Source organism: Embiotoca jacksoni, unplaced genomic scaffold, assembly GCF_022577435.1.
Source record: "Embiotoca jacksoni isolate LCO1_2020_lvr unplaced genomic scaffold, fEmbJac1.0.p SCAF_20, whole genome shotgun sequence".
Taxonomy (NCBI): Eukaryota; Metazoa; Chordata; class Actinopteri; family Embiotocidae; genus Embiotoca; species Embiotoca jacksoni.
Genome location: NW_027185341.1, coordinates 8,867,128 through 8,987,129, shown reverse-complemented (window position 1 = coordinate 8,987,129; position 120,002 = coordinate 8,867,128). Strand labels below are relative to the sequence as shown.

At 39.9% G+C, this 120,002-nt stretch overlaps 2 protein-coding genes across 3 annotated transcripts; both read right to left on the bottom strand.

Annotated features, from left to right (window-relative positions):
* Window positions 1–41,941: 41,941 nt before the first annotated feature.
* LOC138202267 (dexamethasone-induced Ras-related protein 1-like) lies at window positions 41,942–43,637 on the bottom strand. Its single transcript, XM_069156141.1, has 2 exons — window positions 43,254–43,637; window positions 41,942–43,054 (listed from the first exon to the last, which is right to left on the bottom strand). The coding sequence occupies exons 1-2, from the start codon at window positions 43,522–43,524 to the stop codon at window positions 42,525–42,527; spliced, it is 801 nt and encodes a 266-aa protein (XP_069012242.1). The 5' UTR covers window positions 43,525–43,637; the 3' UTR covers window positions 41,942–42,524.
* A 5,681-nt stretch (window positions 43,638–49,318) lies between these two features.
* On the bottom strand, window positions 49,319–109,234 carry pemt (phosphatidylethanolamine N-methyltransferase). 2 transcript variants are annotated; one of them, XM_069156140.1, is made up of 7 exons: window positions 108,984–109,234; window positions 107,334–107,441; window positions 87,485–87,600; window positions 72,550–72,695; window positions 66,167–66,278; window positions 56,430–56,504; window positions 49,319–50,464 (listed from the first exon to the last, which is right to left on the bottom strand). In XM_069156140.1, exons 1-7 carry the CDS (start codon window positions 109,089–109,091, stop codon window positions 50,410–50,412), a joined length of 720 nt encoding a protein of 239 aa, XP_069012241.1. In that variant the 5' UTR covers window positions 109,092–109,234; the 3' UTR covers window positions 49,319–50,409. The 2 variants fall into 2 exon arrangements, with proteins under 2 accessions (XP_069012241.1, XP_069012240.1); XM_069156139.1 differs by lacking the exon at window positions 49,319–50,464 and adding an exon at window positions 53,817–55,915.
* Window positions 109,235–120,002: the final 10,768 nt, after the last annotated feature.

The window sequence follows — 120,002 nt, the reverse complement described above, 5'->3', positions numbered from 1 at the left end:
TTTTGGTTTTTTTTCTTCTTTCTTGTTAGTTTTGGCAGCATGTACAAGATTTTAAAAAAATACATGAGAGTCCTGACGTCAAACCACCACATAATACCGACTATGCATGTCAGTGGTAGACGGGAGACGGCGTTGCTACGTCGCCCAATTGTGTGCAATCATCCTCCCTAGAGGTCTGTCGAGTGAACAGGGTGTAGAGAGAAAGAGAAGTTAGATAATCTTTTATCCGTCTCAAACAAGCGTCTTGGATCCTTTCAGGTCTTCTAGTCGCTTCTTTCTTTTGTCAGAAAATAAAGAAAACGCACCGGGAACATCACCTCAGCGTGCACCTGCAGGTCTGTTGTGCCGCTCGGTCGACGGCTCGTCCCTCGGGTGTAATTTTAGATTTGTGTTGTTGAATGTAACAAAACCTTACTGGCGTGTCATTTATAAATTCCCCATTTAAAGCCTTTGCAGGATTCAAAAGGGAAACGGCGTGGATGTTATTTAACAGGCTTACAAGAAGATTTGTTTACAGATCTACGGCAGTTGTCATACAAATCTTTGAGGGTTTTGTATTTGGAAAAAGTTGTTTTCCAACTATCAAAGAGCCTGTGATCCGGTTGGAGTGTTACGTAACGCAGCGTTGGTTTTTTTTGCAGCTTTTTCTTGGGGCATTTTTAATGAAAGTTATTTCCGAACTCACCTAAACTTATGAAACACAGTCAGGTCATAACGGCAGGTCACTTAAAAATCTGTAAGAATTCAAGTCTTTGTTTAAGTTTGCAAACTTCTGAACAGTCTGTTTGGCTGAGAAACTGAAAATAAAACACATTTCTGATGACTTTTTGCTGACTTTCCCGTCTGCCTCGCAAGACACGGGGTCACATATTAACTCACAGAAGCCTGAAATGCAACTAAGCACATATGGCTGTAGAGCTTCTATCATTAAAATGATTTTGCATTAGTTCTGTGTCTACAGTAAAGTTATTTTATTTTGCATACAACATGTTAAAAGCATATTCCATCCTACCAAGCTGGTACAGGCCGTGCAGGGTCAACTCAATTCAGCACAGCAGCTTTTTTTTATTGTAACTTTTTGTTTTTTTTGGGCTTTGCATTCAGACCCACTGCGAGGTTAGGAAATGATGTTGTGAGTAGAATAAGTGTAGACGTAGTGGAGGAGTTTAGAGTGGCTGTGGGAGGGAGAGGAATTAAATGAAAAGTCTTTTAATAGCGCTGCTGACCTATTTCACTTTAAAAAGAAGTTGTATAAAACGGCACAAACCAGACCAAAACACAAACCCGGGCCAGATGAGGTTAGCGGTCGAGCACGGTGTGGGAAAAAAAAACGCTGAGCAAGCACAGCTGTTAATGGACAACAAGGTTACAAAACCAGTGTGCGTTCCCGCTGGCGTCGTCACACCAGAAATATACCGAGATGCTTCTTTTGTAACTTCTCAGTCCATAACAGTACGGTAGGCCTTTTAACAGCACCGAGAATAGGACAAACAACAAGGGAGTCAGTCTTCCATTTCAGTGTTGGACCTTTTCCAGAGTGTCCATTAGGTTTGAATGGAACCAAAAAGACTGAAACGTCGCGTAAGATTACCTCCTGTTGTGGTCTTACAGAGCACGAAGTTAAAGTGCTGTCGGATGTAATGGTGTCTCTTTGTGTTTGTATGTAAATTTAAAGAGTTGTTAATCATCACACACCGACTCACTTCCAACCCGTAACACCAGCTCAGAAATGAAATTCATGTTTGGTGCCTCTGCTCTGCAGCCAGATCCACCCACATGTGCATGTGTCATTTTACCTGGAGGCAAAAACACTGTTGTTGTGCTCTCCGACAGGGTAGCTTTTGTTTTCGTCTGCCTTCAGAAGAACTTTCGGCTCTCCTTCACCCACAATTCTTTCGTTGTGCACCTGCGGTTGTTTTTCCCACTTCTTTTCAGTTTGGACTTGAGAACAGGAAATGTGTCAAATTCTTCAATTCAGGAGGGAGAAATGTTTTGTAATACATTTCACTCACTCGGCCTGCTTTTTGTCTTTTACTTTTAGTTTGTCGCTGATGTCCAGCTCGTGTTGTTAAGAATAAAGACGTAGATGACTCTTACTCTCTTCTATGCTGCTTTCACGACCTCCCGCTTTGCTTGCTCGCACCGCTGTGTAACCACTTTACTCATTATGTTGGGAGGTTTGGGAAATTATAGTTATTTTGTGCAGATGTTTTGAATAATTTTGTCTCTGTGTTGTTGTTTTTTGTCATTTTACAATGCAATTTGTTTGTCCCATATTTGTCATTTCTGGAGGTTTTTTGTTTCTCATTTTGGTCATTTTGCCCTTTTGTTGCCAGTTTGTCTCTGTGGAGATTTAGCCTCTTTTTATGGTCATGTTTTTGATCATTTTTCATCTGTGTGGTGTTTTTTGTTTTGTCCCATTTTGTTAGTTTTGTGTCTAATTTTTGTCATTTTGCATCTCTTTCTAGCCATTCTGTCCCTTTGTAGTCATTTTGTGTTACATTTGGGCCATTGTGTATGTCTTTGTTGCCATTTTATATATTTATGGTGATTTTGCATCTTTTTTATGGGTATTTTAAATTTGTATATCTCATTTTGGTCATTTTGCATATTTGTGCTGCCATTTTATCTTTTTTAGGGCATTTTACATGTCTTCATTTACTTTTCATTTGGGTTGTTTTCTCTTTTTTTTTTTGTCTTTACATGTGTTGTATTATATTTTGGGGAAAAGATCTTGGGCCCTTTGTTCTGTGCCCAGTTGACTAGTTCAACAGTCTGTCCGTGGGTGCTTCCTCAATCTGAGTCATGTCGGTAAGTCAATAGCAAAACAAACAAAAGATGGCCAGTAATGATAAAAGTTTACACCATGAAGTTTATGTAATTGTCAGCTATAAATCCAGATGTTTTCCCCTGCAGTGACAGCAGCTGTGAACAGTGCAGGTAAGTGTTAGTTTTGCTTGTGTTTCAGTGAACGTCACCTCTGAACAGCTGCTGTTGGTTGTATGTTGTTAATTCAGGGCGTTGAAATCCTTCACACTGATACCCTCTCTGAGCATCTTATATCAAATACTAGAGGGCACAAGAATGCCATATTATCTAAAACAAAAGCATGACAATTGTTTTATTTATTGTGATGAAGGCCTAAAGTGTGAAAGTCTTTTATTACTGACAACTGCTCCTGTGTGTAGACTGAGACCGTCTTTGTCAAGTTTGTGACATTCCTGCACAGATGAACACTAACAGGATGATGCCATGATAATCAATACATATAATAGCCTGAACATGTTTATAATCAGGATTTTTTTTTTTTTTTTTTTTTTTTTAAAGGGACCAGAAAATGTCCAGAAATGGCATTGATCCAATGTAACTAATTTAATTAAAATACTTTTTATTATTCTTTAAAAGGAGGAATTAATCCCCAAATTGCATTTTAATTTAACATATAAATCATGTACAGTATATCAGAAATTACATGTTGGTTTACTTTACAGTCATTTGACCCGTTGATTACATGATGATGTTGATTGGTGAAGCTTTAAATATTGCATTATCATCTATTTAAGCTCCATTACATCAGTAAAGATGGATTTTTGCTTATCAAACCTTTAGCTTGATAATAATACAAAAATAATTTCACGGTCTAGCTCCAAGAAATGTACTATTTTTTGTTCCTGCCCTTATTCTAAGTACAATGGAATATTTAATCCAGAACAGAACAGTAAAATAAAAATAACATGTCTAATGGGGTATCGGAAATACCACTAAAAGAAACACTCTGCCTTGTCCGGGCTGTCCTGAGTTGTGCAGACGTTTGTCATTAGTGCTGAAATGCGTCAGAGGGCAGAAGGAAATCCCAACAGAGCACTAAAATTAATCAGAAATATCTTTGTAAGATTCATACAGAGGCCTTACGGGACTGTTATCATCTGGAAAACCCTTTACAGGACAATTTGTATTGTTTATGGGGAGGAGACGTAATGTACACAATGTCCTCTCCAGGACGGAGAGATGACGGGGGGGAGGGGGGAGGAGGGGGGGTCAGAGTCAGCATTTATGGTCTGTGTTTAGATTAGACTTAAGGTTACGGTTAACCAACGTGCTGCTGATGGTGTGACAGATTCCTCGGAAGCTCCTTTCTGCTGGCGCATGTACCAGCATGTTTGTTTTTGCATGTGACAATAATGGTTTTATGTAAAAAGTACACATCCTGATGTACAGAACTAATGTGTGAGCGGAAAAGCTGGAAGTCAGAGTGATCGAGCGCACAAATTGGAACAGGTCAGGTGGAGCCCTTCCTGTTTGCTGACTTGTTTTTGTTCCTTTCATCACCGTCCGTGACACTCTGTTATCCATTCTCTGTTTGAACTGCCCTCCTTCCGTCTGTCTAATTGCTTTCTAGCAGAGAAGGAAAGTGTGTTGCAAGATATGTTCCAGATGAGATCATCTGCACCACAACACACACTGTGTGTTTTACAGCCTGACAGCCTAAAGAGTTCAGCTTCCTCATGATGATTTACACTTTTGTTTACTAGAGTAAAACCGAACAGGTAGTAGTGGTAGAAATACCGGAATAATTGTGGTTTTTTTTATGATGACATGACGTTCCTCTTTTAAGATGTCACGAGCAATATTTTAATAAATCCACAGCATGTTGTTTTCAGAGAAGAAGCTCTGGAATAACTGTCACGCTGTTTGCTCCTCAGTACACGGCAGATAGAGACAGTTAGTGACAAACAGGTGAACAGAGGTGAAAAAAGTTCATATCTGAATTTGGCCATGTTCAGACTGACAGCCCGAATCTGTTTTTTTTGTTGTTGTCATATCCAGATCGACTTCTGGAAGTCTGGACGTCAAAATGAAAACACATGAAACATGATTTTTGCAAATCAGTCATTAGGAACATTTGTTCCACTTCCACACAATGTGATTGGTCGATGCCTTTAGTCAGAAGCTCAGAAAAATTGTGTTCCTTCTGAAAGGGCTTTCTGTGCGGAAGTACTCATGATAATAAAATAACAGTATGAAGAAGTGTGTAAAGCCCTTAAAGGTGCAGATCTTGTGACAAAATAAACCGTAGAAAAGCTGATCGATTGGTTGACTATTCTCACTGGGTTAATTACTACAAGCAACCCCTCTCATCTTACACTGGGCTCTTTCATCCAAGGCCAAATCAAAATGTTGATGCTAGCTCAGATGCTGGTTTGTAATGTCTGAGTCGGGAGTTAGTGTGTTTTTGCCAGTGTTTGACTGAGTGATTCATCCACAGGCAGCATTCTGTTCATCTGTCTGTCTGTCTGTCATCTTTCCAATTAACTGTGTGGCTAAAGGAACTGGACACTGTGTTTTTGCTGAGCTGGTGTTATGGGCAGAAGTCAAACACTGCAAGTAATAACTGAAAACACAAACACACACACACACACACACACACGGGGGGGGGGGGGGGGGGGGGCACGCACACTACAGTAACACTGATAAGCCTACTTTATGATATTTGGTGTTGTTACGCCTGCCTCCCTGTCTGGGATATTTACTACGTGTGCTGGTTTTGATGTGCTTTGAATATTTTTTCCGTTTGTCCTGTGGCGAGCCATGGTGTGTTTTATTTAGTTTTGTTTTTGTTTTTTTTGTTTCCACATATTTAATTTATGCACATTAAACAAGACCCAACCTGAAAGCTGTTTTTGTCCGGCGTATCGTTAAGTGCTCCCTGAGGGTGATCTCGCCCCCGCAGGGTGACGGTTGAAGAGGGAGTGGGTGAGCTCTGAGGGGACGAACGTTTTGACTGTCATCGGGCAGGCAGGTCAGCGTCGAGGTACAGACTCCATAATGCAGCTTTCACGTAGCCTGCAGAAATGAGTACACATGTTGAGTACTAAGACTAAGATTTATGACCAGAGTTGGAGCAGCATTAAGAGGCCTTTTATGAGAACTGGAATGCAAGTTGCAACACTCATCATATTCTCTGATACCCACAAATTAAACATTTCCACGCGCAATATGTTGAGTCATTGTAAACATTTTTTTTTTTAAACTTTGTTCAGCATTTATAAATTTGTTGGCCACTTGGGGGCAGTGAAATCAAGCTATCAACACAAATCATCATGTAAATCACCTTTAAACGTGCTTGCAAATATATATATATATATATATATATATATATATATTTTCCCCACATCTATCTCCAAACAAAAAGCGGTACATTTTCCTTTCATATATAAATTTTGACGGCTGTTCAAATTTTTTTGGATGAAAAATTGCACAATAGCCAATAACTAGTTTTCTTAGAGTTGCCACTAAGTAAATCAGGCATACATCAGAAAGGTTAGTAGAACAGGCTAAAAAACAAAATCCCTGATTGCAGTGATTGCAGGCAGATCTAACAATGTGTTTCAAATTTTCATGTAACAAGTCTGAGATGGAACGAAAGTTAAATAAGAAAATGTTTCTCCTCGTAACTTAGCGTTGCTTCATAAGTGAAGTGAAGTCTTTTTCTGTGAAAAGCTGCTTTCAAGAAACAATTAACATATTTCAGCCTTACAAAAGATGAGACCTCCTTCATTCGTTCTTTTTCTTTCTCAGCGCGAGACAATGTCTGCGGTATTAATATTTAAAAAGAGCGAGCTGTTAAATAAGTAAAAAATTGCATTCGATGTACTTCATTAAATGTTTTTTCTTCTTTTCTCCAGAAAGGAACACTGTCCACTGTCTCACACTTCACACTCACTAACTGTGATTAGGACTCGGGTAGATCCCTGGAAATATAATTCTCTTCTAAGTAAGGCTTCATAAGCTCTGCAAAAAGTAGAAAAGGGAAGAGTGCAGAGAAAGTAGATTATTTTAGTTCAGTTGTAATTTTGCAGTTGAATTAATAAAGAAAAAAAAAACATACTGTCTGAATTTCAGCCGGTGCTGATAAGGTGAATTCAGCATATAATTGAGCATGATTCATTTTCCTGTGTTTGGTCAATATGGGAAGAACACAGCGGTGTGCGGTTGTTTGTTTGTTTACACCTGCCTTCGTGAGCTGTGTGACTGTGTGTGTGTGTTTGGGGGAGGGGACGGGGGGAGGGTGTGTGGGGGGGGGGGGGGGGGATGGAAAACAAAAGCAGGTAACTTTCCACTGCAGCAGGGGCCCAGACTCCCACATTACTCTGCCATCCATCTTCAGTGAGGAACACAGATTGCTGTTGATGGCTGTGGGGGTAACACCTCCTTCATAGAGCTGCTTCACTTCCAGGCACAGGACCGAGCTGGAAAATTTTCACATTAGGCTGCTCACGTCACACACACATACACACACACACACACACACACTTGCGTTCATTTCATCCCGTTGTTAATTAAATTTTGGCATCCGAAGGGCCCCTTTGTAGCAGCATGTTAGCCTTATTTAACCTGACACTTAATCACTAAACACATGTGCACATGTAAATGCACAAGCAGAAGCCAGTACAATGTGCAGAGCAATATTAAAGGCTCCATCGTGTGTGTACTATCTCTATGTATGTTCCAAAATAAAAGCAATGTTCCCCATGGAAACCTCAACTTCCTGCCACAAATCGCCCACCCGACCGCCACAGTGTTCTTCCCATGTGTTTTTCTCTCAAATTCTGGGGGGACATAAATGAACTGTTAGTAGCATAAGATGACTGGGGAAAACTACCGGCCAGCCTCCAGTGGTAACAATGAAAGGGAGCTGGAGAATATTCGGTAAAACTGTAACACAGTAAATTGTAACAGCAACTTTTTTAAGGTTGATTTTTTTTTCTTTTTCTTTTTTTTTTTTTTAGCAATTGGGCTCAATGGAACAAACGGTTGAGCTAAGTAACATTATCAATCATTTGGCGTTGTTTTTTGTTGTAATTGTGTGCTAAAATTAGACTGTACATAAAAGTGGACGTAGCTTCCGGGTCTAAAAAAATGAGGCCGATGTGGAAGTGCCTTAAAGCTTCAAAGAGCCTCCATAGGCCCCCATTCAACTAGTCCCATAACATTTGAATTTAAATAAAATGTATCCACAAGTTATTTCAGTTTTGCAAGCTAAAGTCACTCCTTCTTATTAGTTTTCTTGCGGTCCATCAAACAATAATCAGAAAATATCATTAACTAGAAAATAAGCTTATAAAAGATGTGTTTTTGGGGGGCGTGTCTGTTTGATTGACAGGCCTGTGGTGCAGTCACGTTACAACTATTGGGATATAGATATAGGGACATAGGCCGACCAGTAAACAGAGAGCTTTGTCTCACGACTCGTCTCCCTCTTCACCGCGACTGTCCGGGATAGCGACCACCTCATTAATGCTGCCGTCTATTTCTGGCTTTTGCCCTCGTCTTGTTTTTGTCCACTGTGTGGGCACATGAAATCATATTGGCAAATAGTTTCTTATTTGCATACAAAGTTGTAATTCTCTTTGAGTTTGTAGTAATGAGTGACCTCGATCATATTGCACATAACCATTAGAACCAATGTTGATATAAAAATGTTGATTCATGTAGCTTTAAAGCAGACACTGTCAAACCAACATTACCCAGCAGGTGGTCGATAGTTGAAACAGTTTTGATGTGAAACGGAAATAAGAGTGTGTTACCTGTCAGGTATTAAAAAGTGTTGTTGTTTTGTACCACAAAAAGCAGTTTTTCGGCCCATTCCCTCTGGATATAAATGTAAAAAGTTCTGTAACAGTAGAGAACTTTTTCTGAAATTACAAAATATGATGGAGTTTAGCATATGTCATGTTGATCCATATATTTTCTGAACCACTTTATGTTTGTCATATTGAGGCCAAGGTTTAATTTACAGAGTGAGTCATAGTGCTGAAATACATTTTTAATATATTTTGATGTAAGACTGACAATTGAGCTGTCAAATGACGGTTTTCATCTCATGTGTTGCATGATGCATGACGCAGCAGGCTGCTTTCAAGATTAATTTGTTTCTATTATGTGGTCATTTTACAAGAGCCAGTTTCAAAGCAGTTTTTTTTATCATTAAATACCAGAGGAGAAATAAAGCAGCGAGCTCAGAGGAGACTCAGCGCATCACAGGAGGAGCTGTGGAAATAGATGACGCAAACAACACAACGCGCATCTATATCATCGCGTGCACATGAGTGTGCGTGAGGCCCGACAGGAGAGTGGAGAGAGAAAGAAAGCTCGATGCCGGTAAACTCAACGGACTGATTCACAAAGTCTCTGTCTTTGCTGTGTGTGTTTGTGTGGATGAAAAGCAAGTGAGGGAGGAAGAACTGCCACCACCAGTCCTGAATCACTCACCTCTGAAGTGAGACGAGAAGTGCTGAAATTAGACAGAAAAAGTCATAAAAAAAAAACAACCAGATAAAACAACAAAAATAGCCTCTCTTTTTTTTTCCTTTTGAGGAAATTGAGTCATGTCTGGTGTGAAAATATGAACGCTGGTGCTCAGGGGGAGGACTTTCAGAGGGATCTCCTGTGAATTTTAAACCTCAGGAGTGGTGACGTGAGAGCTGGTTGACTCGGAGAGTTTGTGTTCCTTCATTCTGGTAGTTGTGTCCCATTGATGTGTTGCTACTGTATTGTTCCAACAACCTCTGTGGCATCATTAAAAGTAGTGATGATGAAGTATTTTAGTTTGTCTCTCTTGTTTGCCACTTACTGCTGCATACTGCTCTACATTCCTTTATAGAAAAAACACATGAATTTCACATGCAAAAGAAACTCGTGATCGTGTAATTGTGCACATGTGAAACATGTATTTTGCATATTTATGTGGCTTCGGGACATTGTAATGGTTTAATGTATGAAGCCCATGTAGAACGTTTTCATGTGTTTTCCTCGTGTCATATGTTGCAACATGTGATAAACATGCGTCATACATGTGATCACGTGTCCCATGTGGAAAACATGGGAAATTCATGTGTTTTTGCTGCGAGGGCCCTGACAAAAATAAATGTTTCCTTTCCATTATGCATGAAACTATGTCAAACTGTAATACCACCAAGGTTGGCTCTAAAAAGGCTCTGGCTCCATAGACTCACATTCAACTTCTCATAAAATACAAAGACAATACATTTTTTTCCTCAAGTCATTATGGTGCCATTTGCTAAAGTCACTTCTTCTTATTAGTTTTCTGGCGGTCCACCTGAAAATAATCATCATTAATTAGATATTTGGCCTTACAAAGCGGGATGTTTTGGGGGTGAGTGTTTGATTGACAGACCTGTGGTGCAGTCAGGTTCTGCTATAGGTGGACGGGCGTAGTGTCCTCGAGGTTCCCACTTCCAAATATGGTCACTTCTGGCTCCAAAATAACAAGACAGAGATGGCTGAAATACAGAACTTGAGGCTTCAAAACAGCAGTTCACAATCTAATAGGTGATGTCACAGTTGGATGCTGCTTGGGTACCCATGCATGTCCTCCACCTGGGACAGGTCTGGGTTCAAATTAACCTGGATGGTGGGCATCAGGCCAAATATAAATGTTTATGCTCTGTAAAATTACATTTTATTAAAATGTGATGTCATTTATAGAAAATTAACATTCTATATCTGAAATAAAATCTCAGAAAAATTAAAACACCACTCTTTGATCTGTGTAATACTCCTTTTAGGTGAAGAAGTTGCAGGCCAAACTTGGCCCACGGGACCCGAATTGGGTTTTAAAGAGATACGCTGTGGTGTTTTTATGAAGATAAAGTTGTTGAAACAGGAAAATATGTCATGATTATATGAAATGCATCTTGATAGCAGTAATAGCTAACACTGCTCACCCATTTAAACCCAAACGCTCTCCCATCAGTCTGTTTCATGTGTACAATCCTGTTATATGTGTGTGTTGTGAGCGAGTGCGCAGCATTTTCTTTGCCAGGAAACTTCACACATTGACGTCTTTCCTCAGCAGATTGAGACTGCTCCACTGAGGAAGGCTCACAGTGTGATGCCGTGAAGCAATGCCAAGTTGTCACTCACAAGTGGGCACGCGCATGTATTTAAGTGTGTATGTGTGTGTGTGCGCGTGTGTGTGTATGTATGTGTGTGTGTGTGTGTGTGCCTCTCACCAGAGTCCGTTTGTTAATCCTTAGATGGCAGTCCCTCCTCTCCCCTGGTGTTTTGTTGTTTTTAGACCCAGATTGACGCTGTGTGTCGTCATCAGACCTCGTGCCTCCTGAAGCCACAGCTCGTTCTCCGTGTATCTGTATGGATTACATACTGTATTAACTTTAAGGGAACCCTATGAGTAAATATAGACTGACTGAAATACCTCATTTAACATTATTTAATCTGAGTCTTAGTTTCATAACTGAGATCTTGTTTCGTTTAGGAGCTCCACCGTTAAAGGTGTTGACAATGACGTCGGCTACCCGGTGTGTGTCGTGAGCTGGGCGCGACCTCATTTGTGCCTCAGTCGTTCAGTGTGATTCATATAAAAAAAAAAAAAAAAAAAAAAAAGTGTGAAATACGTTGTGTGTGACGAAAAAAACTGGCTTTATTTCAAACCTCTACAGTGTCTCATGTATACTCTAATGCTAACATATTTCAAAAGCACTTTTTACTCGTACACAGTATATCTGGCTGCTGCTATCCGGACCCTCGTGTCTGCTGGGTGTGGACGTGCTGCATTACGGTTGTGACTCTTTTTACTTGTGTTTCTATTGAGGTTTAAATCATAGTCTGAATATGCAAGTGGACGTATCTTTCGGGTCTAACAAGTGAGGCCAATGTGAAAGTACCCTAAACTGCAATACCACCGTTGGTCACTAGGGGCTGGCTCCAAAAAAAGGTACTGGGTTTATAGACTCCCATTCAACTGCTCTCATGAAATACAAAGTCAATAAATATTTTCTACGAGTCATTATGGTGTCATTCACTGAAGTTACTCTCTCTTGTTAGTTTTTCTAATGGTCCATTAAAAATAATTCTGTAATTAATTTGATATTCTGCCTCAAAAAGTGGTATATTTGGGGGGGGGGGGGGGTGTCTGGTGTGCTTGACAGGCCTGTGGTGAAGCAAGTGGGCCGGCATAGTGTCCTCAAGTTCCCAATTAAATGGAGTCCAGCTTGTACAAATATGGTTTCCTCTGGCTTTAAAATAGTGAAATGGGGACGGCCAAAATGCCGAACACTTCAGAACAGTGTTTACTAAAGTAGTGAAGTCATGGTTGGTTACTGGTTGGTTTAAATTGACATTCCTGCTGGAAATATTTTAAAACTCTGTGGTGTTGAGAAGCCATGTTTAGTTTAGTTTTTCTATCATTTTCAACATGTGTTTGCAGCTCATTTCTGACTGATGTAGAAACACAGTCTCTGGTGGATATAGTGTACTTCTTTTAATATTCATACGTCACTGTGTTTCCTCAATGTAGTCCTGCTTTGGCAACCAGTTTCATCATTTTTGCTTTGGAGCAAAATTCCTTGTCAACCTTTAGCTGGATCGCATTGACAAGCTCAAAGTAGCCAGAGACCTGCCAGCATGGCAGTAGGTGCTTTGAAGTGCGATCAAAAAGTTCTGTAATGGTTCCTGTTGTACACAAATGGAGCGCAGCACCTGAAATCAGCCATTAAATGGTGAAACTCAAACTTTCGTGAGTACTATAAGTATTCCGAGTCATCCCACTTGATCAACGTCAGCATGTCTGTTGCACTGGTTTTTGTGACCAGTGGCATGTGCAATTTGTGATTTCAACATGGACCAGAAATTTGAGCAGAGAGCGCACATCAACTTTTGTGTCAAATTTTTCAGGAACAGAAAAAAGGTTTTCATGGAGCCAAATTCGGGTGGTGGGGAACTACGATTATGTTTTTGTTGGCAAAAAAACTTGTGTTGTTATGTTGGAGAACCCAAATCCCATTGCACAAGAGTTCTGGTTTGTACCGAATGAGATGTCTCCGAACGTCACAGTTGGACTTGATGTTGACCGTCTGACCCTGGAGGATGAATTAACAGTGCACAACCCTACGAGTGTAAAAGAAAACCCACCTGGTTGCCTTCCTACCTGATGCGCCTTCTTCAAGCTTGGACGCCGTGACGTTCTGGCCCTCTTGAAACACAAATGCCACTCAACCGATCTCGCACGGCTCATTGCTTCATTGCCGTTGACTTTCGGAAGCATTTTGAGGGTCCTGTGTGATCTGGTTGGCCAGCTGCATACAATTGTACTTCCAGATTTATAGGGTTATATTGTTTAGATAAAGACTTATTGGAATTAAACTCACAACAAATTCCCTCGCTTTCGTGCAGCCAACCCTCCCACACAACTGCTGTCTTTGGATGATAAAAGAAATAGTAGAAAAGGCACTCAATGCATGGTTATCATCATATTTCATCTTATTCCCTTATGTTATGTACATATCAAGCGTAGGCTTTACTTATCAATACTACCCACTGTCAGTTTATTCTGTTTTACGCCGGCCAATCTATCCCCACCGCTCTCGTCATTCTGGATATACAGGATTGTTTAGGAACACAGATGAGAGGCCGTTGACTGATCCGTGAGGCTTGTGGGCCAGAACCAATCAGACTCTCTCTCACATGCGTGCGTCTCTCATATGTCGACCCACGCTTGTGTGCTGAGACTGGGCACGTCAAGCCATTTACTCCCACCTAATAACTGTTGAGGCATGTGCACTCACACAAGCCCCTCATCAAAAAAAAAGAAAAAAAAAAGAAAAAAGGACTGACTTGATTAATTCCTTTTTATTGTGAATGTTGGTACATATACACAATTTGATTGCCTTAAATTCCTATAAATACAGTCTCTCTAGCCACTGATGGTCCAGTTGGGAAGATAGTTTCAATTTAATTTGCTCAGATTTAAAAAAAAAAAAAAAAAAAAAAAAAAATCAACAGCAAACACATCTTGTCTGTTGACTGTCAGCTGCTTTATTGAGACTATGGATGGTGCCAGCTCTACAAAACTGATGCTATATCTTTGAATTGTACACTTGAGTGAACAAGTCGATCACGTTGTGTTTATTACATAGAACACTCATTTAATGAAAAGTGCAGTAAGCTGTTGATACATGAGGCCATGGACACCAGTGTTTAAAAAAATCAAATCAAATCAAATTCAAGTGAATCTGCTTTGATCTTTCTGTATTTGCAAGCAAGAGAAAGAAACACAAAGGAGAAAGAGTTAAAAGACACTGGCTCTTTTATATTATTTCTACTAACAATAACACTAACAACACACTTACAAATAAATTTAATGGAGCACTTGACATTTTTCCTTTACAGAAATAACAAACCGTGAGCTGCAAATTGAAACAAAAACCAAATGAGGAGATTAAAATGAAGCCAGAGAAATAAAAAGCAGTCAGCATGACTAAATTATCAACTCAGGCATAATATAAAACCATGACATTTAACAAATGATCTTATCTAGTTGAACTGAGGACTGCATGGAAATGCAAAGATTCAGCTTTCGAGAGTGAGTAAAAATCAAACATTATGATTTATGTAATCAGACTTTAAAGAGTAGCACCCATATTAAACTGGAACTCAGCATCTTGTGAGAGATCTTTGTACAGCTGGTTAAAATGACATCAAATGTACTTTAAGTGAAATGATTAAACCCAAAGTGCAAAAAGCAAGATACATGTGATTTTCCATTTTATTGAATCAGGGTTTATAAAAATGTTTTTTCTCATTTAACGACCCGGTGAACAGGGCCTCATTTGTTGAGTGCTGAACCAGCAGATGCGTTATAAAACCAATGTTGTTTTTCAATCCAGTTCGTGGATGAGGTATGAGAATCGTGGTGACGTCAGCGTGATGTGTGATTGCGATGCATCATGCTGCAGGATGTGCCGATGTAAAGTCCCTCTGCCCAAAGAAAACAGCGTCAGTCAAGTGTATAGCTGAGTCGAGGAAACTGTGGTGTCGTCCAGTCCGACATCTCAATCCATCACCTCAATACTCTCCTAACTGAGGCAATTTTCTCAAGTGCTGTGATGCTATTTTGATCATTTGGCAGGTTTTTTTTTAATTATTTTGTTTTAATCTCTTTTGAGGGATAACTTAATATTTATGTGGTTTTAAAATCTTTGCTATGGCTTCCTGTGTTCCAGTTGTCTGATTGGTGATGTGGTATGTTTAAAGAGGCCCTGCAGACATGTTTTAAAATGTTTCGAAAATAATCTACTTTGAATAAGAATTTGTGTCTAATATGACTTTTCAACAACAAAAAAAGCCATTTATCTTGTAAAATGATCTTTGAATATGCAAATATATTTAATTTCAATAGTTTAATCGCGGGTCACAAGATGTCCCATGCTTCATTGTAAAGAGTGCGTGTACTAGAGGTTTCAAGTTTCCACATCAAAGTTTTGTAAATTGGACCCAGATTGGCATCCAAAGTATTTGTGATGTCACAAATCACGGTCATAGGCCCGTCTCTTAGAGGTAGATTGTCAATGAGCGCAGAGAAACTTTGCCATCTCAGCAGATGATACCAAAATCAGCATTGTTGTTTCAAACTCTACTCATACATCATTCTGCACAATACAGGTGGTAAAAGGAAGAAGAACACATTTTTGAGTGGAAGGGGGCTTTAAATGTTTCACTATTTAAAATACTGTATACAGGATGAGTTGGATGAGGTTTTTTTCATTGTTTATTGTCATTATCTTAGTCATGAAACTGGTATACTGTACTGTAGAGAATGCTACATCATACATTATTTCTGTAGAAGCTGTGATGATAGCAGAATCTATTTCAGCTTAAAAAAAAAAGATTTGGGAAAAACCCTTCTTTGTGTTTCAATTAGCTCTGCCTACCACAAGACTGGAAGCAGTGGGGGTTGTAGGGTGTGGCGGCGTGTGGTGGGAACAAACAAAAAGAAATCACACTGTTAGTAATCTGGGAACACAAGACTGAATGTGATTGTACGCCAGTTTGCGGATGATATAGCCATATATTACCAGCAGGATGTGCTGCTTAACTCACCAGTTATCAATACTACTGTCATCAATGGGACTAGTTTTGTAAAGATTAAAAAGAATCGCCGGTTATTTCTGCAGCTGTGCATCTAAGTGTGTTGGCCTAAAAATAAGATGCAGTCAAAATCCTTGTTGGTGTATTGATTTCTTGACGCAGCGCAAAGCGATTACACGCTGGTCACCTGGTCCTAAATCTATGGTGCAGTATTTTACTGCTATTTTAAGTGTGCATTATCAAAACTGTAATACGCATCTTCAGGCAGATGCTTAACATACGTATACTTTGCATTCACAAGCAGATCCATTTTTAAAAACGTACTTGGCTTTTAAAGGGAACCTTTACCTTGTGCATTGGACTGTCTGCTTGGATCGTTAAAATGAAGCCCAAACATTTGGACCATAACAAATTGGAGAGTAGAGAAACTACTTCCATGCAAGACAATTGCAAATTACTGCTGGAACGAACTCATCTCATGGACACTGATGACAGGCCATCAGAAGTGCCATGAGCTGACAGAAAGCCCAGAGGGACTCCGGGCTGCACTGCAGCTGCTGAGGGCTGCAGACTATGATTACAGTGACTGTTGGAGCCATGACGACAGGTCACTGTCGTCTGGTTGACAGTAATAGTATACAGTGTTGGACTCGGGCTCCTGCTAGTACAAAGCCAATATGTGTCAGCCCCCAGTCCTGCGTGTTCTTTTAATGAGGCAATAGGAGAAGATGTCAGGCTTCAAGATATTTATTTAACAGCCGCAGAATAATCAGTTTACAGAGCTCTGGGTCCAGACTGTGTTTCCCTGACCGCAACAGAGTATGTGTCAGTTCACGAAGTCTGACCTCCTGACTCTCCCTGACCCAGTCTTCTTATAGTACAGGAACCAAAAAGTCATGTGTGGTGATGTGTCCTTTGTTGATTGGTCGAGGTGGTGGTTGTCTTCCTTCACACCCTGGAGTCCTCACGACAGCCGTTTGTTCCTGTTTATGACTCACAGAACAACAGTATGTGACCCCACAGGTCACAGACCTCCTCCTGTGACCTTTTGGTTTGGCCCAGCAGTATCACTCTCATTCACAAACACAGCCTTTTGTCTACACCTTAGGATTAATAGTTGATAATACGACTTTATATTTAAGTAATATGATATGGCATACATATATGTTGTATTATTGTAAACATAGCCTAGCACAGAATCGCACAATTCCCCCTTTTGGTCTCCCACAGGAGACCAACAACCGTAAGAAAGAAAAAACATGCACATACCCGCTGCCGGCGTGGCTCCATTATAACTAAAACTTTCCAGATGTCGCTGTTCAATATCTTCTCTGTATTGTCAGTAAAAATGTTTACTCACAAGCCCTTGTAACCTTCTTATTACAGCTCACATCACATTACCGCTACAGCCCTTCACACATTGCATATATATCAAAACACACAATCACAGTTCTTTCGCACAGGTGATTCTTTTTTTTTTTTCTCTTACTGTTGATCCTGATGTTTCAGATCAACTGTTACCTGACCCAGCGTCTGCTGGGGAGGTTCTGCTGCCGTGCACTGTGACCAGTGGTACCAGTTCTCTCCTTTGCCGTCCAGCCGGACTGCATGCATTGTCCTCTCCTTAACTCTGTACGGTCCGGTCCACCTTGGTTCCGACCACTTCCTCTTGATCACCTTTAGGAGTACCCACTCCGCTGTATGTGGTGTTCCTGGTTCACTGCCCCCTTTGGTCTCCGTCACTTGTGTATAGAAAACTGACACCAAAGCTGTTAGTTGATCATAGTATGGCTTATATTTCATCCAGGAACTTGTTTCGATCGTCACCGGGTTTCCTGCGCCTGGACCTGGAAACGATGTTTTAGCTATGTACTCGATATTAAGGAGCCTCTTGTGCTGATATGTATGTGGAGAATTTGGGATTTCATGTCGGAAAACCGAAAAATTTAAACTGTTCTGTGAGGCTGCAGATTCAGTCCTGGCTTGGATGATGTTTGAGCTTCAAATTGAAATGAATTATCGTCATACAAGTTTTCAGCCAATAGACTCTATGCTAGTTCTATTGAGCATAAGAAATGCAAAAGTAGTCCAAATATGCTATAACAATTGTACAATGAGAGACTTTGGACAAAAGAAATAACATAGCTCCTCTGTGAGAAAAGAAGTGGATTTTCTATGCTATTAAACAATTTAAATTAATGGACTCAGTGTTTTTACAGTGCAATAACCTTGGTATGACCAGCACCTTAAAGTGGCTAATGTTAGATACTGTAAGCTTTGACCCATAGACTGTATATAAAAATGGACAAAGCTTTTGGGTCTGAAAAGGGCGAAAGTGCCTTAAAGTGCAATACCACTCTGGGCCACTAGGGGCTGGCTACAAAAAGCCTCTGGCTCCATAGACTGCCATTAAACTTCTCATGAAAAACAAAGTCAATAATTTTTTTTTGCCAGTCTTTATGGTAACATTTGCTAAATGGAGTCCTCATTAGTTTTCTGGTGGTCCTTCTGAAAATACTTCAATAATTTATTTGACATTTAACTTTAAAGAACGGTACATTTTGGGGCATATGTGGTTTAATTGACAGGCCTGGGGTGCAGTCAGGTGTCTTGGTTGGGCAGGCGTAGTGTCCTCGAGCTCTCAGTCAGATTAAGTCAGATCCATTGCCGCCCAAATTGTCCAAATACGGTCACATCTGGCTAAAACAAATGTCCAAAATGTGAACCATGAGGCCTCTAAAAAGCAGTTCATACACCAGTGGGTGACATCATGGGGTTGCCACTTGGTAACTCCGCTGGGTAAGCGGAGTAGTGCTTTATATCCGTCATTACTAAGTTGCCTTCCTGACTGTGTTTTAACACGTTACAGGTTGCCATTTTACGGTAAGTGCATGGGCAAATGTTTCAGTTGTCATTTGCAGTAAAAACAAAACAAACCTTATCCAATTTGAGACACCACTACTCTGGCAGAATTCATGCCATATGTAGTTGTGTACATGTAGTCTTCTATATAGAAGTGAATTACAGGAAGAATTGGAATTGAGACACAAGTTTAGAAAGAAAATGTAGTTTATGGGTGCTGTAGGCCTATAGCACAAGTTAAAGTGTTTAAAACTGTGTGAACCAGAAAAAAAAATCAAACTGAAAGCACATCACTGATAGTTAAATATCACATTTGATATACTGTATATTTTCATTGGCTCTGCGCAGCTTTCTTCTTTGATACTTACTCTTGTCCTTGCTGATAGACTTCAATTGCATCTGTTTTGTGTGTGTGTGTGTGGTTTTTTTTTACAACACATGGCAAGTTTTGCGTGACACACAAGAGTCCTTGACCCGGTCCAATGCCTCCAGTAGAGTTTCTCTGTGACGACTCTTTTCTTTGAACAGTGTTGGCTGTTTTGTTCCAGCTATTCTCTCCTTTTGCTCTTTCACACATGTAGGCTTAGAAACTATCCAATGCAGTTCCTTGTGGGCACAGTTATGACTCCACCACACTTTTCTTGTCTTTTCAAAATCAACCTTGCTGTCACAAAAGACTGTGCTACAACCCTTGTTGTGTTTACTTCTGTTGCTACTGCTGCCCCCACTCATCTGCTGATAAGTGCTGCTAAAAGGAAAAAAACACGAGGCATTCATGCTGCAGGGTACAAAAGAACATAGGAATTCCAGGTGTAAATGCATTTGCATTGTTGTTCCTTTTACCGTTCACCTCCAGATAAGCCTTATCAATAAAACTAGGAATAAATGACACCACAAACACTGTTGTATCGATCTGGCCTCCTCTGAAAAGGGTGATGAACTGGGAGGGTAAAAGGAGACTCATGAACCTCTCAGCTCTGTCCATGAGTTTACACAGTGGCTGTAAAGACAAACACTGCTTATTTAATATTGTATGAGTGGTAATATAATTGATTATTCCCATATGCTGTAAGGGACAAAAGACACTGAGACTTGTTCAGGGTGGAATTGGGCGTTTAATTGAGATAGTTAAGGTTATAGTGAGGGAATAGGCAATGTTTATATCATTGAGTGTCCTCACAAACACAGAAGTACAGACGTGTGTGTGTGTGAAGTGCGGCTGTGTGAAGCTGAGAGCTGTGGGAAGGTCACAGCGAAGAGAGAGGCTGTTGGGAGGGATCATTCTGTGCCGGACGAGCTAGGTTACGCGGATAAAGACTGTGACCTTTAATCACTAATGAACTGCCATCTACATGTACGCACACACAAACACATAAACATATATGCATATATGCATATATGTTTGTATAATTAGTTGCTGAAACAAACACAGTGCTACTTTCATTTTGATTGTGCTTGCATTGCATAATATGCAAGGTATTATACCCACAAATGGTCCGTTCCATTGTAATAAATTCAGAGCTTGAACTGGGCTGCTATTCAGCGGTATGCAGTACTAAGACTTCTTCATTATACTCTTTGGTGTACCGTGATTTTTTTGGGGGGGCATTGGTACTTCTTACAAGCTGCTGGTAGTGTTTTCTGCCTTTTCCATTGCAAGTTATCCAGGTGATTCATAATGTCCCGAAATAAAATTAACCAGTTGTTCTCTGTTGGCAGGAGGTCTCAGTAACGTGACATCATCCTTACTTGCCTTCCTTGACTTCCAGTGAAGACCGAAGCCGTCAGCAATAGTCGGGCAGAGCCACTCTACCAAAAGTTCACAAAAAGAGCACGAACAGAGTTAGATGACACATCAGCGCTTCAAAAGTCATAGCCGAGCCAAAAAGAACTAAAAGGAGGCAAAGAGCAGAAATCTCACACTAGCGTCACTTCTAGCAGCAAAGAGCCTGTTGATGTAACGTTAGCATCATCAAAAACATCTACAGCTACAATTCAATTTAACACTAGATCATACTGTAACCATATAAACATCTTACTCGTGGTGTTTGTCCCTCCAAAACAGTTGAGTTCTTGTAGTATTTCTGCTACCATTAAATTTTCAATCAGATAATACAACCAAGTTGTCTTCTGTTCATTACAAACTTCAGGGTTCATATGAGAAAAATAGCAGAAGACAACATTGGCCGGCCGAATGCCACGGCTGCTTGTATTCATTTCAAATTAAAAGCCTACCTTTTGAATTGGAAGTCCTCTAGCTTATCATACATCTTCCAGCCAAACTCTAGGTTTTGAAGTAGTCGTATTACAGTAACGTTCTGCTCCATAGCACACACAAAGACCACTTTTGATTTAACTATTCAAATTAGAATTTGTAAAGAGCATCCAATATGCAGATACTCAGATGATGAAAAATTTGAAAAATGTCTGGTTTAAAAAAGTTTTTACCTTCTAATGTGAAGTGGTCCAATGACACAGCACATTGTGGTACCGCCTTACGTCGGAGGTGATGTCATGAATGACCCCTGTAAAGCGATGCTCATAAATGTACCCCCACCCCTTCTTTTTACTTTTTTATCGTGTACCTTTTGTTTGCTGCACACATTACACTGCAAGTCTTAGAAGAGCTGTACTTTGGGAGTTTAACAGCCCCAAATGAAGAGATAGATCACAGGGATAAGCAGAAAATATACCTTTAGCCATGTGTCAGTGTACTAACCGGGACAGTGGAAATGAGATTGTTTCTAAGGAGTTGTGAAGTCAGGAAAGAAAGGGAATCTTTTGAGTAAAATTCCCAGTAACACTGACCATGTATTTTCCTTTTCAGTCATATGACCTACTTTTGAATCAACATGGCCATTGTTCCAAGCTCTTACTAAACATTAACATTAAATTAATAATTAACCTTTTGTCTTGAGAATAATGGAATGCATAATATCTCTGGAAGTCGGCACCTGGAGAAAAGCCGCGCAGAATGGTCCCAGCAGGGTTCGAATTAAGCGGCAACCAACTTTGATGTCACCCATTGATTTGTGATCTGCCATTTTGAAGCCTCTAGTTCAGCTTTTTCACTAGTTGCCATGTTGGGTTTTTGGAGCCAAAAGTGAGCTGGGGAGAAGTGATCAGTGGATCCGCCCACCTATTGCAAAACCCTGACTGCACCCCAGGCCTGTCAATCAAACTAAACACGTTCCCCAAACATACTTCTCTTAGAGGCCTTCTTATTAATTACAGATTTTTTTTTTTTCAGATGAAATGCCAGAACACTGATTACAAGGTGGGCATTTATTGAATGACACCATATTGACTTTTGGAAACAAAATTCACTGGCTTTGTATTTCATGAGAGAAGTTGAATGGGAGTCGATGGAGTCATAGCCTTTTTGGAGCCAGTCCCCAGTATCTCTCGGTGGTATTGCAGTTTAAGGCACTTCCGCATTGGCCAAACTTTTCAGATCTTGAACTTCGTCTGCTTTTACATTTGTCTATGTTTCGAAACCAGAACCTTCTGGTTATGATGCAAGTGCTAAACACTGCACAACCATCCTGCCCTGCTGAGTAAGTGTTACCATGAGACAAAATCACCTACAATGTCACCAGCAAAGCCCCTCTACACCGTCACACCACCTACATGCAACATAATTGTGAATCATACATGCAGATACCATCTGTTCACCTTCTCTGCGTCTCAGAAAGACATAGCTATTGGAACCAAAAATATATTTGGAAAATTCCAACAGCCAGATTTACACTGGTCTAATCCTCATTTCTTGTGTTTCTTGGTCCAAGCAGCTCTCTTCTTCTTCTTCTTCTTGATCCCCCTCAGTAGTGGTTTCTTTGCAGCAGTTTGACCATAAAGGCTTCATTCACACAGTAACCAGTTGATGCTGAGATGCCTCTGCTGCTTGAACTATGGGTGACACTGATGTTAAATCGAATCAAGATGCCGTTAATTGGTGCTTTCTGAGGTTGGTAACTACTTGTATAATGACGATAATGATGTAGTTACGCCGGCAGCAGAACTCTTGGTCTTACTTTCTTGCAGTGGTCCTCCTGGGAGCCAGTTTCAGAGCAGTGTTTGATGGTTTTTGCAACTATACTTGAAGAAATTGTTGAAATTCCTGAAATGTTACTGAGAGACGGACCTTCATGTCCTAAAGTAGTAAAATACTGTCGGTTATTTAAATTTATTTCAGGTGTTTTTTTGCCATCATATGGATTACTACTCGAATACGGTTAGTTGTTGTCAAACATCACTATCTCGGTACAATGCAACTGATGGTCTTAACTGCATTAAGAAGGCAAGAAATCCAAATCAACTTTTTGACAAGACAGGTGACAACCTGATGAAGCTGGTTAAGATACTGACAAAAGCTATCATCAAAGCAAACTGAGGCTCTTTATAGGACACAATAATAAAAATATATGTATCTTTGAATACACTTGTTTTCTCACTACATAATTCCATGTGTTATTTCAAAGTTTTGATTTCTTCAGTTTTATTCTACACGAGAGAAAAGAGTAAATATATAAAGAAAAAGCCTTGAATGAGGACGTGTATCCATGTCTATTTGTGCCAGCAGAACTTCAGAGCCGCCTCAAAGTATAGCTTGAAACATCTTGTCTTAGGCTGTCAATTTCTACGTGTGAAAACTGAGAACACCGTGTGAAACATGCCGTCACTCCAAGCGTGATGGCTGTGGTAAAGTGAAGTGCCAGGAATGCAGAGGACATGTTGTTTATGCTGGGAATGAAGAGACGCTGTAATGCCATAACATATCCTCATTGACACAGACATTATTGCAATAAAGCGAGCTATAAATTTGTTAAGGAATCCAGGATAATTTCTAATGCATGTTATAAATTCTTAAAACAGAACTAATTTGCTATCAAACAGATTTAAATTACTTTACTGATTTCATGTAGGTTTGTTGTAGCACGGTGCAACTGTAGCCTGAAGGAATTATAACACTGATAAGTAGAAATATCTCCTCATGGTTAGCCAGCCAACCAGTTCAGTTTCATTTTACAACCACTGTATATCTTCCACACTCATCTATGTAGTGAAAATTTTGAAGGAATGCTTATTGTGCTCGGCCAGTGAAGCTGATTGACAGAAGAAAATGCTTAAAAAATAGATGTTAAGGCATGTAAAGTGTCACAAGTTCAGCATCCGACCAAATATGGTCACAAGCTCTCCTTCTGTTCCTGGGTTATGGTGTTGAATATGAAAAATATACCCTATGTCATGCCTGAGATAATGCATTCACAAGAATGAGATGGACAGGTGAGACGGATGCTAGGTCACACTGAGTTTGACCTCTCATCACCTTTCATCACCAAAATCTAATCTGGTCATTCTTGAGTCCAAGTGTACGTTTGTACCAAATTTGAAGAAAAGTCCCTCAATGTGTTCCTGAGTTCTCATGTTCACAATAATGGGAGAGATTTGAGGTCAGGACAAAAATTATCTTTGACCCCAACATTTTAATCATTTGCTCCCTGAGGCATGGTGAATGTTTGTCTCAAATGCCTTCCTGAGTCATCATTTTCACAAACATAGGAGGGATGTGAGGTCACGCTGACGACCTTTGACCCCAACATTTAATAATTTTCTCCTTGAGGCTTAGTGAATGGTTGTGCCAAATTTGAAGAATTGACATCAAGGCATTTCCGTGATATCACAATGACAAGAATGAGTTGAGGTGGGGTCACAGTGAGCTCGACCTTTGACCACTAAAATCGAATGTGCGTGTCTTTGGGTCCAAGTTAGCATGTGTGCCACATTTGAAGAAAGTCCCTAAAGGTGTTGTAGAGTTAGGGTGTTCTTAACCCTCGTGTTGTCCTTGGATCAAAATGACCCGCAGCTGTGTTCAACCAAGTTCTATTTTATTTTCATATTTTTTGGGATCATTGGTGACGAGGAGGCTGTGAGGGTTTCTTTAAAGAATGATGACCAATGATCCCAAAAAAATATAAAAATATAGAAATAAAATAGAACTTGGTTGAACACAGCTGCGGGTCATTTTGACCCGAGGACAACATGAGGGTTAAGAATTAGACGGATGGATAACCTGAAAATAGTATACCTCAGGCTAAAATGACATCAGTCTGTGTCAGCAAATGCTCAGTATTAAAGGGCATCAAACATAGAATCACCTGCTGTAATACTGAGGTAATCTGTCTGCTGTTTGTATAGTAGACAGATTACTTCCGTTTGGATTGTAATCCACACAAATAACAGTTTATGGCTCATCTGCTCAAACTGTATGTGGGCACGTACTGTGACAGAGCAAGACCAGTTTAAGAAGAAATCACAGCAGCTATCACAGCTTCATACAGCGTGATTAGTTGTATGAAATAACACTCCAATCTTTGTATTTGGCATAAAGTACATTATACTTTATGGTAAAAGTCTAAAGTATTTGTAGATGAGTAGGTTTGTTATAGTCTGTCTGGTGACATCATTCTGTTTTGGTAAAAACAGTCAAAGCATCATGGCGGATGTCATTGTTATGCAGGTCTGCCTTGCTGATCAATGGGTAAAAGCTTGAATGGAAACATGCACCGAAGTAACCTGGTAACTGTGTCTGTAGAAACCCAGATTCTTAAATGTCAAGCAAAAAAACCAACAGGTTTCCCAGACTTTGAAAAGCGACTGTATCCAAAACAAATCCAAGTCTCACTCAAACTGAAACTGAAATAATGAAGTGTAAATATGGTAGTTTCCGCACTATGACTATGTACATGTAAATAATATTGAAATCCAATTATATTTAATGGAATAAGGTATTTATATAAATATATTGTGTAACTCCAAAATTTATGGCCATCTCCTTCGGACCTATTTGAGCTTTCAATAGAAATGTAAACCTCAAACAAGAACCAGAACCAGCCCAGAAAGGTTCAGCACTGGGCTGGTGGCACAACAGCTCAACTGAAAACTCCTCCAATCATGCAGTTACTGGTTGATCAGCCTGGGAGCAGATTTCTTTGAAAGGACAAACCGTCTAACGCTACTTACTCGCATTTCTATCTGAATTGTGCCTTGGAAATTCTTTGGTAACTAAAGATATTGGCACGGAGCTAACTTGCGACTCCTGAGAAAGATGGATGCTGACGTCATGGTCCGAGCCGCACTTGATAAAATCATCCACCACACAGCACATGTTTGTCATGTTAATGACGAGCAAATGGACACACAGTACTTCTGTGAAATTAAGCTATCTGAGGCCAAACACAAACACACCCACGTGCTCGACTGGCCTCGTGCCATCAGCATCACATACCCAGACAGCTTGTTTTATTGTGGTGAAACAGATATGATGTGCAGCTGTTTTACAACAGTTGATTACCGCCGTCACAGCTGTCAGATAACAATGTTAGCTCACACAAATGAAAAAAAAAATAAAGTCTCTTACATTTACTTTGTAATATCTAATAATGCAGATTTATTTTTGGACTATTTCCCTATGGTGTAACATGAAGGACTGGTTATTAAGGGTGTGTAATGTAATGTTTCCTTTGTTACTCAGGTCAGACAACACCATGAGAGTTGACCTTAGGATAAGGATTATACTCAATTATGTTATAAAAGTAATACAAATGTTTTTGAACCATTTGATTGATTTTCTCAGAGCAACCGTATTATTTTCTGTAATTTTGTTTCACAGAATTCAGCATGCTGGCGTTTGCACCCCGTCTCGGCCTAAAGTTTTTTTTTTGATGTGACTAATGTTCGTCAGGGATGCATGCAGATGTTAGCGTGAGATGCTACGTATTTTGTCATTATCACAACTTTTGCTCTGCTCCTTCTCGCTCACACAGTATAAACTCTGCAGAACTTTTATTGAAATCTTTCCTCACATACACACTTTAATAAAACTTAATGGGTTTTACATAAATATAAATATGAAAATGATCTTAATTAAGCTTAAATTAACAAACAATGAAATGCATAATGATTTTTATGTGGTTTTAGTTCAAAGTGGTTGCAACGCAGATGCTTTGGTGTTGTCCTCACTTGCACCATTATTGTTGAAAATATTATGTGACATTAAAGATCACAGCTCACAGGTGTTCGCCATCAACAATCAGATTTCCATCCTAATATAACCTAATTTCCAGAAATCCAACAGAAGATAATAATTGAATACATGTTTCCATCCATTAACATTATGTAACATAGTGGACTTTTGTGCCACCATTCCACTAAACGGACCATCTCAATCCAGCCCAGGATGTCTGAAAAGGAAAACAAAAAAACCTTCTAAAAAAGTCAGTAAAAGGAAGCGTTACGTTCATGAATCCTGTTGTAAATTACAACAATGAGTCTATACTGCTATTTAACGTAATTCCAACAGAGGGCGCATTGATGCAGGCGGTGCCTCTACAACACAGCACCTTGACAACACCGTAAATCATCTCCACAGCAACGAATCTGTAATTCTGTTTTAACGGGCGGCTTTTCAGACTATTTTGTTGCTGGGTATATTTTGTTGCGTCTGAAAACATGAATGAGGATAGTGATAGTGAGTTACCTGCCACACTTCTGTCATAAAGACACAGCTGTTCCTCAGGTAAATTGGTGAGGAGATCCTCTCTTTCTTCCATCCAAAACTCAGAAATTCCAATCAGCAGGACATGATCAGCTGACTTTGCTACGAGCTGATTGACTGTTAAAACATGTTTCCTTCGAAGACCGCCAACGCGACTTGACAAGCTGTGTCGCAGGTAACACCATCACTTGGCTCGAGTCGAGCTGAGATGGGTCAGTTTACGCTACAGTGATGCGTCTCAGACAATTGGCGACATGTAGGTCTTATATCTAATTAGCTATGGAATGACTTTCAGATAGACCGCCAGAAAAGTAATCAGACAATGCAAATTTAGCTAATGACACCATATTGACATGTGAAAAAAAACTTACTGACTTTGTATTTCAAGGGAAAATTGAATGGGAGTCAATGGAACCAGAGGCTTTTTGGAGCCAACCCCCAGAGGCCCTCATTGGTACTACACTTTATGGCACTTGTGCATTGTTTTTTCAGTGTGGAAGCTATATGTCCATTTTTAGCTACAGTCTATGGTTCACACATATACTTTGAGCTGTCCACTTATGATAGACACATATTAGTGCCAGGTGTGAACAGGATGATGACCAGACAAGTAATGAATGGACTAGGAAGGGTTTATGTTGAAGCCTCGGTGAAATAGGAAACAATCTATAATCTACTGTATCACCTGAATAAACACATTTGCCAAGTAAGTCTATTGATCGTCAGCAGAGTACAATCACGAAAGAGAAAACTTATGTAAGGCCTACGGGGTCTATTTTCTTGTTAATTCTGGCAGCACTATGTAGAGAAGTTTACGGCACACGTGACATTATCTTTTAATTCAAGGACAATATCCTTAATGACTGTCAACTCATCAACAACAGTCAAGGAACAGATGCTGAAGGGACGTCGAGGTAATCTGAAAGCTAGGAGCTTGAAGGAACACAAACAGTGACAAATAGGTGTCGGCTTGCCCTGCAGTAAACTGTGGCAGCTGGCGTAGATTCTGCATTGTTCGCACCGCTGCTGACAGCACACTGAAATATCAAATAAGAGTTCTTTTTTTTTTAGTTTGACCAGTAGTACATACCACACAAATTCCTTGATTTAGCCGAGAATATGCCTCAACAATCAGAATTAATAGCAGCCTCTCAGTGCAGATGCAAACATTTGCGCACGTGTTGTAGGATATCCTGGACCCACCTGTAAAACCTGCAGGTATTTACTGAGGGAGGAATACCAAACTAGGAGTTACTGATTAATCACAAGTGATCCCTTATTTATGCTGGAAACTTTCCAGAATATTTGAAGAACACATGAACCAGAGCCAAACAGAGAGGGAGAGACACAAGAGTTCATTAAATCTTGTTTTTACTTTAAAGGATGATGCTTTTTTATTTTCTTTTTTTTTTACATTTAAGTCATCTTGCATGTGTTGTAATATTCCAGGCGTGCCGGACATTGTGGGTTCTCTCATCTCTACCTGACAAGTAGTTATTTGTTGGTTTGCCATTTAAAGGCAACAAAATCTTTCCTTACTGATCAAAAGGTAATGCCACAGTGTAAAAGGCCTCCATTACCAGTAACAACAATGTCTTCAAAATTATATATATAAATAAAACACGTTATTTGCAAATACTAATTAAAGTATTGACAGTAAAGGTGCTCCACGTGCCCACCCGTTTTAGGTTGTCCTGTTTTATCCTTACCGATGCATTCATGTGCAAAATACGTTTTAATGTTGTAGTTTATGGAAATGGAGCTAATTTAAACAAGGCTACTTAATGCATGCTTCACAGATTAGTCTACAGTAATGTAATGTACTGTTGAAGACAACCATATGTTTTGTATTAATCTGCAACATGGCCAGTAATTATACTGATCAGACAGATACAGTGAAGTGAAAAGTGTCGTATTTTATGGGGAAATTTGGAGTTGAAGCATAAAATTGAAATAGTCAAAGACACCAGAAGTACCTCAAAAGTATACTTTACAATATAAAAGCATGACAACCAGTAATGAGCTTGAGATTTTGCTTCCTCGCTCGACGGGATGCGATGCTAAACAAACTGAGGCCTGCGGGGAAAGAATCAGCCTCTCCCTTCCAGTGTGTTTTCAATCCAAACTACCTTTAATGAACAGAGTCTTAGAATCTGTTATCTTTTTTTTTCCAAAGGAAGTGAAGAAGTTAGTCTGTTACCATGTTGCCAACCACCCAATGGGGAAATTTGAAGTCACCAAAAAGTCACAAGCAACACTTTAAACAAAATATGATGGAAACTACAAGGAAGCACAGGCACAACAAATACTGGACGCTAATTATAAGTGGGTGTTATAAGTGGATGAAGCCAGTGGAAGGAGGTTTTTTTTTGTTGCCAGAGTTACGTATGTCTCAAATTCACTCCAATACGTCATGAAGCGAAACAGCAGATGTGAGTCTCACTAGAAATGTGTGGCTCAAAAAGAAATGAGCTGATCTGTGGATACATTCTGAAACCCAAAGATGATTGCCAGACAGGACGAGGACACTGGAGCTGAAATAACTCACGTTTACTACACTGTGCATCACTCCCAGTCAAGCAGGTCAGCAGATTGTGTTACCTGGCACCACACACAATATTTTGCTTGTGCAACTTAAGTTTCCTTTTATGCTCAGTGTTACATAATGTGGGAGTTCTAAAAGTTGCATTCAAGTAAAATATATTTCTTTAGTCCTTCACATGCCAAAGGCCTAAAACCTGTAACCTGCATGGTACGGCATATGGAGTGGATGGACATTGTCTCTTGTAAACATAATCTTTGCCCGATTGGTATCCGGTCAACATAATTGTGTCGCGGTAGCAATCAATCAAAAGAATCAGCCAAACACACAGCAGCATATTCGTCAGTGTCAGTATGAAAGTCTGCTTTAAACCAGATGACAGGAAACCTCGGCGTCACTGAACACAAAACCTCGGAGTTGTGCAACAGGTGACCTCGGGTCCTATTTTAGGTCAAAGCTAATTCGCCATGCAATTGATCAACACACCTGCAGAGAGGTGCCAACTGCAGCATTATTCACAGCTTTAACATAATTCACCTTGTTTGGCGACGTTGTATCTGCTGTTCATTCTCACGGTCCTTTCGTTCTTTCCATCCGATGTCTAAAACAGACCATGAGTTGGTGTTCTGGACTCATCAGTACGTGGCCAGAGGAGCAGGGTACAGAAATATTTAAGATGAACACCAAACTCACCCAGAGCAGCTCATCAGCGACAGAATACCATGACCACACTTCAGCCTGCTGTGCGGAATAAACTGGATTTGATTAAAAAGATTATTTCTACAAGTCCATTCCTGCTTCCATAAGAAGCTCATAGTAATAAGAGACAATATCAATACAGAGAACATCATACAAGTGGTTTAACAGGTGGATTTGTACTTTTAATGGCTAGTGAACTGCCTTTTTTGTGTAAAATCAGTGGAGTTGATGACATAGTATTTCATTTTTATTCGATTTTTTTTTTTAATGTACAGGGTAATTATTGTAATAAAAATCACATTTTATGAAGGGAAAGGTCTCCCTTTTTTAAATTGTTTTAATATTTTCCCGCAGGCGCTCTGTGTCCTGAGCATGTCCTGTGCTCAAGTAATATACCAGGGATGTTTTCAACATAACAACTTACCAAAAAGGCCAGTTTTCCAAACTGGTAATCCTGCTCTATCTTTAAATACCTGAAACAATTTTTGCAAGTAAAACCAAAACAATCAGCACTGATTGAACATAGCAGGACAGGAATGAGGATTAGAGCCATGAATCTTTCTTCTTTGCTTGGAAATAAAGGCAGCCTAGATTAAAGAACGAATATTAATAGTCCAAACATGCATTTGAAGAGTTCATTTTTAAATGTTTTCCAAAACATTTATTTTACACAGGCAGTAATTTCCTGACCCGCATCACCCAAAATGTTCCAGTCCTTGACAGTGTAATCATTCTTTTAAGCAAAGACTACATTCATTTATGATCCAATCACACGCACTCTTTTCATTTCATAAGCGTTTTGTCAAAGCGGCGCTCTGAAAGACAGAGGATGTTCTGTCTCATCGCTCTAAAATTGACCCGATGATCCTAAAACGCAGCCGGCATTAACAGAGCTGCAACAACAGCAACGTGCGGTCGACACATGCGGCACAACAAGACAATTAAGTCCTTCAGATCCCAGTCGGGGTAAAACAAACCCACCAGCAGACCGAGGCCGCTTCACAGCCTGGTATATTGTTTCTGTGTGAGTGATGTGCGTCAGTGGATCTGCCTCCACACATACACACACACACACACACACACACACACACACACACACTCCTAAACTCTCATCAGAAGAAGCTTTGATGAAAGCGTCTTATGTCATTGGTAATTGAATCTCCACCCGTGTCTTGTCTGCTCCGATCTAAAGCCTTTTGGAGGAGCAGATTATCCTCACATGCAAGACACACAGATTATCTGTTTCTTCTTCTTCAAAAAAAAATTCTCAGCCCCTCTGCTTCTGTCGCTTTTTAATCCGAGAACAAACTGCTGTGAAAATCCTGCAGCAGCAGCGACCTCCTGCAGTGGGAAAAAAAATTAGCAAGTTCCAGGAAGAAAGCTGTGTTTGACCCGAACTTGAGTCCTGATGACACCTGAACAGGTCCGGTCATTAGCATGGCATGAAGCCTTCCAGGTGTCAGGAGGTTTTTTTGGTTTTTTTTTTAAAACTCATTACTAATTACTAATTTGTATGTTAAAATTTACTTAATCTATGCACATAAAAATAAAGTTGTTACAATAGGATTAACAGCTAAAACTACATGACGTAGTTTGGTCGGGAGCAGCAGTGAGTGTTTGCAGCCAGACTGAACGCTCAATTCAAATAAAGTTAACACATTCACACCATCTGTGCCCTCAACACTCATTTTTAAACAGCTCCTACCAGTTAGTTGAACATAAACACATTGATGGAATGACTACAAACAACTCAGTGGGGTTTTATGTGTCATGGTTGCTTTGAGTCTCTTTGTAGTCATCTTGTAGCTGTTTGTATAGAAGTTTTTCTCTCATCATCTTTTTGTTGCCTTTTTGCACCTTTTTTAGTTTTTTTTTTTTCTATTTGTTGTTGTTTCGAGTCTTATTGTGGGTTTCTTTTTGGAAGATGCTGTGTTGTTTTGAATCCCTTGAAATAGATGTTTTTGTCTCTTTGAAGTGATTTAAAATGTAATTGCAGAAATATTGCATTTGGCTATAGCTGTGTTGGTCTCTTACTGATTTCAGTCCCAGAGCTGCTCTGTTAAGCCTCTTTCTATAGTTACTTTGTGATTGTTACATTTTTGGCTTGCAAAATTTGAATGCTGTACTATTTGTGTTTATATTCCCGTACTGAAAATTTATGCCAGAAAAAAAAAAATCAAAGTTAGCTGATCAAGAAATACTACATGGGGAAAAAAAAAATTCTTTGTTTTTGAACTTGTGAAAACGTTTGCTTTTTTTCTTCAAATCTCCAGGAAATCCCAAAGTCGGCATCATGCCATCTGCACATCAACTGAAGCAGCGAGACGAGCAGGCGGACAGCAGTTATTTGGCCACGGAGAGGATGGATGGACAGAACAGCTGCAGACGACACCAGAATTAGAATGAGTGACCAATTTTCACGTGTTTTGTGAGCATTTGTGTACACGTGTTGCTGTGTGTGTGTGTGTGTGTGTGTGTGTGTGTGTGTGCGTGTGCGTGTGTGTGCGTGTGCGTGTGCGTGTGCGTGTGTGTGTGCGTGTGCGTGTGTGTGCGTGTGTTCTTTCTACCACAGCGTGTTTTCAAGTTTCTTGGTTTTTATTTGTGTTGGTAAGAGAGGCAGACAATAGGAGAAAACATGAATCAGAGCCGAGGCTCAAAATGTCTCTTCTGCTTTTCCAGACGACATGTCCACCAAAAATCTTTTTCAGTTAAAGCAGTATAATTTTAACATTTTATATTTATTTATCTATTTTATTATTCATGGTGTTAAGTAGATAACACCATTAGGTGAAAATTTGAAAACATGTCATAATCCATTGCGTCACTGACATTCATTTTAGCACAGTGAAATAATTATAAAATAGGTTTCTAGTGCAAAGATTTCCGTGGAGGTGTTTTATTTGGAGTTAAAATGATTGATGGCAGGTAGCCTGATAAGATAAGGCTTGACATATTACCAAGGACTTAAATTCACAGGGACAAAACTATTAAAACAAACTATAGTTACAGTTTAACCATAGATGACTTCCTGTGGCTCAGTTACACCCTAACCACAGTCAACCTGACGACGTGCTGCAGCGTCCGGAGGCGGATGTGGGTGGCTGCTTCTGGAGATTAATCCTGGACATCGTGTCTGCGATATAGAGCCTCAGAAATTTGATGCTAAGTCACAGTTGTTTCTCCATAATTGTGACCATTTTATTGTCTTGGATGTAAAAATCTTAGTCTCAGTATTTTCCTGTAATGTTAGCTAAACAAATACATGCTTATTATATGATTATATGGAAGCCAAAAGGGGCTCCGTAGCAATGACTTTATTTTATCCCGTTATCTCAACAGAACAAGATGTCAATCTATTATCACAAGAAAACAAATCTGTTATCCCAAGAAATTAAATCCATTAACTTGGGACCCTACAAAATCTCAGTGACATCATGTCTTTTTTTTGTATATCCAATGTAAATTTGCATGGCAGCTACTGTCTGGTTATGGTGAAATAAAGATTGGGTTTATGGAACACTTTACCTTGTCAGATGTAAAAATCTTAGTCCAAGTCCCAAATCTTCTGCAATGTTAGTTAATTTTTAATTTAAAAAAAGACTGGAACGTATGGAAGCAGAAAGGTACAGCAGAAGGAATAATTATATTTGATTCTCTTATCTCGAGATAACATGATAACTGACCATTATTACAAAAATCATATTCGACAATTAACCTTTGAACCTTCAAAATCTAAGTGACATGTCTTTTTCACGTGTAATGCAAATTAGCATGGCAACTACAAACGAGTAAACTTCAAGTATAAATTAGGTTAATGGAAAATGGAATATTGTTAAGATATGTTGAGGGACATGTCAATAAATCACTTGGTTATGGTTAGAAAAAGATTGTGCAAGATCTTTAACTGAAATGCAAACATTAGTTGCAGGCCTGGTTTGCAAACTTTGGTTTCCTGCAGGAGAGTAATCATCCACCAACGTGACCTCAACTTCCTCACTTTTTGCCTCGTTACATAAAGGACACACTGCTTCCTGCGTTGGTACTGCTGGTGCTTCTACTGAAAACTGGAGAGTTTGGGTTTTGTGGATGTGGATTGTCAGGACTTCTGGCTTCAGTTCTTTAATGAAATCTAAGAAAAGATGCCGACATTGTGAATTTGTTTGGTCGGCGTGGCACTGTGTCTGAAAGAGAATTTTAAGAGATGTGTGAGCGTTGGAAATTGATGTGGTACTGAAGGGGATGGAGCTGAGCTCTGGCAGGATGCAATTCAGATGTCAGGAGGCAGATCTGGGCTCTGCTGGAGCTCCCAGCCCAATTCAAACCCTGTTGATGTCACAGGGTAATCAAGGCCTGTCATATCCGTTTGATCTTAGCATGTCTGACTCTGGCTGTGGTGCTCTGCTTAAAACATAAATACATTACGGATTAAGACAGATCAGGCCAGAGACTGGGCTACTCATCATCCCTGGATCAGTCAATCATTTTGTGCAAAAGGTTGCAGTTTTGTGGAACAACAATGGGTCCACTCAGTCATGTGTTGCGTAAGAAGCGTCCACAGGCCAGTCAGACTGACAATAAACGTCTCCTCTTCCTCAGCTACAAAATCTGCACCAAAATTAGAAGGATGAGATACTTTTATTTGCTTTGTTCTTATCAAATATTCCATTTTAAACTCGTCTTACATTTTATTATAGATTATAACTAGTTGTTACATAATATGGCTCATAACACAGAGGGCTCAAAGGTTCCTGAACAATCTGGATGATGGTTTATTTAATTATGGCTCAATGACAAATTGTAGTTGTACAACTTTCCAGTTGTATGGCCTGTTATTAGATTTCATTTTAGGAAATTGCTAATGAGCCCAAGGGAGCACGGCTCCTCTCTCAGAGGAAAACACTGCCAAATAATGTCATTATTCACACAACAGAAGTCTTTAACTAACATGAAATTGGGCAGACACGAGGTTTTATTGAGGCCACGTGGACCAAAAACATCTTTTATCTTCTATTCCATCATCCACTTCAACGACTTCTCCCTCTAGCACTACAAGCCCTAGTTACTGGAATTATCGTATAAAACGCATTTAACAAACCACAGGTGTGATATGTCTTCAATTTCGAGGCTTTTTCAACTGCTTGTCTCATTCATGTCCAGTTATTTCCAGCTTGTCTGGGTTTTATGAACAAGAATAGTTGCAGGGGTATAAAACAGCAAAGATAAACATTCCATTTTAAGTGAGATACGTAGCCGATATTAGATAAGAGCTTCTTTTTTTTTTTTTTTTTTTTTTCTTTTGTTGTCTTATTTATGTTAAATTAAAAATATATATAAAGATAAGGTAATAAAATGGAAATTTGTGGTCTTTTGCAATGAAAAAAATTCTGTCATAGAATAGTTTAAATTTCTATTTACTTATTTTATGCAGTTCCTGCAAAACAGTGACCAGAGATGTTAAGAAAAAGTCAAACTTTCACTTTGAAAAAATTACTTCATATTTTTCCAAAGACTTTTTTGGGGGGAAAGAAATACTACTGCACACATAGTACTCTTGTCATGGGCCAACAAAGTATCATGGGAAAGCGTGAAACAGGCATGCATGTAAATGGTAAATGGTAAATGGTAAATGGTCTGTACTTGTATAGCGCTTTATCACCTTTCGGTCTCAAAGCTCTTTAACATGGTTTTCCCATTCACCCATTCACCCACTAATAAGACAGATCACCGTGCAAGGTGCTGCCATCAGGTTTACATTCACACACCATCGGGAGCAACTTAGGGTTCAGTGTCTTGCTCAAGGAGCTGGCTACGCTTGGCGATGCCTCGGCGTGACAATATCACGTTTTTCTGTATTCAATTGGCGTTTCTATAACACGCTTTGGAGGTGTGAAATTTACACGCACTTAATCATCAAGTGACCAAGAATCCAAGGGACATCTTTTTCTGCTGCATTCCTGTAAGCCATGTGGTTCGAACCATGCATCAGGTTTCATTTTCCTGTGTAATAGACACGCATTCACAGCAGCAAAACGTGTAACGCTTGGACACCTAGACACCGCCAAGCGTAGCCAGCTCACGTTTTGCTGTAGTGGACGGGCGTGTCTATTACACGCCTTGCCAGACTAAAAGGCATAAAAGTTCATTCTCAACCTTAAAAACAACAGTTTGATGAAGTACTCTTGACTCAAAGTCCACTTATTAGCTTTCAGACTCATCTCACACTGGACCTTGAGTTAGAATTATTGTTAATATCATGCTGCCACTTCATTCCAAGAGCAGAAGTGTCAGATGTAAATAAAACATCTCTAGGTCCAGTCCAAACTTGGGTTCTTGAATTGGGGCCTCTTGGTTGTTCGCCTCTGCCTGAGTCATTTTGCAGTGTAAGCTTTGGTCTTGTTCTGCTTTGTGTCTGCAGCATCAGATTGTAAACTCGTTGACAGAAACAAAAAACAGAGAGAAATTTCTTGTATGTGTTCACATGCTCCGCCAATAAAGAAACAAAAGCCATGACGGTAAAAAATTGCTTCCAGTATAAATGTTGCAAAGACGCTATAAATTTGAAAATGTGACTGCTTCACAAACATCTTAAACATGACAGCTCAGAAGATCTGTACAATCAGCACAACTTCGAGGTGGACACCAAAGTTCAGTGTCACCAATTCAGTATCCAACCAAATATGGTCACAATCTCCCGTTATTGTGTTGAACAATGGCCACAAACGTGTTTTTGCAGAACATTTTTATGTCACGGTAAAGTTAACCTTTGACCCTTTGGATATACTGTAGTTGTAGGTTAAGATTAAACTCATTTTAATGATTAAATATAGGGCAGCAATTAATTGTTTAATCGTCTCCCCATGAATATGGTGGTGGCCACTCTTCATTTTAATGAACGCCGGCACCGATTTTTTTTCCGGTCAGCGAGAATTGAAAAATAAACGGTGCGTTCATCACTGTCACCAGCCATCCAATTACAGTGAAGGAGGTCGCTGGTTGCTGATTGGTCCGCCCTTCCGAGTGGCTGCGCAAACGTTAATACGAGCCAAGGACCCAGACGGTTATCACAGCGAGGGAAACTGAAGCTGTTCGCGACAGTCAGTGCACCCAGGCTAAGTTACTATATAGCTCACTTTAATGACTGCATATAATGCAGAGACTTAATAGTTAATTTAATTGTGGATTAATCAGGTAGAAATGTCTACAAATGTCTTGTTGGGACTGACTAACAGTCCAGATAAAAAAATTTAAAAAAAAATCCAGTTTACTGTCATTACAGACGAGGAAAATCAGTAAATCTTCATATTTGTGGAGCTGAAACTAGCATTTTTGCTTAAAAACTACCTTTTGACCATCGTCAGAGCAGTTGCTGGTTAATCAGCTACTGCATGTATGTAAAATATTAATATCGATTTGAACTGTCAGATCCATGTTGTGGAGCCAAATTATAAAGTCTCACAAAGTAAAACATACTTAAGTAGAGATACCTCAAATCTAAAAGCACAATACTTGTATAAATGTACTCGGTTACATTCCACCACAGCTCTGCTTCCATCTCTTCCAGACTGACTGACAACGTCAACGGCATTAGACCTTTTCAGCTCCCTGTCTGACTTCCCTAATGTTCCCGAGCATTATGCAACACACTTACGGTCAGATACGACATGGTGGCGCAAAAGCAGGATCCCACAGACCTTCACTGTCATTAGTCACCAATAAAGCAAATACATCTCCACCTCTCCCACCCCTTGCGTATCTTTAATGACGCATTTCAGGCCGATCGCTGTCGCGCCGTTTGATTGCACGGAGATTCAATGATAGATCCTTCTTTTACAGTGACATTCGGTTTAAAAGAAACTGGAGGTATCTGAGTTTTAAAACGAGAAATCAAAGAGGCCTTTCATTTCCTGGTGGACATACACACACTTAACACAGGCCTTAGTATGTGTCCTTATTTTATTTATTTTCTTCATTCACACAGTATGTATGTATATGATTGTGTGTGTTAAGGGCGACAGTGTCAAAGGCAAATAGAATGACTTTTATCATGCACTGAACACGTGTTAAGAACATCGAAGCGGTTCATGACTCTCCTTTTGTACACGTCCCATTTTACACGGGCACCTTTTCGGGAAGTGAGGACGTCACTTGGCTTTAAGGTTCAAGTTAGAATTAGGTTTGGGGGGAGGTTAGGATGCAGGTTTACATTTAGTTGTGATGGTTAGTGTGTTTGTGTGTGCGGAGATTTTGAACTATAATAAAAATGCATTGTCTTTTTGTCATGGGAAAAGGTTAAAGGAGGACCCACATGCAGGATTCAGGTAGGCGGTGGTGGAGGTGGAGAGGTCCGGGGTGACTGTGGAGCAGACGAGAGGGAAGCACGGTGCAGAGACAGCTGAGTGGAGGATGGCAGAGCGGACAGAGGCTGGCTGGCGTGGAGGTGCTGACGGACGGGCTGGAGATCCTGAACACAACAAATCAGAGTTAACTTCCAAATCAACTCGAGAAATAACTTAGAACGGTATCAGACTACACGATATATTTATCTTTCATGATGGTAACTATGTTTTTTATTAGGCCATCACAGTGCCACAAGATCTTGCAGCGTCTTTGTCGGGAGACTAGCAACACCACGGCAACCACCAGCATGACCCGAACCAATCATCGTTCATGTTCGTGTGCGAGTTCCTGGATCGTCGGGGAGGAGGGTCAAGAAGTTGTCAAACATGGCTATCCTTCACCAGGTTGCGGAAGTGCCTCTGCAATTTCTCGCCAACGTTTTAACTTTGTTTACTCCGTCGTGGTACTCTCTCTCTTGAGGAAATGGCGAAAAGGCAGGGGTATTGTTGCCACGGCTCAACAAACAGTTTCTCCGTTCCTTGGTTCCACCTGACGGCAACACTTTCTCTTCACCGTGTTTATAAATGCCCGTGAGAACGCACTCTGCCATCCTATTGGTCAACGTCGCGGAACACAGCGTAGGACATGTCAAACTAGGAAGGTAAAAAAAAAAATTTAAAAAATGGTGGCAATGACTAAATCGGGCTGAATTCAGGTAGTCTGATCCCAGCATTAGTGGCCTTATACTTGTTCACCAGTGAGGTTGAACGGACGATTTGGTGAACAGTAGATATGCCCTGAGATGACTTATGTTGGGATTCGGCTCTATATAAATGTAACTGAATTGAACTGAAAATTTTTACTTGCTTGCTATATAACATTATTGCGTTTATGATTTTTACTCCAACCAACCACCAGGGTGCGATCAAGATACCTTTGCCAATGAGCAGCTGTCATTTCCTTCATCTATGGCTTAAATGCCCTCTGAGCACTTCGAATTTCATTGCATTGCTGTTTTTAAATGTCCGTACTTTTTCAGAAACTTTTTCACTTGAATTCATCTTGTCACTTTTTCACTGTCGACACACTAAAAAACTGCACAATTAGTGACATATTTCAGTGCACTTGACCACTAAGGGTGCTTGAAAGTAGACAATAGCGTGATGATGGCTGCCTGTTGAAGCTGCATTTGTCTTTAATAAAAGAAGATTTAAAAAAAAAAAAAATCACTTGACTCATAAATGTAACATGATTGAGATGAGATAAAACCATTTTTTAAATTGTAATTTAATAAAGACTGATAACTGGATAATTAGATCATAGATGTTTGAGACGGAATGTTTGCCCTCAGTGTGATAAATAACGATACAGTGAATTTTACGCACTTTAACAGTGTTGCATGGTGTGAGTATGAATAAAACAGCCTTTATCTCCTGAGACATGTGCACTATCAAACATGTGCGCTTGCCAATGCTTTGTCTTGTCATCCAGTGATGTTATTATTCATCTGCGTTTTCCGATCGAAATTCTTTCAGATAACAATATTTGACGAGACATTCTACAGAAGAATTCCTGCGTTGCTTCTTCCTCATTGTTCTGTGCTATTTGACCCTGGCCTTCCTCTACCCCCTCTGATGCTGCCGCACAGTGTTGACACTTTTGCCAATAGGAATGGTGATGATGATGATGATGATGATGATGATGATGATAATGAAAACTTGTGTGCTCAGACTGACTCACAATGGATCTGCAGTGTGTAAAAGTACATTAACGATTTTATTTGACTGTTTGACAAATTTCATGATGAGAAATACAAATGTTAGTCTTCAGCTAATAGGGACGGCGATGCATGTTAAACATTGTAATTATGTAATTCCATAATGAATGTAGGCAGGCCTGGAGGCCATGGTGTTACTGTGTATAAGGGCAGTGTTACAGTGCCCTGCCGTGTGTCCTTGACTCCCTACACACTCTCTCTCTCAGATGAATGCAAGACATTCTCTACCATCTCTGACTTTCACAGGATACAGTATACAGGATTATTGCTGGTAGCGAGTAGCCGGCACGTCACACGGAAGAAAAAAAAAAGTACTGGACACTGCGTCTCCTACTGTTCTCATGGGAAAGTGGTTGGGAACTTGTAAACGCAGGTGCAAATAACGTCGAATTAAAACCACCCTGACAACAAAGTGTCTGCGTTGTTTGGAGCTGCAGGGTGTCGTCGCTCTCGGAGCATGTTGTATTTATTTGCTGTTGCACGAGTGCACTTGAGTGTAGAATCCTTTTAGCGTTAAAGGGGTATAATCTGCCAATTTGTGCTACAAGCATCCACTGTGTGTTGCAACAGCATGTTAAATGCTTTCATTGGCGCAGTAAAATGGGCTCAAGGGTACTGTGGAGGAAACTTTGTGATTTTAGTGCACTTTTTAGGTCCCCGTCATTTATGTAAATGTATTAAGGCGTATGGGCTTCCCGGTGCAAATAGATCAGACTTTTCTTCCTTGGTGGTACCAATTAGATGTTTAACCTGTTAATCTGTTTAAACATCAGATGGGTATCATTTCCTGTTTAAACAACCATGAAAACTTTGTTTTTCTCAGGACATTGAAGGCTGTTTCAATATTTTTTTCTCTGATGAACATTATTTCTGTTTGGATGAAGATCTGAACTGAACTTCTGTGTTCATTTTGCGGACTGGAAACTTTTCGGATCACATCTGTGTTCTGCAAAATAGATGGAAATTGCAGATACATGCATACAGAAGTAAGACTTTTGCTGTTTTGTGCCCTCGGCGATGCTGACAGATTGACAACTGCTGCATAACACTTAAAGATGTCTAGTATTTGACGAACAGACGCTTTTCCTGCAGAAGTGCACATTGCAGTGTGCCTCAGGGGTTCAAACTTTACAGCAGTGTCTGCATGTGTTAACTGGCCTTTGTCTGAGGTAAATAGCAGATGGCTATTCATGAAAATGTTGACAATATAGTGAACATATATAGAAGAAATGAGAAGCAATGCACAAATGTCTTTAGTTTATGTTTGTTTTTTATTACATTTTCAGATTCTATTTGACTTCATTGCAAAAAAAATTCACACCAACAATAAATATACATTCACAATAAAAATAGTCCAGATTGCCACAAAGCATTCAAGTTATATTATAAAATCTATAAGATGTAAACAACATTATTTTTCTCCCATCATTGCACCACCTGAGCCAAGAGTCAGTTTTCTCTCCCCTCTGATATCTGTAAAAGGCATAACGTCAACAAAACACATTTTACGCATCGAGGCACGAGTCTCACAAGGTATGAAGCCACGTCACACACTGGGCTCTGATTGACAGAACAAGCTAACATTGTCAAATGTCTCGTCGGCGTGTGGTTTTTTTTGTTTGTTTGTTTTTTGTTTTTTTTGGGCTGTTTAAGCAGATTCGCGTGTCCAGTCCTTTTGAAACGGCGCTGCGCCAGAGCGCGCGGCGGCGGCGGCCCCGGCGTCTCCACACCTCCAGGTGTCAGTTTGAGCGCAGCCGACCGCGTAGGTCGCTTCTCAAGCTGACGCACCAAGCTCCTTCTCTTTTTAAAGATTTGTCTTGAGTATGCACCTCACAGTCTGCTTAACTGATCACGCATCTCTCTTTGTCTTTACCCTGACCACCTCCGATAGCCTTCTCTTTAATGTACATGAGGTCGCTGTGCACGCTGGGTCTCCGGGCGCATGGAGTGACCACGCCGTACGCTTCCCCAATGTCCTTCATCTTCTTGTTTTTCAGTGACTTTCTGTGCAGCATGTCGCAGTACTGCACGGACACTTTCCGGTGAAGGTCGGGGCTCATTTCGTGAGGTAGTTTGGCCAAGGTAAACAGAGTCTGAAACATCTTATCCACGTTCTCGTTGCGCTTGGCGGAGATCTCGAAGTACGCGCACTTATCGTCTCCGGCCACCAGCTGCTCGATCTCCTCCTGCTGCACCTCCCGGTGGAAGTCTCTGTCACCCTTGTTCCCGCAGATGACCAGAGGCACGTCGATGTTTTCTTTGATCTTGTTTTTCAGGCACGACTTGGTCTCGTAGATCTGCCGCTTGAGTCGCTGCACCTCCTGGAAGGAGTCTCGGTTGTCCAAGCTGAAGACGAGGATGAACACGTCACCTGGAAGGAGAGAAGAATGCTTTGGTTAACTTTCTGAAAGATGCACTCGATATGTGCACAAATCAATGCAGCTTAAAAAGCACCGGTGCACCCTGCTGCGTACACAATGATCGCATTTTTGCAGCCTTTTGCAAAACAATCTCCGCGTTCTGATTTTTCATAACTATTCCATCTGGTAAAACAGACTGAGGATAAGTACCTGTCAGTATTGAAAGTCTCCTCATGGCGGGGAAAGGGTGATTCCCCGATGTATCCAGTATGTCCAGCTGGTATACGTCTCCCTTGATGCTGTACAATTTCCTGTGAAAGTCCTCGATGGTCGGCGTGTACTGCTCTTCGAATCTCCCGTTCAGGAACCGCGACACGATGGCTGTTTTCCCAACTTTGGTGGAGCCCAAAATCACCATTCTGTAGCAGTTCTTTGCCGGGATGTCAAAATCGCTCTCTGAGGGCGACATTTTCTTAATCATCTTTAAACGTGGGGTGCGTGGACTGCTTCTCCTTTGGATGCAATGTGCGTTATGTGCGTAAAAGTCGAATGGAAGCAGCGTAAAGGCTCGTACCCTGTTGCTCTTGAGATGCGTTGCTATGCTGTCTGAACTCCGGGCTGGAGCCGTGTATTTAAGCTTGCGGCGGGCCCCTCCCCCTGCTGGCGTCACAGCTCAGCGATTCGGTACTCGGTGGTCTGTGCAGCGCAGGGAGAAGCGGACCAAACTCCCACTGGTGCGTCATGTGTCATTTTCTTCAGAAGATACGACGGGAGTGCTGGAAAACAGTAACAAACAGATCCTCCAAAGCCAGAACATTATAATATGATTGAGATGGGACAAGGCGACTGATGCTGTGCGTACCAGAGAAATAATGACTTTCACAGAATGTTACCGAGTTACTAATTAACGCATCTCCCGTCGATTAGCCGGTTTGGGGACACTGTGTGAACATTAGACAGAATGTTAAACTATGAAAACCGACAGCGGTTACATGTTTTTCTAGAATAAGACAAGTCTAATTTTTTTTTTTCAGACTGAAACACAAACTGTTTTCAGAGTATTATCAGGCTTGCAAAAGAAAGAGAAAAAAATAGCATCAGAGTAATTTAAGTACCTAAACGTCCTACAAGATTCTTCTATAGTTGTTTATTTACCACAAAGTCTCATTCATTCATGCATTCATTCACATCCTCAGTCATGGCAGCAGCTGCTAATTCATGATCCAAGATTAAAAGGCTGCAGTTACCAAAGTGACCAAAAGGGGGCAATCGGGTTACGATTTTATCACTGCAGTGGGGGGAAAAGTCATTGTCAGTGTTTATGTGCAAGTGTCAGCATATTGGCAGTCTCCATCTGTTTGTCTAATTGTCTGCCGACAGGAGGATTTTTTTTTTTTTAATCGCAGCTGGCAAATTTAAAACAGGATTCAGGTTCATCTGCAATGAACAACAACAGTGATTATAGAGAGAAGTGTGTGTGTGTGTGTGTGTGTGTGTGTGTTGGGTTGAACTGCAGACAGTTAATTCAAATTTGTTGATTAAAAAATGAGTTTGCTTCTAGGCACGTGCTTCATTCAGTCAGGTGTGAATGAAGAGTGACACAGAATCATGAAAACGGAGACATTTTCAAGTTACATTACATTTCATTTAGCTGATGCTTTTATCCAAAGCGACTTACAATAAGTGACATTGTGTGAAACGGTAGTGCAGCAGTGACTCTGCATTTTTGACTTGAGCAGTTTGTTTCTCCGCTCCGTGGAGAAAGTCTGTGACTGAAATGAACAACAACAGAATGATCTGAGCCACCAGGGATGTCCAGGGCTGCACAGGTAGAGGTGGGTAATGGTTGGGAGTGGAGGGTTTACTGGAGTTGTTTTTCCACCATAAGTTCCAGGAACTTTTAAACATGCTACAAACAAAATCTCGTGATATTCCACAACTTGGCCCCCCCACAAAAAATGACCAATCCCCACACTTTCCATGTCTGAAATTCACTTTTTATAATTCCCTGATATTCCAGAAATTGTATGACCAGTGGGAAGCCTGGCAGATAAGCAGAGCAGAACCAATCGACATTAGATATTTAGCCTGAACTGATCAAAAAATTCTGATGTTATTTGATCTTAACTTGTCACGTGAAGTGGATTCAGGTTGTTTTGACCTTCTGTCTCACCTAAGCGGCAACCAACAGTCACATCACCCATTGGTTTGTCAACAGCCCTTAAAAAGCCTCGAGTTTGGATTTTGGCCAGAGCCTTCTTGCTAGTCTGAACCAGTTTGGTGCCACAAGTGACAATATTTGGACAAACTGCAGCGAGCAGTGGATCTGACTCGATCTGATTGGATACCTGACTGTACTACGGGACGTAGTATAGTCAGGTATCGCCCATCGATAGCCGTAACCTGACTGCACCACAGGCCTGTCAGTCAAACAAACACAGCTTTTTGAAGCTTATTTTATAATAAATGACGTGATTACATTCAGAATGACAGCCAGAAAATTAATAAGAAGACTTGAGCTAACAGCACCATAAGAACTGGTGGAGAAATGTTATTGACGAGAATGTCATAAGAGAAGTTGAATGGGAGTCTTTGGAGCTGGAAGCTTTTTGGAGCCGACCTCGAGCGAGGCAAAACAAACGGAGCAAATATAACAGCAAGCAAATACAACTTCTGCCGGGCAGCTCCTAAAAGACATCAAGAGAAACAAATTAGGCATCGAAATTCAATTTGTGAGGTGAGCAGAAAAACCCGGACGGCATTCACACCTGCTTTTCATCCGGATGACTCAAATGTAAACCGAGGAAGCAAAGAAATACCAAAATCCACATGCACTGCACCTGCAGTGTTGATTTAACCTGTGCAGGTGTTCACAGTCCCATTTAGACACGTTACAGCAAGTCTAATGCGTCAACATATAAAATCTGCTCTCATGAAAATGCACTTTATTATGCAGGTGTAACCATAAAGCACTTGCATCGCGCATAAAGCAGCTTATAGCGTAAATAATTCATGCCTCTCATTGTTACTGTTAAATGTCTATGTATGTCAGTAGCCTATTGTTTTGTGTGTTTGTCCGCAATTGGTATAATTAAAACAATGAAATGATAATTAGTTCTCGTGCCCTTTTTGAGAAATCATTGCCCTGCAATTTTCCTAGAATATTGTTGTTTGTGTCTGTCACAAGGCTCACAACCTTCCTGGAACTAACAATAATTCACTTTGGTTTAATAACCATGTCTATAATTGAATCTTTCCACATAAAATTGCTGTGATTGACTAGTTTGAATCCTCACAAACACGCAGTCCCAAAATCCTGCAGCCTTTGCAAAACAAAACAAAAGATGTCTGCTTGTATCTGCTTTTATGTCTTTGTGCATATGACATTCTGATCTAGATGTCAATGATGGCTTTAGAGTCAAGGAAACATGGAAAAAAAATGGATTTTCATCCTGTGGGAAAGTTGAAAATCTGAACCAAATCCAATCCGATAGTTTGAGATATTTTAGTCTGAACCAAAATGTTGGACGAGCCAACCAGGCTGAACCAGTGACTCCGATTATAAAAGTGGACTTTGCTTCCATGTCTGAAAAATGAGGAACACAGAAGAACCATGAAGTGCAATACTACCGAGTGCCACTGGGGGTTGGCTCCAAAAAGCCTCTGGCTCCACAAACTCCCATTGAACTTTTCCCCACAAGTCGTAATGGTGTCATTCGCCATCTGAAAACAATCCCACCATTAAATAGATATTATACCTTAAAAAACAGTATGTTTTGGGGTGGAGTGGGGGGTGGGGGGATGGGGGTGGGTCTATTATCTCCAGAGCGACTTTAGACAGATTTAATGTTCTTACATTTAACCAAAACCACGATCTTTTCCTAACCCAAACCACGGTGCTGGATGTAAAACTGTGTATATTTTGAGAGAGCTGTGCGTTTTGTACACCGGCCATCCACCCCAACCACCTCCTGCTGACCCCGATCCAGTTCATAATAATGTGGTGCTTCATCCATTGAAAGAAAAAGCCTCTTTATATAATCCATGCAGTGAACTGATTATATAGAAACCAAACATGTGGTGAGAAAAAATAAATAAATAGTGGTATGTAAATGTGATTTCTAGGAGACAGGGTTACCAAACCTTGTGCTGTCCTGGCAAAAGTCTATGCAGGTTTTGAGTGGAGAAGGTATGGACTTTAAATTCATCACGTATTCTCAATTGCTCAAAAAAATGCTGAAGACTTCAGCGGTCTCGTAGCACTTAAGCCACTTGTCTCTGAAATCAATCAGGCAGTAGAAGTGGGTTTCAGGCTGTGCGATGCTTTCGCTTCTGATGCAAGTAACAGCTCGCTGCAGGAAAAAAAAGAAAAGAAAAATGGAGCGTTCGAGACCACTCACTGGAATTGCTGCTATTCTTGCTCACTCAGGCTTCATTTTACACCTTCAGTGGAAAGAAAGGAGGTCTGATGCTTTAGGTTGGAGGCAAAAGTGAAACCAGAGACAAAACTGCCGTATTCTGAGGCTAAATGTATTACAATCATTACATTTCAACCCTTGTTTGCTCAGTATTTAAAAACATATGATTTAGCCAACCTGGTGATATTAAGGTAATTATTACTATTTCCATACCACTTCGTATACCATTCGAACGAAACGCTTAGTGAAATAGTTGCAAGATGAGGAGGCGAACTCCTTTTAATGTTGTAGAAATTGAATAATAAAATTGTTCACAGCGAGACTGCCTTTATTGTCCTGACTGTGTTTGGTGCTGACCACTTTGTCACTCTTGGGTGCCATAGAAAAAAAACAAAGGGAAAGTGTTGCATAATGCCCGCTGGATTTTTCTTTTCTCCTTTTTCAATCTATTATTTTTTTTTAAAGAACAGTCTTAATAGCCCGCTGTTTAACAAAATTGCCCTGTACTTATCCTAGAAAAAGGATGAGGTCACAGTCCCAAGGGAGGTAATAAAGAAATATTGCTGAAAGCAATCACAAAACTGTGCAGAATGCACAGTATGAGAGATGACGAGTTTGATTTGTTGTTTCTTAGTGTGGCAATTGTACAAAACAACACGTGATGCTATTCAAAATTAATCTCTGCAATACGTGACAAGTAGTGCCAGAACTGTGAAATGGCAAATATGTAGGGTCAACCACTGTGATGACAAGCTAACATCCAACCCAGGTTCCAAAAAAGTTGGGACGCAGGAGACCTCGACCTGTTGAGCAGCTGAAATCCTATATCTGGCAAGAACGGGACAACATTTGACCTTCAAAACTCCAGCAATTGGTCTCCTCAGTTCCCAAATGTTTACAGAGCGTTGTTAAAAACAAGAGTTGATGCAACACAGTGGTAAACATGCCCCTGTCCCAATTTTGAGTTGCGAGTTGCTGCCATTAAATTCAAAATGAGCATCATTTTTTCAGAGATTTTTACATTTTTTACTGCGTCAGAAATATTTGAGAAACTGGATTTGACAATAGTTGATAATGTATTTATTACTTTAGTCTAGTAAGGTCAACAATCAATTCCTGCTGTGTTCAATGGTCGTTCTCATTACTCATCTGAAGTGTTATAAAGTGTTTTCACGTTTCAGTCACAACATGATAAAAGGTTTCATAAAAGCCCTGTTAAGAAATGAAGGGCTTCTGTTTACTGAAATGCTGGAGGGCTTTTAATCTGAAGCGGATACAGAAAACTTTAGTTTGTATTAATGTGCAATGCAGTAACTTTAACAGGGCAAACGATAGCGGATCAAAACCATGTCAAAACTTTGACCATTTTATTTGTAATGTATTGGCTCTCTTGGATGACGGAGGCTTATGATTGGATCGTACTTTAAGAATACATTTCAACCAGATCAAGAGAACTGTGAACATTTTATATCCCTCACGTGAAGAAGAGGCGCTCTAGAAGCACTACACCTTTGGTCAGGGACTTAGTCAGTATGCTTCATTCTCTTGGGATCACAAATGGCAGCACAGCATTTCTTGGGTCTGTCCACAGATAGGTGGCCATTAAGTAAGTAAGCTACTTATAATCACAAATCCATCAAACTTTTCATTTATTACAGGAGTTTCAGGAGTGTTTTGTTCCTACAATCCAGTCCTGCGTGACGCGATCATAAAGACAGTTAGGACTGACTTAATTTGCCTGTTTATAAAGGAGGAATAGCCATGCATAAAATCCTCTGCACTAATTTTCCTGTAAAAGACAGTTATGCAAAGTGATCCCATTAATCGTCTTGATTCCATAAGACACAAAGAGACCAGTTCTTTGCACGCTGACTCATTCATTTATTACATAAAAAATAATGCCATTAACATCAAGTACATTACCAGGCAGTGTGTATTGTTCAGGCAGGAGAGATTTGCATAGGTGCATTGTGACACCACTACTGGTACAGACAATTAAAAGGAATAACGCCATATAGCTTATCATAAAAAACAGTAAAACTTCAGAAATCTGTGGAAACAACAATTACAGTGTTGAAGGCTGTCTTACATACTATGATTTTTTACAGTAAACAAACTGTTAACTTAGCCAGGGTTAACCTGAGCTAAATTGGCCCAGGGCTACGAATAGGCAGTGTGAAACGCCTATTATGTCTGTATGCGGACTATGGAGCTGGATCCTAGTTTAGCATTAAGCCCGGAAACTGTGAAAGTATTTATAATCGTGAATGAAACAAATGTGATACAACATGTTAAGTGACCTTTTAAAGCCAATACCAATATTACCCACAATGCAGATGGACTCAATTCACTTGAAAACAAATGTGTTTGTGTTTACCAAGTAGCGGCTAATGTAGCCTTGGGCTACATATACGGAGGAAGCTGCTGAGTTCTCGGAGGCTTATTTCTTTCTAATTCCACACACTCTGATTTTTTTCAGATAGCCTTCATCCCCAACTGACACTGATGCAAGTCACTTAAGGCAATTTACGTGACTTCCAACAGCTCCAACCACAAAAAGCTTCATACAACTTCTCTCATAAACGCAGTAGAAACATCCAAGACTTGTAAATGGGAGTTCAATGTGTAAAATTGGTGAAATTCCTCTTTAACATGCAAACATTGTATAAATATTCTCATCTCAAAAATAAACTCAACATTCACACAGTCACAGTGTCACAGTCATGTGGTTTGGAATTGCATTTGGAAAATGGCTCCATGCAGCTTTCTCAAAAGTTAAAACTAAATTGGACGAGAACACTTTGATCTGAACATTTCTTTTGTATCGCCACTGGAGGTTGATCGATGACCGCGGCTGCTGCCCGGTCTGATTGTCTGCCCGTGTCCGTGTGGTTGAACGGGATTTCCTAAGTGGAACGAGCAGCAGGAAGTGTCCGGGAGGAAGGGCATTATTCATGCTTGCGGCTCTGACTCCTCTCCTCGTAGATCTGTTGGGTGAATGGTCTGTAAATACAGAAGAACAAACATGTAATGGGACAATAAATCGGAGACTGGAAAGCCGTACCACTCCGTGCCAGGAGCGTTTGTGTGTTGAGCCGTGAGAGAGCTTGAGTGTGTGTGTGTGTGTGTGTGTGTGAGTGTGTGTGTGTGTGTGTGTGTGTGTGTGTGTGTGTGTGTGTGTGTGTGCGCGTGTGCGTGAGAGTGTGTGTGACAGAACGACGCCTTGTGTGTCCACATGTTCCTCCACTCTGTTGCACAATTTGTGCACACAGGAGCTCCAGATCATTTCTTTCACTGCATTGACAGGTTAACACCAGACTTCTGCATCATTACACATGTTTGAAAAGTCTGCAGGAGAGAGACGGATGCAGGATGAGTCATAATATGTGCGAATATTGTATGAAGACAGTACCTCCTGTAACTTCTGGATCTTGGTTTGAGGGTATAGCTGCAAGCCGATTCAAATGTATTGACGTATTTGCAACCACAGCCAGTTTGAGATAAGGACGACAGTTCGTGTAAATGATGTATTCAGGAAGCTGGATGTGGTCGCCTCCTCAAAATGGAGGTCTGAGCTGTAACTCAAAAAAGCCAGGAGCCAAAGGGGAAGCCCCTCTGAAAACATCTGCCCACGCGGGAGGTTTTGTGTAAGGCAAAACAGTCAGGCAGCGCCAACGGGAGAGCCGGCAGCTGGCAGTGAGGGCGAAGGTGCAATCAGTGTGAAGGAAGCAGGGAGAAATGTAAACACAAGAGCATATCATTGAACTGCAATTGCTGCCTCACGCTTGTTTGCCTCTGCCAAGAGACTCGTACAGTGAATGTAATGAAGACGTGGAAGGAATTTATCAAATCTAATTGATTTGACTTTGTTAAGCTTTGAAATTCCCTGTGTTCACATGCTCGGCTAATAAAGCCGATCAGAGCTGACAGAATCTGCCAGCCGGAGCTGCCTACGGATGGAAAGTGGATTTTAGAATCAGAATTGCAGAAAACAATCCAAGTCGGTACAAAACAATGGAAATAGAAAAAAAAATAAAGTGTTTAAAGTGTAAAGTGTTGTGTCGTAGAACGGACATTTTTAGACGTGAGAGTAAACGATGCTTCAAATATGGATGTTGCTCCAAAGAAGGTACAAATTGTAAAACGTGGACGGTTCACACACAATACAAAATATATAATCACCATGGTTTTATGGTGGACATCCAAAATTAGTGTCACTAATTCAGTATCTGACCAAATGTGAAATATGGTCACAATCTCTCTTTCTGTTCCTGAGTTATGGCCAGAAAATGTTTTTTTTTTTGCGGAACATTATGACATCACAGTGAAGTAGACCTTTTGGATGTAAAAAAGTCAGAACTTTTAGCCTCTTTGATGTGTCTGAAACATAGTTATAATTACCATAGATATTCTTGGGTTATGGCCACAAACAGGTTCTCAGTCAGTCTGAGAATATTTTCAACAAACTTCCTGAATCCCTGAACATTTGAAGCCCAGTAACACTCTGAGACAGAAGCTTGTTCACACCAAGGACAGAAGCTGAACAGTGTCGTGTTCGCAGGTAAATGCAGAGAGAAATGCTCTGACTTGTATAATGGGGTCACAAAACAACCGCTTCACAAGCGCAGAAGAGCCAACTACTGAGGACAGGTGCTGAGTCAGCAGTCCGTCTCCATCTGAAGGACGAGGGGCACTCATCTGAGGACGGTAATGGACACATCTCCATTGGCTCGGACGGTAGAGTGGGTTGCACACATCCCCAGCTCCTCCTGTCCACATGCCTAAGTGTCCTTGAGCAAGACACTAAGTTGACACCCTAAGTTGCTCCCGATGGTGAACCATCGGTGTGTGAATGTGCTCCTGATGGCGGCGCCTTGCACGGTGATCTGTCTCATTAGTGTCAGGTCATTTTGAGGTCCAAGAGAACATTTGTGGCAAATTTGAAGAAATTCCCACAAGGTGTTCCTGAGATAGTGTTTATGAGAATGGGTCAGATGGACGAACTACCTGAGAACATCATGCTTTCAGCCACAGCTGTTGCTGCCATGGAGGCATGACAAGTAAAAGACCAATATTTAACATGATTGCACAAATAATTTGTTTGCTAAAGTTTGACTTTTGAGATGCATTTTTTTTTGCTTGAGTTTTATTTTCTCTAAAATTCTTATTTTTGTTTGATATTTAAGATTTTCTTTTATTGTTATTTTATTTACAAAGATTTAATTCCATATGGATGAACTACACGAGCTGGTTAGGGAACTGATATTCAGTAGCTACTGAAACCAGGACATGCTGGTACGACTCAACATTTCAGTATGAGGAGAGTCATAACTGGGATACTGTGCATGTGTGTAGTCAATCACTTTAACGATTTTTTTTTTTTTTACTATTTGATTTTAGCTTAGTTTTTAGATTTGTTTTATTGTCTATAGCTGCCGTATGAAAATAGAAAATGATCAATAAAGCATTAATCTATCTATAAAAGTAATGATGTACTGAGCATGTGCAATTTATTTGGGCACTATACAGAAGATTATAGATGTATAGAAGAATATTATAGACCAAAGTTTCGATACAGGTTGCAGGTTATAGGTTTCTTAAAATCTCTAAAGAAATTGACCAACTTCAGTGCAGGCATGTATAGGATAAAAAACACAATTCAAATCAATACTGGATTATAAAATATGATTATGACAGCAATGAGTTAAAGTCAGATGCTGGTGTTTGCGTTGTCACCTCAGAACAGGACATACGGAGATGTTTCATGGAGATTTATGGAGAATCAGAAATCTGAATTAAAATGCACGTCGGGGAACCAAATATAGTACGACTTTTTTTGTTGTCACATTTTAGACAACATGCTATAGAATGACTTTTTAAAAAAAAATCATATTTCTACCTACATGACTTTTTATGATTGCATGTTCTTGCTTGAATGTAATGTTTTACATTATGGACTACATGCATAAGTAAGCAATCCATATTATGGACGACATACTTTACGGTTAAATTCCACATAGAACGTCCAGGGCGGGAATCGACCCCGGGACCTTCGGACTGAGAGACAACAACGCTGACAACTGCACCACTATGCTGGCTTCCATTATATGAACGAAAGTCATGCTTATAGCATGTCTTCAGGAATAGCAAAAAAATTCATACTATGGCACGTCCTTCGAAATATTTTCACATTTTGAACGACATGCGAAATATGATGACATAGCATGACTTTTTTTTTTTTTTATCACATTTTGGAAGACATGCTATAGTATGACTTTTGTCGTCCAAAATGTGAAAAAAAAAGTCATACTATAGCATGTCTGAAATATGGAAAAAAACTTAATATTTTGGACGACATACTTTGGATATTTTGGATGACTTTTTTATAACTTTTTGGAGTATGACCTTTTTCTAAACTGACATGCATGCCTCAACTTCTCACTGTGAGGCAACTGCTGTAAGCAGTGCCCCACTGTCATACTATAGCATGTTGTCCAAAATATGAAAAAAAAAAAAGTGTCTTTTGGGGGATTTTTATTTTGGTTGACCTTTGGTTTGGTATTAGTATGACGGCATGTACAAACCCGAACCTGTGTAGATCCCCAAGAGGGATCTGCTCTCCGTGAACCATGTGGCTTATTAAGGGGACTCGCCCTCCCTGAACCATGTGTAATACCTTGAGCGGGGCTCGAACCCGTGTCTTTATGAGGTTGTTCCCAGCTCTGAAGTGACGTCGTAGACTGCTGGATTATCTTCTGCGCCGGAGAACGAGTCGCGGCAGGAGAAAGTGGTTCACGGAGTTCACTCAGAGCTTCCAGTGACTGAACCGACAGTCTGGTTAACTCAACACGTAAAAGATTCTACTTCACCAAGGCTGCTATTAATGGTTCAGATTCCACCTCGGCCTGTTGATGGTGATTCAACTTTTAGTAAAGTTGAAACGTTTGGAGACATTGAAAAAGTTTTGCATACACTACAGATTACAGGAAGATATTTAATATCACTGCAGACCCCTTGAAAACACGTATATCTGCTATCCAAAGAATGTCTGCGGCAATTTTGGTCGCATTTGAATGAATATTTATGGACGGTGGAGTTTTCAATTACATGCTATTGTAGGAGGGTTTTTAAAAAAAAATTTTTTTATACTTTAGACACTGCTGCCTCTCAGCTAGAAGGTTTGGGGTTTGTAATGACTTAAAAAAAAAAAAAAAATCATAAATCATTTTTTGAAGGACATCGGTGCTCGGGCCCTAATAATGTCCTCGCCAGCTGTTTGGTTGGTGTCATCTTTCACCACTGCATGACTAAAGCTGCTATGCATCTGAACTCTCTAGACACCGTGTGGTTTCTGCATCAATCCCATCGGCATTTTTTTTATCCATCCCAGTCTCTGTGTGAAGTAATATCCAACCAGACGCCAGACTTTCTGCACTGTTTGACTAAATGAGATCATTCAGAATCGGGGCCAGAGGCAGAAGACAAATATAGCGTATGGATCTTTTCCCAGTCGCAGTGTGTGGTAAAATCTGCCACCTTGAATTCACATGTCCAGGCTAAAAGACACAACGGAGGATCGTCACCGCCGGAAATTGCGGCACCGTGATGTACGCTGGCGCTAAGGAGCACTTACACACATGTTCAGACTGGCCAAGGCTAACATGGCGTTTCTCTTTCAGTTCTTAAGTGACAAGTAATGCCGCTCTGAAAGACTCAGGGAGACGTAGGTGGCCGAATCTTTTCTAGCCAGCACTGGGTGGCTTTTGGAGCAGCATGTGGATGAGAAGATGTGAATGAAACAACCACAAAAACCTCCAGGGACTGAGGTAGGAAAAAGGACAAAGGGGCTCATTGGATGTCGAGTTCTGTTGAGTGTTTCGGTCGCTGAACACTCATTTTCCATTCGAATGCCTCTTCATTGTGGCTGTGAGTATATTTGCTGAGGTTCACGCACGTGTTTCGGTCCGTGTGAACCTTTTGTTTGTCGTTTTTGTTTGTTCTCATTGTACAACTCCGTTTCCCAAAACGTTAGGATGCTGTGTAATATATAAATAAAAACAGAATGCAACACATGCAATGCAAAATCCTGTAAACACATTTAATTACAATTAGACCAAAGACAACATATCAAATGTTGAAAATGAGAAATTTGATTGTTTTGTTTTTTTAATTACTTTTTTTGGAAACAGGGTTGTGGGTTCTCAGTAAGTTGTGACGTGTTAAGGTGCATCTGTGCATTTAATTATTCACCTCAATGATGCTATGTGACATGTAACACAAAAAAAAAGGTGTATTTCTGTGTGTCTGCCGGTGTGTATTTATCCATGCATGCGTCTGTGCGGGCAGATGTCCAAAAGTAGGTCGCTCGTAACTGTTTTTCAGGCCTTATCTCGTCATCGCCAAGGACGAGCATCGGAAAAAGGATGCGAGGGAGAAAAGGGCCGACCAACGAGGCTTTTAATGTGTGAAAAAAAAAGAAAAAAAGAAGTCCATTTTGTTTAATCAAGCTCCTCTGGCCATTGCGCAGTTTTGCTTTTTGCAGAACTAATGAATGGTGTCCTGAATAATTGCAGATGACGTTTGAGACAAAAACACAAGACGGGAGTAAGAGGGATGGGATGAGAGATGTTTCATTGTGATACCCGAGTGGTTTGTATGAGATGTTCCCATTTACATGCGTCGATGACTTACTGCAAGCCACAAATAAAACAATAACTGAATAAGATCTCATTTTAAAACTCGTAAAATATGTATTTACTGTATTTACTGAATTGGTTATATGGATTGTGACATTTCTTCAGCCAACATCTACGGGAAGATTTAGAAGTTTGACCACCAATCAGTCCAGAAACCACTCATGTAACATGAAGGTTACACCCACATTCACAGCACATAATGGCATTTTTATAAATGTCGACAACTTCTTGTTCTCAGAACCTATAAATTGGTCGAACGAAGAAGGACTTACCCCTCAAACCTTATCGCCACCTTGTAAGCGACGGCTACTACGGCAGTCAGGAGTAGACCGACAGGACTGGCACCACTGGAGAGAGAACGAAAGAGGAAAGAAAAGAAAGAGTGAGACACAAAGGTTGGATTACAAATACAATATGTACTAGATATGTGGACCATTACTCAAGAGATCAGCCACTCCAGTGTAAAGATGTGAAGTGTGTAATGACATGGAGCTGCACTGCGATTTGTGTAAATACACTTCTCGTCTCGTTACCTGGTGAAATCTACCATTGCCTATTTTCTCATTAGGCTAAAGTAGAACACGAATAGAAATCAGTACAACAGCATGTTGTGGGGAAGCTGAACAGGACTATCTGTTGAGGCTTATAACATTGTCCACCTTGACCTAGTTAAAGAGGCAGCAGGTAAATTTGGTTCAGAAAAAAAGAAATTGCACTTCGTTATACAACTTTGAATTTTGTCCTTTGGTTCAATTCAATAACATTTAAACAATGACTTGTATTGAATTTTATACTTAACGTTTTGTGGAAACTGTGCTCTGGAGCAGTAGTGAAAAGGTAAACATTGTGAGCTTTTTAGCTACTGAATGGTGAGTTTGTTGATAAACTGGAGGGATGAAGAAAACTTTGGTAAAGATAAGTTTGAAGATGATTCCCTGCCTCAAGAGGGAAAGTTCACAAAGTAAAAACAATTTTCTATTAGCATGTCTCAAAATCTATTGGACTGATTTGCCGTGTGAACTTTGATACAGACGTTCATGTTCCTTTCAGGATAAATTTTGAGAATCTTGGTGAACCTTTCACATCTTATCTAGCACCATAATGGGATCAAATTTATAAGCAATAAATTAGCACAAAATTCAGGCTGCATTTTGAGAATCCCAGGCCATTAATTTTGTAGGTATTTGGTTACATAGCAAAGTATTGACCAGATTGAAAATTTGATGTTGTGATTGCGACAGATCAAAAGAGGTATTACCATTCATCCAGTGGGGAACATGTATGCACGTATAATGTTGTGGCAGTCCTTCTAACGATTGTTGACACAGAGTCAGGGCATTTCTAAGTCATTAAGATACATCATCTGGGGATCATGAATGCCTGAACAAAGTGCATAATAAAGTGCAGCATAATTTGGATGAACAAATCCTTAGACAAAGAGCAGGTCCAAAATGCTTGTTTTGTTAGTTAGTCTATAATGCTAATAATCTTTAGTCTAACCTAAAATCACAGACTGTTCTTAACTGGACTGCCAACATTTTCTGTGGAACCATAAACCACGCCAAGATAAGTGAAGTAAAAACAGGTTTGACACTATGTGGTTTACAAAATTACATTCTTCAATTCTCTTCACCGTCTTTCACCTTTCTGAAAGTCACGTGAAAAATGATCTCAAACTCTTTCAACTTGAACTTGCTTGTTTTTCAATACTGACACCAAATCTGAAATCAACTATTTTGTTCATCACCCCCACAACATTTTCAGGATTTAATATTTGGCCAGTTTTCAGACATGTTAAACACAGTTTCTATTAACAACACCGTTGTGTTTTTTTTCCACAGGTTGACGTTTCTTCCACACTGAGCTGTTTGTTGATAGCAGGATGACGGGAGCAGACCTGCAGCGTCATTCTGCAATTCTCTCGTGACTTTTGATTTCTGTCAGCTTCGTAACAACCGTCATTACAATCAATACACGGCTTTCATCAACTTCGAATTTGACACACAACACTGGCTGCAGCGAGCCCCGCTGGTTGTGACACACCAATCTGGCGCGATGAGTCAGTATTGACTTCGCGTTATAATTCCTTTTTGCAACTGACCCACATTGCATATTATGTCCAGTTATTAGACTGACACACTGCTCCAGTTTTCAAATGTCTCTTTCTGCCAATAACAATTATCCTGTGAACTAGAAATAATAGCAGAATATTCCCTCATAGTTATTCACAAATCTTTAGGTAAATTAGCCCTTTGGTTTCCTCTCACTTTGAGACTTACTGTTAAAATGATTCATTATATGTTATGATGATTAAGCTCAGTTTGCTGTGACTGGATAAGCATCTGACCAAATGAACACTGCTTTTAGAATAATATTATTAGTTTCCAGTCAGTGCATCTGTACGTCTCAGTCTATATGCTGTTGTCCAAGTCTGTGTGTATACTCATGAATAGGTTCAGGTTTTAGGTTACTTTATATGTACCAGTAGGTACATTTGTTTGGCTGTGAAAGAGAAGGCATCCATCTTAACAAACATTTAAAAACAAACTTGACAATATTCAAGCACAACAAAGACGTGACAAAAGGTACTTCGAGGCTCTACCAATCAAGACTAATAAATAGCAATAAAAGCCACAACAATAAATGAATAACTATCGCAGTAAAAATTATACTAAAAGCCAGAAATTATACTAAAAGCCAAAACAAAACAAATAAAAGAAATACCATAAAAATGTGCAAAAGGTGCTACGACTTGTTTATATGAACAATTGCTGCTGGAACAAAGCTGTTCCTGTAGCGCTTTGTCCTACACCTTGGGACTATAATATCCGTATACATGAGCTGTCTGGACGAATCAGGCTGTAGACACTTGTCTCCTGGCAGCATGGAAAACTTTATATTTCCTGCACCAATATGTGCTGATAGCCCCAGGGGAAAAAAGTTGGTGCTCTTTTGCAGTAAGATTGAAATTTAAGGTGTAAAAAATTATAACAGAATGGCAACACAATTCATTTAGCGCTCGATGTACACCTGAGGTGAGATTGAAAATGTTTAGTATTCATATGTATTCACCGAAAATGTAAAGTGCCTGACAGCTCCTGACAGCACTCTCGAGAACTGACCACAATTGCATGTACAGTATATAGTGTGGCCATCAGAGGCGACACCTTCATCACACTCTGCAGGAATATGTCAGTCTCACTCCTCTCTTGAGGTTCTCTTGATGATTGCTATTGGGAGAACAGACTGCTTGATCATTTTGAATGTGGGAGAACTCAGAGTCCACACATACTGATCCAGGTACACAAATTCTTCCCACTTACTTCCAGAAACTTAAAAAAAAAAATTTCAACATTTACTGAGATAAAACTTTAACGTTCTTTTAGCCTTTGGCAGGAAGTCGCTAGGCAACTTGACTGCGATTGATATCAATGATTATAATCTACAGACTATTTTCTGGATTCATCCAATAACAATGTTGTCTATAAAATATCAGCTATAGTCAAAAGTTAAAAAAATGTAAGAGTCTGTCAGAGCTGTTCTTTGAGCTAAACGCTAGTGGCAGCATGCTAACATGTTGTTCTTTAGCATGTACAGTTGTACAACGTTTACCATGTTCACCATCTTATTTTTGGTACAGTTTACATAACTTAGTAATTTGTTTTTCTCTTATCTGATCATAAAATTAATTTCAGCCCGATTAATGTGCTAGATAAAAAGTAGATTGAATTTCAACATCACCAATATTCATCATGTGGGGACCATGAATCTTCACACTAAATGTAATTGATGATCCATCCAGTAGATGTCAATATTACATGAAAACTAACAGTGGCAATCAATCTCTAAGGGGTCAGGGATTGTCAAAGTCATATGAGTTTATCCTCTGGTGACCAGAAATCCCTAAATGAAAATACAGCCAGAATATAGTTCTTTCAATAGCTACTGAGACATTGCATTCATTCTCAAAGTGGTGGGCCGACATATATGTACAATCACACTAAAAATGTCCATAACAAACGTAAAGATGATTCTAAAACCCTTAAATGTACTCAACATTCAATAAAGACCCTTAATAACCCCAAATATATTCAGTTTACTATTATAGAAGACCAGCTGTAAGAAGCTTCAACAAATTATTGTGTTTTCATTTTACACAACTGTTTATTGTCTAAATTGCAACAAAGTCAGTAAAATTAGCAAGAGATGTAGTTTGACGTGTGTTAAAATGTGTCACATTGCATAGGACATACATTTACTGACACAATATTTATCTGCAACAGCAGTAAGTAAGTAATGTTTTTTTTTAAGTGGTCTTCTATAATAATAAACTGAATATATTTGGGGTTATTAAGGGTCTTTATTGAATGTTGAGTCCACTGCACAAGTTGGTGTGTTGAGTTTCCTTATTATGTTAACACAGTAACATAAGAGGAGATTTTTCTCTTAAGAAAAGCTTTCAAAAAAGGGACACTAATCTGTGTCTCCACAGATGTGTGATTAAAAGGTCATTAATTAGTGAATTAGTTATAATCTATTTGTAACCATGAGTTTTATTACTTTCATGAACTTCAAAATGGCACTTCTAATTGATTTATCATCATTAATGACTTTTAATTTGAAAATTACTGTAAATAATTCATCACTAAATGTTCATTCTACTGATTTTGTTCTATCGAGCATTTTAGCTGTGTGGAAATTATACAGTATTAAGTGGATCAACAATTATCTAACGTTCGGTCAACCATTCAGTTAATTTTATATCTTTCTCTTCATCTTCATCAAAACATCACATTCACTTACTTTATTTCAACATATTATTTTCAAAAACATGTGCATTGATGTTAGATGTTCTGTTATATTGGTTTGTACCGACGGATCATCTCAATGCTCCACTTGTTGAATGGCACTCAGCATCCTGACTTGTGGATGGAGGCCTGTACGACGGTCGATCAAAAAGTTCTAAGACTGTTCCTGTTGTGCTCAAACAGTGTGCAGCACCATGATGTGCACAGAGAACATGAAAGCTACAACCTTCGTAAGTGAAGTATTCCCACTTGTGCCGCTTGATCAACATCATCACCTGTGTCTCTGGCATTTTTGTGACAACTGGCAATTCACCATGAACCTGAAACCTGAGCAGAGAGCGCACGCACATCAAATTTTAAGTCAAACAAGTGAAATCGGCAACGGAAACCCTTGAAATGCTTCACAAAATGTACGGCAAAGAAGCAGTGAGCCGGGCGAGGTGTTTTTAGAGGCATTCGGGCTTCAAGAGGGCCAAACGTCACTGTCCAAGACTGAAGAAGGTGCATCAGGTCAGAAGTGCAAAAAGGAGTGTTTTCTTTGCCATTCATGGTGTTGTGCACCATGAACTCGTCCCCCAGGGTCAGATTGTCAACATCAATTTCAACTGTCATGCTCTGAGGCTTTTGAGGGAAAAGATTCGGAGTAAACGACCTAAATTGTGGCACAATGGTATTTTGAATCTCCAACATGTTTCTTGCCCACAACAACACAATCGTCGCTGCCCACCACCCCTACCACCAGATTTGGCCCAAAGTGACTTATTTTTATTTCCCAAAAATCTGACAGACCCATGGTTAAATCATAATTTTGCACGTACCAGTGGTCACAAAAACGTTGATGAAGCATTGTAACTTGGAGTACTTACCTCCGAAGGTTATTGCTTCCCTCTGCTCCGTGCACACGATTGTCCAGAAACATTTGGCTGCATATTTCATAACTGAACACTAAAGAAAATAGGAATAGAGTTTTGCTGTCCTTCTATGAACCTCATTATTATCTGCTTCACTTGCATGGTCACCTCTTCACTTCACACAGACAGCTCCATCTCGGTCTAAATGACATGAGCTCAAATTGAAATGACACACAGCTTCCTAAGAGACCCATGACTTCTGGATGCTCTTTTTTTTTAAAAGGAATATCTTCAAAAGTGAATGTGAAGAAGCAAAGAGTGACAACCACAAAAAAAAAAAAAAGAAATAATTACGGTCAAAACATTCTATATAACAATCCAAATTCACAAAGGAAACCAAAGAAACACAACTATATACAGTACTGATATTGCACGAATAAAAGAAGACTAACAAAAACAACCTTTATAGGTGGGCAGCTAATTTTTATAATCAGTTTTTAAAAGTGAAAATGAAGATCTACTGGTGTTGTATAATTAAACTATCTTGTTCCAGACAAAATACCAATGCAACATCATCTTTGTGCTACAAGCGCTAATCTGCTGGTGTGGCAAATATAGTTATTAATATCTGCTTTGTACGAGCAACTGTCTTGAGGTGCATCTTAATGTTTCAACGACCTAACTCTCCCTCGACTGTTGAACTCTCCACATACACAAAGTCGTAAAGTCACAGCTGAGAACAGGGAGGCGCAGGTTTCGGAGTGAAGGTGACGTGATTTCGCCCGGAGCGGAGAATGACCTTTTCAAAGTAGCAGCGGTGTTGTTCTCTCTCGCTCGGAGGCATGCAAGCGCGACACATGATTGTGATCCATGATGCAACACGGAGCAGAATTCACCACACTTTCAATCATTTGGTGATAAAACAACGTATGTGAAGGGGTTTTTCTCAAAATATGAGAAAAAAAGACAGATTGGACAGCGGGAAAGCTAAACAGCTTGATTATAGAACTGCTACACTGCACTTTAAAGCTATAACCCTCAAGATTTACATGAAATGAATCCACGGTTTTGATGCTATTTATTGCCAGCATCTTTTCAACAAAACCCATTGAACATATTTGCTAATTTATTACATAGTTTCGTAACTGGCAGAGTCCATTTTCAATGCAGATTTCATACTGCATTCCCATGTTTGCATGTACACACTGGATGTGAAGTGTCTTCAATGCGTCATGAAGTTAAAGACTTTTTCTACGCAGGCTTTTTAGGGCAAACTACACGAGAACCGACACTTAGGTACCAAGTCAATGTCACAATTCTGAAAAAGTGACAGTACCAGTGTGTCGAGATCCCTTAAATCCTATGTGAAGAGCAGCAGGTGCAGCAACAGGCCCAGACCACGATGCAAACGGTGTCACGAACAATTCTTACAAAAGGAGGAAACACCTCAAACCTATCCAGGTGCCTCAAAGACAGAAGTCCACAGAACTGAAGGAGAGTTTCACTTCATACCAACAACATGTTGAAATGTTACTGATATTTTTTGTGAATTGTGACAGCTGCATCTGTTGTAGCTCCACACACAAAGCTGACGAAGGCCAACGTTAGCTTGTTCACGTGTTCATCAGTCAGTCGAAATATATAATGCAGCAGATCAGATGGTTTTTAAGAAGAATTTAAATACATTCATTTGATTGCTCTTCTATGCAGATGTTGCTTTTGAATTGAAATATAAAATTTTGGAAATTCACCGTTATTTGCTACTGACTGCCTAATTCCTGGTAACATGACATCCCCAAAGCAAACACCTGTCAGTAGTGATCAAGCAGCAGCAAGCAAAGTCCTGCATGTCTAACAAGATGCGTTCAGGAACACAGCAGCAGCGTGCAGAGTAAAATACATGCACATAAAACAGAAGAAAACTAACTAAGAATCAAAATCAGCTCGGGGTCATTTGAGTTAAATGTCAGTTATGAACGACTCTGAGTCAATTCAGATTAATGGAAATCCATCTCAATTGCTGTTGAGATGTTTCAATCAAAACCACAAATACCAACCTCATTCCAGTACAGATTTTAAGTATGGCTTTACCAAAGTTATTCAGAGTCCCCCTCCCCAATATCTGTACCAAGTGTCATGGTAGTTCAGTTGTTTTTAAGATATTTCAGTCTGGATCAGAGCTGGACCGACACTGCATTCCATGGTTCTCAAAACATAGTGTCGTATAATGTAGACTGATGGACTGTTTATGTATGCTTAAGTTTCTGACTGTTCATTCAACAAATGGACTGTTCCCCTGCGTTTTATAAAAACACAGAGGTGTGCAGAGGCAGCAGATGTGGCCTCTTTCACGCTTGGTTTGATATCACTCATTGGGATTCAACCAGTTGTGCAACACGTGTGAACGTTTCAACGCAAATGGACCAGCGCGGCCGCATTTTGCTCCAAAACTTTGTTCTTCCATTTGTTCTGATAACCTACATTCCTGAAACATCACATAAGAGGACATCATGCTGTTGCTTAAAAAGTGCTGCTCAGCAAGAAAACTTTTTTTTGTCTGAGTGTAAATGTTCAGCAGTCACTCAGATACTAAAGGGAGCCTCCTTTAGGACCGTAGTGCTCCAGTTTGGTGCCACAGTTCTTTTTTATGGAGTGCATGAAAAAAAAATACTTGTATAACAAATACGACAAAAAGGGATGGCATCCTGCTGCGATTTTAGCGCCCATTTTAGTTTTCTGGCAGCACGAGTCCCGCTCGTGTTAATGTTAATACATTAACATCTAAGTGCATCCAGCTAATGTGTGTCAGCTCATCTCCTGTCGAGGTCACACAAAAAGGCCAGTAAGTGGTCTAATGTGTGACTGAAATTGTCTGGCACATCAAGGGGGTGAAGAGGAGCGGGGGGAGTTTTTCTCCCTCCTGACGTTCTTCAGGTGTTGACCGGAGTGTGTTTGATGAAACAACTTCAGAATAACACTCTCAGTCACAGTGAGGAATGTCTGTCAGGATTTTAAGCACTTTAAATCACAGGTAATATAATTGGTATAATATATAATAAGAGATCAGAAAAAAAACATGAGAGAAACCACAATGGTGTTGGCACGGCAACCAATAAAAAAAGTAATGTAATTATTAATGGTAAGAATTCAAGCTCGACAATCATACTGTTTAATATCTATAAAATATTTTGTGTATGTTGATTATTTCATTAATAGTTTTGTATTTGTGTTCATTTTTACAGAATGCTATTTTTGTTTTCACTTGATACAAACATGTTCCTTATACTTAAACCCTGTTTATTTAAAATTCGGTGTAGAAATCTCTAAATTAAAGGCCCACAAGAGAATTTGATGGTGCTGTTTCATTGGGCAAGTACCTGTAAACTTTCTGTCTTATGGTCTGCAAGCATGCACATTAAAACATACATGCATTTAAAGGTGTACTGACATTTAAATATTACATTCTACACATCCAGCAGATTCAGCATGACATTACCACTCATTTGGAGTTGTGTTTGTGCTCACTTGATGATCATTAGTCTAACACTCGCTCTGTTTCTGGTCTCGACCAACTCCTGAGATCGACTGTACCAGACCCTGATGTGATCATAAACTGCAGATCAATAAGACGACAACAAAAAGATGAAGCTCGCAGAGCAGGTTGAGGATGAGTCTCGAGGCACAGTAACCATATGAACACAGGTGAGAGACGTACGGAGAGAGGAGGTGGTAGTCAAATGAGGCAATCACAGGTTTGGTCTCTCAAAGCTTTGAATGCGGGAGACACGAAGCGAAAGGTGAATTAAAGCAGAGAAAATGGGGCTTTAATCAGTCGCAAGAAAAAGAAGAGTCTAAAGACTGTACGAGTCTGAATCCAGGAGTCCACATGCAGTCGCTCTGTGTGAGGAAGAATAGCAGCTAATAGCTTTCATCAGCAGCTGGCTCATCAACCCTGGAGCGCCTGCCCAGCAACGACGCCCGCCGAGCTGCCAGCGACGTGGTCACAGTTGTCGTGGAAACCAGGAGCACAAGTACAAGTTTTTACCTCACTACCTTTTTTTTCAGGAGTGATTTGGGAATTGGAGAAAACATTTTCCATTTTTAAGGTTGACGTTTATTTCCTATGTCGCGTGTGCACGCCCCTCGCTCTGTTTAGGACGACATTTGACGCATGTCGGCTGATTTGCCTTTTCGTTTCATTTACGAGCTAAAAGCTCCTCTGCTACAAGTTAATTGACAAACATGTTGAAAAGAACTGACGATCTATGAAAGGAAAACTGAGCTACACACCTCTGCTGGGAAAATAAATGAAAATTACACACACACACGCACGCACACGCACACACTTACACGAGTGCCAGGCCGAGGTAATTGGCAGTGCTGCCCCAGTACATCGGGTTTTCTGCGATGTTGAAGGGAAAGCCCGACACCTTTTCATCCATCAGAATGCCAAAGTAGTCACCTAAGAAATACACACAAAAACACAAACACACATTGTGTTGTTGCTTTAACAGGTTCAGATGAGAGAATTTTGTTCATATTTGACACAAAGGCAACATTTCATAACTAAAATCTGTCAGATTTTATATCTGCGTTTTCTGTTCAGTAATTTAAGAGGCTGGAGCAGACGACTCCTGAGACCACTTCATCAACCCGTCCAGGTGGACTGGAATTCAGTACCGAGCTTGTTGAACTGTTTCACACGGTTGCCATGGTTTCTGCCATGTCATTAAGCTCGATGTCCTGTGTCAAACTCGGAGCAGACAGATTTTTGGGCGTGCTCATCAAAGTCTGATCATTTTTGACATGTTTCTGACAAAACAACAAGACACTGAAGTCCGACTGACGATACACTGCTGAGGGAACAAGACTTTGGCAGCACACGGCCGTGTTAACGCTGCTCTGTCTGGCTGCTGCACCGTCACCTGGCTGTTACTGATGTCAACAATAAAACCACATCGGTATGACCTCATGTGAAAACTCTTTAACAACTGCATCAATACCAATACCTGTGTAGTTTTTGTGATGACTGTCCAGAGACTGTTGTGCATTTAGTTAGGTAATGCCCATTTGTGAAGAATTATGGACAAAACCTATGTAGCTTCATTACTGAAAATATTGATGAAAGATTTTCCTTATTTTAGAAAAGTGTATTGTTTGGTCTCCTGAATGAACAGAAAAACCCTCATGTGTCCATGATAAATCTTATTGTTATACTTATCATAATGGCCAAATACCATATCCATAAATGTAAATTTAAAGGTAAGAAGCTTTATCGACTTCAACAAAGACTTAATTCAACACTCTCTAAAGAAAAAGCAATTAAAACTGTATCAACTTGTACTAGGTTAAACTTTTTTAAATAATTTTTAGTCCCCCCCTCGTGTTTCAATGTACCGTTCTTTTTATGTTCTATTTCTTGTTCTTGCAATTGTACTCAATAAATCATCTTAAAAATAATATTTCACAGCTCCCCCACCCTGAGAAAGGCAAACTTTAGGAGTGCATAATTCCATAGTCAGCGATGGAGAGAGCTCCCAACATGTTTTTAAGGTACAGGATTGCGTCCAAAAGCAGCCTCACAAAGATAGCTTACTGCAAATGATAGACTTTATTTTTCAGAGCCAGCGCTTGATATGTACTCATGCTATATTGTTTGCATCATCAATCAATGACTGCCTGTTCAGCTGACATTCCTGTCAACTTTATCAGTGCAGAAGAAATTTCTAATCCGCTCTTCTGAATCAGAAGCAGACCTCAGATAAATAATCACCAAGCTTCATGTGCATTCCACAGAGAGGATCCCAGACCCTCATAGAGCTCTAAAAATATAAGGAAAGTATCAAAGTCATCTCTAAAGTGTATGCGATGCAGGAGAGCCAATAAAAAAAAATGGTTAAAGTTAAAATAATTTATTTAGGGTGCATTAGTACCACATCGACTTGAGGCCCTGTTTTGATCCGCTACCGTTTGCCCTATTAAAGTTAGTTAATTATGTGTTCATACAATCTTCAAATTGAAAGCTCTCGAGTGTTTCAGTACCCTTCATTTCTTAACAAAGCTTAGACTGACAAACATTTGCAGGAACGTGTTGTGATTGAAATCACACTTCAAGAACAACCATTGAAAATAAAATGATTCTCTTGCTAACTTTAAATATGTAGACTTCATTATTCATATTTGGAAGTAAACTTGCCTCCACAATGGGTATACAACCTTAGAAATGAGCCACAACTTGTGAAAAGGTAACTCAAGAAGTAGCACTACTTCCTAGTCATACTGTCTAGCCAGAAGTATAGCTCAACAGTAATATAAAGCATAAAGTAATTTCTTTGTTTATTTACATTTTCAACAGGAGTAATTTTACCTTCTTTCTTTTTTTTTTTACTACAAGTTCATAGTACTGTATATAAGTGCTGGATGCCGATAACATGTTGGGGACACCTGAACTAGGACACTCCTCACTAACCTGAGCACTTACTATTGTTTGCTGTGTAATAAGTCCCCGAGGTATTGTGCACACACAAACACACAAGAACATTATCTGACCCATTTTGGGACTTAAGTGTAACAGGACATGAACGTTATGTCTCCCAACCACCCACACCCACACCCACACACACACACACACACACACGGGTAAAAGTGACCTGTTGAATTACATATGTGGGGCTGCTGGCCCTGTTTTCTGTCAAAGATATGCTGTTAATGCTCAAGTCATATAACAATTTTTGTTATGTATGCTCTTTTAAACACCACAGGTAGCCTGGGATAAAAGGATAGTAGAAGTTTACATAAACAAATCTGTTTGGTTTTGAATAGAAAGACGAAATAGAGATAGAAAAACCTCTTTGACCTCCAAAGTAACGACTGGTAAACCATTCAGATTCGAAAGCCAGAAGTAAATATATATATATATATATATATATATATATATATATATATATATATATATATATATATTTTTTTTTTTTTTTTCATATTCCTGCGTCACTTTTCTTTGATTATTGTTATGAAAACTTTGATTTGGCTAGTAGTGACAGCACTGAGCTGGTCTGGAGGTTAGAGAAGAGTTTGGATCCACGGCCAGCAGGCCAACACGCCGTAATTTGTTTTTTTGCGTAGATCTTTGTTTTCTGCTCCTGTGCCATCAGTTTAAATCATCAGGTCACAGTGACTCAAAGAGCTTAATAAAGAAGGAATAAGACATATCGAATCACAACACACACCCACAGGCTATGTCCTCCAGTTTGGGCCTGTTTTTGTGCTTCCACGGTAGGAGGAATGGAAAAGGAAACACTGTGTAGTGGTGGTGTTACCAACCCCAAACACGCCCTCATCCCAAGGACCTTCAAATTAGAGAAAAAGTAAAATAAAAGTGAAAAAAATATGTAAAATAATTCTTAATTTAAAACAATGAAAACGGTGGAAGAAGCTCAAAGTTTTCAGAGCCGATTCGCATTATTTAACTGCTTTGTCCTCCCACGTAGCATTATGAGGAGTATCATGTAACGATGTTGTTTAAATACACTGGATGTTTATAGGTTGTCCCACCCAACATTTTAACTTTATAGCAAAAAAACTACCGAACAGTTTGTTTTGTACTCCAACGTCCTCATAAAACATGTAGGATATTTCTGATTTAACCCAGACTGAAATATTAATCAGTGGTAGTACACCTAAAGTAAGTGAAACTGGGCTACATCCTCCACATTAACAAAACAGTTAAGCTGAATAAGTCCTAAAATTATGTTGACTGTAATGACAAATCCATCTCCATGACATTTAAGAAACTTGACCTGCCAATGATGAAGACCTTTTTGAAAACGGTTAAAAAAACAAAACAGAAAAAGGTTGGTAAGTGGGTCTTGTGATGAAAACAAAAAAAGTACATAGTATAAATAATAAAAAAATAAAAAAATACTATTTCCAGGATCAAAGGTGAACTTTGACAGTTAAAATACTCAAAACTTTGCTATTTGTGTACATGTGGATACAAATGTAAAGCTTGTCTTTATTGGGATGGTGGGTTTATCCTCTGTGGGGTTTCAGGATAGCTTTCGAGATCGACTGCTAGCCATTCAAAAGTGGCCAGTGAAAAGCTCAGCGCTGCCTCTCCTCCACACTGATGATCAGTAGCTCTGACATTGTGGAGTTCATCCAGTTTTCAGACAAAATTTAGATGCTAAACATCTCAGAAAACCTGCTTTAGCACCAGTAGTTAGTTGTTCTGTTGTGGTAGGGGTAAGGTTAAAGGTTTGGGACCAGTTCACCAACAATAAAATAACCAATCACCGCAGTGCAGAGAGTGCATGTAGGGTCAGCAAAGTCTCTCCCATTTAAAGTCAGGTTTTTCAGTCACCTACCTTTTTCCAAATTTTCACAAAATTTGGCCTTTCAACAGAAATCCTCCTCGTTGGCCCCAAAACAAAAAGAGAAATCGTAGAAAAAGATCTGGGGCAACTAACTCCGTGGGTACGATCAGAAGTAACTACTCTGGGTGTAATCTTGGACCAGATATTGCTTATTTTATATTTATTTTGATAAAACTTAAAAAGACTGATATGTCAGTGAAAAGGGAACTTTAGTATGTACGAACAGGTTGGACCTGTGTGAGTTTTTAACCGAGGTTTAGCAGAAACCTGGAGGGACAGTGACGAGTCTACCTTCAATAATTTACTAAGACCACAGGAGAAAATGAGATTTCATCATTCATTATAGACTGTGTGAAGTAAAGTTCTAGAAAAGTACACAAGACGTACAACTGCTACAACTGCTGTTTCCATGACTTCATATCATAAATTGAATCCGAGAGAATGACCAAATCAAGTCTACTTGTATTAAATTTTGTGCATTTTATCTGTTTTATCTCATTTCTTTTCTATATTTTTAAATGTTTCTTTATATCTGATTTTATGTAAAACACTGCATCTAATTCTCTTGCTGCGAAGCCCTTTGAGCTGCATTTCCTATATGAAAGGTGCTATACAAATAAAGTGTATTATTATTATTATTATTAACAAGGAAAAGCACAGATTTTAAATCTATCATTAACACAGTAATAGACCTTGACAGTGTGACAGTGAAGGGTCCTGAAATTGAAGCAACTAAACAGAATAATACGAAACATATACACATTTCCTTCTGTAAAATGTCCTTCGTGTTCACCTGTGTCACAGACAAAGGAAACTAACAGTTCTCAGTTCTGATACAGTTTATAAAGTTATTTCATGAAGTGTCCCCGGGTGTGTATGCTAAGAGACGGCATTAAAAAAATGTATTACTGGATGTATATAAATATTTGCTATGTGCTGGCAAGTAATGTTCCCCTTTGGGAATAATAATATTTTTCATGTCCCTGCTGTATAAATTCTCACTGTTGCTGCAAATGGAGAATGAAAAATGACAGCAGCCTCTTGTGATGGGTTCGCTCTATCTGCATACAAAGTAGACTCCTCTTCACTCACACTCACACTCTCACACACACACACACACACACACACACACACACACACACACACACACACACACACACACACACACACACACACACTCGTCACCCCATGCTGCTCCACCTGCTTCCCCTCTGTTGTCACAGTTGGGGTTTAGTCTGTGACTGAGTGATGGTCACAGGTGCATTTTCAGTCCAGTGATGGACCAAGATGTTGCAGGAGCCGAGACAGTCCGTCTGGTTTTGGTGATGATTCACTGGACTGACTGACCTCGAAAACTAGATACTAATTAGTCATAAACGCTGGTGTGCTTGTGTTCATTTGGACGCCTGGACGTGTTCAGTCGCACAAAAAAAGGAAAATAAGCGTGTTTGTCTCGGAGGCAGACGCGAAGATATTTGCATGCGCCATGTGCCACGAGGACATGAAAATGATTGTTTGCGTGCATAGGAATGAGCAGGGCTGTACGAACTGGCGACAGTATGTCAGAATTCATGTTCTTTCCTCGTGTAGGTGCACTATATGTGCTTGTTAGGATGAAGCACGTGAGTGCAAGTCTTTTCCTCATGTACAAGGAGCTGGATAGCATTAATACAATACAACATGCAGTATAAAAACACAAATATGATGTAGTTGTAATTGAGTGTAATTAAGACAACGGCAAGAAATGAGTCAACCGATGTGTTTGTGGCTCTTCACACATGTATATATATATATTTTTTTGTGTGTGCATCAACTCATGCAACCAAAAAATAATCCTCTCCTCTAATTTTACAAAATAAAAGCCCCATTAGACATTTATTTATGGTCTAACATCACCCAAATCCTCCCATAATATTCAAATATTGCTCAACCCTGATTGGTGCACAGAAATGAGAAGAGCACTAAAGAGAAAAGAGAAATCTCTCAAGTAAAATAACCAAAACTGTCTAAGAATAGCGTTTTAATGAGGGATCTACTTCCTTATAAGAAGAAGCTGATTTTCAGGTTTAAGAAGAACTCTACTGACAGTTTACAAACGAAGAACTGAAGAAGCGGCAACTCCAGTTATGGGTCAAGCTTCAACACCAAATCCTAAAGTCCTGTGCATTGATTACCTGTTTGACGCTTGTCTTTCAAATGCAACTACTCGAGTTTGTAAAGAACATTTTTAGATAAAAAAAAAAACCTCCACTTTAGGCCCAGATTTCTCCCGTGACGTCATTACGAGTGAGTAAATAATCTCTGGCATAGACCTGGTTTTACGCCTCTTGAATATCTGTCTCTGTGTTTGATACTCACCCAGAAAGGTTCCAGTGAAGCCCAGAGCGAGGAAGCTGCTGACCACCAGCACAGTGCCCAGCAACATGAGAGCGATCCCGACGTAGAAAACATCCATCCTCTCCATCACCTCCCACCGGGGCTGAGCCTTCATCACCACCGTCATACTGGAGGGAAAACAAATCACAAAACGCTTTGTTAGGCTGGTTTGAGTATTAAAAATCTCTTAACATCATGTAACAGTCCACCAAAACAGGAAAGTGAAATAAAGATTAGTCAAAATGTACCAGACCAGACAGTACTGTAGGAACACTACAAGGTCACAGCAATAGAGATGTGCAGGAAAATGGCACGCACAGACCCGACCCATGGCATTTTAATATATACTGTACAATGTCACAAAGGCCAAAGCTCTCTGGTGCCAAGGGAAGAAGAAGAAGAAGAACAACAACAACAACAAGATGAAGAAGAGGAGAAATAGGACAAATAATTGTTTATTGTTTACAGATTTGTAACCATAGTTAACCAGTTATAATCGCAACTAAGATTCATTAATGAGACGTTTCAGGTGTTTAAAGAATAATTTACAGCATCCTTTTAAGAGATACACTTGAAAGTACTGTAGTAATATTTAGCTAGTCATTATTGATTGGTCTTATAAGTACAGCCAAAAAAAAAATCATGCTTAATGAGAGAAATACACACTAAATACATGTTTTCTTGCATGTCTACTGGGTGTCATTTCTCCTTCTCTTTATAATGCTACAGGCTGTAATATGACTAAGGTGCTGTTATTTGATAGGTTTCACCATCAGCCTCTTTTCTATTAATACAATGTGACACATAATGGCCTCTACTCCTCTTCTCTCATTCGAAGCACTTCTGATATATTTCATTCCCAGCCCAGAGAACCCTTAGTCACCTGTAGGCACCTTGTCCGTGAACACAGTGACTACACAATCAACCACCTCGAGTGTTGCCTTGGCCACCAAATAGCCGAGGGTCGGCTCTGCACGACACTAAATGTGAATTGAGGAGAGTTAAATTAAAAGGTAAAAAGATTTATTTTTTTGTGACGGTCGATACTGTTGAGTTTGGGAGTACTAAGAAAGTTGAATACACACAGAAGAGAGGAGAACAGAAACAGTCCGGCTCAGAAGAAAAGCTGAAGCCATGCGCTTTTTCTGAGTTTACCTAATTTCATCAGACTTATTCAATGTTGAGTTAAGTAACACTGACATCCATCAAAAAAAAAAAAAGTGTCACGGTCACATTGAGGTTTCTCTACATGTGAAAGACCAATGAATAAAATCCAAATACAATACTTACAGTTTCAAGTTGTACACTGTGAATGACCTCAAACTGGAACAGTATCTCTCCATAAACACTTGGAGACCATTAACTGAGTCTTTGGAGGACAATCAGAGGTCAGGTGTGCTCCAATTTCGCTTTGCCTGTGCATTGCATTTAATAATTTCCAGTTCGTAGCTGAACATTCAAAGGACATATATATAACTCTTCTAATGTCTGTTACTTCAGAGTGAAGATTTGCTGTCTTCCAACACCAGAAAACCTCTTTTTATGAACTGGATTTGTATGTAAAGATGTTTTTCTTATTATTTTTATATCAGTTGCCAATTTTTGGTATTTTTAGGTGGGAATATTAACAGGACAAAAACTAATGCCCACATAAGTGGATGCACAATACCTTCTCCTACCCATGGTAGAGGTATTCTTGTATCATTAACAACAAACCATCCTAGCCTCGTTCAAAACGGCTAAACTTCTGTTTTCAGACATCCAGATCAGCTTGGTGGTTTTCTCGCTGGCGGCTAACTGCAGTTGGAGCTTTAGTCAGGATCAAATATAAAATTGCAAAAATGATAAGGACGAAATAAGACATGGACACAGCTGTAGATGTTGCGTCAAGTCCACTAAAACTCATATTTTCTCAACTTACATCAAAGATGATGTAATAGTAGGGTGTGAGCTAGAGGGCGCCGTTGCAAAAATGAACCCTAAGAGCATTTCCCAAACATTTCAGACCCTGTAACACTATGTAACAAACCACATTTCACAGGTACCACTTCCCACTGCAGAACAGTTTCCGCCTGCATCAAGCTAACGTTAACGTTATGTTGAACGTTGGTCACTGAGCACTGGCAAATTTTATTTCTAAAACATTTTAATGATAATAAAATTGTATATTAGTTGCCACACTCACATTTCGGAGTCAAGTTTAAATCTTATTTTTATAGCCCCAATAATGAACCAACGAAGTGCAAAGACTCATCATTTCTCCAAGTTTCCTTCGGCTTAGAATAATTTATTTTGAAATCAAATAACTGAGATATCCATTTGACATCACTGCCACAGATACTCTCCTTTCTACTCTGTCTTCCTCTCTTGATTCAATCTGTCCTCTTACATTACGACAGGTCTGAAAGTCCTCCCCAGCTCCGTGGTTGTCTGACTCGGTGCTCCCAGAGAGCCACTATGAGAGCAGCAGAAAGGAAATTCGCGAAACTCTAACCACCCTGACGACCTGCTCACTTATCAATCTCTCCTCTCCTGTTTCTCTGCCTCTATTCCTGCAGCCAAAAGCTCTTTCTACCTAACCAGAATTCAATCCTCTTTTTATAACCCCAAAAAGCTATTCTCCATCTTCTCCAACCTCCTTGACCCCCCCCTCTCCTCCCTCCTCCCTCCAACCAAATCACTTTGTCAACAATTTTACAAAAAAGATAGATGACATACGCTCCTCTTTTTCAAATCCACCTTCCTTAACTACATCTCCATCTCCATCAACTTCATCTTCATCCCCTTCGCTTTCCTCTTTCACCCCCCTGTCTCCCAATCAAGTTGTTACCTTGGTAACCTCTGCCTGCCCAACCACCTGCCCCCTTGATCCCATCCCATCTCATATTCTCCAGTCTGTTGCTCCAGACCTTCTTCCTTTTCTCACCCATCTCATTAACATTTCTCTGTCAACGGGCTGTTTCCTGAACTCTCTGAAAGAGAGAGTGAACCCTCTCCTGAAGAAACCCACCCTCAACCTGGCTGAAGTTAGCAACTGCAGACCCACCTCTCTTCTTCCCTTTCTTTCCTAAACTCTCGAACGAGCTATCTCCAACCAACTCTCCTCCTATCTCCACCATAATAACCTTCTTGACCCTTACCAGTCTGGTTTCAAGGCAGGCCACTCAACAGAGACGGTCCTCCTTCTGTCTCTGAGCAGCTTCACACTGCTAGAGCAGCCTCTCTGTCCTCTGTCCTGATCCTTCTAGACCTTCTGCTGCATTCAACACAGTGAACCACCAGATCCTTCTTTCCTCCTTCAGGACCTCGGTGTCTCAGGCTCTGCTCTCTCCCTGTTCTCATCCTCCCTCAAAGACCTCACCTACCGGGTAACTTGGAGAGGATCTGTGTCTGAACCTTGTCCTCTCACTACTGGTGTCCCTCAAGGCTCCGTCCTGGGTCCCCTCCTCTTCTCTCTGTACACCAACTCTCTTGGCTCTGTCGTTCACTCCCATGTCTTTTCCTACCACAGCTATGCTGATGACACCCAACTGATCCTCTCTTTTCCTTGATCTGAAACACAGGTAGCAGCACGAATCTCTGCCTGTCTGACTGACATCTCTTGGTGGATGTCCTCACACCACCTGAAAATTAACCTCGGCAAGACCGAACTGCTCTTCCTTCCAGGGAAAGACTCTCCCACCCTCGACCTGACTACTACCTTGGACAACTCTGTGTTATCCCCGACCCTGACTGCTAGGAACCTCGGAGACACTCGACAGTCAACTCTCTCTTTCTGCCAACATTACTGCAACAACATGTTCCTGTAGATACATGCTGCACAACATCAGGAGAATACGTCCTCTTCTCACTCAGAAGGTGGCACATGTTCTGGTCCAGGTTCTGGTCCAGGTTTTGTACCCTCATGGTTGTAAATGCACTTATTGTAAGTCGCTTTGGATAAAAGCATCAGCTAAATGAAATGTAATGTAACATCACTGCATGGAAACAAATCCAGGACAAGCAGGGGAGTAATCCGTGAAGACTTATTGTTCACGAGCTGTTTTATACATTTCACTTTGATGTTGTAGTCATGACATTTCATTGACTCACTCACTGGGTCCACCTATGGTTTGTTACGCATTTCAGAGCCAGTATGAATTGCATTTTCTTCCTTTTGGAGGTATGCGACCTGTCAGCAAGATTACACTGAAAACAAACAGAGAGCAAGTTCCAACAATCACAGGAGCTCTAGCCGGCCAACAAATGCAATAATCATTGCAGACACTCCCAACACTCCCGTCAGCTCTTCAAATGCATCAAATGTGTGTGTGTGTGTGTGTGTGTGTGTGTGTGTGTGTGTGTGTGTTGAATACAGAGAAAAATACGCTGCTTCGTTTGTGAAAGTGCTTTTAACTTTGTCTGGCGTCAGATCTAACTGCTGCGTTTACTGACAGATGATGCGTGGTTCATGCGTTGTGTAAGCGTGGTCGTACAGTAAAAGCAATTTCATTTGGAACCGTTTGTTTTCTCACAATGCTTTGACGAGCAGTTTCTGAAAGGGCAAGCGTTGGCTTTAAAAGGTTCCCTAAATTTGTTTCATTGGTGATGCCTGAATGAAAAGATAGTACCTGCAGAGAGCTGACTTCTAATGTAATAGCCGATTTAAACTCTGAAGCATTTACTGCCACATCTTAGCTTTGTTCAAAGTTCAGAACATCAGCACTTGCAATGTGATGGCACCAAATATCTGCCTCTGCCTCCAGTGCTGCTGTGCAGTTTGCTAGACTGGAAAGCGAAACCTGATATACAGTGAAGGCAAGTCCATAACACTAAGGTGAAGTTCTTGACTGGTTTTAAGACTGTATTAAGAAATGGACATCACCTCTGTGATGTTACCTATAGGTTTCCCTCAGAGCGGTTTTGAAGCTCATTGTGGGTGGCTGAGAAAAGTGGAGTGTGGGCGGAGCTAAGATGGGTCGATTGAAGCTTGGTTGTACTGTACTTTTAGGTGAATCAGCATTTTGTTGCATACAAAGACGGTCACTGTTTTTTATTTATCAGTAGTTCAAACACATTTATTTGTCCCTTAAACTGTAATTTGCATGCAATAAACCCATAGACCCATAGAAGATACAGTGAACATTTTAAAATGCAATTTATTTTGGTTCAGATGAAGTTCAGTTGATGAAGGCAGTCAGCATATAACATGCAAGGCTCAGCACTGGTTAATGACAGGCTTGTTTGAGGGGAGCTGTGTTCGGGCAGTGACTCAGTAGACAGTCTTGCTTATCTTACAGATTTGAAACCAACATAGCAGGAAAAGTTAAGTAACTAGTGGTTTCTGACGAAAGCAGAACAGATTGACCGTCACCCTGCTCTATTTGTGGACAGTCTGACTGCTGATAGCACTGCACCAGACCACACGCAGACTTGTCCTTTCACTGATAGACATAGATTTTGCTGACAACACTGCTGTAACACTACCACCACCAGCAGCAATTATTTTCCCATCCTTCCTCTGCTTTGAATAAATTTGGATTTCAGGCCCTGTGGTGAGTGGAAAGCGCCAGTCACAGATAATCCGACATGCTGGCGTCCAACCATCTTTTCAGATCCAATATTCATGTTGTCTAATCGTGCAAGCTTATACTATGCCCTAGAGAGACAAAAAATATTCCATATATAGATCTAAATAAGGTTATGAAATATTGTGTTTGACTATTGGTTGAAGGAAAGAGGACAGAGAAGAAGATACTGTGTGAAAGTGTCTTTTGAGAATTACATGACAAACTTAAAGTACACGACTTCAAATTTAACTAAATACTTCAATATGAAGGAATACAGATCATTTTGCAATAATGTCATGTTGTAGCTCAAACTAACAATGTCCCATTTTGAGTAACCAAGACCCTGAAGGGTCTTCTGGAATGACTGACTAAATATATTGGAGCAGTTTAGGGGAAACCAGTTCAAGGATATTGTTTCTGAAAATTGTGTTAAAGTCTGTCTCCTGGCAGTGATTAAATGCCTAAAAGTGTATCTGTTTATCAACTTTAACACAGAATTAAGTTTTTTTACAAGGAAAAAAAAAATAATGTAATCTAATATCTTAAATGTAACTGTACACCTTTGGTTTCATTCAGTATGAGGAATCTATAAATGTGAAAAATTTGAGCTGCAACCAACAGCGACATCACCGTTGTTGAGACTTTCCGGTATCACTGCAGTTCTAAAAAGGTAGCGTATAAAATAAAACACCGCGTGGATATATTAACAGCTTGATTTTCATTGGAAGGGGTGTTTCCATTTTTTGTTCCTTTTAACCCAATAATAAAACAAATAATAACACTTCTAAATGCAAAGTCCTTTGCACAATGCTGTTTCAAAACATTTTGTAGTGGTTACTGCTTGTTCATGTTTGACTTTTATGTTCTTCCGTTTGCGTTCAGTGATTTTCTAAACGTTAAGGCTGCCTTGTGCCACAGTTTTGAGACGTCACTCGGCCACAGGGCTTAAAAGTAAAATATTTTTCGAATTGAAAGGAAACATACACACACACACACACACACACACAACTGCCGGGGTTTGTGTGCGTGCGTGCGTGTGTGTGTGCGTGCGTGTGTGTGTGTGTGCGTGTGCGTGTGTGTGTGCGCATTAACACACCTGTGGGTTTCTGTCTTAATGCAGTGTGCTTCCTGCTGACGAAAGTGGCTCCCAAATCAAAACTAGGTCTGGGGTTAAAAAGAGAAAACTGGGTTACAGGGTCTGTGCCGTTAGTATTATGGCGTTTTTCCATTGTCAAAAGGAAGCAGGAAGTGTAATGTGATGCACCATGTTTGTTCGACCACATTGCACACAAAGGGCGACCGCTGGGTCTGTCTGTTAAGTAAGGTGGTCTGGTAAGACATACTGCTGGGATTTGGATCGGAAAAGTGAGCGGAAAGTGGGTCTGGGGGACGGAGGTGTGAGGAGGGGGGTAAGTGGGTCTGTGGGACTGACCACTAAATGTAATATAACAGGTGGTGACGTCTCGCTGCTGATTCCTGGAATACAAAACAACCCCTTTGCCTAAAAACACGTTTTACCACACCGTTTTATGGTATCGGCATGACATTCTTTTTACATGCCATATGTGACTGTGATGCTTGTGCAGGTTCACAAGAGAAATCAAAGCCAGACATTGGACCTCTCAAAATGTGAAATGGAGTCTGATTAGTGAGAGAGAGGACAGGATGAGGAGGAAGAAGAAGCGTGTGAAGGTCGTGGATGGTTTAGTGTGGGAGTCGGACAAGGTCCCTTTCACAATGATTTGCTTTACAGCAGAGCTTAGAAATGCAAGACACAAAAAGAGCAAGGCTGCAGATTTCAAATAAGATTTTTTTTTTTTTTGCTATACAGAGTTCGAGATTTTTTTGTTGGGTGATGTCACTGTTGGTTGCCGCTTGGTGATGATTCACTTCAGTACTGTAAAGCTGTTTTCAAGGGAGATCAGAAAATGCTTTGATATTATTGATTCAAAGATATATGTCTGTTCATCCAGGCCTCCTAAATGTCAGGCGCACCAGTGCGACCCTTGAAAAAGTTTGGTCGCACATAACAGATTTTTGGTGGCATGTTTAACCAAAATGGTCGCTCTTTGAAACCATGACCGACAATTTTATTTATAAAGCTTTAAATCCTCTCCCTCTCATTTGCAGTTCAAATATACAGTGTATTTCAAATAAAATATGCTTCCATTAATTCCGGCATGTCCTTGGTGAAATGCCTGCAGCAGGTAAAAGATTCACTTCTGGCAGGATTACAAGCCAACACCATCCCTTCTCTCAACCCAAACTTCTTACATCCTCCAGTCGCACAGCAGTTCACAACAATGCTGTCACTTCAGCCCCAATGCAATGCAGAGACAAGACAGAAATAGATGCCAGAAATGGCCTTCAGTACTGATGCACTTAAAAGACACAAAATCAAAAAGGTCAACTTCAACTTTTCATTACCCGTCATATTTTTCCACCCAGTACATATTCCCTTTCACCTGGTTCAAGTGAAAGTCAGAAAGACAAAGACAGATCTGGTTTCAGTTGAAGACCAGAAAATTTCTCACATAATTATTTGAGGCCCACAGTAGCAGGATGGCAGTCTTGACTGACAGCCACCTCGGATTATTTTGTCTGAAGGGTTCAAATGACTTAATCTCTAGAGCATCTGGGCCTCTTGTGAATCGTTAAGAAATGTGTTAACCAGTCTGAAGTGCTCTGCGGCACACTGTGCATACGCTGTGCACACTGTTTTAATTGTGTCCTGTCCCTGTGGGTAGAGGGGGGGCCTGCCACAGAAAAAACACGATCAGTGTAGCTGATTTGTTTCTGCATCGAATCCTCCTACGTAATGCATTCACATGAACCTTTGAGTGATTCAAAAAGGGAGGAAGGGAAGTTTGTTGCTTCTTCTTTAACACAGATACAAGTGAATGTTTTTCGTGTAGAACTAATATCATAAGTGTCCAGGACTGGATAATCAAACTTCGATGCTGCTCCTATACTCTTTCTACCAGTTGATATGTCTGTTATCTGTTGTCACGGAGGTGTACTCTGTGTGATAACTCACATACCAGGAAAATCAGCTTCTGTACCATTTCCCTCCCTGTGGTGTCTGCAGTTGCCATGGTCACACAGGCAGCTGTGGCGGCAGGTTGAACCATTAATAACTCCAAATGCAGCAGCGAAGAGCCGTGTGTGTTCATGAGATCAGCCACCACCCTCCGTCTTTTTACCGTTCCTGCCCACAGCTGCTACCGTGTTGTGTAAAATGTTTTGCTAGTCCGATGAGAGGATGTTGACATCTTTAACTCGACAAGTTCAAACTTTGACTTGCTGGTGGTGCGAACTGGCAAGTCAGGGACTCACCCAAGCCATTATTTTCAGAAAGTGGATATCTTTAAATAAAGAATAAAAAATCTTGTTAAGAAAATTAAATTGTTGACTAAAATGCGAGTAACTTTCAGTTTGAAATGTATACAGGAAGTGCAGAGTTTGTGTTTACAGTGCAATGCAGTAACTTTAACAGGGCAAACAGGAGCTGATGAAGAGAATTGCCAATAAGTTATTTCCATACTAAAAACTAGAGGAGCGTCGTGGTGCACTCCGGCAGCACCACGTCTCTGCTGTTGATGTATTTCAGTCTGAATCAAAGCATTCAACCAACCAAAGCCACCCGTCACTTCCATCTGTAGGACCATGCGTCTATCTGTTATCAAGATTAAAGGATATTAAGCACATTAACAGCTTGTAAAACCTCACAACTCAGGCTACCCAAACGTATTTCTAACACAACTACCCATTCAAGTCAAGGAACAGCGGGTTGGACACAAGCCTTTGTACCTCGGGGCCAAACCCTTGTAGGACTAATACAGAAGGTGCATGTTAACTTGCCAAACAAAGGATGTCATTTAAACAAAGGATGTCATTTAGCATCTTGAAAGCTCCGCAGTTGGTGGGCAAATGCTTCCTGAAAGCCCAAGTTACAATTTAAGTTCTCTCGTGTGGCCACAGTAAAGTCTCTCATCTCACAAACACATTATTGATACAAGCATTACCATTAGCATAACAATTGAATTCAGGATGTTTTTACTTAATATTTGCTTGACTGCAATTTGGTTTATTCCTTTTCCAGCTTTTAGTATTTCCGCAGCATAAACAGAGGGAGTGAAATTGCCACATTTTTACATTAGTACTTCGAAATGTGAAAATACCAATCCTCCTGTGTCATTAGAATTCCTGTTAAAAGCAGAAGAGTCAATTAAACATGGTGAGTTAATTAAAATAGGCACTTCAGGAAAGCAACACTCCATGTTGCTTTTCCTGAAGGTTTTTTATTGAATGCAATTAGCGTAGAGCATCACTGCTGTGTGCTTAGCAGATAAAAAAATACACCCTCTCCACATCTGTTAAAGAGGCTGTTTTTTGTTTTGTTTTTGGCCTCCAATCAGCACGCTAGTGAATCAATCAGTTTAAAGGTAAATCAATTAGGCAGAAAATGAATTAATTAATTTAATGATCAATCGTTCAGTCTGTTGGTTAGCTGGGGTCACAAAAGCAATAAGGTTTGTCTAGAAGACTGTTTTAAGTGTGTTGTGTCAAGCAGAGAATACATGAAGTGTTTCCGTTGCTGCCTCACAGCAGAAGAAACATCAGCTGATTCTTTGGTAGCAGGTCAGACTGTGGCCCAACCATGGCCTCGTCCCTTCCTTGGACAAAACACTGATTAGTAGGCCGGTTCTGCTGGCAAATGAAGAAACCAATGTTTTATTTAAAGTTTGAAGCATTTATTAAAATATTTAAATGTTGCCGTGTTGGGATCTGACAGCACTTTTTTTTTTAGTTTGAAACAATAGATTGTAGCCGTTTTTCTTGAAAGCAGTTTTGATGCTTTGTTCCAGGTGTTTCTAGCAGGTCCTGGTGAAATGGGCAAACGTGGTATGTAGATGGAGCTAAGGTATGCCGAATGAAACTTGGTTTCTGAAACCTGTGAGCAACTAGCCAACTTCTCCTGTAAAGTTGAGGATGAGGGTTGACCATAGGGATTAACTTGGTTTTGGAGCAAGCCGCAAGTGGTCATTCGAGGAACTGCAGTCTTTGGCACTTCTGTGTTTTTCAGCCCTGGAGGTTGTAGCTTGATTGAAACAGATCTGCTGAATTGTAGCTTTCTATATTCCAGATGTATTTTAAAGGTGAGTTAACTTGCCGCTGATGCAAAATTAACACAAAAAAACACGTAAACAACTGTGAAGCTTTTATTGTGAAGATGCAACCGTAAATGCGATGTCCTTATTACCCAGATTAGTGGTGCTGTTGGTTCAGTTTTTTTTACCCATTGGTCAGTTTGGCATGGGGAATGATACAATCAACTTGGAGGTGTGTTCCTTGTAGATATGCACCTTCGGAGCCATTTTATTTTTTTCATCAATGATTTTATTTATTCAAGGAAGTTACATGCTTTTGGCCGATGAGCACCTCCATTAGAACAATTTGGGGTTCATGGCCTTGCTCAAAGGGCACCTTTAAGAAGAAGCTGGACATTTCTGTCCTCGTGATTGATGGCTAATCCAAGCAAAAGAAGAGCTGAAATTGTGACTCAGGTAAACCCACGTCATTTTGTGCTTTATTTTAAAAGATACACAAATGCTGATTATATTCTATCAGGGTTGCACTGATTTCTGATATAAATAGGCAAAGCTTGAGCACTTGTATCCTGATTAAGGACATGCTTTAACTGGCTCCCCAAGCAAGGTTTTACAATTTGGGCAGCAGAAGGGCAGTCGACAATAAACCAAGAACCTCTTCACTTGTCTTTCCATCATATTAAGCAAAGCAGCAGTAGCCTCACATTTGATTTTGTTTTAAAGGGCAGCTCATCAAACTGCCGCTGAGCAGCAGAGTGAACTAAAAAGTAGGGAGATTGATCATATGTCATACAGCCTAGTGTCCAACCTGCTGAGGGGGCACTGGGTAAAACACTAGAAATAGCCAGGCCGAGCATAATTGTCAGCATCCAATTACCCTTCTTATCGACAATTAGGTTAGGTAGTTACTTTATTAATCCCCGAGGGGACATTTTTTCGCGTCTCACCCAGAATCACTGCCTTCGAGAAGAAGTCATTATTAAACAGCACACGTAAAATTAGAACGACAATCTGCCACCGTGTTGAAGGTATTATTCATCTGTGCGTGTGACACGGGTGGTTGTCTATTTACTTAATGATTGTGGTCATTATAGTAAAACAACTGAAAGCAAAGGCAGCAAGCGGAAAAAATGTTGCCCTGTGGAATTCATGTGTGAGTAGTGATAGTACTACGTGAGCTGTCAGAGATTATAGTGGGTTATGTATGACATTTTTCAGTATTTTTAATCAGTAATTTAATTTAATTATTTTTTTATACATGTACGGGATATTACATTGTATATTTTTTATTATAATTTGCCTTCATTTCAGTTAAATAATAGATATGTTTTCTGGGTTTGTGTTTTGATAAAATAACACACCTACATTTTCTTCTGACTACTGCACGTTGTATTTTTTTCACGTCAACACAAATGTATAAAACATGCAGCAGTGACGACCGTGGAGCCGAGGCTCATTCGTCAATGAAGCCGCTCTAGACGGCAGCATGGAATCTAAAGAAAGCATCAATGTTCTGAAGTAGATGTGGAGCGGATTAACATTTTAATGTTAAATATATGCAGCGCTGACTTTTAGTCACGATTTCTGCCTCTGAAAATCTGTCTTCCCCAGAACCAACTTTTCATCCAACAGCTAAATGCCCTTAAACTTTCACGTGCTTGGTCTGTGTCTTCACGTGGGTTCACCATCCTGCGGTATGTGCACATGATATGGTGGCAGCCACACATTTTTTTTTTTTTTTTTATAAAAATAAAATTGAGACAAAAGCAGACCCTGTCTTATTTTTTGACTACATCTACTCACTATTGTTATGATGCAAAATTATTGTTCTGTTGCGTTGTTAACTTTCATGCAAAAAAACCTGAATCAATCTCTCTTGCTGTCACACTCACTCGCTCAGTAGACCTATGTGCTGCAGAATAACACAATTGTGATTGGCCCTGGTGCATTCATGTATACTCTCTTCCTTTGTATCTTTTAAGAATAAAGCAACCAAAAAACAAAAACACTTTGCCACCTCCTGGATTCATACCTCATCATCCCTAGCCATTTCGTTGAACCTCAGCACTTTTTGTTTCATTTTCCTATAAAGCACTGCAGCCGAAAGCGTGTAATATACATGCCCATCCTGCCTTGCAACTCTATACGCTACCCTACAATGTAGAAACTCTTCCAATAGCTGCACGGATCTCTGCGCTGCGCTACGTTATATTCACAGTTTATTTTGAAGTCAGGTCATTTTCAACATGTTTACTTTTTACTTTTAAAAGTTTACAGGATGCAGCTAAAATAAAATGTGCAGTGACTTGCCTGGAACAATATACATCCTCTCAGGGATTTCCAAGCGTATGATTCCAATTAATAATATTTAGGGGGCAGCCCTCGATCCTACATTTCCAAGAGCGTAATCAATAGAAACCTTTTGGTGGCATCTTACCTATTTGTCAAAGTTCAATTCTCCAGTTTCTTTTGCATGCTGCCTGTCTATATATATATATATATATATATATATATATTTGTAGTATCCAGATAAGATTAGACTTGACAAGATCCTTTTAAATTACAGAAGACATCTTTCAACAGATTGAGTAGTACACTGGATGATTACTAAACTGACCTTTAAATATAACAATGGAGCAGTTTTATTGCAATATTGCTGAAAACTCTGCAAAGGGATTTGTAAGGAAATGCTTTTGAATTCACCAACAAACAAATAAAATGACAAAACAGTTTAAATTTCCCAAGAATATTATTATTTTTGAGTCATGATGTACAGTACAGAAACTAAAAGCTTTCCTTCTACAGGATATTTCACAGACTGGCTGAATAATTGGGTGTTATAGCCATTATTCACCTCATTCACATTTTTTTCTTCCCGACTCTGTGAATGAACAACTTCACTATATTTAGTTTCTCATGTTGCACTGAGTTGATAAAGATTCTCTTCAGAAGCACAAAGAGAAATCTGGCTGGGCAACTTATCTCTTCGATAAGTGCTGTTGCTCGGCAACAGACCTCACACACATCTTTTAAGAGAGGAAAAAGAAAAATCTCTTTCCACTGGCATACTGTAATTTGTGCGGTTTTGTTGAGGGTGCTTTGTCAGCATTTTGATCTGTAGTGGGAAGTGCGGGAGTGTGTACTTCCAGGAGGTGCTGACATGATGGCAGGCGTGGGGTGACACTGGCACACAGAAGGCCGTGGGCGCAGATAAGAAGGAAGAAAAGAGCAGCGGAGACGGAGCTGAAACCAGGACACAGAGGTGGAAGGAGGAGGAAGAGGAAGACGAAGGGCAACCAGAGAGAAAGTGAGTCCTGCATGCTGCACGCTTAACAGAATGACCAAAAGCTTATTAACAAAAAAAGAAGACACGAATCTGGGTAATTTAGACAGAAGTTTTCGTAGCATCTCTCCTGCACAGAACTGCACAACACTGACTCAGCAGTTTAAGATGGTCAGGGGTCTAATGTTTTTTTTTTAAGCACCAAACAGCTGGAGAGCACAAATCTTTTTGAGCAAATGAGCCTAGAACCTTCTCACTTTCTGCTTGTACAAAATAGCTAAAGGAAAGAAGGCCAACAAAATCTGGAACAAGTCCTCCTATGCTACATATCGGTCATTAATTTCTACCCACAAGAGTGTTTACTAAATACGCACATCGGGTTAGATTTAGGTACAAAAACCACTTGGTCATTCGGTAAACAACGGTTTAGGTTCAAATGATCTCTTGATCCGTGTTGTGCATTAAAGTTCTATAACTTCTTTCGAGTTACGCAACCCTCGTCATCATGACTGAATTTAAAATGTTAACCCTTCACACTCAATTGTGAAAAAAAAAGTACACAATTGTATTGTGTTATAAAGTAAGCATCAATGCTCAAAAATTCAAAGAATGAAAAACAGCTGATTTGCACAGAGCAGTGTAAGCTGAGGTTTAAAAAAAACTGAGCTCAGGTTGTAGTTTAAAGAGTAAACTTCATAATAGAAAGCAAAGGTGTCTTTAAACAACTCTAAGTCCTCCACTTTATGTTCACATTGCTAGCAATCAATGTATGTATGTAACAGTATGAGCCAGTCTGAAAGCACTGAAGGCTACCGATGTCCCCGCCTCATTTATTATTATAATCCCAATAATTATGCAAAAGGACAAAGGTCTCTAAAAACGAAATTCATCAACATTGATCTCTTCAGCAGTGAAACAAAGAAGACCATCACTTGACCCTGCAAGCATAAAGGGAAGAAGCATGTGTGCTTCACCTGTGGCTGCGGTAAACGTTGAGCAGAATGATGACGAAGCCGAGGCAGTAACAGGCCAGGTAGGGGCCACCGAAGAGCCTGGAGAGCCTCCGCGTACGATACTCCCATCTCGCCACCTGACAAATGACAGTGATACAGAGGATATGAAATGATGCTGTTTACCTAAGAAACTTCATCAAACAGCACTGAAACGTGTATGTCAGGATATGGATTGTAGCCTAAAATTAGGTTTGAAATGATGATTTAGTTATTGAAGATAAACCTGTATTCAATGACTTTTTTGGCCACTGGGGGCAGCACAACAAACTATTAAGACATCACAGACATTTTATCACCTTAATAAATATGCAGTGTGCATGTTAGCAAAGGTTTGTGTTGAGTTGGAAAAGGTTGGCATTGTTTTGTTTTCTTGACTTAAGTAGAATATATTTACTTCTAGCTCTCGTTTGGTCTCCAACAATTTCTGAGAGACTATATGACTCTTTAACCGAGTAGCTTAAGGGTTCACCATTCCCACCAGTTAGTTGCTAAACTGCAACCTCATACATTTTTACAACAAAAAAAATCAGCCGAAAAAAACGAATGAGAGCTGTTAGACTCAACCAAAATAATGACGTTACTGGCCATAGAACCAAAACAGTGAGCTGAAAGATAATAAAATACTATATAACTGCAACCATTCAAAGTCTTTGTGTTATGTTGATCTCTTGTTGAGAAAATTGACATTTACAAAGACTAAAGAGTCATTAAATTACGTTTTGTATTACTTATGTCACTTCATACTTTCACTTATTTGCTATTCCTTATTTCTTCAGAACAAACTGGTATTTTGATTTTGACCCAAAGTTCTCTTCTGAAACCTTAGCCCCTAGATGTTTGTGAATTTTTCATTTGTTCAAATATTTTTTCTTACAATAGAAGAGGTGTATGTGATTCAGGAATTCACTTCCGTTCCTTTCTTACTATTTGAATATTTCCGAAACAAAGTATTCCAACAGTTTTTTATATATTTACACTATCAAAACACTCGTTCTTCCTGTCACCGTAACCTCTACTCAACTTCATCTAGCCTCACTTTAGCTTTCTGGGAAAACTTTATATTTTACGTAGTTGTTGGTGATTGCATGTCTAAATTAAGGCATCAGCATAAGCACTGATTAAAAAATTATCTGAGATGCCTAGTTGATGCTGCAGAGCTCAGAATCCACTCAAGACTTAAATTGAGAGTGTATTTCAGTTAATTGAAATAGGTCATCGAGTGAATAACTATTCAGACGGCATAAGTGTCTCAGGAAGATCAAGTGTTTTTATTTCTCAACTTCAGCGGCACATTTAGCCTCTAAAAAGTAGCACTTCAACAAGAAAACATGAACAGGTTTTCACTCTTGACCCATAACCAGGAGTCCAAGGCCAGAAGAGCTCATGATGTCTCATAATGCTGTGCAGTTGTATGCCTCTGACAACCAGTCAAGTTGTAGTTTATTTCCACACTTAGATAATATACTGCACGTAGTGAAGACTTTGGTCAATAAAGCTGATTCTGATCAAATACAATGTTGTAGCCACATGGTCACAATCTCCTCTTCCATTCCTAAGGCTATAGTGCTCAATCATGGCCAGAAAAGTGTTTTACTAAAACATTGTGATAGGAAAGTTGACCTTTGACCTTTTAAATATATAATGTCATTAATTCATCTGTCTTTTTAAGTTTTGTTAGCGTATCAATTCTTGAGGTATGGCCACAAACCTGTTTTATGAGGTCACAGTCACCTTTGACCTTTGACCAACCAAAATCTAATCAGTTCATCCTTGAGTTGAAGTTCAATCAAGGTTCTGAAGACGTTGCAATCACAAGAATGGGACGTACAGCCCCAAAAAAGTTATTTCTCTTGTCACAATTGTTGGTAGCACACTGGCATGAAATAAGGAGGTTGTGTATGGAAACATGAAAACACTATTGGTTTTAGTGTGTATGCAAAATCAGAAACTCAATATTAAAACAAACTAAAAAGCTCTCTTCATCGTGTTGCACAGATGTTTGTGACCATCTCCTTTAGCTTGTAACACCAGAGGAACATCTGTCCAGGTTTATCTCCCAATGGACAACAAATATAGTACACCATATCTGTTTACATTTTGGAAAGTCAGCATCATGGAAAGTCAGGTTACTTTGGCTACTAACAGGTTCTATTCACACTGTAAAAGACAGCTGGGACCTGGATTACTTTTGATACTGAACAAAAACTTTATTAATGAAGAGCACCTTTTGTCTATGATTTCTAAATGTATTAATGGAAATTTAACCCAGATGCACACTGGAGACTCTCCCACTGTAAAGCGTGATGTGGTTTCTGTGTGACATTTTGTGACACATGCTGTTCTGCCCTGAGGTCATTATCTGTTCATATTGCTCTTTTGTTGTTTATGTCCCTCAATAAGCTCCAGGCAGCTGTATTCTCCTGCTGTTTATAGTTCTCAGCTGTCCATATTACACCATGTATATCCCACTGGGATCTTGTCTAGGTGGTCGCGGTGGCATTTTCTACATCTAAAAATACAATAAAATAGAAAAACGATTCAACTCCTATCAGTTATATAACATGGAAAGCGTTCGACCCGTCTGCCCATATGGTGAACCTGTCTGCAGCATTACTGCCTGAAGGAGCTGTTTATGAAATGAAACACAAATGTACAGACTGATTGTGGGCTGTGGAAGGGCAGCAGTAAAAGAGCAAAAACAGAAATGTTTCCATGGCAACATATTTCTTTGTTCAGGAGAGGCGAGACATACAAGAAGAATAAAGAAAATGAATAAATGTAAGAGGAAACAAACATTTTATGGTGGGAATAAAACAAATAAACTCTGATTTAGTGAGTGCAGAAGGACGCTTACACAAATGGCACTTTTACCAGGTTCACCGTGCAGGCCCAAGTGCAATCAGAGGTCGTCCATTATGATTCACAGAAGATATTACCCAAGAAAACTTGTGTCCTTTTGGATATTTAGAATAAACCAACAGCTGTCACTTCTTTAATCTTTCCTTCTCTGTATTTAAAGCCCAACAGTTGATGCTCCTCTTTGACTCACACTTATTGCGAGCCAGAGACAAAACAACAACGCTAACAATGGAAAGAAGAAACAGTAAAAGGTTTGAGAAAGACAATGACATTATACATTTTAATGATGCCATTTGTCTTTTTCTTTTTTTAAATTAACTATAAAAATACACGGTGAGCAACTTCTGTTGATAGTTTTAAGAAACAGCTCACGACTTACTTTCATAATCTTGCTTTTTAGTAATTTAATCTTTTTTTAACATCACGGTTTTTTATGTAATACTTTTTCTTTCTCCTTTTATTATTTTATTATTATTACTGTAGTTTTATTTTTTCATCCCAAGATTGTTTTTTATTGCAAACTTGTCTTACCAACTGCAGAATCTTATTTTATGTCTTTGTTTTTACCCTCTCCCGTAAAGCACTTTGAGTTCCATTTTATGTACGGAAGGGGCTGTAAACGTAATTTATTATTATTTTAAAGACTGTGTAAAGGAAATTCAGATTGCTTATTTATTCCCAAACACATAATACATGTCAGAAAATTATTGATGAAAACAAGTGAAATCAACTCCATATCAAAACGAGGAATACACACGCCAAGAACAGGGAGAGTGATTGCAAAACACCTCACCAATCAGAACACAATACACTGATGGTTCAAAGCACAATACACCTGTGATTTTGCACTGAAAGGGTGATTAAGAAGTAAATGTGATGCGTTTATTGCTCGGATGTACAAAAGAATATTGGGTGGGTGGGTAATGATGGGGGAAATTCCCATGTCTAAGGACTTAGGTCATCAAACAACTCAAGATGGCAGCTGCCCGCCTTCTAGTGCAACTGCTTCTCAATCATTACGTGTACATACATAACAAATAGAGACTGAAGCTTCAAAGAGCATGAAAGCTAATTGTTTGCTAAAAACACGATTAAATGCTAAAAAAAAAAGTGTTATAACGTTGATTGTTGTTTTTTTTCCACCACCGCAGACGCGACTGTAAGCTAGAAAAAAAAAAGTACACGTCTCTTACATCTCTCATCACAGAAGAGAGGTTTATTGCAAAAACATGGATTATCTGGAACCCATCTTATACCCATCTGAAAACCCACCGAGCACCCTGGTGTGGTAACACACCACTCGAAGGAGCTCCAACTTCCACACATTAGCAGCTCATTTATTCCAGTACACTCGACTCTGATCCATTGATGGGATCGCAACCTGAGGCCCAATCATCCAACATGATTTACAACTGTCCAAATGACGATGGAGTGCACTAAAAAAAACTGGGTGTTCTGCAGACAGACTGCTGATGTTATTATCAAATCATCAATCAAGCCATGGAAATAACAGAAGGCAACAGATGAGGAGAGCACGGGGAGTGGCGCCAGATTGGCAGGACGAGGAGCTCCTCAAGACAAATTTAATCAAGGCTTAGCTAACAGGCTCCTCCAGCGGCTCCATCAGCCCACTTAAATCTGAGATGCAGGCACTTGAATGAGCTTCAAGTCGGGATATTAGGAAGACATCTGAGAAGAAGGAACTCGGGACATCTGATGTTCAGAAATTGAAGAACAGCTGAGCGGCGCAAATGGTAACACACCACTCGAAGGAGCTCCAACTTCCACTTCTTCAATACATCATGAATACACACTGACCAAAACACGGAAAGCTAAACTTATGTAATACTACAGTGTGAAAAAAGGTGGTTTGGGAGCAACTCTAGTTGTGGTAAATGTGGAACTCTCCGGGGAGAAAGTCTCCACCTAGGACTGCAGATCTCTCGGCCTGATTAGCAGCAAACGTTTTTTTCACCGTATTACAGCTGCGTTTATTGGAGGACAACCTGCACACAGGCACAGCCAAGTATATTAATGCGTGGATGTTTGCTGTCCTGGACTAATGAGGAGAAAGGGAACAAGAACATAGACAGATCACATGCACGCATGCACAATTAAGAACTAAAAAAACCTGTTGAATATTTAAAGATGTGGGATTCAAGGAACATTTTGTCAACTGCAGCACAGGAAATAGTAGGTGTACGTGGTTTTTCAAATGAAACAAATTTTATTTGCACATATATGGATCAAAATTTGGATTCAAGTGAGATTGGGATTTGAGCCATGTGTGTAGTGTGCCTCTTGGGATAGCAAGGTGGTTTTTTTGTGTTTTTTTTTCTGTTTCTGTCTCTACTGCCATCTAAAATAAAATGTGTGATACTATAGTTTGTAACTAAAAACAAAAAATGCAAGAAAGGACTATTTCCCATCATAAGGCCAAAAATGTTCAGTTGTGAACGAAAAATAAGGATTTAAAAGGCTCACTACAAATCATAGGCAAGTTTGGCAAGGCAAGTTCAATTGAAGGCAGCAGCAAACAGAAAAGTCTTCAATCTTGATTTGAAGCAGCTGAGAGTCTCAGCAGACCTGCAGCTTTCTGGGAGTTTGTTCCAGATATGTGGAGCAGAAAAACTGAACGCTGCTTCTTCATGTCTAGTTCTGACTATGTGGGCAGAAAGGAGACTCGTCCCAGATGACCTGAGGGTTCGGGATGGTTCATAAGGTCGCAGCGCATCAGAAATGTATTTTGGCCCTAAACCATTCATTGCTTTATAAACCAGCAGCAGGATTTTAAAGCACATTCTTTGTTGGACAGGAAGCCGGTGTAAAGACTTCAGAACTGGAGTGATGTGATCCATTTTCTTGGTCTTAGTGAGGACTCGAGCTGCAACGTTCTGAATCAGCTGCAGCGTTCTGATTGACTTTTTACAGAGACCTGTGAACACACCGTTACAATAGTCAAGTCTACTGAAGATGAATGCATGGACAAGTTTTTCCAAATCCTGTTGAGACATAAATCCTCTAATCCTTGATATATTCTTCAGGTGATAGTAGGCTGATTTTGTAATTGTCTTGATATGGCTGTTCAGATTGAGGTCTGAATCCATAACTACACCTTGATTTCTGGCTTGGTTTGTGGTTTTTAACATCAGTGATTGAAGCTGAGCGCTGACTTTCAATCGTTCTTCCTCGGCCCCAAAAACAATTACTTCTGTTTTATCTTTGTTTAATTGAAGAAAATTTTGGCACATCCAGTTGTTGATTTGTTCAATGCATTTACCCAACCCTTGTATGGGATTATAGTACCCTGGTGATATAGTTAAGTAGATTTGTGTGTCATCTGCATAATTATGATAACACACTTTGTTTCTTTCCATAATCTGAGCCAGTGGAAGCATGTAGATGTTGAAAGAAGAGGCCCCATAATTGAACTTTGGGGAACACCACATGTCATTTTAGTCTGCTCTGATGTGTAATTAGCTGCAGACACAAAGTATTATCAGTCCTTCAAGTAGGATTCAAACCAGTTTAGTGCTGTGCCAGAGAGTTGGGTGGGACCCAGATTTTTAGTCTGTCTAGTAGTATGTCATGGTCGACCGTCTACTAATCATACTGAGTTTCCAGTTTGAACTCGTTTCCAGTTTGAACTCGTTTCTAGGTTGAATTAGCCTGGTTCCACCATATTGATGCTTCTGTTTTCTGCTATGATTATATGTGTTGACTGGACATTAACGTTTTCTGTGGTTTACTGCAAGTCAAGAGGGGTTTTTTTTCTTTCCATTTTTGTAGTTGCTGCAGTGAGGTGGAGTTCAGACCAGTTTTGATGCGTACCGATTGATTAAAACTGATCCAATAGTTCCTAAATTAACCCGAGGTCTAAGCTCAGCAGGATGCAGCGACTGCAAAGGATTTCCTCAGGAGCGTACCCAGGCCCATGTATTCAAACAGTGAATTTGGGTGATAACATCAAGCTAAGGTTGCACATTATCTGTAAAACAGACGATTTGACATTCACACCCACTACACTGTGGACATGACAGAGAGAAATGTAATTTCACCTCACATAAACATGTATTTTTGTCCTGTGGCGCTCCATCCAGATTAATATTTAGCCCTTCATAGTACAGATTTTGGGCTCCTCTGCTCTTTATCAAACAGACTTTCATGTTCTTGCAGCATTCATATTTCAAAAGGGGCAGAACTGTCCAAGACCAAAGACATCAGGAGACACTGAGTTCCACTCTGACGTCTTGGGGCATCTCGGATCAAATATTTGGTGCAAACGACCTTAATTGTGGCAGGTTGGCTCTTGGGTTCTCTAACATGACACTGCAACCGCTCAAGTTTTTCACCCACAACAACACAATTGTTGCTCCCTACCACCCCTTTATTGTAACTTTTATCTGTTCCCCAAAAAATGTATTAAAAGAAATCTCAAGTCCCTATTTGAGAATTAAAGAAAATGAATGGCTTGTAATATATTTTATTTTTTTCAAAAAAACATGTATGCATTTAAACATGATAAGTTTGTGTCTTTTTCTTTAAGAACTATTGAGAACTTGGGCCAATATAAAAAAATAAAGACTCCCAAAAAGTTGAAGGACCTTTCAACTTCAACTCAGCAAATCAAACGGAGTTCCAGCAATATTAATATGTTCAATGAGATACAGATTTCTAAGTGATACCCAATCTAAAGAAAACAACAGCAATTTGACCATGGTTTCCTATGACACATACACACACACACAAACACACACTTCAGCCTTCAATGCGTGGGTACATCTGAGGTCACTTCACCCTTTCAATCAGTGTAATTGAGTCCAGTGAATAAAAACATGGAAGTAAGGAAGTGAATCTTTAGTTCTTCACTGAAGTCATGAACATGACATGAACACATCTTAATATCTATTACCTGTCTGAACCAAATACATATGGACAGTAAAGAACTTGATTAATGACTCTGACACACTCTGATTATCACAGTCATCTGAGGTCAAGCTGCATTAGGTGATTTTGGACCACAGGGCAGAAATACTCCAAATCATGAAGCAATGGATAAAACAACAGGCTGATAAATTTCAACAAGGTCATATGAGGACCGCATTAGCAAACACCTGCCTATTTATATCCAGCAGTCACAGCAACATCAACAGTAAAAGTCTTTCTCACCAACAATTTTTATTTTCGCATTCATATTTGTTATGACTTTTTATGGTTTTGTTTTCATCAATCCAGCTATCAATAGAAATATTATACTCCTCAAAGTCATTGCAAAGATCTCAGAGAGCAACAACATGATAGGATAGTCATAGTGATTGGAAACATTCTCCCAGGTTAGTCTTATTTGGAGTAAACAAAGACAAACTGTTAAATTCATTACATAACTGTTGGCTGTAAACATCCACAAAGTCCCTGTTTAATGTAACTTTATCGCAGGTAACACTTGTGTTCAATCATGATGAGCATGGTTGAAGCAACATCATGAGCTTACCACCAAATAAAGTGGAAGTTAATAGGGGTGAGTCATAATGATGATGAAAACATAAATAAAGGTAAGGTAGAGTGAGCTGCAGCCCTTATCTTAATGATGACGTTAAAGTCATGGTTCAAAGTTCATGGGCGTGGGGGGAGGGGGAGGGAGATAGAGATAATAGTCAAATAACAGTTGATTAGTTCCCAGCAATTAAGTTTTTAAAGTTTTATTAAAGTTTTTTTGCTTGAAATGCCAATCCCTAGTAGTAAATCTGGCTCAATCATTGGCATTTTTGCATTGTTGAAGCAAAATTTAGCAATGTCCCCATTTTACAATACTTTGGCAATTACTTGGCTAAGTACGGTGTTAAAAACAAAAAACAAAAACAAAAACACTGTGGATGGAGCTAACAAAAGTTAATAAAAGATAGTTCTCTTTCAATGGGTGAAACAGTGTCTCACTGAGAAACTGTAACGACCTCAACAACTCATGCAAAGTTTTCACATGCATTTCAAACAAGTAAAAAACTCATTACACAAGCACCAATTTAACTGGGAAAAAGCTCATCTCAATATCTGCAACCATAAAAGAAAAATCTAATCAAAAAGTATTGGAAGCATGTTGGTGGCTCTGTAAAACTAAGAATCCATCTCTTGCTGTCTTTGGCACCACATGCTGTTGTTACTGATTTGTGACGCCTCCTGACCACTGCTGACAGAGTCGGCTTTTGTAAGACAACCTGCTGCTAGAGCAGCCCACGCAGACAGCATGGGCTGATGAGTACTCTGTTCCCTTATACAGTATGTAGGTCACTGGACAGCACAGACCTGATGACTGGGACCATCTCCATATGCATGGCGATGATTAGATAACACTTAATATGCGGTTTGCTCTATCGGCTTCATCTGCACCTACGGGTAGGTTGATAAATCATGCACTGGGAGGCATCTATTTGTTCCACTGAGGCTGACCTCACTTTGTGACGGGATATTTTGTTTGTGTGGAAAAAGAAAGCAAAAAAAATTAATAAAAAATGTATTGTAAATCAGATCATCAAATGGAAATACACTTGGAAACTGTAAACCAAAGTAGTTGTAACCAAAACACCAGAAGGAAGTACAAACAACTACTTAATAATTGGCTGTTCATTAAATCCCATCTCTGTGCAGAGTGCAGTTGTCCAATCACAGCTTAGCAACTGTAACTAGAAACACTTTGGATTCCTCCACATGTTGACATGGTGAGGTTTGAAGGTTTGTGTATTTTCGTATTAATTTTTCCAGAGCTACAAATACAAGAGAAAAAGTTTCAAGAATAGACTAAAGTGTGTGTTTATCTATAATTTTACACAGATGGGAATCTGGATGTGAAAATCGGACTCTGCTGTGAGACTCTTTCTACGCACGGCATCCACCCCGACCACCTCCTACCGATTCTAATGCTGTTAATAAATGTGTTGTTTAAAAACAAAGCAGTGCCAATGAATGTCATCCAGTCAGTGATTACACAGCCATCACAATGTAATTGGTAAAGAAATTGAATTGTACAGGAATGTAATTTCTAAGAAACTGCATCTCGGTCTTTTTATTTACTATAATTATTTACAATTTAATGTAGTTAGGTTTTCAGTTTCTTAATTAGCTAAATAGCCACAGGTTATACGATATGGTGGGGACGGTCATCAACTCGGTTGACAAAGTCAAGCAGAAACCAGAAAGATGACCAGGCCAGGACCAGGGGGGTGCAAATCTTTTTTTTTTATCCGGTGAAACAGTAGGTTAACACAGGGCATTAAGACAGGGGCATTTTGGCTAGATGTGAATCATTTCCAACCTTTACCTTTTGTATGCATTTGTGTAACCATCCAAAGGTTTCTGAAAGGCTAAACAACAACAAGGTAAACAATAGGTTACATTTATTTCACGGCAGTGCAGAAGCCAATACTAAACTCGAGCATCCTCGCACAATTTGGGGAATCGGAGCACTTGCAACTACAAAATGCAAAATAGAATTGTAACCACAGAGATGACTGCTATTAATCAACAAAATAAAAGGTCAACAGCAACAGGGTCATTAAATTAATAACAAAAAAATGTAAGCGATAGTTTCCCCGTCTCTCTTGTCAAATATCACACAGCTCGCTCTCTTTCTTGTTGACAAAATTTGCCTTTCCCGTCGTTTCCATTCTGCCGATTGGTGCAATGCTCCATTTCAGTACCAGGGACAGCGCTGCGCAGCCCCATGCAAATACCCTCAACATCTGTCTTGGACATGTCCAATCAGCAGAAAAGTAAACAGAATGGATCAGATAAGCTTCAAATATTTTTCATTACCCTTCAAAAAATATAAACTGGTGGGGTATTAAGTACAAGTTGCCCCCCTCGTGGTACCGGGTGCAAATGAGACGCTCGTTGTTTTAATATTAACCATCAGTTTTGAGCGGAAAATGTACCAGTTATCAGTGAGTGTCCTCCGCGCAGTGCAAAATAGGGAAAGCCTGACAGCCGTAGCAACAGTAACTAAAGGGAGCTAGGCTCAGCGCAGTCAATTATACAAGATTGATGTAATGATAGTGCTGCAAATTGGAATAAAATATGCAAATTAACATACAACTGCCTTTCGATTTGGTCCGTCTGAGGATGTTGGAGGAACAATAGTGACTTCTGAACCCTCGACTAAAACCCTACGAGAGCTGGCCAAAAGTCTCAGTGTTCTGTTCAATATCTACTTGTTCCCACTGACTCAGATTATGTAAAACTACAAAATATGACTTGCAAATGACAAACAAATTTACATTACCAGGGTTTTCCCGAGTTTTATATCACTCAGGGGCAGGACCAGCGCTTTTTTTTTTTTTTCACAACTACTACAGCTTTACTTTTAGCTTTGTTTTACCAATGTTTGGTGTTTATTATGTTTATGACAAAGAGTGCATTTACAAATAAATATTATAAAGAACGTAGGCCAAAATGAATTAAAACTGCATAGTTGTTAGTCATATAACAGCCCACCCCCTCACTGATTTGAAAATGATGCTGTTAGTTTGTAAAGCACTGAATGGTTTAAGGGCCAAATTACATTTCTGATCTGCTACTACATTATGAACCATCCAGACCCCTCAGGTCTTCTGATACAAGTCTGCTTTCTGTCCGCAGAGTCGAAACTAAACATGGAAAAGCAATGTTCAGCTTTCATGCTCCATATCTGAAACAAACTTCCAGAGAACTGCGGGTCTAAAGCTACAACTTGAAAAACACAGACTGGACCTAAATGCACGACCCAGAATCAGTATGTTTATCCAGTATTAAACAGAGGAAATGAAAACACGTTGATTTCTGGAAGTCCAAGTGAGAGCCCTCACGTGTAAGAGCCCTATTTGTTAGTGTACTAAGACAAGTATGTCATTAGGACCACAGTGTTAGAGTATGGGGCAGGTTTGGACCCAACGGGTGCTTGATAGAAAGACACGCAGCCACGGCATCAGCAACAAACTCTGACACTAACGCACAGTCCTCGGGTGACGCAATTTTCTATTTATCATACCTAAATATAACTGCCATTAAGTTCTAAGACAGACTTTATGTTTCCATGAGGAAAACACTTGTGCGTTAGACCATAAAAATAATCTGCTTGAATGTTGATACTTTAAATACTCCAAATCATAAACTGTTCCAAATATTTCAAGATATCTTTAATAGTAATTTGCTGCATAACTTTCTGCCTTTAAAGGTGAGAAATCTCAGCGCAGGATTCTTTTTAATTTGTTTGTTTCAGATTAATGTTCTTGACCTTAAAGCAAAACAAAACAAAAAGTTTGGTTTTCCAACATGAGGTGAATTTCAGGTATTTCAGTACATTTTGTGGAGAGGGGACAGGCCAATAACAACACTGACTCATCCAACTCGTCACACCGACTTTCATGTTTCCTCCCTCACATTCTTTTTCTGTACTTTTTATTTTGTTTCCTTCTTTATTCAACTATTCACAGAGGTCTATTTTTTCAAATCTTGTCTTTTTTGTTGCAATGTCATTTCATTTCTGCTGCTTTGTTACCACGGTGTTTTCTATATGTCATTTTTCTCCTTTTCTCCTCGGTTCTTCTTACACTACCTCTGCCTTATTTGTACACTTTGCATTCATTCTCTCCCTCTCCCAGCATTTACGGTTTGTAAATAGCTGAAGATACGATGAAGGTCACGTTGGCAGCACGTTGCATTTCCCTTTAGTACGCACCAGATAAGAGACAAAGCACAACATGGGAGTATTACATCAGTAAATATGTACACGTACACCACTGTCTAATTGCATGACTCATCACATGTAATTTCATGAGTTAATTTCTCTAATTTCAAATGTTTGGCTTTGGTCTCAGCTGTGACTAGGACTTGAGAGCAGAGTGAGAATGCTTCACTAATGATAACCAGCTGCCAGAGATCTCTAGGTGTGCAGTTCATACATTGTTATGTGATGAGATAATGGATCCCCACCCCCATTTTGCTCATTCGAATTGAGTTTAAAGTGGATGTTTATAGACTATGTAAACATGGATGCAGCTTGAAATATATTTTTTCCGTAGGGAGTCGTTCCATTCTACTGGGCGTAGACTTCAGGTTAATTTTAACCAATCAGCATATGGCAAAACTAGCCGACACTGCCACCGCTGGAACTACCTAAGTTCTGTGTCCGCCAAAGAATGTTTCATTGAGTATAGTGTAACTTTAAAAAAAAGTATTTTAATGGTAGTGGTGCTTGTTTTGTTTTTTTTCAAATACCGGCAGCGTGTTGAGGTGCTAAGGGCGAAACATTCAGAGTTTTGTTTCTGGTCACACAGCGTTCAAAAAAATTTCAACTTTGGGTGAAAGACTGTACTCGTTAATGTCAAATTTCACCCAGCCGTCCAATAACAGTGAAGGAGAGGCGGGACAAACGCACTTCACCACCGACGCTGGTCGCTGATTGGTTCACCCTTCTGGATAGCTGAACGGACGCTAATACGACCAGCGTAACCAGACTATAAGCACAGTAAAGAAAACTATAACCGTGAGTAGTAGTCTGCCGGAGCAAAAATAGGACTTTGTCCCCGGGAAACTGGCCTTTAGTTCATGAAAAAGATCAAAGTAAATGTGGATTTCTTTAAAGTAATGTAAATAAGTTGTTTACATAATGTACTTTTTGACATATGTAACATTACTTGACACCAAACCATGATTTTTTTCGTCAACCTAAACATGTGGTTTTAGGCGCCTAAACCTAAGGCTAGGCAAAGCAAAATGTGACACTCACAGTGGACTGAAGGGTGAACTACTCCATATACTAAAGAGAGATGTTTAAATATGAAGCTCATTCATCATTACACATCTACATTAGACACGATCATAAAACACCCAAATCTGTGACTGAATTGCTAGCAGTCAAGTTGCATTGTGGGTTATGTAGGCCCCAGAATTTGACAACCAAGAAGAATGTGTGGAATAAAAAAAACAGTATCTCTGGTTCTGCTGCATTAATTTTGATCCCTTTATTGGTTATCCATTAGGAGTAAGACAATGTTACAGGAATGCAAAACAGGAGCTGGATTTTTAACCATTTATAAATACTTTCAGTGAACTGTTAGTCCACTCAGCTTCCTCACTATTTTTTGTGGAGTCTAGATGTTATCATGTTCAGTTGTTGTTCAATATCTGGGTCATTTAAACCTTACTTTCTATTCATGTTCTTTAAGATTAGCAACTCTACAATTTTCATAGTTTCCCCTGGCAACCAATCACGACTCTCTTGTTTCAAACTAGACTGCACAACCCACTTTTCAGGCAATTTTCCCCAAGCAACTACTGAAGACCTTGCAGCATGTGGCTTTGCAAAGCCGTCTTCCTGCTTTATTTACAGTTAGTTCCCAAATCCTGTTATCTGAGACTCGGCGTCATGTCCACATGATTCCAGCTGAGATGGCGGTCTAAGGTGGAGAGATAAAACAAGATAAAAGAACATTCTGACCACTTTCCTCCCAGCTGCATTTGATAGATGTCAGTGTGACATCGAATGCAGCTCCACGCTGGATCTAATGTCATTGAGGAGCAGATTTGACTTAGTTTAAGGCATCCGTAGCTGGGGCAGCCGCTTGCTAATCAGAAAAGACAGAATATGAAATCTGAATGAGGCATCATGCTCACATCCTCAATACGGCAGAGGTGTCATCTCAGCAGGATGCACACCAGATCTGCTGCCTCTCGAAGCGCTGAACGCAGGAATACTATACATGGCTGTTGCCCTGGTAACTGATGAGAAACGCAAATAAAAATGCATAGGACAAGAAGAAAATGTTAAAAGTATCTGTGTTACACACCCTTCCTTTGAGTCTGAACGCTTTTACTTTACTGTCAATCAGACAAAAAAGATGCGAGCAGGGAGCGGTGCAGCAAAATTATTTACCAAAGGTAATGCTAAAGGAAATTAAATTAGTGTCACTTTTCCATAGGTACATTATTATGACTTTCAAACATCAATAATCATGCTTTTCAGAAAAATTAAGATTTTGTAGAGTTCCAGCTGAAAACTAGCTTTTTAAAAAGGTAAATCCTGCATTATTTACATTCAGGTTTGCAAGCTAGGGGACCGATGCAGTTCCTTGACTTGCCACTTGAGACTGGCTCCAAAAGCAAGTCAATCCCCACAGAAACCCGTTAAAATGCCCAAGTTTACAGCAAACAGCCTGGTACTAAAAACAGTTTGGGGCTCTATTGCCAGTTTCTCCATTCAAGGCAGCTATACAACGGGAGAATTTTCATATAACTCACTCACTCAATTGTATTAAGGCACAAAGTTACGCATAAATAAGGTCAGAGCTGCTTTAAGTGACAATTAGTTGCAGACTAGTTTCAGCCACAGACTGTCAAAGAGTCACACAGACTTTCCACAATACTGGTTTTAGCCATCATGTGGCCTGCCTCGGCTCCACCCACGCTCCACCTCTTTGCCCTATTTTGGATTAGCCATTAGATGGCGACAGTCTGAGCCACCCAAACTGAGCTCCAAAACCACTCTTCAAGTACAGAATAACGATGTCACAGAGACTACGTCCATTTCTTTTTACAGTCTGTGGGTGCAATGCCACTGTCTTGGTGTATTAGTGCCATCTCTCAGTCAGTCAAACAGTGTTTAATTCTCCACAGCAACACTAGTGGTCAAAAACAGGATACCTTTAAGGTAGATTAGGAAATTCATGTGCATGGAATCGCCCAAAAACTGAGCAGAAAAACGTCACTCCTGGAATATGGCACAAAGTTTATGAGTTTAAAGTTTGACTTTGCAGCTGTTATTCCTATGATAACACAAACGTTTAAGCTATGACAACTTTAGAGGACAACAAAAAAAAGTCTGCTGGGACAATGTCCACTCAGGTGTCTTCTTCAACATGTTATGGAGCCACTTTTTCTCGGAACTGAAAACAAACCAAGACGCTAATTTCTTCTGCAACAAGAGTTCAGCAGGCACAGCCTAAGAAGTAGAGCTTCTCATGCTCATTCCTCTGTACACAGAAAGAGGTTTATGCCGCCAGCTGATAACTCTTGTTCATAATAAGAAGTAATCACAGAGATCATGACTAAAAACGTATCTGTTACATAAGCAAAATGAACGTGTGGTCTTTCATCTACTTATCACAAGGTTGTCATGCAGAGGTGATTCAGACTTAAGGTCTGACATATCTTTACAGTGAGTTAGTGACTACAGCTAAAATGTATTTATAAATCTGCCTCACCACCAAAAAAGGAACAAACAGAAGCAGAGCGAGATATGACCAGAAATAGGCCAGTTGTGGGGCAGACTGCTTCTTCAAAAAGACAATTGTTTTGGCACATTTTGGATTGAACGACCTACTAATTGTCTTCGCAAAACAATGATGAAGTATTTCGTTAATGCTTCGTAGCCTATCACCTATTGACTAACTCAGGGCATCAAAGTCCAGCATTAACAAACAAGATGAGTCGACCAACACACACTTCACAAAACCTCAACCTGCTCGTCCCATTATCTGTTTTAAAACTGGTGATGTTGGCCAGTAAAATACACCTTTATTTATTTATCTTTATACAGCAAGAAGATTGTAACATGCTTCCAAGTTTGTGTACTTACTTACTGTAAGGCAATTAAATAACTTCAAAATGAAACGTAATCAGAACCACTCTATGGCTTGACCACATATGAAATGCAAATGCTTTTGATTCACGGCTGTGAATGTGTGTGTGAGTGGGTGGAAGGAAGGCAAACTGTGAAGCACTTTAAAAAACACTATGGTGATAAAGCGCTGTGTGAGTGCAGACCATTTACCGTTTACATTGTTATTTTGTGAGGACACAGATGAAGTTTTGCTGTGCTGTTGTGACCGGGGTTTAAAAGTATGTTCCAAAACTAATATAAGATGCCGCGGTGCAGTCTCCAGAGGCTAAGATACAGATTTGATCTAGGCAGAGAAAACCGAGTCAAAGACATGCTTGTGCCGGTTCAAAATGGTTAAAACTGAGCACCTATCCAAGGACTTTGTGACTGAGAATTACAGCCACACGCTAACCAACTGACAGTAACGCTGCAGGTGGGACTCCTTGGCCATTACATGCTTTGATACGGTTCCAATTCTTAATTTAACCGGGAGTCGAATCTCAACTCCAATCAATTCCTGACTCATTAGGAAGAAAGGGGCCACTGTGTTGAAACGTAACTGGCAGCTACGTGAAGATCGGCATAAGTTCAATCAGGTAAACAATTTTTAGGCTTTATTTATCCTCAATTCGCTCTCTTATCCCCGCTGCTTCTAATCAGCTGACTGTGGACGTTTTTTTGTAGACCAATCAGATTTCTTTTACGATCTCAATCAGCCGTTGCTGTCAAACGTTAAATCAGCTCTCCTCTCTTCTGCCTCAGCTTTCATTTCAGTGCGATTTGCTGCTCCACCCCTGAACTACATTCACCTCCAGTATTTATTATATCCAGCGCCCAGGTGAAGCTCATCAGAGCCTCCTCCTCATCACATCTAGATCTTCATCAGGATTAGAGCCCATCATACTGGGTCAAATCTCTCTTCTTGTTCATTCACATCACTCAGATTGAAGAAAGGTACATGAGAGGATGCAGTTTATTATTGAGTTATTTTTAGCTGGGCAGCAACACCAGTCCAATAAACATGAATGAGTGTCACCGAGTGAATGACTGAGCGGTTGCACTGTTTGTCGGACGAATGTCACAACTTCCGGTATCTGTATCAAATTAAAAGCTTTGTTTCAAATTAAAAGCCATATTGCATTTAATATTTCGCCACGCAATATGGTGGTTCTGGCCTAGCCTTTTTTTAAATGTTATTTAACTACATCACAATAATTTGACTTTTTTTGGTTTGTTTTTTAATTTATTTAATTACACGACAATAATTCTAAATTTGTTGTTATGTTGTTTTCAAGTAAGTAAATTGCATCACAGTAATGTATGCATCAGGGTGGTACAGTGATTAGCACAGTCCACTCACAGCAAGAAGGTTCTGGGTTCAAAACTCAGCTGGGGCCGAGTCCAAACCTTAACTGGGTCGAGGGCCTTTCTGTGTGACGTTTGCATGTTCTTCTTCTGCCTACGCGGGTTCTCTCCGGGTACTCCGGAAAATTTTAAATACATCACCTTTGTTTTGCAAAGACAAATATTAAGTCATTTAATCCAAAATGTGCCCAAACAATTGCTATTTAAGGAAACAGTCGGTGCCCTCATGGTTCTTCCTTTAAAATGTCTAATTACAGAATTAGAGTTTTGGTATTTGTGAATTGATTTAGAATCCTATAAAACTTTTTTTCACCCAACCTTATCTAATCAAAGACAAAGGTCAACATTGCAGTTAGCTTTTCTTGAGTGGAACTCGCTTCCAGTTTGGCTTCGGGAGGTAGGCAGCCTCACTACGCTTTAAACTTTCCTTTTTGTTAAATATTATAGTTACGAACGGCTCAGGCGACCCTCAACCTTCCTTTAGTTATGATGGTGTAATCCTGGGTTGCTACATTTCTTTAACTTTGATGATTTAATGTGGTATTTATTTAATTTGCTTGCTGTATGCTCATTTGTAATTGTTGTGTTTTGGAATCATGTAGATAAGATGAATAGAGAAGTAATTTTTAGGATGATATCTTCATTTAAGAGACACCAGAAGGTATAAACACCACAGGCAGTGAAGGGGATAAAGATACTAAAGGATGACGGACATGTCGCAAAGAAGAGACCTGAGGATGAATTCGGAGTGGTAAGAGGAGAGATGAAGGCCTCGTCATACAGGGAAAAAAGAAAAGAACATTACTATTGTGTGATTCACTAACCATCCCTGTAACAAAACCATTGACAGAGAGTGCAGCGGGACAGCCTGAAAAGAGGAAACAACAGGGGGGGGGAGCCAGAGAGACAAATGGTGGAGATGTGAATTGAGAAAAGAAAATGAGGACGAGGTACACAGAGAAGATGAGTTCGGACTGCTTGAGAATACCGAAGGAAACATTAGCATGAGTAGATCTGAGCTTGTTTTCAGCCTGGGTAATGTGTTCAGGCTGAGGGAGTGCCACTTGTGACTGTCTGTTCTTCCCAAATCCAGCCTCGGAGACTGGGCACGATCACCGGATGGGTAATCTATCTGGTACACAGGAAGTGATGCGCTGCATGTATTAGGCAAGTGAGGGAAGAGGATTACAGTGCTTGTGGCCTGTTTGGATGGTCGTAGGGCTCGTAGGTGTTCGTACCGCGGCAGGATCACTGAGAACATGAAGACTCGTTTCAATTTCTTAAACTTGATTTGCTCTAGACCTCACTGAGCTTGACCAAACAAAGCTACATACGATTAAGTACAGAAGAAACTATGCAATCTTAATTTAATAGCTACAATATTAACAATACAATCTACAGGGCTTGCACCTCTGGCAGATTGCTGTTTTAATAGCAAATTTGCCAAGTCATTGGAAAGGAAGGACCTGCTCTGGCACAGCTTGAACAGATTAATGTACAACCACGTTTCCAAAAAAGTTGGAACGCTGTAGATAAAAGCAGAATATGATGATTTGCAAATCATGTAAACCTATATTTGATTGCAAATTGAACAAACTGCAAGTCTGTGAAAGACTTTGTGGGCAAATAGTGCAACAATTTATGAAAAATGTTCCTCCAGGTAAAATTGTAAAGAATTTGGAGATTTCATCATATACAGTACATAATATCATAAAAAGATTCAGAAAATCCAGAGAAATCTTTTTACGGAAGGTAGAAGGCTGAAAACCAATACTGGAGGGCCATGATCTTGGGCCCCTCAGGCAGCACTGCCTTAAAAACAGACACGATTCTGTCGTAGAAATCACTGCAGGGGCTCAGAAACACTTCCAAAAACCATCCACTGCTCCACGTCCCTGTGCGTGTACCAAGCAGAGTGTATGTGCGTTGTACATCCACCTATGTGGTCGCAGTTCTTACCACGTTCCAGAAGAGAGGGTTGAAAATAATGGCGATCACGGCGATGCAAAAGCTGGAGTCATGAACGTTAATGTGTTTCAGGAGTTCTTCCATCAACGTTAAGTCCATCTGAAAGATACAACCATGTCAAAAACAAGATTATGGAGGAGAAAAACAACAACAGAAATAAAAACCACATAAAGCTGTTATGTCATAGTGTGGCCTATCATACCCTCTTCCAATAACGCGTTATAAAAAAACATATTCATGTTGTTTTGTCTGAAGTAATATTTTCCCTCATGTGACCTTTGTCTTAATAAATAAACATCTGCATGGACCAATTATTGTAATGTACTTCTGGATCAGCTCACAGTATCAAGCTTTCCTACAATATTTTCATTTTGTTCGAAAAGGAGGAAAGTAATGACACATCACACAGGGGGCCTTTTTAAAAATGAAGCATGGTATGAGGCGTAAAATTCATTCTGACGACTGGTATGAAGTGAAGCAACCAAGATGGATCAAACACTCAGGTCCTCCCCATGGTTTTCCACTTTAACACCCATTGACTCCAGAGACGGAGCGCAACCAAGTATGCTTTTCAGGTCAATGCCCTCAGTCTGCTTTGGGTCTTTAATGTGTTATATTTCAGAGCATCAGGGCCGGGGGAGCAATGCAGCCGAAAGTATTGCCAGTCATTTTTAAAGTCAGATAGCAGAAAGGCGTGGATGATGCCTGCAAATTAAATGACAGCTTTTCAGATGTGATCAAATTAATATTTTAGCAGCTGTTGCAAGAGGAAAGGCCTAGATAGCGAGAGTCTGACAAGGACTAAAGTTTTAGTGAAGATGCGAGGTCTGATCTTGAAAGGTTATGAAAAAAATGTATAATGGTATATTGGTCAAAAATATGAACTGAGTTGAAAAATACTTTGTTGTATCATAAAGATTTGAACTTAACCGAGTGTGTCAATTAAAGGCCTGAGCCTCTTGTGTGGGCCGACAGGGAACAGGTCCGGCTGCAGTGTCGAGTTGACCATGTTGTGGTCCAGAAGTCCAGAAGGGGTAGAAAAACAACACAGATATGCTAGATAGTGGCTTTTTAGGTGGGATGTCAGTAGACTCAAAAACGTCTGTGTGTGTGTTTGTAGACAGACAGACAGACAGACAGACAGATAGATAGATAGATAGACAGACATTATTTTGTTATTGTCAAGGAATTTTCTTTCAAAAACATGATCACAGATCACCCCCCCCCCCCCCCCCCCCCAATTATATAACCTATCAGTATGTTGGTTAGCTCCACACGTAGCGGTAGGCTACAAAATAAGAGCAAAACAAAACCAGCTGTGTTGCAAAAACACTTATCACGTATCAGAATACAAAGAAAATGTATTGCTATTGTGCGAGTTGTTTGAGTTGCATTTTATGTTTATCCAAAAAAAAAAAAAAAAAAAAAAAAAAAAATTGTGTGAACCGACTTGGCAGACAAATTAGGTTTTTATTTTGAAAGTCACCAAGTGACTGTCTTTCCGGCGAGCACAGCTCGGTTAAAACGGTTCACTCGGCCAAACCGAGACGGTCACGTAGCTTTCTCTATGCAGCTGCACCGGCTCGTGCGACAGTCGGAGACCCTGAACGCAGCTTTGAATGATTCGGTTGTGGTTTTTACCTTCGAATAATCGACGTTGTTGAGCCCTCCGCAGCAGTCCAGCGGCGCGGCACGGTCCCTTGCAGCAGGATTACGGCTCCGCGCGGCTGCTGCGTCGCCGTCGCTCATCGACACCGACTGAACGCTGGCAGACCACCCGCTGACATATGCGTGTGCGTGAAGGACAACACGTGTTGCACATTAAACGGTGCAAATGTCGTAATTGTTTTCAGTAAAACGAGGCTGCAGTATTGTTGGGACTACTGCACGCGTCCAGATAACCTCTAACCCCGCTCAGTGCATTCTGGGAAATGTGGTCCAAAGTTCATTGCCATTGAAAAGAGGCATGGAGTCTATGGATAGAAGCTTTTTTTTTTTCTGTCAGAAATTATGAACGTTAGTTTTGTTTTGTTTTTTTGACTGCTTCTATACATGATAACCTCTGGGATTTTATTTCTTCCTATATTAGTTTTCTCCTCTGTAGGAAATTAATTGTCGCTCTAGAGTGCCATCTGCTGGCTGAATATATTAACAGCTGGAAACTCGTATAGCTGAGATTTTATGAGGTCTTCGACTTTTCAGTCATCATATTTATGAGCCTGAAATTCAAATTAAAGATGCAGTCTGTGACGTAATGCTGCAAAGGCCCTATTAGGAACTCACTATTCTCAAGTTGATCAAGTCTTTTAATATGAAGACAACAAGATATCAACTAAATTAAATTCTCTACGATTCTTTTCCACTTTTGTCTTCCTTTTGTCTTCTCACATTCATCCTCTGCTACTCTTACACCCTCCTTCTCTCCTTGTCATCTTCTGTTATCCCCTTCTTCACTTTTCTTTTTCTCACCTTTCCACTCTTTATCCTTTTATTAACTGTACTATTTTCCTCCCTCCCTCCTTCACTTGTCCTCCTCTTTCACCACCTCATCACATCTCTTCTACCCTCTTCACTTCTTTCCCCTCATTTTCTATTTTTCTCCTCACTTCTCCTTCCCACTTCTTTCCTCCCATCTTCTTCTGTTTTTCTATTCTCTTTCTACTTCTTTCTGTTTCTCTTTTCTCGTGTTTTTCCCCTTCCTCCTCTCTTCCCTCCTTTCCTTCAATCACTTTTCTATCACCGTCTGTGTCCTCTCACATTGTTGTTTTTCTTGCCTCATTTCAAACTCGTTTGTCTGTTTTCACTTTATTTCCTCTTTTCCTGTTTCCTTATCCTCTTGTTTGTCCTTCTCTTCCCTCGTGTTATTCATACTTAACCCCTCTTTTCCTTTCATATCTTAATTCTTTCCATCGTGCTGCTATTTTCCACCTCCACTCAAATGTCCTGTTTTCCTTTCATTGCGCTTAAATCCTCTCCTGCACTACTATCTCTCATCTTCTACATTATTGTTCTCCTTTCCTTCCTCCTTTCCCCTCCTGCTGTTTGTTTGGAGTCAGACATTTAAGCAGAAGACACCCCATGTGGAGGCAGAAATAAGAGGGAGCGCGTGAAAGCCTCGCAGCTCCCTGACAGAGCATACTGTCCATTCATCAGGACGTCTGAGCCCCGAGTGTTATCATGTAAAACAAAAACGAGCGGGACATCGGGCCAGCAGCGGAAATTGAGGGCCGGAGTTGAGACTATTTTTGTCTTTTCCTTCTTCCCTTAGCAGATTCAAGCTTCACGGGGCATTTTCATCTCATCAGGGTAAAAACCGAGCGACAACCAGCAGTGACGTCGCCCATTGGTTTATGAACGGCCGTTGTGAAGCTGCGAGTCGGGGATTTGGCCGGTGCCGTCTTGCTCGTCAAGAGCAGTTTGGAGCCGGTAGTGACCATATTTTGGGGAGCTGGGGGGTCAGCGAGCGCTGGATCTGACTTGATCTGATTGGAAACCCGCCGATACTACGTCCCGCCCACCGATAGCCGTAACCTGACTGCACCGCAGGCCTGTCAATCAAACAGACACGCCCCGTAAAAACACTTTATTTTTTTAATTAATGATGGTATTATTTTCAGATGGACCGACAGAATACTAATCTGGATGAATGAATTTGGCAAATGAGATATGAAAACCTGTGGGAGAATTTCATGAGAGAAGTTGAATATGAATCTATGGAGCCAACATCTAGTGGCACTAGGTGGTATTGCAATTTAAAAGTCTAATTTTTCCGAGCCGGAAGCTACGTCCACTTTTATATAACTTAGTGTCAACGGTAAAAACATTTAATGCAGACAACAACAAAAAAAAGAAATTCAATCTTATTGGTTACAATACAGACAGACAAGGAACCATTTTTCAGCTCTTTGCAGTGACACAGCTTCTTCTTAATGGCTTTAAGGTCATCCTCATGTACAGAATGCCATTGAAAGAACATTATCTTTGTAAATTATAACAGTCACGAAGGTTACGTAATGTATGTGATGAAAACAGGAGGACAAGGTTGTATAAAACAAGGTCAAACACGGGAGCTTGGGAGCACAACTGCACTGAAAGGCTCGTGACCCTGCATTATGTAGAAAAGTGTGACTATAATATTTAGCCCCTTCCTCCTCCATCTATGTTAAGTGTTCTGTGAGTGTATACCGTGTTCTTCACTTTAATAGCTCTACACTACTTGCATCAATATTTACACTGTGTATCTTGTATCTTATCTGGTGTGTCTGCGTCCCTGTTGGACAGAATAACTGCTGGATAAAATGACGACCGAATGAATGAAATACGTACGATGAGCAGACAAAGAGAAAAGACACAAGAAGAGGAAGATGGGAGCTCAGCAGAAGGTTGTATGTGATATAACGGTTGACAGAGGATGTGATCGTTGTTGAAGCAGCAGCAGTTCCTGTTTGGTTTTTTTGTCCATGCAAAGAGGCTGATTTATAGAGCTGCCGGTTAATCCTGAGTTTCATCCTTCACTGCTGTTTATAGAAGAAGTTGTGGGAAACGAACACCAGAACCATCCCTCTCTTTCTCTCTCTTACACACACACATATTAGATGTGTGTAGTAATGTTCTTCTCAGTGCATAGTTACTACGTCCCGCCCACCAGTAGTGACTGGACCACAGGCCTGCCCCCAAAAGCATGTTTTTTTAAGACTAATTTTGAATTAATGACTGGATTATTTTCAGATGGAACACCAGAAAACTAATAAGAAGGAGCGACTTTAGCTAACAGCCAAATTTTATGAGACTCGCTTAATGGGAGTCTATAAAGTGGGAGTTTTTTTGGAGCCAAACCCACTCATAAAGTGTGATACCACTATGGGCCACTAGGGTTGGCTCCAAAACACCTCTGGCTCCATTGACTCCTGTTCAGCTTCTTATGAAATACAAGGTCAAAAATATGTTTTTTTTTTCCACAAGTCATTTTGATGTTGTGAACTAAAGTCACTCGTTCTTTTTCTGGTGGTCCAATCTGAAAAGTCGTTTTTTTTTTTTTAATAGTTTTTCACATGACTGTGTTTACGTCTCCATACACACACAGATGCAGTATATGCAGTACATGCATATGTTTAATGCTTGCACATACATTGCCCAAATTCCTGTTCTCTCATTTAATTTACCTTGACTATAATCTAACAACTCTCCTCCTCTAACCTTAGTGTATTAAAGGTACTGCAGGTCATTATATGAGTGCTTCCCCCAGGAATTCCATATTAAAGGGCATGCTCGAAGGCTCAAGGTGCCTCTGACATTTCCAACCATCTCTGAGCCAAAGTCAGAACATATTGGATGGGATTCAATAAAATTTACTTTGAATTCTGTCAATCTTTAGACATCTACAAACATCGAGTCCCATAAATAGTTTAAATATTGCGTTTTAAGCCACTGATTAGATGAAGACCTGCAGGCAACAGGCTGAATTCCTCTAACTCCTATTACTTTTACTAATTTGTATCATGTGTAGCATGAAATTAGATTGTGGTTGCTGAAGGAGGCACACTATTGTCTCACTTTTTTTTTTCTTTTTAATACAGAGTATGCTAGGCTACACTGTAATTAGATACAGCACTCACTCTGCTGGTGTATTTCTGAGAAAGTCACTGTTCGAGGAGAGTTTAAACCACATTAGCTGTTATCACCACTAACTGAAGTCTTACATATTGTAAATGTTCCCCTAACAGATGCACAGTATGGCAGTGAGCAGTAATCTTCAAACCTTAAAATCTGACATTTTTCTTAAGTTTATGTTTCGACAGATCCTGAGTTCTTGCATTATAACATAATAAAGCAATTAAAGCTGCATGAATTGTATGTAAATTTGGTGCAAAAATTGACCAGTGACCAAACTCTTTTTGTTCTTTGGCTCAAAACACAAAGTCAAGTACAGTATGTAACTAAAGCCCGCGTACTGTACACACACACGTGCGTCACACACAAGCAGACACACGCACACACAGCATTCGGCGCAGGTAAACACTGTCTATCAAAATGACATAATTTTCTGCAACTTCCTCTCCTGTTTAAAGTCAGGAGCTTTCAAAGAAGACGAGGGCGGGCAGAGGTTGAGGGAATAACAACGACCGGATGGCTTTGTTGGCTTCCACACAATTCCTCCGCCTCCAGCGCGAGCACTGAATCATCACACACAGATCACAAATAAGCCTGATGTTATTGGAAAACATCTAATGAACCTTATCCTCGTAAACACACAATGCAGAGACAGAAGAGTGGACAGGAACACACTCATTCTGAGCCCGTGCAGACACACACCACACAGCTAATACGATTTTTTTTTTTCAACACAGAATATGTCAAACTCTCTAAACTGACTTTTGAAAATTAGTTGAAGCTGATGTATTAACTTAATTTGGTTTAATATTGGACTACTTTATACATACTATAAAATTTATGAATAATTAAATGGTTATTTATTAAAAACAAATTCCCTATTGGTAAATTCAAATCGTTCTTTATTACACTGGGTTGTCAACTTTGAACTTGTATCATCTAGATGTTGGAAGTGTGCTACCTTGAGTACCTTAATCAACATTAATCAACATTTTTATTGAAAAATGTACCTGACAGTGACAGTAATGGAGTTTTTAGCTACTTTCAGCTCATTGTTTTGGTTTTAAAACCTGCAATCTCACTGTTTTCACTGCAGTTTAGAATAGTTTGATAAACTGTAAGCTGCCAAATAGCAGACACACGACGTTGACGATAAGCTCGAGAGCATTTAGCAGCTGGAGAGATAGTTATTTCAAGGAGAGTGACTGTCAGACTTTCTCATAACGACGAGAAACAGGAAGACAAAAATAAGCATTTGTTACGTTCCAGGTTAGATGCAGCGTGCTCATGTTTCACTCATTGTTAATGAGCAACGGCAAAAATACAAGGACAAACAGAAGTACAGCAAAGCACTGTTTGAGACGCTTTTCACTCTCATTGTTACATGCTCATGTCCATGCAGGAAAGTTAACCATATTACCACGGTTACACATACAGATCGCTGCTTATAAAGATTATTCTGTCAACAGTTCATGGATTTGGATCTCTAAAATCAATTACCTGTTATTATTAATTTTTTTAATAGTGAATGAACCACGCCAGAGTGTGAAAGCCGAGACTGTTAACCACGTCTCTATCGGTGAAAGCAAGTCCACGACTGTCATAAAAGCACCTAATATTATAAGAAATCTATATTATTAAGTATTATTTCCCCTGCTACTGAACATTATGTTCTTAAAAGTAGAAAAGTAGCTCATTAAATTGAAAAGATTCCCCGTTAAAAGGAGATACAAAGAGAATCAAGACGTTCTGTGACCGCCACACAGGCAGCGTGTCCCAGTGATAAAATCCACAATTTAACAGCAAAACAGCTGCTAACTGACAACAAGGCTGAAATTTGTTATCCAATGTTGACTTAACTATTGGTAGTCAAAACTGATGGTGTTTGTTTTCTCCTGAAAAGGGTCATGTGATAGGGGCATGACCAATCAGGGAAGGACACGTTACAGCTGATAAGACCCCAATGAGAGGGTGAAGTGAAGTGAATGTGGATGTCAGCACTATTGTTTTCAAAAATGTCCTTTTCTGCCTGTACAGATTAAAATGCAAATCCTGGAGTTTTAAAATTAAAACGTAATCACCAGCGTTTTAGCTTTAGGGGCTCATACTGACGGATTAGTGTGGACGCTACACATAAACACAGAAAGCGATATGGGTTTTAAAATCAAGCCATGTTTGTCTGGTGTTACCTAAATTTGTCAAATCACCGGTACTTTACTTTGAAATATTGGCAATATCAGGCCTCTAAAAAGTATTCAAATGAAACAATCTATGAATATTATTTGTTGGCGAGGAAACGCTGACTCAGTGTATGTTTAAAGCTCCCTTCGCAGCCCCACTCTGCAGTTTTCTGTTAGAAGTTATTCAAAGTCAACACTGAATTTTAGAGTGACACATTTGTGTGGCAAATGAGATATGAGTTCATACGAACTGCCTTCAAAAGGCTTTTATTGATGATAGTTACCGACATTCATTAGGCTTTGTTTCATTTGACTTCATTAGAATTTCATTAGACTAATTCACAATGTGGGTGAAGAAGTGGACATTACATTGAGAGAGGGAGGTATTTTAAAAGAGGTTATAAAAAAAAAGAAAAGAAAAAAAGTGACATAACAATCATCTGATGACATGATTGAAACATTCATGGTAACAGGAACCATTCGCGCCGATGTGGTCCCTCTGCATTCATTTAGCCAGTGCATGAATGTGTATGTTTATGTGTGTAAAGCACATGCAGTGTCCTCACCTCTACCTTAAGTTGACCTGCTTCTTTTTTTTTCCTGTATGAATTTCAAACTGCAGACAGTCAACGGGTTTATTAAACTCAAGAGACCCATGAAGGACAAATCGAATGGACTGCCAGCACTGGCAGCAGACAGGAGATATTCATTGGCTATTGTAATCTTCAACTACACATTTTTGACCTGAACAAAATATGCTCCCAACCTTTTATCGCTGGCATATCGAGTCTGTTGAGTAGAAGATGAGTGGATGATAATTATTCCAACAAGATCTGCCCAGAAACAGCACATTTTACCTCTAACTTCTGTTGGCCACAGAGCAGCTGGTTCCCCAATAAACTACTAAATTAGAATGTGAAAGAATCAATATTTCTATATCAGCAATGGATTAAATGTGCAATGTGAGAAAGTGGCGGTAGTGACAAACCTACAAAGATTCCTGTGTGTTAGCATATATAAACTTAATGTACAAGGTGCGATCATAAAGTTTCTGAGAAAGTCTTCCTGTTGCGAGGAAACCCAGTGCAGCACTGTGACGTGCGGAAAGCAGGGGGAAGCAACAATCCTTACAAGTCAGTTACATCACTTGATGAACATCAGCACCTGAGTTACACGTATTATTGTGACCACTGGTTTGTGCACATTTGGGATTTCACCACGGACGTGAAACGTGAGCACGTTTGATTTTAAATCTGATGTTTTGAGGAATAGAAAGAAGTACAGGGAGTAAAATCTGATGGATTAGTGGTGTACGAATGTGTTGATGCAGGTGAGAAATGTGCTTGTTTTTAAAGCACGTTGTCATGTTGGAGAAGCTAAGTGCCATCTTGGCACAGTTTAGATCGTTTACACCAACTGTTTTCCTTCAGACGTCTCAGATCGTCGCAGCAGAACTCGGCGTTAACAGTCTGACCCTGAGGGACGAATTCATGGTGCACGACCCTACAAACGTCCTGACCAGAGGTCAGTGACCTGACGCGCCTTCTTCAGTCTTGGATAGTGATGTTCTGCCCCTCTTGAAACAGGAATGCCGCTGAAAACACCTCACCAGGCTTTTTGTTTCATAGCCATGGGATTTCTGAAGCATTTCAAGTCAATTCTGTTGCTGATTTCCTGAGTTTGACACAAAATTTGACTCTCTGCTTCGTCCATGGTGAAATCGCAAATGTGCACATATCAGTGGTCAGAAAAACACGTGTAACTGATGTAGAACAAGCGACGTCGCTTGGAATACTTACCCACAAACATGATTGCTTCCCCTTGCTCCAAGCACATGAGTGTGCTGCACTCTGTTTACAGAATAGGAACCGGATCTGAACTTTTTGATCATTCTTCATGTTTTTTTGGCCAGTGACTTTATTTCAGCAGCATTGAAATGGTTGCCAGCGGCAGCAGAAAGCTTCTCACAGGTCTATGAATTGTGCACCAAGCCAGCACCAAACAACACCAGACTGGAGAAAGTTAGTAACAAGCACTCCGTAACATTAAGCAACAAAAGAGGGGACAGTTTCCTCCAAAGTTGGTGGAGCCAAAAACGGAGCCACAAGGGAGGTTGAATTTGTCACAACTGTGTGAACTGATAATATGTCAGTGTTTTTTTTTGTTTTTTTTCCTGTTTGTTGCACATACAAGAAGCCAAAAATATCAAACAGAACAAACAGAAATACATTTATTTTCAATCTTCACCAGAAGACATCTGTGTGTACTAAAACCGAAGTCAGTTCCTCCATTCGTGCAGCCGTAGAGCCATATTTAGCATCATAAATCTATTTTCCGGCTCCTTATCCAGCCGGCCACCCATTTACCCAGCGACTAACAGTCCGTCCATGCATCTGCCGAGCCATTCACTTCATGTCCATTCTCCCATCTGCAGCCAGTTATGAAAACCTGAGCCGAGTTAAGTCATATTTGGAGTCTCTTGTTATGAGCTTCAGCCTGCTGAGCTGCTCGGCGGTCCGCAGCACATTGTTGTGTCATCAGTGTGATCGATCTCAATACCACAGCCGAGGAGACCGATAACAACTGCACATTTTTGTCAAAGATAACAGTGATGATCGTGTTCTTTTTTTTTTTTTTGTCCTGCCACTACTAACGTCAGCCGGACTGAATTAGTCCCGATGACAACCCAAAACCTTATCAGAGCACCTCATCAACTCCTGTGTTGTCTCTTACGTAAACAGCTAATTTACAAGGAACACATTCATCCCTCCGTATTGACACTTACAGTAATGTTTGCTATCGGGATGTCCTGATGACAAGACGTGATGTCCAACACAAAGTGTTGAGGAGTTTCTAGTAATCCAGCAGGAAGGGCATCATCGGGTGAAGCATATCAGGCCCATGACGTGTTGTAATGGATGTTGATGTTTGATCTACGGGAGGTGGACGCACGTGCTCCTTCCTCCCGAACGGAGAAAGCTTCATTCGATTGAAGCTGATTTGTGCAGCCGAAGTCGTACAATGACATTTATTTCTATTCATTTTTATGGTTCAGTTTTAAGTCGAACCTCCTCTCATAAAACAGAGCAAATGGAGGCACATGCAGCACCTCAACAAAGCTATCATTTGCATAAAAAAAAAAAGAACATTAACGGAGCATTAAAATAGTGGTAACAACAGGCGCATATTGAAGGACATTAAAAAGATAGAGTGGTCCGACGACGTCAGCCCACACAGCCACTGTTCACATAAGTAACAGGTAAATAAAGGTCAAAGGAATGAGTTAACTGCCTCCTCTTTAGTTATGACTAATGTCACCTTCCATCCACATAATGGTTTTGCCCTTTATGAACACAGATTAAACACAAAATATATTTACTATATTTGTACACATTTTTTTGTTACAAATTGCAAAAAAACAAAACCCACTTGCTTCACCGTCCTCTTTCAAGTTTGTAAGAGGATTTACATTTACCACGAAACTCGAGAAAAATACAAAAGTCCCTCTTTAGATCAAGTGTTTGGTTTGTCCCTTCTGGTCTACCGTAGAAACATGGCCGTATAACATGGTCGTATAATATGGTTGTATAATATGGTTGTATAATATGGCGCGCTTCGTGGAAGAGGAGCTGCTCCCTGTGTAGATATGAAGGGCTCATAAACACAACGATTCTTCATTTCAGGTGATTTTAAACAAATAAAACCCTTTTCGTATATACATATATATATAGATATGTATATCTATATATCTATATATCTATATATATAGATATATATAATATAATGCCCATAAATCCTACACTGGTCTTTTAAAACATACTAAAGAACAATAGGTAAAATCTTTCAAGTGCTGCAACATTGGATTGATGCACACATTAATGCATGACAAATTATAATTAATGAATGCAATACGAATTATTCTGAAACTAGTCATTCTTTTGCAATAAGAACTTCTACTTTGTTTTATTTTGATGCTCATACTTTGGTATTTTTACTTACTTGAAACAGCGCATGTCAACATTGTGGCAGTGCTACTTTTGCTTCAGTAAAATACATTTTTCCTCCACTGGACCTACAGTTTATTTAAAGCACCTCACTCTGCTGCTGTCCCTCCACAAACGTTCTCCTTCCCCTCCGGCCTCCCTCCCTATCTTACCATTACAGCGCAAATGAGGCGAGCTACGATTAAACTGTATGTAAACAACGTGTCGCCCTGTGGATCGATACAGCTGGTGGCTGCCGCGTGATTGTGGCAGCAGATTGATGGGAAATGACAACCGGGCTCAGAGGGGACCATTAACTGGAGCACACGCAGAAAAAAAAAATAGCTGCATACGTCAGTTACAGGCTGATGTGGAAAGGGGCCACCTCCATCAAACACGAGCAGAAAAGCGATGCAATAAACAAATTAAAGGAGGGTACACACCACTGAATTAATTCTTCCATGAAGACAGAACATGACAGAAGAAGAGGCTCATTCTTCCTCTTTCTATTCCTATATTGTCACCAGGAAAGATGCGTCAGCTCTCCGTGGGAGACTCTCGTCAGTCCGCCCAGCGAAGGAGATTAACATGTTTTTTTTTAATTCGATCATAGAAATTTTATGAAACTGTTAACCAGAGGCCTCCGTAGCTGTGACGGAGGCAAAGGAGCCTTTAATGTTGGCTGCCAGCCAGCCGGAGAAAGAGAGAATGAGTCATGAGAGCACAGAGTGGTAAGGTTCGATCAGTCAGGCTCTGCACACGCTCATCATTTGAATTCCTCTCTCTGCGTCTTTCTGTTTTAAAGAAATAAACACAAAAACAGATGCTTTTCTCTTCTCCGTTGCCTCCATTTCCCGGCTTCGTGAATGTCTTTTTCATTCATTAGG

Excerpts from the sequence above, each read along its gene's own strand:
- LOC138202267 (XM_069156141.1), bottom strand. The coding sequence starts at position 43,524 with ATGATTAAGAAAATGTCGCCCTCAGAGAGCGATTTTGACATCCCGGCA. Across the intron at positions 43,055-43,253 it reads GAGACTTTCAATACTGACAG|GTGACGTGTTCATCCTCGTC; the intron begins GTACTTATCCTC and ends CTCTCCTTCCAG.
- pemt (XM_069156139.1), bottom strand. The coding sequence starts at position 109,091 with ATGAGCGACGGCGACGCAGCAGCCGCGCGGAGCCGTAATCCTGCTGCA. Across the intron at positions 72,696-87,484 it reads AACGTTTACCGCAGCCACAG|TATGACGGTGGTGATGAAGG; the intron begins GTGAAGCACACA and ends TTTTCCCTCCAG. Across the intron at positions 56,505-66,166 it reads TACCTCGGCCTGGCACTCGT|TGGTGCCAGTCCTGTCGGTC; the intron begins GTAAGTGTGTGC and ends TTCTCTCTCCAG.